General features: G+C 41.5%; 2 protein-coding genes and 2 long non-coding RNA genes across 4 annotated transcripts in view; 2 read left to right on the top strand and 2 right to left on the bottom strand.

Moving 5' to 3' along the window:
- Positions 1-9,456, top strand: part of LOC147914301 (uncharacterized) — a 23,359-nt gene extending 13,903 nt beyond the window's left edge. Inside the window, exon 3 of the long non-coding RNA XR_015555527.1 lies at positions 9,191-9,456. This is a non-coding gene — a long non-coding RNA (uncharacterized LOC147914301). The remainder of the gene's footprint in view (positions 1-9,190) is intronic.
- Positions 9,457-60,416: 50,960 nt separating this feature from the next.
- Positions 60,417-86,528, bottom strand: KAT14 (lysine acetyltransferase 14). Its single transcript, XM_004433720.3, has 10 exons — positions 86,270-86,528; positions 84,240-84,358; positions 79,262-79,383; positions 76,008-76,189; positions 74,144-74,560; positions 73,454-74,022; positions 66,867-67,003; positions 65,592-65,767; positions 63,803-63,993; positions 60,417-61,183 (listed from the first exon to the last, which is right to left on the bottom strand). Exons 1-10 carry the CDS (start codon positions 86,526-86,528, stop codon positions 61,010-61,012), a joined length of 2,346 nt encoding a protein of 781 aa, XP_004433777.1. The 3' UTR covers positions 60,417-61,009.
- A 314-nt stretch (positions 86,529-86,842) lies between these two features.
- Positions 86,843-90,447, bottom strand: PET117 (PET117 cytochrome c oxidase chaperone). Its single transcript, XM_087445659.1, has 2 exons — positions 90,287-90,447; positions 86,843-86,992 (listed from the first exon to the last, which is right to left on the bottom strand). The coding sequence occupies exons 1-2, from the start codon at positions 90,380-90,382 to the stop codon at positions 86,843-86,845; spliced, it is 246 nt and encodes an 81-aa protein (XP_087301785.1). The 5' UTR covers positions 90,383-90,447.
- A 185-nt stretch (positions 90,448-90,632) lies between these two features.
- Positions 90,633-120,093, top strand: LOC147914300 (uncharacterized). The gene is made up of 4 exons (XR_015555665.1): positions 90,633-90,890; positions 91,297-91,497; positions 114,487-114,666; positions 114,935-120,093. It is a non-coding gene; the product is annotated as an uncharacterized LOC147914300 (long non-coding RNA).
- The last annotated feature ends 24,086 nt before the right edge of the window (positions 120,094-144,179 follow it).

The raw sequence follows: 144,179 nt of genomic DNA, 5'->3' as shown, positions 1-144,179 counted from the left end.
ATGCTGCCTCCAGGAAACACTTCTCAGCTCTAAATACAACCACAGGCTCAGAGTGAAGGGATGGAAAACAATACTCCAAGCTAATGGCAAACAAATCAGGTGTTGTCATACTTAGAGCAGGTGTCAAGTTAAAAAAGACAACGAGAGAAAAAGAGGGGCAGTATCTAATGAAAAAAGGGACATTCCACAAAGAGGACATAACACTTATGAATGTATATGCACCTAACACAGGAGCACCAAAGTACATAAACCAACTATTACCAGACTTAAAGGGAGAAATTAACAACAACACAATAATAGTAGGGGACTACAACACCCCACTTACATCAATGGATAGATCATCCAGACAGAAAGTCAATAAGGAAATAGTGGGTTTAAATGAATCACTTGATCAGATGGACTTAATAGATATATAGAGAGCATTCCATCCAAAAACAGCAGAATACACATTCTTCTCAAGTGCACATGGAACATTCTCAAAGATAGACCATATGCTGGGAAACAAGGCAAGCCTCAATAAATTGAAGAAGATTGAAATCACATCAAGCATCTTTTCCGACCATAATGCTATGAAACTAGAAATCAACTACAAGAAAAAAACTGAGAAAGTGACAAATATGTGGAGACTAAGCAACATGCTACTGAACAACTATTGGATCAATGGAGAAATCAAAGGAGAAATCAAAAAATATCTGGAGACAAATGGAAATGAAAATACACCATGCCAACTCATATGGGATGCAGCAAAAGCGGTCCTGAGAGGGAAATTCATAGCAATACAGGCCCACCTTAACAAACAAGAAAAATCCCAAGTAAGCAACCTAAAACTACACCTAACAGAATTAGAAAAAGAAGAACAAAGCCCAAAGTCAGCATAAGGAGGGAAATAATAAAAAATAGAACACAAATAAATGAAATTGAAACAAAAATAAAATAGATCCTAGAAAGGATCAATGAAACATAGAACTAGTTCTTTGAGAAGATAAACAAAATTGACAAACCCTTAGCCAGACTCACTAAGAAAGAAAGAGAGAAGGATCAAATAAATAAAATTAGAAATGAAAGAGGAGAAATTACAATGGATACCACAGAATTACAAAGGATTATAAGAGAATACTATGAAAAACTATATGCCCACAAATTGGATAATGTAGAAGAAATGGATAAATTCTTAGACTCATACAACCTCCCAAAACCAAATCAAGAAGAAATAGAGAATCTGAATAGAACAATCAGAAGTAAAGAGATTGAAACAGTGATCAAAACCTCCCAAAAAACAAAAGTCCAGGGCCAGATGTCTTCTCTGGAGAATTCTACCAAACATTCAAAGAAGATTTAACACCTGTCCTTCTCAAACTATTCCAAAAAATTGAAGAAGATGGAACACTTTCTAACTCATTCTATGAGGCCAACATTACCCTGATACCAAAACCAGACAAGGACAACACAAAGAAGGACAATTACAGGCCAATATCACTGATGAACATAGATGCAAAAACCCTCAACAAAATATTTGCAAACTGAATACAGCAATGCATTAAAAGGATCATACACTATGATCAAGTGAGATTTATTCCAGGGACACAGGGATAGTTCAACATCAACAAATCAATCAGTGTGATAGACCACAATAACAAAATGAGGAATAAGAATCACATGATCATCTCAATAGATGCAGAGAAAGCATTTGACAAGATCCAACATCGATTTATGATGAAAACTCTCAATAAAATGGGTATAGAAGGAAAGTACCTCAACATAATAAAGCCCATATATGACAAACCCACAACCAACATCATACTCAATGGAGAAAAACTGAAAGCCATCCCTGTCAGAACAGAAACAAGAGAACGGTGCCCACTCTTGCCACTCCTATTCAACATAGTACTGGAGGTTTTGGCCAGAGCAATTAGGCAAGAAAAAGAAATAAAAGGAATCTAAACTGGAAGGAAAGAAGTGAAACTCTCGCTGTTTGCAGATGACATGATCTTATATATAGAAAACTCTAAAGAAGTCATCAGAGAATAATTGGAAATAACAACTACAGCAAAGTTGCAGGGTGCAAATTCAACTTACAAAAATCAGTTGCTTTTCTATACACTAACAATGAACTAGCAGAAAGAGAAGTCAAGATTACAATCCCATTTACAATCACAACAAAAAGAATAAAATATCTAGGAATAAACTTAACCAAAGAGGTGAAAGACATATACAGTGAAAACTATAAGACACTATTGAAAGAAATTGAAGAAGACATAAAGAAATGGAAATATATTCCATACTCTGGGTTGCAAGAATAAACATAGTTAAAATGTCCATACTACCTAAAGCAATCTACAGATTCAACCCAATCCCAATCAGAATCCCAATGACATTCTTCACAGAAATAGAACAGAGAATCCTAAAATTCATATGAGGTAACAAAAGACCCCGACTAGCTAATGCAATCCTGAGAAAAAAGAACAAAGCTGGAGGCATACAATCCCTGCCTTCAAAATATACTACAAAGCTATAGTAATCAAAACAGCAGGGTGCTGGCACAAAGACATGCACACAGATCAATGGAACAGAACTGAAAACCCAGAAATAAAACCACACATCTACAGACAGCTAATCTTTGACAAGGCAGACAAGAACATACAATGGAGAAAGGAAAATCTTTTCAATAAATGGTGCTGGGAAAACTGGACAGCCACATGCAAAAGAATGAGAGTAGACCATTATCTTTTGCCATACACAAAAATTAACTCAAAATGGGTTAAAGGTTTGAATGTAGGACCTGAAACCATAAAACTCCTAGAAGAAAATATAGGCAGTACACTATTTGACAATGGTCTCAGCAGCATCTTTTCAAATACCATGTATACTCGGGCAAGGGAAACAAAAGAAAAAATAAACAAGTGGGACTACATAAGACTAAAAAGCTTCTGCAATGCAAAGGAAACCATGAACAAAATGAAAAGACAACCCACCAACTGGGAGAAAATATTTGCAAATCATATATCTGACAAGGGGTTAATTTCCAAAATATATAAAGAACTCATACAACTCAACAACAAAAAAACAAACAATTCAATCAAAATACAGGCAGAGGATATGAAAAGACACTTTTCCAAAGAAGATATACAGATAGCCAACAGGCACATGAAAAGATGTTCAAATCACTAATCATTAGGGAAATGCAAATCAAAACTACAGTGAGATATCATCTTACACCTGTCAGAATGGCTATAATTACCAAGACAAAAATAAATAACAAAGGTTGGAGAGGATGTGGAGAAAAGGGAACCCTCAACACTGCTGGTAGCTTTGTAAATTGATGCAGCCACTATGGAAAACAGTATGGAGAATTCTCAAAAAATTAAAAATAGAAATACCGTATGACCCAGGTATCCCACTACTGGGTATTTATCCAAAGAACTTGAAATCAACAATTCAAAGAGACTTATGCACCCTTATGTTCACTGCAGCATTATTTACAATAGCCAAGATGTGGAAACAACCCAAGTGCCCATTGACCGATGAATGGATAAAGAAGATATGGTATGTATATTCAATGGAATACGACTCTGCCATTAAAAAAAGAGACAAAATCGTCCCATTTGCAAAAACATGGATGCTCCTTGAGCATATGATGTTAAGCAACATAAGCCAGACAGAGAAAGACAAATGCTGTGTGATTTCACCCATACATGGAAGATAAACAAATACATGGATAAAGAGAACAGATTAATGGTTACCAAAAGGGAAGGGGCTGAGGGTGACTGAAGGGGGTAAAGGGACACATATGTATGGTGATGGACAAAATTTAGACTACTGGTGGTGAGCATGATGAAGTCTACTCAGAAATTGACAAATAATAACACACCCCCAAAATTACACAATGTTATAAACCATTATGATCTCAATAAAATTACTGGGGAAAAAAGTTAGCATATGGAAGGAAATGACAAAGATCAGAGCAGAAATAAATGAAAGAAAGAATAGAAAAACAATATAAAAGATCCATGACACTTAGTGTTGGTTTTTTGAAAAGATAAACAAAAGTGACAAACCTTTAGCCAGATTTACCAAGAAAAAAAGAGAATATTCAATTAATAAAATTATAAATGAAAGAAGAGACATTACAACAGATAGCACAGAAATACAAAGGATCATAAGATACTATTATGAACAATTATATGCCAACAAATTGGACAATCTAGAAGCAATTGATATACTTCTAGAAGCATACACAAGACTAAATCATGAAGAAATAGAAAATCTGAACAGACCAATAATGTATAAGCAGATTGAATCAGTAATCAAAAGCCTCCCAACAAAGAAAATCCAAGGACCAGATGGCTTCACTGGTGAATTCTACCAAACATTTAAAGAATAATTAATGCCAGCACTTCTCCAACTTCCAAAAAATTGAAGAGGAGGGAATACTTCCACATTCATTTTACAATGCCAGCATTATCTTGATATCAAAACCAGATAAGGTCACTACAAGAAAAGAAAACTACAGGCCAATGTCTCTGATACACGTAGATGTAAAAATTCTCAACAACATACTAGCAAACCAAATTCAACAGCATATTAAAAGGATCACACACTATGATCAAATTGGATTTATCCCTAGGATGCAAGGATAGTTCAACCCTGGATAGTACAACAAGGATAATGCACTTTTAGTGGGAATGTAAATTGGTGCAGACACTATGGAAAATGGTATGGCACTTCTTCAAAAAGTTAAAATAGAACTACCATATGATCCAGCAATCCAACTTCTGGGTGTATATCCAAAGAAAATGAAAACAGGATCTTACAGAGATACCCACAATCCCATATTCATTGCAGCATTATTCACAATAGCCAAGACATGGCAACAATGTATGCGTCCATCGATGGATGACTGGAGGAAGAAAATGTGGTATATATACACAGTAGAATATTATTCAGCCATAAAAAAGAAGGAAATCCTGCCATTTGCAACAACATAGGTGGACCTTGAGGGAATTATGTTAAGTGTTTGGCAGTGACTTTTACATACACCACCAAAAGTCATGAGAGAATAAATTGACAAGTTGGACTTCATTAAAATGAAAAACTGCTCTGCAAAAGAGAGCAAAGACAAGTCACAGACAGGGAGAAAATCTTTGCAAAACACATATGTGATAAAGGGCTGTTATCCAAAATACACAAAGAACTCTTAAAAATCAACAATAAAAAAACAAAAAACACACCTTTTAAATGGGCAAATGATCTGAACAGACATTTCATCAAAGATGATATACAGATGACAAATAAGCATATGAAAAGATGCTCATCATCATACATCACTAGGGAACTGTAAATTAAAACAACAACGAGATACCACTACAAACCTGCTACAATGGCTAAAATCTAAAACACTGACAACACCAAATGCTAGCAAAGATGTGGAGCATCAGGAACTCTTATCATTGCTGGTGGGAATACAAAATGGTATAGTCACTTTTAAGACAGTCTGGCTGTTGCTTAGAAAACTAATCATACTCTTACCATATGATCCAGCAATCACACTCCCATATATTTACCCAAATGAGCCAAAAAACTATGTCCACACAAAAACCTGCACATGAATGTTTACACCAGCTTTATTGATAATCACCAAAAATTGGAAGCAATCAAGATGACCTTCAATAGGTAACTGAATACACATCCTGTGATACTTCCATACAATGGCATATTATTTGGTAATAGAAAGAAATGAGCTATCAAGCTAGAAAAAGACATGGATGGACCTTAAATGCAGCCAGTCTGAAAGAAGCCAGTCTGAAAAGGCTACATACTGTATAATTCCAACTATGTGACATTCTGGAAAAGGCAAAACTGTAAAGACAAGAAGATCAGTGGTTGCCAGTGGTTTGGGGTTTGGAGATGGGGATGAATAAGTAGAGCACAGGAGAATTTTTAGGGCTGGGAAACTATTCTTTTTGAAACTATAATGGTGGATGCATGACATTATGCATTTATCCAAAACCTGTAGTTCTATACTGCACAACACAAAGAGCAAATGTAAACTATGGACCTTAGTCAATAGTAATATATCAATAGTGGTTCATCAGTTACAACAAATGTACCATAATAACTCAAGATGTTAAAATAAATATTGTATAAATAATAAATATAAAGATTGTATGAGCGTGTGTATGGTTACATAACATATAGAGATGTAATATTTAAGACAATAATATCTTAAGGAGGGGAAAGAAATGGATCTATACTAGGACCAAGTTGATATATTTTACCAGAGTTAAGTCAATATTAACCTGAAGTGAGTGATGATAAGTTAAAAATATACATTATAATACCTAGAGCAACCATTAAAAAATCTTTTTAAAAAACTAGAAAAACTCAACAGAGTAGTTAAAATGATACACTAAGAAGTATTTGTTTGACAAAAAATAATGTGGTAATGGAGGAACAGAAGAATAAAAAAGACATGATGCACATTGAAAACAAAAAGCAAATTGGCAGTCGTAAATCTAGTATATCAGTAATTGCCTTAAGTGTGAATGAACTAAATATTCTAAACAAAAGACAAAAATTGTCAGATTGGATTAAAAAAGAAGCAAGATCTGACTTTATGCTCTCTGCAAAAAAATCATATGTGAGTTTCAGAGACATAAATAGGGTGAAAAAAGTAGGCTTCAAATTTTGCCCAAGATGGAGTAAACCCACTACAACCTATCTCATTCAGTGATTACAACCAAAAACAAAATACAAAAAACCACTACCTAAGTACTCTTAAAAGTAAGCAAAAACAGTGTTGCAGAGGCACATAGTGATTGTGTGAGTGGAGAAAACTCAATAGAAACCCCATCTTTTGGACCAAAGCACCCATGAAAAGGTGTCCCTGTTATCCAAAGAGTGTGGAGGAAATTCCCATTTTTCTTTTTCTCTTTCATAGCTTAGCCCTGAGGACAGTACCAGTCACAGAGCTGCATGGTAGTATGGGCATCGAAAATTCTGAGAAAAACTATTTTTCAGGCCAGAAGAACTGGAAAAATAGACCTCTGAAGGACAGAGTGTGTATGAGGGGAATTCAGAATTGGAGTGAGGTGAAGAGGGAGATTCCTTAATTCTGTCTATGAGATGGCCCAAATTGAATGTCTAGAGAAGAAAATTACAATGTCTGAAAATGAAAGATACACTAGGTAGGACTGACAGAAGATTTGACATTGCAGAAGAAATGATTAATGATCTTGAAGACATAAGAATAGAAACTATCCAAAATGAAACACACTCAAAAAAAGCTAAAAAAAAGAATAGAGTCAGGGCTGGCTTGGTGGCATAGCGGTTAAGTTTGCATGCTCCGCTTCAGAGGCCTGGGGTTCGCAGGTTTGGATCCCAGGCATGCTACACACCACTTATCAAGCCATGCTGTGGCAGGTGTCCCACATATAAAGTAGAGGAAGATGGGCATGGATGTTGGCCCAGGGCCAATCTTCCTCACCGCCCCCCCAAATAAAAGAACAAAGTAATCATAAAAACCATAAAAAGTAATCATAAAAAGAAGAGTTTAAAAGCAGCCATAGAAAAAGGACGATTATGAATAAAGAAGCAAATATAAGAATGACAGCCCTCAGGAAACAATACAGACAGAAGACAGTGCAGGAACATCTTTAAAATATGGAAAGAAAACAATTGTCAGTCTAGAATTCTATGCCTAGCAAAGATATCTTTAAAAACTGAAGGCAAAATAGTTTCTCAGCATACAAAAGCTGAAGGAAATCACTACCAGACCTTGTACTATAAGAAATGTTAATACAAATCCTTCATTCAGAAAGATATGATAGATGAAAAACTGGATCTACACAAAAGAATGAAAAACACAGTAAATGGTAAATGATCAAGTAAATATAAAATACTTTTTTCTTATTTTTAAAATCCTTAAAAGAAAATTGAACTGCTTACAGCAAAAATAATAAAAATGTATTGTGGTTTTAATAAATGTAGAAATCAAAGGTATCATAACAACATCACAAATCTGGGAGAGGAGAAATGGAATATGCTTTATTATTCTAATATTATACATGAAATGGTATAATGTTAGTTAAAGGTAGACTATGATAAGTTAAAGATATTTACTGTAACTCTAAACCAAATGCTTAAAACCAAAGTGCTATATACAATATATCAACAAAGGAGATAAAATGGAATCATAAAAGTACTCACTTCAAAAGAAGGCAACAGAGAGAAAAGAGGACAAAAGGAGCAGATGGAATAGAAAATATCAAGTCAGTATATTTAAACCCAGTAATATAGGTGACCACATTAAATGCATGTTCTCTAAAGATTCCAATTTTAATGAGCAGAGATCATCAGACTGGATAAAGAAGCGAGACACAACTATAGACTGCCTACATGAAACTTACTTGAGAAATATAATTTCTCCTAGCAGTGTTTTGTAGTTTTCAATAGAAAGGGCTTGCATTTCTTGTGCTAAATTTTTTCATGAGTATTTTACTTTTTTTATGCTATTATGGATAGATTTGTTTCATAATTTCATTTTGGATTGTTCATTTCTAGCATATAGAAACACAGTGAACTTTTCTATATTGATTCTTATGTCCTGAAACCTTGCTAAAGTTAATTATCCTCATTTTTTGGTAAATTCTCTAGGATTTTCTACCTAGAAGATCATGTAATTTGCAACATAAGGCAGTTTTACTTCTTCTATTTTAACCTATACACCTTTAATTTTTTTTACTTGATTTATGGGACTGGCTAGAAATTCCAGTATAACCTCTACTAGAAGTGGTGAAAAAGGACATCTTTACCATGTTACTACTCTTATATGGAAATCAGCCAGTCTTTCACCATAAGTTTGATGTTAGCTGTAGGTTTTCCAAAGATGCTCTTCTTCATGTTGAGGGTGTTTTCCTAGTTTGTTGAGAGGTTTTTTTTTTTTTTTTTATGAGTGGATGTAGGCTTCTATCAAATGCTTTTGTTCCATCTACTAAGATGATTATATGTTTTGTCCTTTATTCTATTAATACAATGTTTTACATTAATTTATTTTCAAATGTATAACCATCCTTGAATTCCTAGGGAAAAGCTCACTTAGTCGTAGTGTATAATCTAGTTTTAGTTATCTGTTGCTGTGTAACAGATTACTCTAAAATTTGACTTAAAACACTAAACATTTATCATCTCACAGTTTCACAGTTTCTGCAGGTCATAAATTTGGGAGTGGCTTAGCTGGATGGTTCTGGATCAAGATCTCTCATGACTATTGTCAATAACGCTGCAATGAACACAGGGGGGCATGTATCTTTATGCATTGGTGTTTTCAAGTTCTTTGGATAAATACCCAGCAGTGGAATAGCTGGATCATATGGTAGTTCTATCCTTGATTTTTTGGAAGCAACCTAAGTGCCCATCAAGGGACGAATGGATAAAGAAGATGTGGTATATATACACAATGGAATACTACTCAGCCATAAGAAACGATGAAATCCAGCCATTTGTGACAACATGGATGGACATTGAGGGTATTATGCAAAGTGAAATAAGTCAGAGGGAGAAGGTCAAATACCGTATGATTTCCTTCATCAAGTAGTAGATAACAACAATAAACAAACACATAGAGACAGAGATTGGATTGGTGGTTACCAGAGGGGAAGCGGGGAAGGAGGAGGGTGAAAGGGATAATCTGGCACAGGTGTGTGGTGATGGGTTGTAATTAGTATTTGGGTGGTGAACATGATGTAATCTATGCAGAAATAGAAGTATAATGATGTACACCTGAAATTTATACAATGTTATAAACCAATGTTACTGCAATAAACAAAAAATTAAAAAAAAAGATCTCTCATGAGATTGCAGTTAAGAAGTCAACCAGGGCAATGACATCAGTGAAAATGGCAGAGTAGGCAGCTCCAAGTGCCTGTCCCTCTAGAAAAACACTGAAAAAATGAGCAAAAACTGTCAGAATCAACTTTGTTGGAACTCTGAGTCAAAGGTATACAGCAACCACCATTCCTCTTTATATGTTGTTGGATTTGATTTGCTAGTATTTTATTAAGGATTTTTGCATCTATGTTCACAAGGGATATTTGTCTGTAGTCTTTTCTTGTGATGTCTTTGTCTAGCGTTGGTGTCAGGGTAATACTGGCCTCATAAAATGGGTTGGAAATTGTTCTTTCCTCTTCTATTTTTTTATAGAATTTGTGTAGGACTGTATTATCCCACTCATTTTCATTAAATGTTTGATGGAATTCACCAGTGAAGCCCGCTGGGTCTGGGCTTTTCTTTGTGCGAAGATTTAAAATTACTAATTCAATGTCTTTGCTTGATATTAACCTATTTAGATTTTACATTACTTTGTGAGTCAGTTTTGGTAATTTCTTGCTAGGAATTTGTTTCATCTAACTTGTCTAGTTTGTTCGCATGAAGCTGTGAATAATATTCCCTTTTAATCGTTTCGATTTCTGTAGAGCATGTAGTGATGTATCCTCTTTCATTCTGATTTTGGAGTTTATGTCTTCACTCTTTTTTTATTTGTCAGTCTAGCTAACCATTTATCAATTTTGTTGATTTTTCAAAGAACCAACTTTATACATTTCATTGATTGCTCTATTTTTTTTGTTTTCTATTTCATTGATTTTTGCTTTGATCTTTACTATTTTCTTCCTTCCATTTACTGTGGGTTTGATTTGCTCTTCTTTTTCTAGGTTCTTGAAGTGGAAGTTTACGTAACTGATTTGAGACCTTTCTTCTTTTCTAATGTAAACATCTAATGCCAAAAGCTTTCCTCTGAGCTCTAGCTCAGATGCATGCCATAAATTTTGACATATTGCATTTTAATTTTAATTCAGTTTCAAGATATTTCCTAATTTTCCACGTGATTTCTTCTTTGATCCATGGGTTATTTAGAAGTGTAGTATTTAATATCCAAACATTTGGAGATTTCCAAGATTTCTTTCTGTTGTTTGTTTCTACACCACGATGGTTGGCACAAGTAATTTTACTATGATAACTAATACAAAATAATGAAAGTAAATTAAATCAATGCTTCCCAAACTTTAATGTGCACATGAATCATCTGAGTATCTTGTTAAAAATGCAGATTTTGATTCAGTGAAGGCTGGGGTGGGGCTGAGAGTCTGCATTTCTAACACACTCCCTGTGGCTGCTGGTCTTCAGACCACACTTTGGCAAAATTTAAAGAATGATAAAAATTTTCAAGATAGTTAGTATTTAATTTCTTAACTCCATTTATTTTTATGGTATTTTCCAACTAGTAATTTTTATTATTTATTACTGGAAATAAGAGTGTCTATTATCATAGTGCTTTACATTTTTTAGACACCATTTTGACACTTGTCTCATTCATTTTTCACAACAGTAATGTCAAGTAAGGAAGGCATGCATTTATTTTATCATCATTTCAGGAGTGAGGAAACCAAGGTTCAGAGAGATTGAGACTAGCTTGAAGTAGTTTACGCTTTCAAACTTAGATCATGCTCATTCCTTTCAATAGCATTATAAATTTGGAAAGCTGAGTTTTCAGTGTTTGCTGTTATAAAAATAAAACAAGTGTCATGTGAAAATCAACGAGATACCAGAAGTGAAGGTGGTGTTATCCAATCTGATTTTAAGATTTGAGAAGTTGTGAGTGCCCAACAGGCACATTAATATTTAATTGATTTCAGCATGTTTATTTAAGGAAGAAATAAAAAATATTTTTTCAAACTATGTGTATTAATTTTTCAAATGGCTACTACATACTTATATAATACTTGTGTTATTTCAACCTAATAACAGAAGTTTGGTGTGTTCTTGTTGGCCTAGGGATGCTATGAAAAAGTTACTGAGATGCTCAGGGCACCATGAGCTGAGAAAGTTTGGGGACTTCTGCTGTAGATAATTAATCCCACAGTTATCTTTTTTTAATATAATTTTATTTATTTATTTATTTTTCCCCCAAAGCCCCAGTAGATAGTTGTATGTCATAGCTGCATATCCTTCTAGTTGCTGTATGTGGGACACAGCCTCAGCATGGCCGGAGAAGCGGTGAGTCGGTCCGCGCCCGGGATCCGAACCCCGGGCCACCAGCAGCGGAGTGCGCGCACTTAACCACTAAGCCACGGGGCTGCCCCAATCCCACACTTATCTTTAGCTAGGTTTTTCTTGGGAGTTTGTAATTTTCTCTGTTTGCTCACTCTACTGTGTAAATTAATGTGCTGTTTTGGAATTCAAGCATGTCTGAGGAGGGGAACGTGTCGTTTCTATGTTTTTGAAAGTACTTGGTAGAGTCTCATGCTGTGGGTGTTGTCCACGGGGGTGTGGTGCCTTTCACTCATTACGGTGTTGGGGAAACTGAGAAGACATTGCTAAAAGCCACAGGGAGAATGAGCGGCTGAGCCCAGGAGCACATGGAAAGCAGGTTTCTCCAGTCTCTGGGGACTTCTTGCAAAAAAAAAAATCTGCTAAGTCCTTGTAAACTTTGTTTTATGGTTTACTTTGGGGCAGGGAGAAGATAAAAAATTTGTCATCAGAATTTAAGATGTCAACCTAAGTAACTTATCAGAGATTCCAGATACCGCATCTAATTTATTTAATTATTTGTTGATTTTCCAAACCCATCCAACACATTGGATAACAACTAGCCTTTCAAAGTGCTTGATAATGTACTTAAGTTTAAATCAATAAGATGGAGTTTTCTTGAATATTTTTTTCAGTTTGAAGCTTTTCTGTACTTAAATCTTAAATGCTCTGTCTGAGAACATGAACAAGACTTTTTTGTGTGTGTGTGAGGAAGATCGACCCTGAGCTAACATCTGCCAATCCTCCTCTTTTTGCTGAGGAAGACTGGCCCTGGGCTAACATCCATGCCCATCTTCCTCCACTTTATATGGGACGCTGCCACAGCATGGCTTGACAAGCGGTACGTCAGTACGTGCCCGGGATCTGAACCTGCGAACCCCGGGCCGCTGCAGCGTGTGCTTAACCACTTGCACCACCGGGCTGGCCCCATGAGCAAGACTTTTGAGCAGTGATGTAGTATAATATGTGAATAAAATGAAGTAGTGAGAGCTAGTGATTTAAAAGTGCTTTAACATGAAACGCCGCCTGCTAGTCTCGCAGTGTGCATTTTCTCTTCCACCTGCGCCTGAGCTAGCAACCCAGCGGGCACCTCCCCTACAGCTGTTCTGGGCATCATGACATACAGACAGATGCTGGGGCCTGTCTGTCTCATGCTGTATTACAACCTCAGGGTGTGGAGCTGGGTTTAAGTGCTGTTTTTCAAAGCTCCCCAGATGTCCTAACATGCAGCCAGAGCTGAGAACCACGGCATCAAGTTCTTTAGTGTTTCGTTCACTGAGTTTCTTATCTTTCTAAATTTTCTCTTGAAATCACAGTCCAGAGGACCCTGGTAAACTCCCTAGCCTTGATAAAAGAAAATCCTAAATTTGGATCCATTGGTTAATCCACACTTGAGACAACATCTTGAAGGTTAATCCTACCCAAAGGTAAGAAATGAAACTTTTTTTTTCCCCAAGAAGTCCAACTCTTATCTCACATAAGAAAATGGAGAGAGATGGCATTTGCCTTTTCAGAACTCTGCACGCCCAGCCTGAGTCAGCTATTTAGCATGTGATCCAACCATCTTTTGGGTTTATGAATCACAGTCGGCACCTGGGGGCCGAATCTTTGTCTCAGATCTCCTTGTTACCTCCTAAAACCTCCCTATTATGCTTGGTGAGTGGAGTGCAAGGTGGACCCTACAGCCCTCACTCATCTCCAGGCTGGCTGCCCTCGGGAGGTACTTACGCTGCACAACCTTCCCCTGCAGCCCTGCTGGGCCTCAGCAAGAGCTCAATTAATATTCATTCATTCACTAATGTAGTCAACACATATTTGCTGCCTTTTGATTGAGACCATCCCCAACTGATGACATTTTCTACATTATAAACACTCCCTAAGGCTCTCTTTTCCTCTCCACCCCCACACCCCTGGTCCTAGTTGAGGTCCTCATCATCTCTTGCCCAGACGTCTGCAGTAGCTCTCTAATCAGACGTGCTACCTCTCATCTCACCTCTTTTGAACCCAACCCACACACTGGCCAGAGTCATCTATTTAAAACTCAGATACGGCCAGTTCTCATCCCTGTTACCACCCTTGAGAGGCTCCTGCCACTCTGATCTACACTGCCCAGATAAAGATACTACAACTTTCATGAGCTGGTCTCTGCCCACTTCCTTAGCAGCCATCCTGCTCCATCCTCAGCAAATCCTCTAGCAACGCTGATCTATGGCTCTCCACACACATCCCTTATGGGCATTGTTTGAATCATTTCCTATTCATCCTGCTGATGAGAGAGGGATTCAAGTCCTGTGGTTATGGAGATGGCCATGTACACACAGATGGCACTGGACAGATGAGATCAGCAGCAGTTTATTAGTCACATACTCAGCCTGGGGAGGAGGACATCACATACCATGCAGGGCCACAGGGGGGCTGCTTTTGGGAACAGAGTGAACATCCTGTTTCCTGTGGAGGTTGGCTTTGTAGTGTCAAGAGGGTGTGGTGACCGCTGGCTCATGAGGGAGGATGTGGTTGGCTTGTTTAAACTATTCTGTGGGCTAGAGAGAACTGAAACCCGCTACTCAGGGATAAGCAGGAACTGCACCTGGTCCCCTTGACAAGGAGGGTTGTTGGCCAGGGGGCCTTATCCTCGGGAGCAAAGTAGAGAGGGGAACCTGTGGTTAGGGTATTTGAGGCTCTCACCAGATGTCACGGGAGCACTTAATATTGGGCCCTAATTTTAGCCTCACACCACAGGCACGAGTTTCTTCTCTGCATGCTTCTCCGCTTCCCCATTCCCATTTACTCTCAGGGCTGACTCCTGGTCACCCTTTATCTGTCAGCTCAGGCGTCTTCTCCAGCAGGACACTCTCCCTGACCTCTCCCCTCCAGCTGGGTCACTTACCTATCCCAAATACCCTCATTTACCCTCTGGCCCAGAAGCTACAAGGTTACATTTAATTTTCTGTCTTTCCTCTAGAATGTAAGCTCCTTGAGGACAGGGACCCTGCACAACTTATTTGTTTCCATATCCTCAGTGCCTGTCCAAGATAAGATGGTACATTTTAAGAATATAACTAAAAAATTTACTTTTACAAAAAAGTTCTCATTTACTTTTATTAAATTTTACACTGTCAAAAAAAAGCAAGTCAGTTGGAATCCCTCAAGAAAGAAACACAGACAGTGACAAAGCTTCTATGACCCCTGATCTATCAATAGGAGAACATCTCACGACTGGTAAGAAGCAGAGCCAGGATTCAACCCCAGGTGTGCTAGCAGCCTCAGGCCCCACCGGGCCCACAGACAAGTTTTGTTTGGCCTGCAGTGTACTTATAATTTTTTTCCAATTTTTTTATTGTGGTAAAATACACAGAACATAAAATTTACCATATCAACTATTTTTAAGTGTACAATTTAGTGGTATAAACTACTTTCACATTGTTGTGCAACCATCACCACCACTCATCTCCAGAACACTTTTCATCTTATAAAACTAAAACTCTGTACTCATTGAACAATAACTCCCCGCTCTTCCCTCCCCCAGCCCCTGGCAATACCATTCTACTTTCTGTCTTTATGAATTTAACTATGCTAGGTACCTCATATAAGTGGAATGGTACAGTATTTGTCTTTTTGTGACTGGCTTATTTCACTTAGCATAATGTCCTCAAGATTACCCATGTTGTAGCATGTGTCAGAATTTCCTAATTTTTTAAGGCTGAAAAATATTCCATTGTATGTATGTACCACATGTTGCTTATCTATTCATCCATCAATGGACACTTGGTTTGTGTCCTTGTTTTAGCTATTGTGAATAATGCTGTTATGAACATGGGAGCACAAATATCTCTTCGAGATCCTGCTTTCAGTTTCTTTGGATATATACCCAGAAGTGGAATTACTGGATCGTATGGTAATTCTATTTTTAAGTTCTTGAGGAGTTGCCATATTGTTTTCCACAGCGGCTGTACCATTTGACATTCCCATCAACAGTGCCCGAGGGATCCAATTTATCCGGATTCTTGCCAACGCTTGTTATTTTCTGTTTTTCTTTTTTTTTTTTATAATATCCACTCTAATGGATATGAGGTGTTATCTCACTGTAGTTCTGATTTGCATTTCTCTAGTGATTAATAATGTTGAACATCTTTTCATGTGTTTATACAATGCATTTTTTTAAAAAATAGTTGCCAACATGAAAAATCTGCAAATCTCAAAATAACTCCAAATTTCTGGCCTCTTTGACAAATTAAAAGATCTGGCAAAGCTGGGCACTCATTCCTGCAAGGCAACAGTCAGCTAGAGGGGCGGGGGCTGCTCTCTAGAAGGGTCAAGCATTCTCCATTCACCACAGTCCCCACCACTCCCTGTTGCCTGATCTGGGGGGGCACGAGAGTTTGTGGCTCCCTGTGGGAATGTTCAGCATTGCCCTCAACTTGTCTATGTGTCCAGATCTTTGGGCAGACGACTCACCCCAACCCAGCCTCACATGCCCCCACCCAGGCCCCAGGCCTCTGGAAAACTGCCGGAGCAGCTCTGGGGACCACATGTGGCTGGAGCCTCCACTTCTTCTCCATATACTTCTTGTAATCATCAAGAACAGGAGCCTGAAAGTATTTGCCAAGGAAATAATAGAGAGGAACTTTCCCCATAAAACTTAATAAATCAGTCAAGAATTTAGGTGTGACCAGGGAGTGACATACTGAGCCCAAATGATTTCGGGAGGGGCTGCCAGAGGGTTTTTGAAATAAAGAGCAGTCTGAGCGCGGTGGAGCCGGGCGCACAGCCCACGTTCCTGGCGTTATGCTTTATGGGCACGCTTTTTGAGTAAACGGCAATGGCTTGACGAGGCATTCTCGAGATGACAGAGTCTGGAATACCAAAGTTGCTGGCGTGGATCTATTGCCCCGTTAACTAAACAAGTGCGCAAGGGCCCTGCTAGGTGACTAATGCCCTAACGATGCCCCAGTGTGGGTGCTCCATTCCCCCACGGTTTGCTGCCAGGACCCAGGAACTTTGTCAGAGGACACCAAGACTTGGAGAACAAAATCTGGGATCTTGTGTGTCTGGAAAGGCAGGCAGGACCCTCGGCGCCTGCTCCAACTGAGCCTGGTGAGTTACCCAGCATCTCACTGTGAGGAAGGTAGGAGCAGAAGCGTTTGGGGCAAACCCAGAAAAGAGAGGAATTACCGGGGCTGCCTTCCCGGGACCTCTTAGTCTTACCCATATGCAAGGACTTATCCAGAGTGTTAACAACAGAGTAGCTTCTCCTTCCTACCACCTTGGGGATGCGTACCCATTTCACAGAGGAGGAAAATGGAGGGTTGTGTCACAGTGGCACCTGACCTTGGATGTAAACTATAAAAGCCCTGTTAAAGGTCTATTTGGCCATTTTAAAATTCCAAGTTCCTAGCTAAGTTGATTAAGTGCAGCCTGAATCAATTATGGTTTTAGCAAAAAGATGCTCAAGCTACCCACAGCAGTCTCCGTTTTGCAAATGTAGGCTGGCCCCAGAAATACTTAGGGGCCCATAGGGTGTCAGAATAAATGGCCAGCTGCGCTATTATTGTAATAACAATAAGTAAGTTTATCGAGCACCTCCACATATTAACTCTCTTACCATCACCGCAGGCCCTTGAGGTCGTTTTGAATTCAGGGACAGAGCAGCTGAGGTGCAGACAGCTCCAGCAGCTCCGGGGGCAGCACCGCGAGCCATCAGAAGAGCCTGTTCTGTCAACTACTACAGTATTAGGGTTCTGTATGCTTCTCTAAAATAATTGTCATTTGCTCCCCCTGCCTGTTCAGAGCATCATCGCAAAAGCAAATCTGTCCCCCACACCCCTTTTGGTTTCCTACATGAAGCAAGAGCACCTACATCCCTGATTCTCTTTTCCTCACCACACAGTGAAGTGGGTACCAATCTAGTATCTGGAGACGGTTAGCAACGTGGCCACAGGTGTGTGGCGGAGCAGGGCGCACAGGTCTCCCTGCCCAGGTGCCCGGGTCTCTGACCGTCTACCCACGGTGGGCTGCCAGCAAATCTCTGAGGGATGAAGAACTGCACCGAGCAGTTCTTCTAGGTTGCCGAATTCAGATCATTGACAACTTCACCCACTACTCCTCCATACAACAAAAACCTCTTAGGGGCCGGCCCCGTGGCTTAGCGGTTAAGTGCGCGCACTCCGCTGCTGGTGGCCCGGGTTCGGATCCTGGGGGCGCACCGAGGCACCGCTTCTCCGGCCATGCTGAGGCCGCGTCCCACATACAGCAACTAGAGGGATGTGCAGCAACCATGACACACAACTATCTACTGGGACTTTGGCGGAAAAAAAAAAAGGAGGAGGATTGACAATAGATGTTAGCCCAGGGCTGGTCTTCCTCACACACACACAAAAAAAACCTCTTAAATAATATTTAATCACACTTTTGTAAAATACATTACTATCATTATTTTCCTACATTCCTTTTTATTTTTACTTCTTCAACTGCCAGACTTTATTTTATCAATATTGATGGATAGTTTTCTAAAATACATTATACTTTTCCTTACATTTTTTTTTCAGAGCAACTTTACAAAAACTTTATTATGAAGAATTTTAAAGATACACAAAAAAAGTTTATAGTTGACTGAGTCCACAGTACTCATCACCCAGTCCCAGCCCCCACCAGCAGTGGCCAGTCCTGTTCCTCCACACCCTCCCGGGGACCCTCCGCCCCATCTAATTCTGAAGCAAACCCCAGCCACTGTATGACTTCACTGCTAGCTATTTCTGTGCACCTCTAAAAGATAAAATTCTTTTTTAGACATAACTATCCTACTATTATTACATGTAAAAATTAATCATAATTTTTCAATATTATCAGATATACAGTTGTGTTCAAATTTTCAATTGTACCACAAATTTTTACATTTTTTAGCAGATTTTTTTAAAAAATCAAGATTCAAATAAGGACCTCACGTTGCAATTGTTTTTTAAGTGTCTTAATCTAAAGATTTGCCCTCCATCTCTCTCTTTTTTTCCTTATAATTTATGTGTTGAGGAACCCTGAATTCTCTTTATCAGGAAAAATATTTATTGCTTACTTTACAGACAGAGTTCAGAGAACGTTATTCATCTGTTTCTTGATGCCTTGGGATTACCACATAAAATGTCAGCTACTGTTCGTTCTCTGCTGTGATGCGAGCGCTTTCAGGGTCCGACCACGTGGAAATCTCTGAGGCGCCGGAGCTCTCGGCCATCTTTCTCTGTTTGTTCTGCCTCCGCCCTTGCGTCCGTCTGTCCTGCGCGGGGCCCCCCGCGCCGCGCGGGCCCGGGAGAGCGCGCGCCCCCGCGCCCCTCCGCAGCGGGAGCGGCGCACACGCGCGTCGCGGGAGCCCGAGAGCCGCGCCGTCCACGTGCAGCGCGCCCCCCGGCGGTCGTGCTCGGCTGGGGAGCGACCCGCGCGGGAGGGTCCTGTGTCTGGATCTGGCGCCGCCCGTAGGCTGGGCTCAGCTTGTGAATGGTCACTGTATCGTACGCTTACACTTTCTATCTGTTTATATACCTCAGAAAAGGTTTGTTTTAGTGATTAAAAATATACAAAAGTGAACGACTACAAAAGACCTGACATAGCTGCTAGTGGGAGAAGCTAAAGAAAAGAGAGTCATCACGGGGCCTGCTTCCCCACAGCATCCTGGACTCTCCAGGAGAGGTAAACTCCGGGTCTAACTGGCTCGCAGCAAGGGGTGAGGGCAGAGGGAGCACCCCAAAAACCAGCTCTTTCTTGACGCCGTCCCAGCCCCCAAATAAAACTGACTTTCTTCCTTAATACTCATAGTACATCCCATACAAAATTCTCGCCTTGCATTTATTTACTTAACAAACCCTTAAATAGCACTTATACATGTATTAGTATTAATTCATTTAGTCCTCATAAACATCCTTTGAGGGGAGTACCATTAGCATACCCATTTTACAGATGAGGAGACTGAGACAGAGACGTTCAATAACTTGACCAAGGTCTCCCAGCTGGTAAGCGGCAGAGCGGTCTGGCTGGGTGTGACGAGGCAGGTCAGCCCGGCGCACGGACCAGCACGCAGGGCATGTTGCGGGGGAAATGGCCTGTGGCGAGAAGTTCCGCTCACACCGGCTGGGGGGATGACGACACGGAATCCTTGAGTTAGCACCCTCAGGACTCCAGAAAGGACAGGGGTCAGCAGTGGGGCCGTCGCATTACCCAACAGAGGCCCCACTGCGGGGCGTGGGCTTGCGGCGGGACTTGCGTCTCGTCGCCCCCGGGAACGGAGGACTGGTCCCCACCCCGCCCCCGCCCAGGCTCGCCCGGCCGGGCCCGTGGAGTCGTCCGCCCGTCGGGCTCGCCGCGCCGCGCGTCCACGGTGGAAAGCTCCCGCAGCCCCAGGTCTCCTCCCCGCTTCCCGACGGCTCTCAGGCGAGTGGCAGCCCCCAGAGCCCAGGCGCGCGGTGACTCCTCCTCGTGCCCCCCAGGGCTGCACAGGGTTTCAGCAACCGAGTCCCAATCTTGGCACCCGCACCTGCTCTCCGGTGACCGGGGCACGTCCCTTCTCTGAGCCCCAGCTCCTTCTCTGTAAATGGTGGGAAATGATGCTAGTAGGACGGCTGGGCTTCGATTGCTGATACCGGACATATAAAAAATGCACGTTACATGCCAGCCACCTCCGCCCCCTAATCTCGCTCGGGCTCGGCACTGCGCGCCGCAGCTGTGACGGCTGGTCTGCTAACCTGCCTCTCCCCCTGCCCTTCCCTTGGGCGGTCTCTCCTCTCTGTGGTCAGGGGCGTTTTCTCAACTCCAGAGAGGCTCCTGTCGCTCCTCTGCTTAAAGCTCTTCTCTGTGAAATTTTATGCTGGTGGGAAATCAGCCACTGGGACCGAGAACGGAGAGAAGAGCCATTCGGAGCTGGCATAGCCCAGCTGCAGACACAGACTTCTAGGAGGACAGAACTAGGAGCTCCTTGCACCACCCTGCGATGAAATCCTGTAGTAAAAGTAAATGTGTTAACTACCTTTTAGGAGAAAGTAAAATTATCGTTACTTGTAGGTGATATGATTGTATATCTGGGAAACTAAGAAGAATCAACTGAAAAATGAATAGAAAGCAGAAGAAAATTCAGTAATGTGAATTTACTTATTTAATATACAAAAAGCAATCACTTTTTGATGTGCAAAGAACCTATTAGAAAATACAATAGAAGAAAAGTCTCATTTACAATACCCACAAAAGACAGAATACCTAGGAATAAACTCAATTAAAATGAATTTAAATGAATCAGACTTTAGAGCTCTCACAAAGCTTTAAAAAAAACCAAACTTGAATGAACAGCAAGATATACCCTATTTTTGAATAGCAAGAACTGACATTATATTTTTTCTCCCTGAATTTATCTAAAAATTTAATGCAGCTTCAGTGAAAATATCTACTTTTTAATTAGACACCTGATTCTATAGTTCATATGAAAAGTAAAACATGCAAGAATCGCCAAGAAAATTCTTCAAAAGAAGCCTAGTAGGGGTAGACTATTCCTTCCATGTAATAAAAGGCATTATAAAACTATACTTAATTAAAGAAGCTTGAAATAGCATCTGGATGTACAGCTAGATCAATGCAACGAATTAGAGACTCCCGAAATAACCCAAATACATATGGAAAGGTGGCATTTCAAAGCAGTGAAAAGGAGACAGATTATTCAATAAATGGCTTCGGGACAGCTGAGTGCCAGCTGGAGCCACACCTTGCTCCTTACACCAAAGTCAATTCCAGATGGATGAAAGTACTTTTAAAAACATAAAAGTACCAGAAGAAACTTGAGGGTTGGTTTTTCTTTAAATCATCTCCAAATAGAGAAGATCTAAGACATAAAATTCAGAAGCTATAAAGGCAAAGATTGCTACATTTATGTACATATAAAGTTTATTTAGTAAAAATACTTACTTTAAAAGTTTTTTTAAATGACAAACTTGGAAAAACATTTGCTACTCATATGACAAAGACCCAATTGCCTTAATATGTAAAGAACTGTTATATAAACACGAAAAGAGCTGATAAATATCAACAATCTACCATCCGAAAGAAAAATGAACAAAAGAGAAGAACAGGAAGTTTATAAATGAAAAGGTTCTCAACCTAACTTACAATGAAAGAAATGGAAATCCCAACAGGACAATAAAAATTTTAAAAAATCAATAATTCACGTTGCAAGCACGCATGGAAAAGGTACTGCTGATGCGAGGTAAATGACTGCGATTTCTTTTCAGGGCCATTTGGCATTAATTATCAAAAATTAAAATGCATGTACTCACTGATCTAGCAATTCTTCCTCTACTAGGGATTCATCCTACAGATATACCTCAGGGCAAAATTTGATGAATGAGAATGTTACAGAAACATTCTTTATAATGCATAGGATTGGAAACAATTCAAGTGGCCTTTCACTAGGAAACTGGCCAAGTGTGTTCTAGAATGGGGATTGACAAACTTTTTCTTAAAAAGCCAGACAGTATTTTAGGCTTTGTGGGCCAAGATGCAAGAGAGGTTATTATGTAGGTGCTACTTTAAAACTATTCTCAGCTCAAGTATGAAAACAGGCAGCTTTGGTCTCAGGTCTAGAATATCCACACAATGAAATGCTCTCCAGGGTATGATGAGGTATGTCTAAATATTGATTGTGTGGAAAAGCCCCAGTGCATACATTTTAAAAAGCAAGAGATAGAGCAGGATACAAAATCAACACACAAATATCAGTTGTGTTTCTATACACTAACAGTGAACAGTTTGAAAAAGAAATTAAGAGAATAATTCCATTTATAGTAGCATCAAAAAGAATAAAATACTTAAGAACTAACTTAACCAAGGAGGTGAAAAGCTTATACACTGAAAAGTACAAAATATTGATAAAAGAAATTAATGAAGATGTAAATAAATGGAAAGATATTTCACGTTCATGGAGTGGAAGACTTAATACTATTAAGATGTTAATATTACCCAAGGTGATCTACAGAGTCAATGCGATCCCTATCAAAGTCCCAATGACGCTTTTCACAGGATGAGAAAAATCCGTCCTTAAATTCATATAGAACCTCAAGGAACCCCAAAGAGCTAAAACAATCTTGAGGAAAAAAACAAAAAGTTGGAGGACTCATACATCATGACTTCAAAAGTTACTACAAAGCTACAGTAATGCAAACTGTGTGGTACTGGCACAAAGACAGAAATATAGACCACTGGAATAGAACAGAGAGCCCAGAAGTAAACCTCATATGTAGGGTCAAATGATTTTTGATGAGGGCGCCAAGACCTACAATGGGGCTTTCCAACAAATGGTCTTTCCAACAGTCCTTTCAGCAAATGGTGCTGGGAAAACATTTCCCCAAAGAAGATGTACAAATGGCCAATAAGCACACAAAACAATTCTCGATATCACTAATCATTAGGGAAATGCAAATCAAAACTACAATGAGATATCGCTTCACACCTGTAAGGATGGCTACTATCAAAAAAACAGAAAATAAGTGTTGGTGAGGATGTGGAGAAATTAGAACCCTTGAGCACTGTTGGTGGGAATGTAAAACGGTGCAGCTGCTGTGGAAAACAGTTTAGCGGTTCCTCAAAAATTTAAAAATAAAATTGCCGTATGATCCAGCAATTCCATCTCTGGATATATACCCAAAAGAACTGAAAGCAGGGTCTTGAAGAGATATTTGTACACTCATGTTCATAGCAGTACTATTCCCAGTAGCCTAAAGGTTGAAGCAATTCAAGTGTCCGTTGACAGATGAAAGGTTAAACAAAATGTGGCATTACATACAATGGAATATTGTTCAGCCTGAAAAAGAAATGACGTTCTGATACATACTACAACATAGGAGAACCTTGAAGACATTATGCTAAGTGAAATAAGACATACACAAAAGCACAAATATTGTCTGATTTCACTTATATGAGGTCCCTGGAATAGTCAGTCATAGAGACAGAGAGTAGAATGGTGATTGCCAGGGGCTGGGGGAAGGAGAGAATGGGGAGTTATTGTTTAATGGATACAGAGTTTCAGTTTGGGATGATGAAAAAGTTCTGTACATAGTGGTTAAGGTTGTACAACAATATGAATGTACTTAATGCCATTGAACTGTGCACTTAAAAATGATTGAAATGGTGAATTTTATATTATTATGTATATTTTACCTGAATAATAAAAAAGAATATAATTTAAAGTTTTTAAAAAACAAAGGATATAATAGTAAGCTTCTATCTGCATAAATGTATGTGTGTGTATGTATGCACAAATATATATTTGCATGTGTACAGGAAATTTCTGAAGGATACATGAGGAGTGACAGTGGATTTCTGGGATGACAGAGAGCCTTATTTTTTCAATAAAAACACTAGATTTAGAAAAGCATATGTGCCATAAAATGGTAAAGGGTTTTCGATAGTCATAGGTCATCAAAATCCCTTTTGCCACACACAAACTTGTATCTCCAAATCTGTTCCCCCACCAGTCACACATACACACCGCACCTACTGTTAGAGCCAACACTAGCCCAGTCAGCACCTTTGTGTAATTAGAAAAAGGCATCCATTCCTTTGGGTAGATATAGTCCCATAGACATGCAGCTTGGGGAACAGAGAGGAGAATGGATTTTAGCTCCCAGCCCCTGAGTACCTTTTGGCAGTGCACAACATGCACAACTGTTCATGGTGGCCCTGGCTGGAGCCACATTTTCTCAAGTATCTTGGGGGAGATACTTGAGACTCCAAATATTCCGTTTTTCCTTAAACTTTTGCCGACTACTTTAGCATTCATCAGTGGATTCGACAATTATTATTATGATTTTCTTAATTAATATGATTTTCCTCATCCCTTCTACATGTATTTTTTTTTCCCCCAAAGCCCCAGTAGATAGTTGTATGTCATAGCTGCACATCCTTCTAGTTGCTGTATGTGGGACGTGGCCTCAGCATGGCCGGAGAAGCGTTGCGTCGGTGCCCGCCCGGGATCCGAACCCCGGGCCGCCAGCAGCGGAGCGCGCACACTTAACCGCTAAGCCACGGGTCTGGCCCATCGTCTACGTGTATTAATTAGAGTGCTTCTGTAAGGAAGAGCTGTCCTTCCTCCCTTATTTATTTACTTACTGACTTTTAAAAACTTATTTACTTATATCAGTATGTACTCATGGATGCTTAATTTATTTTATCGATTATAATCCAACATTGTTGTTATTTATCTTGTTCCTTCAATTTTTCCAGCTTTGGCCGTTAGGAGCTCTTTCAGGTTAATTCCTGTGCCTTTTGACATGCCCCCATCCTTTTCACCTACTTCCTTACTCACTGGCACCACAAGATGCTTCAGGCTCATCTCGTATTTTCCCTGCCCTAGTCCTGGAATAGAAACACAAATGAGATTGCTGTCTAATAAATGATGAATAGAACAAAATATAATTATTGGCATCTGCAAGATAGAACCCAAATCATATCCCGGATCTCCATATCACCACCATTAGAAACTCTGTAATTAGATACTGTAGTTTTATTTTACTTTTTTGTTCATTTAAGTAACAACTAGAACAGTACATGACACATAGTAGGTCATAACATAACATCTCTGAGAATGCATGTTCTGCACTAAAGCATTTTTCTTCTTTAGCCCCGGAAGAAATTATCCACGAGACTGAATTTGGGTTTCTCTTCTTCTTCAAGATATTGGAGAAAATGGTTGGATCACATCTCTGATCACCTCAAGTCTTATGCTCAGAACAGCCCTCAATTCTGGACCTTAATTGCAGAACCTGGGATGAGAGAGGTAAGGGGGAAGATGGCAGGATGCTGGAGGGATTTGAGCGAGAGTCAAAAAGTCGCCACCTCTGGAGGGCCTCCAAGCCTGCTGGCCCAGCCAACGGGCCTTGCCAGCTCATTTTCCAGGTTGTTGTTGCTGTTTTACCCTGGATATGCTCCTTCTCAACCCCAGGACTGTTTAAGTCTTGAGGAGAAAGAGCAAGAAAGCAAAGCAAGCAAACGTAGGGAGTTTTCTCTGCATGTGTTCCCTGGATATTTGGGCTCTGGCATCCAGCCAGGAAAAACACAGACAATCCAAGAACCATCCCCCTCGGCCAGAACCTGCCCGCTTCAGCTCAGAGGTTTCCTTAGTTTGCAGGCAGGGGTGAAGAAGCTAGAGGTTGGTTTAATCTCAGTCCTGAGGCTCCTCAGCCTGCGGCTCTGCCTCCGTGCCCTATGAACTTGTCCGAAACACGAGACAAGGTGCCGCCGGGCACACTCCCCGTGGGAGCCAGCAGAAAAGCCGGGGGTGTTCAGCAAAAAGCAAAGAAAAACCCAGAAGACTGAAGGCCAAGAACCCCCCAGGAGTCAGCCTCAGGCTCGGACAGGGCATAAAGCCAGGGTGACGCAAAGATGCCACCTATTTTCTGGGTCCCTGAAACTAAGTTTTTTGGTCGTGTTAGCTTAAGTAACTAAGTAGCTAAGGAAACTAAGTTTTGGATAGAAAGCCACATAGCAAGAATAGGGATTCTTAGGATCAGGCCACATTTAAAATTGACTAAAACCTGAGGCTTTTGGTATAGATACTATTTTCCTAACCATTGAGAAAGCTTGCTGCAAAGGAAGTATTGCTCAAAAAATTTTTTTTAAGGAGTATAAGAGAACTCCTGTGTTTCTTTACATCTCTATAAGCTTTTATGTCCTCATTTCTGGGAAACTGGAACCTAGATGAGAACAATGTATTGAAATCACTGGAAGTGTAAACAACTGATATAGATTGAATTGTGTCCCCCCAAAAAAGTTGTGTTGGAGTCCTAACCCCCAGTACCTCGGAATGTGACCTTATTTGGAAATAGAGTTTTTGCAGATTTAACCAAATTAAGATGAGGTTACTGGTGTCCTTATAAAAGAGAGAAATTTGGACACAGACATGCACACAGAGGGAAGATGATGTGAACACACACAAGGAGGACACCGTATGAAGAAGGAGGATTGGAGTGGCACATTCGTAAGCCAAGGAACGCCTGCGTCTACTAGAAGCTAGGAGAGAGGCAGGGAATAGTTCTTTCCTTGGAGCTTGACAAGGACCATGGCCCTGCCAGCACCTTGATTTCAGACTTCTGGCCTCCAGAACTATGAGACGATAAATTTCTGTTGTTTTAAGCCACCCAGTTTATGGTGTTTTGTTATGGCAGTCCCAGGAAACGAATACAGTAGTGTTGGAAGGCTGCACATTCACTGTTGTAAAATTATGTTCATAAGACAGTCTCCAGGCTCTTTGAGGATTTCATAGGATTTCATCTATTTCCCAAGCAAGTCCTCAGGTAGCAGCCAGGGAGATAGACACATGTGTGTACATATCCCAGCTGCACAATTTATTAGCTGCGTGACCTTGGGCAAGCTCCTAAATCTCTCTGAATCTCTTTCATCGTCCGTATGAGGCTAATGAAACTTTCTTCCTAGGGCAGCCTAAAGACTAAACGAAATAACGTTTTATAAATTACCAATATGGGGCCTCACACATGGTGGCTTTTCAACGGATGTTGGTTCCTTTCCTAACAAACATGAAAGAAGACCCTGCCCTCTAGCAGGTGAGCTGGTCTTAGCTGAGAGCCTAATGTCTATTCAGCCTAGTTGATATTAGTAAGTGTAGTGGACACTGTCAGGGCTCTGCCCAGATCCTCCAGGAGCCCTTTAACTGTTTTGGCTATCCGCCCTTGAGTGTGCTTCCAATGGTTCACACCTGAGACTCTTCACTGGAGGACTGTTCTCAGGCTACTGGAGCTACTTTTTGCACACTCGGGTTGCTAGAAGTCCCTGGGAGTTAATACCCTCCACCCAGGGCAGCCCGTGACCAAGGCCTGAAGGAGGCTGGAGTTCCTTTGTTTTGAGTCAGGAAACTGAAGCAAAACTTACACTCTTGAGTTCACTCAGGCTAAAGCCACAGGACTTAACTTGAAAGCACATGGTCACTTAGCTCTTCTCTGTTGTGCTTCTCCTACTCCCACATCCATCTTCCCAGTGAGAACATACTTAATAAATCACTTACGCTTAAGTCCTCAATCCAGGGTTTGCTTCTGGGGCACCTGACCCAAGACAATAAGCTTCAGAACATCTCATGCATAAATGCCACATGATATTGAAGTTCTGATGTCAGAACTAAAAGAACTGACCAGATTGTACATTCACATCATTCACTATTTTAATAGCTATAATAAACATACTAGTAACAACTTATTCATGTGCCCAATATCTGCATTATGGTCAATCCTAATGTTCTAATCCTCATAACTAACCTACAAGATAGATAGTTTTATCCTTGTGGCAGTTTTAAAAAATGGCCACAAATTCTTGGACTCTTTTCCCATTAATGTCTATGTCCCCTCCCCTTGAATCCTGCTATTTCTGAAGTAACTTGCTCTATTTTGATAACTTGTCCCTCAATTGCCAAGACCTGGCCACTCTGGAATACACTTTACCAGGTCAGGACATCCCGCCATGTGGGTTGATTAAACTTAAATTGTACCTCTAGTAGACTGGATATATTTGGGTCTTGCTTTTATAGTTAGCCTGACAATCTCTGCCTCTTGATTAAAGTATTTGGTCCATTTATATTTAATGTAATTATTAATATAGTTGGATTTGAGTCTACCATTTTGCTTTTGTTTTTTATTTGTCTCATCTGGTTTTAGTTTCTTGTTTTCTCTTTTCTTGAACTTTTTTGGTTTAATAAAATATTTGATTAAACTTAGGATTTAGAATCTTGGATTTTCTAGGCAGTTGCTCAGTCAGTGAGCTCCAAATCCACAGCTGTGAACTCTCTTTAATTTTTTGTAATAGCACATTTTCTTAACTATCCATGATGATGTTTATGAAGTCAATATCTGGCTTAATTATATTCGAGTTTCAAACAAGGTAAGTGAAATCTTCAGAAGTTATTGATTTGGGAGTTGACTAAAACAGTAGTTTGTGGGTTAATACTGTATAAAAATACTTCCATATGATCCATATAAAGGAGAAGTTACATAGCGTAAGGTAAAAAAAAATGGGCTTAGAGAACCAGCTTAGAGAAGCCACTTTGCAGGCAAAAAAAATTCAGCAAGAATGGGAATTATCATCCACTCTGTTGGCACTATATTTTCAGGTTGTTAGTGTATCCCACATCAGATGGCATGTCTGTGATACATGTTTTAGGAGAGACCGGCAAAAATATTTGCTGATATTTCTTTGATCTATAAATCAAACTTTGTGGCCATATCTCCCTTGATCTGCCCTCTTATATGGTGGCTGGGGTATTGCCACAGAGCCTTAAATGTGTAACAAACATTAATTGATTGACATTTACAGCTTTAGTTTCATTGGACAAAAAGTCAGCAGAATACGTCAAGATTAATTAATACAGTTTGGTGATTGGGTAAGCATGGGAAAGAAGACAAGCAAAAAGGGGGCAATTAACATTTATAGGATCCTGGCTATCTTCCCAGCAAGGTGCTATGAGTGTTTATGAGATGATGACAGATCCGTGGACCCTCACAGGGAGGTTGGGCATATCAAATGGGAAAGGCACATGACATCTCCTTGAAAACTATCAATGGGGTAAATGCTATCTTCAGTTGGGTTGCCTGGAGCAGAGCCTGAGTCAGGGAATCAGGTGCACAGAATAGCCTGAGGGGATGCACTCAGGAGAAAGAAAGGGAGGGAAGCTCTGTGTCTTCATTTCCTCATTTGCATTTTTGGGATAAATATCGGAAATTATTCACCGATTATTTTCCAGCACATTATATACCAGGCACAGTTCTAGGTGCCAAGGTTAACACAAACGAAAGAAACCAAGGCCCCTGCCCCTCATGGAGCTGACATTCTTGTGGATTTCATTACTTCCTGGTCCCCTTCAACTTCTCCTGGGGTTTACTGATCAAGTACCTTGTTCCAAGGCACTTACCCTAGAGCAAGGGGGACACCCTGGACCTGCATCTTCTTCTGAGAGGCTCGGAGTCCTCTCTTGACCTATGTCATCCTAATGGCTTCCCAGTGAGCCAAGCGGGGTAAGGGTATTATTTCCATTTTACAAACAGGGGCATGGTGGTCCCGTGACCACCCCACAGTCACCCCGGGATCCGTGTCAGAAACATACTAAAAGTAAGGTCTCCTGCTTTTTAGACTGCTTCCTTCAGTCTTCCAGCAACCAGCATTGGAAGTAAAGATGGATTTAGATTTGATATGAGGATTAGCTCATCGAAAGCCTTCTGTGACGCTTCAGATTCCTGAGGATGAACGTCTGAGGTCTTGGCTTCCTACCTCATCACTGCCCAAGGGCCCAGGGCTAGGGTCCAACTGGCCCCTCAGAGAGTTGGAAAAGTGGTGGACAGGCAGGGTGATGGAAAAGTGAGAGTCCGGCCCATGTGGCTATAACATTCCTGCGCCCCGTAACCTCTTCATTTTGTTTGGTTTATAAATCAGCTCCCTCCCTGATGTGTCGATTTTTTAAAACTCCATTAGAAATTGCAATTGAGTTACTTCAACAAAACGGATAAGTGTGTACTTTACATGATAATTCTCTGAAGTCCAGACATTATTATGACCAAAGAGAACAGTTTATGGCACCATTTGGCTGACCCCTGTTTCTGCACTCCTGGTGGCTTGGTGACTAAACCCCCAGGTGAATTATCACTTGACAATTTTCAAAAAGTAAATTAGCTTCTCAAGTACAGAAAGGACTTGAGTGAGCTTTCCTTTCTGAACAGGAAGTTGAGTTTGGAGGTTCACCGCTCCTCAGAACTCCTGAACTGACACAGGGACCCTCAGGCTGACACTGAACGCTCCATAAAAAGTGTTCAAAGTAGATTCTAGAACTTGTCTGACTGCTTTGCCTACAAATATTCATAATAACACTACTGTGGAGTTTGGGGTTTGAGCTATTTCTGGATTTTTCTGAAGTTTCTCATTACATCCCTGTCCTCGATAATGTTAAACAATGTGAGTGTGGTCCAAGTCAGGGCTCTGGAGGCCAGCAAGATGCATGTTAGATGTGGATATTTGTGCTGCTGCCTATTGAAGACCTTGCACGCACATGTGTGTGCACATACACACACTCACCTGTCCCACACGACTGAGAACTTGGCCACTAACCTTGAGGGTTGAGCCTGGGGGACTGGGAGTCAACAGTAAAAATATTCTGCAGTGGTGGAAATGACCACATTCTGTAATCCTGCGGCCTGAAAACAACTCCTGCTGAAGGAAGTGGGACCGACAGGGGAAGGAAGTGGGACCGACAGGGGAAGGAAGAGTCTCTGTGATTGAACAGCTGCTTGATGAAGTAAGTGGAACCAGAAGAACCAACCCCTCTAGGATTTTCAGCCTGGCGGTTCACCTCTCTCTCTTTCACGTGGAAGTTTTGTTCAATATTGTGATAATCACTGTGCCATTTAATTAAAAGCTGTTTGGGGGCCTGCCTAGTGGCATAGTGGTTAAGTTCGCACACTCCACTTAAGCGGCCTGGGGTTCGCAGTTTCCAATCCCGGGTGTGGACCTGTGCACCGCTTGTCAGGCCATGCTGTGGTGGCGTCCCCTGTAAAGTAGAGGAAGATGGGCATGGATGTTAGCCCAGGGCCAGTCTTCCTCAGCAAAAAGAGGAGGATTGCCATGGATGTTAGCTCAGCACTAATCTTCCTCACAAAACAAAACAAAACAAAACAACTGTTGGGGAATAGGTTAAATGACTAGTCAAAAGCTTATATTACTTGAAGGGAAGGGAGGTGACTGCTAATCTGCTTATAGATGCAAAGTTCCTTTTGGGGATAATGAAAATGTTCTGAAATTGGATGATGGTGATGGTTGCACAACTCATAAATGCTTGAAACCATTGAATTGCACACTTTAAGTGGGTAAAATTTATGGCATGCAAATTATATCTTAATAAAGCCATTGGAAAAAAAATCTTTGCTACAGGTTGCTAGTTTTTATAGAAAGGACAATGGGCAGAGATGTGCACGTGAGCCACGTAAGGCCTTAAGAATCATTTTAACCCATTTCAATCTTAATGAAAGGCTTATTCGCTTCTAAGTTCCAAAGCTGGGTAAAACAAAACAATTGACTGTTGCTTTGCCTACTTTAGAGATTTTATAAATGATGATATATTTTGTTAACTCAAGACTTTACACTGTTGTGGGGCCCCCAAATCCACGACCCCTGGAATGTTAACCCCCTTTTCATCATGATCCGAACTGTTAAGATCGATACTACGAGAAGAGAGCCCCAGTGTGTTCCCCATGGAAATATACCCAAGAAGTTAATGCAGAAAGAAAATCTTATACGGTTGTCTCCAGATGCTAACACCACTGGGGAGGAGACTGGCACCTCTGAGTTCACTACACAATCTCTTGGTGCCTTGGTTTCCCCAGCTGTGAAGCAAGATGGAGAGATACCAGGTCATGTTGGATGGTTTTGTTACTTGCTGTCCTCCACTTGATCCAGTCCTGACACATGACCTTCTCTCCCAGCCTTATGGGTATATTGTTGTCTTGGAAATTACTTTAGAAACCTGTGGTGGAAAGTTCTTGAGTGTGAGTCATTCAGGTTTAAGTTAAATAACTTCTTACATCGTGCTGACCCCCTTGTTGAACTAGACGTCTTCCAGGGATAGCACACATATCTGACACAACTGCCTCCTGAATGATGACTAAGACCACACACTCCAGGTCTCCACTGGGACAGGGCCACAGAGAGGAGGGGCTGCTCGCTTTTGGACGGTAGCTGCCCTTCTTCACATCGCTGGCAGTTTCTTTTTTTCATCTCTTTCTTTTTCCATTTATTTTATTGAGGTCATAATGGTTCATAACATTGTGTAATTTCAGGTGTACATTATTATTTACCGGTTTCTGTATAGACTGCATCGTGCTTACCATCAATAGTCTAACTTTTTCTTTTTTTGATTCTCTTGTTATCTTAATGATTGTAAGGAGCAACTACTTCCTTCTCTATTTATTTCACTGATCTTTTCCTCTTCTGCAATTTTTAAAATTATTTTATTGAGGTCATAATGGTTTCTAACATCGTGAAATTTCAGTTGTATGTTGTTATTTGTCAGTCATCGTATACATGTGTCCCTTTACCCCTTATGCCCACCCCCCAATGCCTTTCCCCTCTGGTATCCACTAATCTGTTCTCTCTGTCCATGTGTTTATTTATATTCCACATGTGAGTGAAATCATATGGTGTTTTTCTTTCTCTGGCTTATTTCACTTAACATAATACCCTCAAGGTCCATCCATGTTGTTGCAAATGGGACAATTTTGTCTTTTTTTATGGCTGAGTAGTATTCCATGGTATATATATACCACATCTTTTTTATCCATTCATCAGTTAACTGGCACTTGGGTTGCTTCCACGTCTTGGCCATTGTGAATAATGCTGCAATGAGTATAGCAGTGCACAAGTCTCTTTGAATTGTTGATTTCAAGTTCTTTGGATAAATACTCAGTAGTGGGATAGCTGGGTCATATGGTATTTCTATTTTTAATTTTTTGAGAAATCTCCATACTGTTTTCCATAGAGGCTGCACCAATTTGCAAACCTACCAGTAGCGTTGAGGGTTCCTTTTTCTCCACATCCTCTCCAACATTTGTTGTTTTTTGTCTTGGTAATTATAGCCATGCTAACAGGTGTAAGGTGACATCTCATCGTGGTTTTGATTTGCATTTCCTTGATGATTAGTGATGTCGAACATCTTTTCATGTGCCTGTTGGCCATCAGTATATCTTCTTTGGAAAAATGTCTGTTCATATCCTCCGCCCATTTTTTGATGCGTTGTTTTTGTTGTTGTTGTTGAGTTGTATGGATTCTTTATATATTTTATTAACCCCTTGTCAGATATATGATTTGCAAATATTTTCTCCTAGTTGATGGGTTGTCTTTTCATATTGTTCGTGGTTTCCTTTGCCTTCCAGAAGCTCTTTAGTCTGGTGAAGTCCCATTTGTTTATTTTTACTTTGTTTCCCTTTCCTGAGTAGACATGTATTTGAAAAGATGTTTCTAAGGCCGATGTCAAAGACTGTACTGCTTATATTTTCTTCCAGGAGTTTTACGGTCTCATGTCTTATTTTCAAGTCCTTAATCCATTTTGGGTTAATTTTTGTGTATGGTGAAAGATAATGGTCTACTCTCATTCTTTTGCATGTGGCTGTCCAGTTTTCCCAGCACCATTTATTGAAAAGATTTTCCTTTCTGCATTGTATGTTCTTGGCTCCCTTGTCAAAGATTAGCTGTCCGTAGATGTGTGGTTTTATTTCTGGGCTCTCAGTTCTGTTCCATTGATCTGTGTGCGTGTCTTTGTGCCAGCACCCTGCTGTTTTGATTACTATAGCTTTGTAGTATATTTTGAAGGCAGGGATTGTGATGCCACCAGCTTTGTTCTTTTTTCTCAGGATTGCATTAGCTAGTTGGGGTCTTTTGTTATGTCATATGAATTTTAGGGTTCTCTGTTCTATTTCCGTGAAGAATGTCATTGGGATTCTGATTGGGATTGAGTTGAATCTGTAGATTGCTTTAGGTAGTATGGACATTTTAACCACGTTTATTCTTCCAATCCATGTGCATGGAATATCATTCCACTTCTTTATGTCATCGTGGATTTCTTTCAGTAATGTCTTATAGTTTTCATTGTATAGATCTTTCACCTCCTTGGTTAAATTAATTCCTAGATATTTTGTTCCTTTTTTTTTTTTTTTTTTTGCAGTTGTAAATGGGATTGTATTCTTGAGTTCTCTTTCCCTTTGTTGTTAGAGTATAGAAATGAAACTGATTTTTGTAAGTTGATTTTGTACCCTGCAACTTTGCTGTAGTTGTTGATTATTTCTAATAGTTTTCTGATGGATTCTTTAGGGTTTTCTATATATAGGATCATGCCATCTTCCAACAGTGAAAGTTTCACTTTTTCCTTTCCAATTTGGATTCCTTTTATTTCTTTTTCTTGCCTATTGCTCTGACCAAAACCTCCAGTACTATGTTGAATAGGAGGGGCAAGAGTGGGCATCCTTGTCTTGTTCCTGTTCTCAGAGGGATGGTTTTCAGTTTTTCTCCATTGAGTATGATGTTGGCTGCGGGTTTGTCATATATGGGCTTTATTATGTTGAGGTACTTTCCTTCTATACCCATTTTATTGAGAGTTTTTATCGTACATGGATGTTGGATCTTGTCAAATGCTTTCTCTGCGTCTATTGAGATGATCATGTGGTTTTTATTCCCCATTTTGTTAATGTGGTCTATCACATTGATTGATTTGCGGGTGTTGAACCATCCCTGTGTCCCTGGTATAAATCCCACTTGATCATTGTGTATGATCCTTTTAATGTGTTGCTGTATTCATTTTGTGAATATTTTGTTGAGGGTTTTTGCATCTATGTTCATCAGCAATATTGGCCTGTAATTGTCCTTCTTTGTGTTGTCATGGTATGTTGGCCTCATAGAACGAGTTAGGAAGTGTCCTATCTTCTTCAATTTTTTGGAATAGTTTGAGAAGGATAGATATTAAATCTTCTTTGAATGTTTGGTAGAATTCTCCAGAGAAGCCATCTGGTCCTGGACTTTTGTTTTTTGGGAGGTTTTTGATTACCATTTCAATCTCTTTACTTCTGATTGTTCTATTCAGATTCTCTATTTCTTCTTGATTCAGTATTAGGAGGTTGTATGAGTGTATGAATTTATCCATTTCTTCTAGGTTATCCAACTTGTGAGCATTCAGTGTTTCATAGTATTCTCTTATAATCCTTTGTGTTTCTGTGGTATCCATTGTAATTTCTCCACTTTCATTTCTAATTTTATTTATTTGAGTCTTGTCTCTTTTTTTCTTAGGAGTCTGGCTAAGAGTTTGTCAATTTTGTTTATCTTCTCAAAGAACCAGCTCTTAGTTTCATGGATCCTTTCTACTGTTTTTTTGGTCTCTATTTCTTTTATTTCTGCTCTAATTTTTATCATTTTCCTCCTTCTACTGACTTTTGGCCTTGTTTCTTCTTGTTTTTCTAGTTCTGTTAGGTGTATTTAAGATTAATTATTTGAGATTTTTCTTGTTTTTTGAGGTGGGCCTGTATTGCTATGAATTTCCCTCTTAGAACCACTTTTGCTGCATCCCATAAGAGTTGGTATGATGTATTTTCATTTTCATTTGTCTCCAGATATTTTCTGATTTCTTCTTTGATTTCTTCATTGATCCATTTGTTGTTCATTAGCATGTTTTTTAGTCTCCACATATTTGTGACTTTTCCCAGCTTTTTTCTTGTAGTTGATTTCTAGTTTCATAGCATTATGGTTGGAAAAGATGCTTGATATGATTTCAATCTTCTTCAATTTATTGAAGCTTGCCTTGTTTCACAGCATATGGTCTGTCTTTTAGAAAGTTCCATGTGCACTTGAGAAGAATGTTCTATATGTATCTATTAAGTCCATCTGGTCCAGTTTTTCATTTAATTCCACTCTTTCCTTGTTGACTTTCTGTCTGGATGATCTATCCATTGATGTAAGTGGGGTGTTGAGGTCCCCTACTGTTATTGTGTTGCTGTTAATTTCTCCTTTTAGGTCCATTAATAGTTGCTTTATATACTTTGGTGCTCCTGTGTTAGATGCATATATATTCATAAGTGTTATGTCCTCTTGGTGGAATATCACTTTTATCATTATATAGTGCCCCTCTTTGTCTCATTGCCTTTTTTTTTTTTGTGAGGAAGATCAGCCCTGAGCTAACATCTGTCACCAATCCTCCTCTTTTTCCTGAAGAAAACTGGCCTTGGGCTAACATCTGTGCCCATCTTCCTCTACTTTATATGGGATGCCGCCACAGCATGGCTTGACAAGCGGTGCATTGGTGTGCGCCTGGGATTGGAACCCCAGGCCGCCACAGCAGAGCATGTGCATTTAACTGGTACGCCACTGGGCTGGCCCCTTTTTTATCTTGAAGTCTGCTTTGTTTGATATAAGTATGGCAACACCTGATTTCTTTTGCTTGCCATTCGCTTGGAATATCATCTTCCATCCCCTCACTCTGAGCCTGTGTTTGTCTTTAGAGCTGAGATGTGTTTCCCGAAGGCAGCATATTGTTTGGTCTTGTTTTTTAATCCATCCAGCCACTCTGTGTCTTTTGACTGGAGACTTCAATCCATTTACATTTAGAGTGATTATTGATATATGAGGGCTTAATAGTGCCATTATCTCTTGTTTTCCAGTTGTTCTATATTTCCCTTGTTTCTCTTCCCTTGTATTACTGACTGCCATTTCAGTTTGGTGTGTTTCTGTGATGGTTTTCTCAGTTTTCTCTTTATTTATGATCTGCATCTCTGTTCTGATTACCATTCTGGTTACCATGAGGTTTGTATAAAAGATCTCATAGATGAGATAGTCCATTTTCTGATAGCCTTTTACCTCCATTAGCCTAAGCAGGTTCCATCTCTTTCCTCTTCCCCCTCTAAGTTATTGTTGTCACAAATTATTGTTTCGTGTTGTGAGTTTGTTATTAAAATGAAGTGTTTATAGTTATTTTTGATGCTTTCCTTCCCTTTATCTTTTATGTTATAATTAAGTATTTACTAACCTGTTCTGATTGAGAGCTGCAATTTTCTGATTTTGTCTGTCTATTTATCTCCTTGCTCAAGGCTTTGTAAACCTTTGCCTTTTTGTTTCAGAAATGAGCGCATCCTTGGTCATTTCTTTAAGGGAGGTCTGGTGGCAATGAACTCCTTCAGCTTTTGTTCATCTGGGAAAGTTTTTATTTCTCCATTGTATCTGAAAGATAGTTTCACTGGATAGAGTATTCTTGGCTGAAAGTTTTTGTCTTTCAGAATTTTGAATATATCATTCCACTCTCTCCTAGCCTGTAAGGTTTCTGCTGAGAAATCCGTCAAAAGCCTGATAGGGGTTCCTTTGTAGATTATTCTCTTCAGCCTTGCTGTCCTTAATATTTTTTCTTTGTCATTGACTTTTGCCAGTTTTACTATTGTATGCCTTGGAGAAGGTCTTTTTGCATTGATGTAATTAGGAGTTCTCTTGGCTTCATATACTGGTAAGTCCAGTTTCTTCCCCAGATTTGGGAACTTGTCAACTATTATTTCTTTGAACAAGCTCTCTCCTCCTTTCTTCCTCTCTTCTCCCTCTGGAATACCTATAATCTTTACGTTGCATTTCCTAATTGAGTTGGATATTTCCCAAAGAATTTCTTCATTTGTTTTTAAGTCTTAGATCTTCTCCTCCACCTAAAGCATTTCTATATTTCTGTCCTATAAATTACTAATTCTGTGCTCCATAATGTCAGCTCTGTTTTTTAAGCTTTCTGGATTGTTTCTTATCTCATTCATTGTGTTCTTTATCTCTAGAATTTCTGTTTGGTTTTTTTTTTTTTTTTTTAGAGTTTCAATCTCTTTTGTGAAGACTTCCTCTGCTCATTAATTTTATTCTTGAGTTCATTGAACTGTCTTCCTGAGTTTTGTTGTAACTCGTTGAGTTTCTGTATGACAACTTTTTGGAATTCTCTGCCATTTAGATTGTAAATTTCTCTGACTTCAGGATTGTTTTCTGGAGACTTGTCATTTTCCTTCCGCTCTGGAGTGTTAATGTAGTTCTTCATGGTGTTTGATGAAGTGATCCTTTGCTGGCACATTTGTAGTCATATCAGGTCACAGATTCCACCTGCCACCACTGGGGTGGGGGGGAGTGGCAGGAGCTGTGTTTTCTGAACCTGCCAGGTATACTGGAAGTTGTGCCAATAGGGCTTATCTGAGTTTGCCCACTGGCCACAGCCATTTAGCAGGTCACATACTCACATGCAGGTGCTCTGGCGTGGATCCACTGCCTTGGCTGGGTACCAGCCAAACTGGTGCACTAGGTGGGGTAGGGTGCTTTCTTTTGCACATGCAGGCCTGCTCTGTGCTCATAGGCAGTTCATCTGGGCTGCTACATTTGGTGAGGGCTGAGCCGAGCCACTCAGTGTGGAGTGTTCCTGTGGGCCAGGCTGCAAGTCAGAAAGTGAAAGCATTCATGCGCAGGCCTGCCTGCTCCCCCACCTCCTCTTACAGTCATGCACTGGCTGCTGCATGAGGACCCATAACCTAGATTGCTGCTGCTGGGGAGGGGAATGGGATCCACTCACCTCCTTCCACTGCTTTCTGGGGATCCAGTACCCCCAGCTTCAGATGTATAGCTGTGTGGATCTCTCAGATGTCCTATTGTGCTTTGTAGGGAGTCCTCTGTTGGTTAATGAATATCCGCTTGCTTGTAACTTAAGAGGGAGAGACTAAGGGGACAGCTCACTCTGCCATGATGCTGACATCACCTCACTGGCAGTTTTTTTTTCTTTTTTTTTTTTCATGAGGAAGATCAGCCCTGAGCTAATATCCATGCTAATCCTCCTCTTTTTGCTGAGGAAGACCGGCTCTGAGCTAACATCTATTGCCAATCCTCCTCCTTTCCCCCCACCCACAGCCCCAGTAGGTAGTTGTATGTCACAGTTGCACGTTCTTCTAGTTGCTGTATGTGGGATGTGGCCTCAGCATGGCTGGAGAAGCAATGCTGGGATCCAAACCCGGGCTGCCAGCAGCCGGGCGCGTGCACTTAACCGCTAAGCCATGGGGCCGGCCCCATCACTGGCAGTTTCTAACAATCAGTCTTGTGGCTCTGCCCCAATAGCCAGGTGTGGAAAATGCAACCATCAGCCTACTTTCTTAGAGTTTCAGCTCTGAATATTTATTTTATCAGATAATTCAAGGTGTACTAGGAAAGACTGTACCTTACTCCACCATGATGCTTAGTTCTGAAATCACTGTTTCTGCATTCACAGGGAATCTTTAAAACGCAAGAATCATGGAAGACTGTGGTGTGAGCACTGTACAAAGACTGGTCTGGAAAGTCCTATGACAAACTTCTCAGATGAACAACATCAGATGTGTCATTTCTGTTGATAAAGTTCATTCCACCTCATGCCCATGTCACAGTTGGGTGAAGTTATTTGAGTACAGTGTACCTTGGATGTTTAGGGAGAACCAGCTGTCAAAAATAAAATATCTTTAGAGAAAATCGAGTTATTGAGGAAATCAACAGTTGAGACCATCCAGTGTGAAGAGTGGAGGCTCTGCTTGAGGAGTCTCCTGGCAAGTGGGGCAACCATCATGAATGCCCCAACTGGAAATGACAGAAACACTTCATCGAAGACTTGAGAAACTCCAAGGTGGAGTGGTGGACAGTTAAGCCCTCAGACATTAGGGAGGAAGGATATGTGAAGGATAAAAGGGAGGTCGGTGTGCACCCCTTCACCCCAGACAGGAAAGCAGGCACCATGTCACGTGGGACTTGGCGTCCCTGGCTCTGGCCCAGATGGGGCACCAGGCAGGCACTTGGAGAATGTGTGCTGAAAAATTAGCAAATAATCAGAGTGACTGAAAGCCAAATAGAGGTAACCAGAAAGATCTCACAAGAAAGGTGAGTCCTGAAGGTGACCACTGAGAGGGGAAGAGACTCTTCTGTGATCATAGAGGATAATTTGGAGGCAGGAGAGAGAAATACAGAGGAAATGACCATGCCTTAGTTCTCATGTTGATGAAAGAATATGATGTATTCTCTCTCTTTTTTTTTTTTCCTGAGGAAGATCAGCCCTGTGCTAACATCTGCCAATCCTCCTCTTTTTTTGCTGAGGAAGACTGGCCTTGGGCTAACATCCATGCCCATCTTCCTCCACTTTATATGGGACGCCGCCACAGCATGGCTTGCCAAGTGGTGCGTTGGTGCATGCCCTGGATCCGAACAGGCGAACCCTGGGCCGCTGCAGCGGAGCACACGCACTTAACCACTTGTGCCACCGGGCCGGCCCCTATGATGTATCCTCTTAATGTGCCACCTCAAGGAAGATGAACTCGATCAAGCTTCTCATACTTTAATGTCACAAGTTGCCCAGCACCTTGTTAAAAAGCAGATCCTGAACCTGATTCAGCGGGTCTGGGGTGGGGCCTGAGATTCTACGTGTCTGAAAACCTCACAGGGGTTGCAGATGCTAGTGTGTAGTGAGGATCTAGAACATGTTCTTAATACATCTTGAGCTTTTAAGAGAAAATTCAACCTGGCCTTTGGTGAGGAACAGCCTCATAATGCTGTTGACAAAGAGGATTTTTCTCCATACTTGGCAGGTCAATTATTTCGACCCAATAGTAAAAGTAATAATAATAATAAAACTGATTTCTAGAGATTGATTGCATGAGGAAATCCCCCTGCTGACCTGTGATGATTTCAGAGGGGCTTGGTTCCTGAATAGTTAACCTTGTGAATGGGGGTCACCATCGTACAACGGCTCCCAGGCACTAAGGGCTTCTAAAAGCACAATGAAAATGTTATCCCCCTTACAACAAATGTTGGAGAGGTTGTGGAGAAATGGGAACTCTAATTCACTGCTGGTGGGAATGCAAACTGGTGCAGCCTCTATGGAAAACAGTATGGAGATTCCTCAAAAAATTAAAAATAGAAATACCTTATGATCCAGCTATCCCACTACTGGGTATCTACCCAACGAACCTGAAATCAACGATCCAAAGAGGCTTATGCACCCCTATGTTCATTGCAGCATTATTCACTATAGCCAAGAAGTGGAAGCAACCCATGTGTCCATCGACTGAAGAATGGATAAAGAAGATGTGGTGTGTGTGTGTGTGTGTGTGTGTATACACACACACACAGTGGAATACTACTCAGCCATAAAAGAGACAAAATCGTCCCATTTGCAACATGGACGGACCTGGAGGGTATTATGTTAAGTGAAATAACCCAGTGAGAGAAAGACAAACAGTGCATGATTTCACTCATATGTGGAAGATAAACTAACACACGGACAGAGAGAACTGTTTGGTGGTTACCAGGGTAAGGGGTTGGAGGATGGACACAAGGGGTGAAGGAAGGCATTTATGTGGTGACTGACAAACAATAATGTATAACTAAAATTTCACAATGTTATAAACTATTAAGACATCAATAATAAAAAAACATGTTTTCCCTCTTAAACACACTTGGTTGTAGGACTTTGATGCAATGGGAACCAAAAGCCAGGATTGGCAATTGAACATTTGAAATCACAGAGCCCCTCAAAAGGTCTCAGGTTAGAGCCACCCTTGAGAGCTGGGGTCATGGTGGCCTCTTGCGGACAGGTTTGGAAGGTGGGGGCAGGAGGCTCCCAGACTGGCCTCCATGTCAGGGAAGTCCTTCTATTCACCCCCATTTCCTTCGCAGATGCAACACAAGCATCCAAAAGAAGAACACGAAAGGCCAGACAGCGTACAACTGGCTCTGGAAATCGGGCAGGACCTCTTCATCTCACTCTTCGCTGCTGAGCTCAACCTGGGTGACTGTTAGACCTGAGGGTCTCTGTGGGGCTTCACTGAAAGAAACCATCCAGCTCTGGCTGTTCTTTGTTTGTTTCTTTCTGAAATGTGTGTTTGAGGTTTGGAAATTGAGGTTGAGAGGAACTCATAGATTTTTTTTTTAATTATATGACAAAATAAGCCACCGACACCACATGGGCTTTTCCCAATATGCCCTGGATGGTGATAAACTTAATACATGGTTTTAAAGGTTTATCTATTTCTTTCTTTTTAATTTTCAATTTATTTTTCAACAGATAATAACTGCACATGGTTCAAAGCTAAAAGATATAAAGTACTATGTAGGGAAATTCTTCCTCCTGTCCATCCCACAGCCACTCATGTCCCCTCCTCAGAGGCGACCAGTGATATCAATGTCAACTGTGTCTTTCCAGAAGTAGTGTAGGATTATATAAGCACATGTATAAATATGAGCATATATATGCATATATGTGTGTGTCTGTGTGTATGTATACACTTCTTTCCACCGTAACAAATTGCCACAAACTTAATGGCTTAACACAACATAAATTTAGTATCTTATACTTCTGGATGCCAGAAGTCCACAATGAATCTCAATGGGCTAAAATCAAGGTGTCAGCTGGGCTGTGTTCCTGGAGGCTCCAGGGTAGGATCCAATTCCTTCTCTTTTCCAGCTTCCAGAGGCTGTCTGCATTCCTTGGCTCATGGCCCTCCTCCTCCATCTTCAAAGGCAGCAATGGCAGGCCGAATATCTCTCATGCTTCCTCACTCTAACTTTAAATATCCTGTGTCCCTCTCTCGCTTATAAGGACCTTTGTGATTACATTGGGTCTTTTGGATAATCTCCCCATCTAAAGGCCAGCTGATTAGCAACCTTAATTCCATCTGCAACCTTAATTTTCTCTTGCCATTCATGTAACACAGCACGTTCACAGGTTTGGGGGTCAGTACATGAACATCTTGTGGGGGCATTATTCTGCCTATGTATGTGTGTGTGTGTAACATAGACTAAAATAATAAATATAAAAATAATGAATATCATATTTTTATATATTTATATCTTTTAGTATAAATAGCAGCAAACCACACACTATTCTGAATCTTGTTTTTTGGGGAGGGTTAATATAGGTGGTTCCAAATAAGTACATAAAGATTGAGCTTTTCTTTTTTCTTACATTGAATTAATCAGTATTCCTATTGGCTATGGTTTGTTCTTTGGTTGAAAAAATCAGCTTTGAATAAAGCATTTGCCGGAATTTATCATTTTGACTTGCTCCACTTTCGGATTGTTATGTCAATCTTTGGGCCGTAAAACTGTGGTGGTAGAGTCCCTACACTGTTTCTGTTAACGTATGTGAAGGCCTAACACGATAAGTTGCAGACGTTGTTGAGGTGGTTGCTATCATCACCACCTACCCTATTTCCCCAGGTTGGGTGGCTGTCTGTAGGAGCACAGATGCAGAGTCGTTGGAATCCAAGCCCCCAGAGGGTCTGGGCCATGCCAGCCCTGAATCCGGAGAGACGGATTCTGTTCCCAGACTTTGAAACAGACTGCCTGGGTCGAATGCTAACTCCTCCTCAGTGACCTCTCTGTGCCTCAGTTTCTTCATGAATAAGATGGAGAAAGTACCTAGTTCCCAGGGTGGCTGTGAAGAAGTAGTCAGTACATATAAGAGTGGAGAATGGTGCCTAGCACAGAGTAATCAATAAGTGGTACCTATGGTTATCTGTAGCCAGCAGCACTCCAATGTGGATGAAGAGTTTAGGAAGGGAACAGCTTATATTTATTATTATTATTACTCACACACTGAGCCTAACAACGTATCATGAGCTCTCCTTATTGTCCATTTAATCCTGACAACCACCACAGAGCTGCATATTAATATCGCTGCTGTGTATACTGGACACTGAAGTTAGGCAAGGTTAAGTAACTTTCTGGGGTCACATGCTAGTAGACGACTAGTAAATATTAGAACTAGGTCTGAGACTCAGACATTTTGATTCCACATTCAGTCCCTTTTTCCACTGCACTCCAGTGGTCTGGAGGGGAGAGGATTTGACAGCAGCTAGGAAACTGAGGAGAGCCAGGTTGTGGTTTTGCCAATACTGCCTTGTTAACTTACTCAAACAGCCTCTCTCTATGTGTCCTCAACCTCTGAAATCGTTCAGAAGCCCTGTTCCCCACCAGCAAAGTTGGGAAGGTTATCAAGCTACACCAAATATACTTTTAATTAAGTCCAATTAATCACATTTTCTTTTATAGTTAATGTTTTTTGCCTACCTCAAGATTATCTTCTGGAAGCTTTATTATTTTGCCTTTCACATTTATGTCTATAATCCACCTTGAATTGATTTTTCTGCATTTTTTCGTAACCCACCACACACACAGGTATCACCTGTCCCTAATCGTGTTGCCCTGTGAGAACTGGAACTTGAAGAACTGGTGCAAATGCTGATCCTCCGGCCACTGCTATTGCTGAGATTGATAAACTATCCTTCATCTTTGACCCAGAAGACTCAGGTCTCCTACTGGCTCCATGAAACTGGCAGGCCAACTTGTCAACTTGGAAATACGATAGCATCTCAGACTCTTCCCAGTTCTTGACACCCATGTGCAAGAAAGCTGTTTATTATTGTCAATCGCTCAGTTTGGGGGTAGTTTCTCACACAGCATGATTGTGGCGATAGCTGACTAATAGAAGGGTCATTTCATTAGTATAATTTGGCAGACTTGGTCAAAGACTATGACTATTTTAAAGTTCTTGATAGGCATTGCTAATTTGCTTTCCAGAAAGTTTGTTCCAATATACACTTCCACCCTCCAGTGATATTTGAGTGGATTTTTCCTACTGAAATGCTAAGGTCTTCTCTCCTTTTCCCCCTGCATGCCTTCCCCCAAGTAAGTTTTGCTTTCTTGCCATTTTTTTCTTCTCACTGGGCACTAGAACCCAGCTATTGGGGCAAAGTCATGAGTGAGTCTGTGAAGGCAGTGGCCTGTTAAGTGATCTTGTGAACTGTGAGTGGGTCTGTTGCCAGGAGTAATACCATGAGGAGTCTCCGCAGGGCCCTGAGTGATGCCCCAGTAAACCCACGGCCTGCTAAAACCAGCCCCAGATTTACATAATAAATTGTATCTCATTATGTTCTCTCTGGCGCCTTCCTGAGTAGTCTCCAACACAAGCTTGGTACTAAGTGCTAGATGAAATGGCAGACTTGCCAGAGCTTGGCCCTGAGGCCAACACTTAATAACCTATTCTTAATAACAGACAAGACTGTTTTGTGACTGTGCCCCTTGTGGCGGGGAGGGAGCCAGCCATCTCTCTCTGTATGGCCCCTTAATTCCCAGAGAGCCTGTCTGCTCGCTCCTCACCTGTCCCCACTCTTAGACGTTTCAAATTCAAACCCATCCACTTCCCCAAACAAAGGGCCGCCAAAGGCTTGGCCCACCGAGCCTCTCAAGGACCAGAATGAAGGCCAAGGAAACGCTTGGCAGCCTTTCCATGCAGAGAGGATAGTGGAGGCACTTAGACAGACAATGTCCACAGAAACCAGTTTTTCCCAGGTCAGAGCAGTTTGCATTAAAGCTACAGCATAGCCTTGTTGATGGAGGGTTCAGAAAACTCAAGGCAAGGGTCAGTAAACTTATTCTGGAAAAGGCCAGATAGTAAATGTTCTAGGCTTTGCGAGCCATATGGTCTCTGTTGCCGCCACTCAACTCTGCCACTGGAGTGCGAAAGGAGCCATAGACAATACATAAACCAACGGGTGTGGCTGTGTGCCAATAAAACTTTATTTACAAAACCTGGTAGTGAGCAGGCCTGTAGTTTTTCTGACCCCTGACTCAGGAGATGGTGGTTAAAAAAGAGGGCTAAGCCCAGCCCTCAACTGCTGAGGTGGAAAACATATATTTTTTCACATCTTCATTTAACAAACACTTATGTAGCCTCACTGTGTTCCAGACGTTTGGAAGAGCTTTATAAATATTGATGTACTTAATTATCATAATGACCCTATAAGGCAAGAACTGTTATTCTCCTTAATTTGGCACAGAGAAGTTAGGTAACTTGCCCAAGGTCACACAGTAGAAGTGAGAGTGTCAGGATTTGCACACGCCGTTTGTACCCATCACCCTGTGCTGTGGAGAGGCATGTTGGCCTTCCCTGAAGGAACATCCATCGTGCACCCTGCTCTGAGTCAGCCTAGGGGGAAGGGGAACAGACACAGTGGAGGTTAAGACCTAGTCCCACCCTCAAGGAGCTCCAGCCCTGTGGGGAGAGACTAGTGTGAATTAACAATGAGCGTAACCACCGGGAAGCATGGGATATGAGATAATTCCATTTATATGAAGGTCGATAACTGGCATTACTCACCTGTGGGGATAAAGTTCAGAAGAGTGGTGACCTTGGAGAGTACTGACTAGGAGAGGCAGAAGTAACCTTCTGCAGTACTGGAACGGGCTGATATCTTCCTCTAGGTATCTGGTATACCTAGGTAAAAAAAATCATCAAGCTGACTCAATAAACTATGAAAATTTAAAAGAAAAAAGACCATGGTGGTGCTGGGAAAAATAGCTTCTCAGGCTGCAGCTCCCGGAGACCTCATCGGGGAGACTGTCACAGCAGCCCCTTCTGGGTGCTGGAGGGTTCCTTGGACCCTATCCTGTCTCCACAGTTCTATGAGGAGGAAATGGCATCATGGACAATGGCATGACGAGCTATGAACCAGTATATCTGGGGGCAACACTGATGGCCCCACCTGGCAGGCAGCCCGAGATGGGTGGGGACAGCTTCCAGGCCAGAGTCAAGGCCTTTCCTACAAACTTCTTTGGGTTGGGCTGGGGTCCTTGACACAAAGCCTAGTTACAGATATAAAATCCACAACAGAGTCATCCAGGTGACCCCACAAAGAGGGAATGGAGGAGGCATCTATTTGGCTGTCAGCCAGGACTTGAGCCTGCAGGCCATGTTCCTGACCTTGCCCAAGGCTCTTATGACGGGGGTCCAGATTATAAACTCCTTTAAGATAAGAGTCCTCTTGGGAATCCTGGCACCTTGCACAGGGCTAGAGACATGGAAAAGGATCAGCCCAAACCTTGGGCCTGAAGACTACCTTTTAAAGTTGACTCCAAGCCCTCCCTCTGCTGAAGTGCAGGCTCTGCACTAACTGTCCCCAGCTCAAAGTTCCAAAGTTGCTCATGTCTCCCTGATTGGAAAGGCTGTCTCATCCCAGTGTAAAGCTCAGACCTCAGCCTGAAGGCCCCAAAAGGCTACCTGGAGGCTCAGATTTCTTTATTTCCTGCCGCTCAACTTCAGTAAAACCCAAGCAGAGATTAAGTCAGAGCTGTCCTCAGTCCCCTCACATCGTCTACTTGCCAACAACTCATCCACATGTCCACTCAACTCCCCAACCATCTACCAACCATCTATCCACAAACCCACCAGCACACCACCTCCAACTTGTCATACATCTCTCCTTCAAGGAGCTAAGGGTCTTAGATGATGATTTTCTTCTTGAGGTTGACAGTGGGTGCTGGGGATTTTCAGTGAGGGTGAGATCATTGCGAGTCACAATATTCAGGAAGCCTTTACTGATCCAGAAGAATGGGAGAGGGAGTTGAATGCTTAGGTGGTGGTGTCTGACTGCCCAGCTGTTGGCTTTGAGAGCTTGGGCAACTTCAAGTAGCCTCTCAGGTTCCTCACTCTTCCCACTGGCAAAAGCCAGTAAGGTAAATTACCAAAATGGGCACACACCTTCACTCCTCCTTGTATCCATGCCCTTTGCAATGTGATTGCAGCTCCTCCCATTGAGAGGGGGAGTCTATCTTCTGGGTAAGTATCTGGTCTGACGTTGTGACTTGCTTTGACCAATAGAATGTGGCAAAGTGATGTTGTACCAATTCTGAGCTAGACCTCGACATGTCTTGGCACCCTTTGTCTTTCTCCCTCTTCTTCTCCATCTGTCTCCCACTCTCAACCGTGAACTCACCACGTAAATAAGCCCAGACTAGCCTTTTGGAGGATGAGACACCACATGGATGAAAAATCCCCATCGCTCCAGCCAACAGCCAACCAACTCCCAGGAGTCGAACTGCCTAGCTGACCTGTAGCTGACCATAAACACTTGAGGGAGCCCAGCCAAAACCAGAAGTACTCTCCAGCCTAAATTATTCACTCACAGAATCGCAAGCAAATAATTGGTGGTTGTTTTAAGCTGCCAAGTTTTGGGGTAGTTTTATGCAGAACTATTGTGGCAATAGGTAAGAGATACAATAGGATTATATGACTCTTGTATCTCACAGAGTTGTGGAGGGAATTAAATGAGATGGTCTATGCAAAAGTATTTAATTCAGTGCCTGGGATGAGGCAACATCTCCTGAATATTAACTATTATTCTTGGTGTGGGGATTATGTCCCATGTGGAGATCAAAACTATGATCTCAGCCAAATTAATTGTGCTAGAAGTTGACTCCACCTGAGCATCCAACCAGCTGCTTCTGGACCATATGCAGCCCCCCTTACAGAAGCCTGGGCCCTGCCTAAAATTTCTAGTAAAACTTTTTGAAGTTATATAGCTAGCAGGCACCCATGAACTAGCTGAGAAGGGATGTCTGAAGTTTTGTTGACATATGGTAATGTTGGGCTCACCTGCCATATAAAGATATGGCACCTGCCACAAGACAGCAGACAGATTTCAACAGTCTCTTCATGTCCAAAGAGAAAAGTGCTGTGGCCAGCTTCCTAGAGGATGTCACAGCCCTCCTCTGGAAATTGCTGGGGTTGCATGCCACTGGACATGAACTGTGAGCAGATGGCCTCTGAAGACCAGCCTTTCTCCCTCTTTGGAACAGCTTTGAGCATAATGGGTGGTGAAGAATTTGTGGTGCTACCTGACTTTAACTGAAATTCTAATTTCAGAAGAGAATCACAGCTTCGGCACCAATACAATGGGTTATATGTGCAGGATGGCTTTTGCTGCTTTGTTTGTAGTGGCAAAAAACCCCTGCAAACTGCCAGAATATCCACCAATAGGGAGATGGTTGAAGAAACTGTGATATTTATACACCTATGGAATATTATGCAGTTCTGTTTAAAAGTAAATTAAACCCATTTTGACCTGGGGGGATCTCTACGACGTATTGTTAAGAGAGAAAATCAAGCTGCACAGTAATTAATGCACAATGATCTCATTTTCATAAAACAACAACATCCCATCCAAGTTTATAACTATTAGTATACGTTCGTGTGGGTATGGGGAAGGTATGGAAGGATACCCATCTGGAGGAGTGGAGTTGCGGGGGAAGATTACTAACTTTTCCTTTCTTTTTATTTTATTTTTTATTCAGAGATAATTTCAAACTTACAGAAAAGTTGCAAAAATAAAAATAGTATAAAGAACCTCTGTATATCCTTTACCCAGATACCTACTGTTAACATTTTACCCTGTTAGCTTTATGAGTCACGCATGTTCCCGCCACTCCCTCCCTTCTTTCGCTCACTCACAATCTCTACACACACACACACAGTTTTTTTCCTGACCCATTTGAGAGTAAGTTACATACATCATGGAAATTTACCCATAAATACTTCAGTGTGTATTTCCTAAGAATAGAGCTGCTCTATTACCTAACCACAGCACAGTCATTGGCTTCAGAAATGTAACATTCATACAAAGTATGTTCTCTGATCACAAGAGAATTAAACTAGAAGTCAATAACAAAGATATAGGAAAATTCTGCCAAGATATGGAAATTAAATAACTCACTTCTAAATAACCCATGGGTCAAAGAGGAAGTCACAGAGAAATTAGAAAATGTTTTGAATTTAACAATGTTATATATCAAAATACTTTCATCTAATCTACCGATTCACTTTTCCTTTATACACTGTTTATATATAATTCTTCATGTCCTTCACCATGTGACTTGACAGTACCACCCACTGGAGTCAGTAGAGGTTATTTCCCCTCCGTGCTGATATTGGGCTGGGACAGGTGACCTGCTTTGGCCAAAGGAAAGGGGGCAGAGTGAGAATGTGCCAGTTTCTGACCAAGGTCTTTTGTCTTTCCACGATGTTGTGCTTCTGTCATTGTCACGTGAAGAGCATCCCACTGGTGCCTCCTGCGGTGCTGCCCTGGGACCCAGAAGGAACACGTGTGGGGCAGACCTGAGCCTAACCCAGCTGTATGCAGATTGAATTAGAGGGGCCCAGCCAAGCCCTGCCAACCTGCAGACACGTGAGAAAGAAATATTTATTGCTATGGACCACTGAGATTTTTGTGTTTGTTTGTTATGCAGCAATGACTCATCAATACAGTAGCTAACACATAAAACACTTTCATCATGTTAGAGATGGTTGTAAGACCTTTATGTATATTAACTCATTGTACATGCAACAATCCTTTTTCACAAATGAGGAAACTGAGTTTAAGTTACTTGCCCAAGGCCATATAGTTAATAAGCTAATAAGTGATGTGACCATGGGACATACTGCTCTGGACTTCTGCTAGGTGAGACAGTAACTGGTGGTGGTGGTTTGAGACAGTTTGAGCAGCAGCTATATTACTTGCAGACTGGAGCATCCTGCCTAGTTCACCTGCACAGTCTTCTCCCACCTCGCCCTCCTGGCCTCATCTTCTCCAGCCTCAGGGGATCTCTGATGAGCTTGGGGAGAAAGCCTTGCTTTTCCCAAACATTAGTTTACACCCAGCCTCCTCCAAGGTGCCCCAAAGGTTAGACTTTTGGAGAACAAAAGCCAACAAGTCTGGTTTTCTGTCTACAGAAGTGCAGGGAGGAAAAGAACATCAATATGATACGAAACAAAAGTGGGTGTGGGAATAAAATGAAATAAACACTGAGTCAGCTTCTGCCTAGAGGAGAGAAAGTGCATCCTGCTCCTGCTTCATTCAGAATAGGTCAGTTACCAAAAGCTCAGCAGGCCTTCAGGCTCGGAGAAGGAATCCACTTCAGGAAGTGGGATGAGGAACCTCATACCCGAGATGGGGGTGGAAATGGGTGTGGATAAAGTGCATAGACTTCATCCTTGATTACTCCCTCCAGCCTGTGAGTCTTGACCTTGGCCATCCATTATTATCACTTGAGCTGGGAAGCTTTTAAAAATCCCTGTGCCTGGGCCACACCTCAGACCAAGGACATCAAATTCTCCGAGGACGGGACTCAGACACCCAGGTTCTGTGTGGCCAATGCTGAGAGTCACCCAGTTCCATCCCAATTTTAATTAGTTTCCTCCACTCCCCTGAGGGTAGCCACCATTATTACATGCCCGCCAGCTACCAGGCAGCATGCCGGGTACTTCACATTCTATCACAACAAATGACATGTTTTTAGCAAATAGGGAAACTAAGCCACAGCCAGCAAGTGGCAGGTGCAGGAGTCAAACCTAAACAGTCCAGAGGCCAAGATTGTTACAGCCACACCACACACCTCTGTGATTCAAATGACCTGAGAACTAGGAGAAAAAACAGCAATTTCCACAAGGTTCGACATGGGGGCCCGTTTGGGTGGGTAGAAAGAGCAATCCACTTTTGCTGACGGGAGGGAGCCCGGAGAAGGAAGCCAGGTTCCTGGGAGGGCCGGTCTGGCGAGACCAGGCCTTCGTGGACTAATGGGAGCAGGTGAGAGGGAATCAAGCTGAGCAGCCAGAGCAAAGGGCCCCCAGAGACAGAGAATAGACGATCAGTTTTACCATACAGCCCTTTCTCCCAGGGCTCAGAAACAAGTCCTGAGTGTTCCTGTGCAGGTTTTTGTGTGGACAATTTTCACCTCATTTGGGTAAATATGAAGGAGCACGATTGCTGGATCATATGGTAAGAGTATGTCTAGTTTTGTAAGAAACTGCCAAACTGTCTGGTTATACCATTTTGCACTGCCACCAGCAGTGAACGAGAGTTCCTGTTGCCCCACATCCTCACCAGCATTTGGTGGTGTCATTGTTCTGGACATGAGCCTTTCGAATAGGTCTGTAGTGGTAGTCATTGTTGTTTTAATTTGCAGTTCCCTTAATAACATATTACGTGGAGCATCTTTTCATATACTTATTTTCTCTATATATATCTTCTTTGGTGAGGTGTCTGCTCAGGTCTTTTGTCCATTTATAAATCAGGTTGTTCATTTTCTTATTGTTGAATTTTACAAGTTCTCCGTACGTTTTGGATAACAGTCCTTTATCAGATGTGCACTTTGCAAAGATTTTCTCCCAGTTTGTGGCTTCTCTTCTAATTCTCTTAATATTGTCTTTCATTGAGCAGAAGTTTTTAATTTTAATGAAGTCCAGCTTATCAAAGCTTTCTTTCAGGGATCGTGCCTTTGGTGTTATATCTAAAAAGTCATCACCATATCCAAGGTCATCTAGATTTTCTCCTATGTTATCTTCTAGAGTTTTATAGTTTTGCATTTTACAGTTAGGTCTATGATCCATTTCGAGTTAATTTTTGTGAAAGGTCTAAGGTCTGTGTCTAGATTCATTTTTTGCATGTAGATATGTAGCTGTTCCATCACTATTTGTTGAAAACACTGTTTTCTATCTGTATTGCCTTTGCTCCTTTGTCAAAGATCAGTTGGCTAAATTTATATGGGTCTATTTCTGGGCTCTCTATTCTGTTCCATTGATTTGTCTCTTCTTTCACCAACACCACAGTGTCTTGATTACTCTAGCTTTATAGGACATCTTGAAATCACGTAGTGTCAGTCCTCCAACTTGGTTCTTTTCCTTCAATATTGTGTTGGCTATTCTGGGCCTTTTGGCTCCCCATATAAACTTTAGAATCAGTTTGTCAATATCCAAAAAAATAACTTCCTGGGATTTTGGTTGAAATCGCACTGAATCTATAGATGAAGTTGGGAAGAAATGACACCTTGACAATATTAAGTTTTCCTATTCACAAGCATGGAATATCTCTCCATTTATTTAGTTCTTCTTTGATTTCTTTCAACTTTGTAGTTTCCCTCATATGGATTTTATACATATTTTGCTAGATTTATACCTAAATATTTCATTTTTGGGGGTGCTAATGTAAATGGTATTGTGTTTTGTGTTTTTTTTTTTTTTTGGTGAGGAAGATCAGCCCTGAGCTAACATCTGCCAATTCTCCTCGTTTCGCTGAGGAAGACTGGCCCTGGGCTAACATCCACGCTCATCTTCCTCCACTTTATATGGGACACTGCCACAGCATGGCTTGACAAGCAGCGCGTCAGTGCACGCCCGGGATCTGAACCGGCGGACCCCGGGCCGCTGCAGCGGAGCGCGTGCACTTAACCACTTGCACCACCTGGCCGGCCCCTGTTTTTTAATTTCAAATTCCACTGGTTCATTGCTGGCATATAGAAAAGTGACTGACTTTTGTGTATACTAACCTTGTATACTACAATCTTGCTATTCATTTATTTGTTCCTATATTTTTGTCAATTCTTACAGATTTTCTACATAGAAAATCATGTCATCTATAAATAAAGATAGTGTTATGTCTTCCTTCCCAATGTGTATACCTTTTATTTCATTTTCTTGATTATTGCATTAGGTAGGACTTTGGGTACAATGTTGAAAGGAGTAGTAAGAGAGGGCATCCTTTCCTTGTTCCTGATCTTAGCTGGAAAGCTTCTAGTTTCTCACCATTAAGTATGATGTTCAGGTGTAGGTTTCTTGTAGAAGTTCTTTATCAAGTTGAGGAAGTTCCCCTCTATTCCTATCTTGCTGAGAGTTTTTATCATGAAGGGGTATTGGATTTTGTCAAATGCTTTTTCTGTATCATGTGATTTTTCTTCTTTAGCTTGTTGATGTGATGGATTAAATTAATTGATTTTCTCATGTTGAATCAGTCTAGTATATTTTTTGTTGATTTTTTTTTGAGGACTTTTGCATCTATATTCATGAGAGATATTGGCCTGTAGTTTTCTTTTCTTGTAAAGTCTTTGGTTTTATTGTTAGAGTAATGCTGGCCTCACAGAAGAGTCAGGAAGTATTTCTTCTGCTTCTATCTTCTGGAAGATATTGTAGAAAATTGGTGTCATTTCTTCCTTAAATGTTTTGTAGAAGTCACCAGTGAACTCATATGGGCAGTTGTTTATCTTTTTATTGTCGAGTCGTAAGAGGTCTTTGTATAGTCTGCATATAAGTACCTTATCAGATAGATGATTTTCAAATATTTTCTCCCAGTCTGTGGGTTGCCTTTTCACTTTAGAGATGGTGTCTTTTGAAGTGTGAATGTTTTTAATTTTGGTTAAATCCAGTTCGTCAATTTTTTCTTTTATCGCTTGTGCTTTTGGTGTTGTATCTAAGAAACCATTGCCTAGCCCAAGATCATGAAGATTTACTTCTATGTTTTCTTCCAGGAGTTTTATAGTTTTCGTCTTTACATTTAGGTCTGTGATACATTTTGAGTTAATTTCTGTATGGTGTGAGGTAGGGGTACAAATTTACTTTTTTGCATGTGAATATCCAGTTTGCCCAGCACCATTTACTAAAAAAGACCATTCCTTTCTCATTGATCAGTTGCTCATAAATGTAAGGGTGTATTCCTAGGCTCTCAATTCTATCCCACTGTTCAGTGTTATTTGTCCATATGCTATCACCACACTGTCTGACCCCTGCAGCTTTGTAGTAAGTTTTGGAAATGAGAAGTGTAGGTTCTCCAACTTGGCTCTCCAATTCCTTCCTGAACCTCACAAGTTGTCTATTCAACAGTAACAAAAGTAGGACTTGTAGATATAATACAATGGGTTGAGTTATAAATTTAAAAAAATTTGGGGGGTTAAAAGTAAAGGTTCTGGAGCCAGACTGCCAGGCTCTGCCAGTCACCAGCTGTGAGATTTTGGGCAAGTTACTACCTTCTCTGTGCCTCAGTTTTTTTCACTGGGGAAAATAAAAATCATAATAGTGCCTACCTCACTGAGCTGTTGTGAGACTTAAATGAGTTTCTGAGTTGTTTACGGCTCTTAGAATGGTGCTTGCACATCAGAAACACTCAGTAAACATTAGGCATTACTATGATTACCATTGATTGCACTTCAGGACACGGTATCTCCTTTAATCCAGCAATTCCACTTCTAGGAATGTATTCTAAGGAAACAGTCATGGACATGCATCCAGATTTATATTCAAGAATGTTCAGTGCAGTGTTGTTTACAATACAAAAATTGGAAACAAGGGATATTTGTTAAATTATGCTACACTCTTATAACAAAATCAGTTCTACCATACATGATGTTTTAAAAACAACATTTGATAATTTGGAATGCTGTTTGTGATTACTTAAAGAAAAAAATAGGAGGGGCCGGCCCTGTGGCTTAGTGGTTAAGTACGCACGCTCCGCTACTGGCGGCCAGGGTTCGGATCCCGGGCGCGCACCGACTCACCGCTTCTCCGGCCATGCTGAGGCCGCGTCCCACATACAGCAACTAGAAGGGTGTGCAACTACGACATACAACTATCCACTGGGGCTTTGGGGAGAAAAAGGAGGAGGATTGGCAATAGATGTTAGCTCGGGGCCAGTCTTCCTCAGCAAAAAGAGGAAGATTGGCATGGATGTTAGCTCAGGGCTGATCTTCCTAACAAAAAAAAAAAAGAAAAAATAGGAAAAAATTGTATATCTTATAGATCGTGATATATACTATGATCGAAGTTCATTTTAAAAATTACTAGTATATGCAAGGGCGTGTGCATGTGCATAAAACAAAAGCCTTGGATGATTTATACCAAAATATCTCAAGTGATTGGCTCTGCTGGGTTAGAGAAACCTCTTTGGTAGCGGTAACAGAAGCCAACTTGAGGTAAAACAAAAAACGGTCATTTGATACGTAATGTCTAGAAAAAGCAAATCTATAGAGACAGAAAACAGATTAGTGGTGGGCTGGGGCTCGGGGTAGGGGTGGGGATTGACTGCAAATGAGTGCCAGGGATCTTTTTTGCCCTATATTCTAAAAGTGAATTGGGTGATAATTGCACAACTCTATAAATCTACTAAAAACCACTGAATTGTGCACTTAAAATGGGCGAATTTTATAGTATGTAAATTACACCTCAGTAAAACTGTAATAGGGGGAAGGGGTAATTTACTATAAGAATGTGATGGGTAAAAGGGGAGGTCTTTCCACATCCTGAGGAGGAACTGCAGCCAGGCATCAGGGAGAGGGCCCTCACCTCAATTCTGTCTGTGACTGTCTCACCTTTTCCTATTCCATTCCTCTCTAGACTGGCTCACAAACAAAAACAAAAACCATGGCCTCGCCAGAGTTCCTGCACTGCAGCACCCTCACTATAATTCCTAGCATGGAGGAGGTATTCGCTAGCTATGGCCTGCCCAGATGCCCCAAAGGGGAACTATTCCAAGCTGGGCAGCTGCCAACTAGGTGTTAGAACTTCAGATGCTTTTTCTATAATGGCGCTATACTTCGGTGAAAAGTATGAACCATGAACCATGAACTCATGAACCACATATCCTGCTATCTGTCCCTTGGGAAGTCCTGCCACGTGGACTAGGGGCTTGGCCCTGTGACTGGCTCTGGCCAATGGGTCAGTAGTAAGCATGCTGCAAGCAGAGGCTTGATGAGCACCTGCAACTGGGGTGTGTCCTCCTGGACTGCTGGAAGAATGCTCCTTCTTGGAACCCAGCCACCATGCCATGAGGCAGTCCAAGCAGCCACGTGGAGAGGCCCACCTGGAAGAGAACTGAGACCCCTGGCCAGCAGCCCCAGCTGAGCTCCCAGATGATGGCAGCTGCCCCAGTGCCCCAGCCAGCACCAAATGGAGAGAACCATCCAGAAAACTCTCAGAATCCCAAGAGAAAATAAACTGCTATGGTTTTGAGCCACTAGATTTTGTGGTGGTTTCTTATGTAGTAATAGGTAACCAAGACATCCTTTATTCTCTTTATCATCAGAAAGTTCTGGTAAATGTTGAGTTGCACAACCTGTAACACACACTGAGCAACGCCCCAGGCTGAAGTACTTCCACCTTCCCATGACACTCTGCTGGGTCGCTCCTATAGCTGTGGTGGGAATGCAGGAGCACTTGTCAGAATTCTACTGAAGGGTGACAGATGCAGACAGCCTACTTGATGTCCTCGGGCTTTCATTAAAGCTCAGTGCTCAGTGAACTGCAGCACAAAGAACTGGGCATTGCTGACCCAGCTCTAAAAGCTGCTTCCTCAGGAAGATGAGAATCTAGAAGGCTAACTCGCCATCGTTGGGATGCTAAAACCAGTGGTGGGAAGATGAGGAGCAACAAGATATTTACATCATCTCAGTGAATCTCCCCACAAAATACTCATTTGCAGAGTTTCAAAGTTAACTTTGAAATGGGAAATGGGACTAATAAACAGCACGTGCTTTCTAAGTGATGTGCAGAGAGGAACTCAGCATCATATCCAGGGTATTCCTGCCAAAGTGCCTAACAGAACTCTGCACAGGAGGAAACAGCAGATATCCCCAAGTTCAGGGACACGCTGCACACCAAGTAGCCAACACTCTTCAAAAACGTCTACATTAACAAAGACTCAGAGCAGTTCCTGACTGTAGGGGACTAAAGAAGCATGACAACTGAATGCAACACCTGATCTTGATTTTCTTTTGCTATCAAGGGCAGTATTAGGAGATCATTGAAATCTGAATTAGGTTGTGAATTAGATAACAGCATGGTATCAATGTGAACCTCCCAGATTTTGGTCACTGTACTGAGGTTAGGTAAGAACATACCTTGCTTTTAGAAATTTACACCAAAATATTAAAAGGGGCGTGATATCTGCAACTTACTTTTAAATGGTTCAGAAAAAAGTGTGTGTGTGCACGTACACACAAGCGCGTGTAAGGAGAGAGGCAAATATTAATATTTAGGGTACTAGGATGAAAGGTACCTGGGAATTCTTTGTACTCTTCTGTAACTTTTCTGTCAAGCCTGAAATTGTCAAAATTAAAAATAGAACATTTTAACCTTTGTTTGGTGAGTCATTCCTTTTGAACCTTTGTCCCAATCACCCAGCTGGCTCTAGAAAGTTCCTCCCTCCAGTCTGAATAGGGCTTGTTACTACTTTTTGGCTCACACACCCCCTTGAACATCTGATGAACCCTCCCCAGAAAAATATTCACACTCACATACACTTGCCTTTGCACACAACCACCTCAGGTTATTCTCCCTGACCTGGGAGACGAGCAAAGAAATGTCCACACACACAGAAGGTTAGAGGTCAAAGCAGCGGAGCGTGTGGGAAGTGAATAGCTTGGCTCCGAATCACAGGTCGCCATTCAGGACCCACGGACCCTTTGGCCTCGGGACAGTTCCTCCTCCGTTTCACACATCTCTGCAGACAGGAGGGGCTGGCGCAGAGGCAGTTCCAGCCCGGACTGTCCTCTGCTTTCTATCTGTGCACTCTGGGCACACAGTTACTCAAGCTCTCAAGACTCAGTTTTCTCTTCCATAAAATAGAGACAATTATAGCACCACCTCAAGGTGTCGTTGGGAGAATTAAGAGCCCGGAAATGGAAGCTGCCAGTACTTTCCTGTTTTTAGCACCTAGTACGTGTCCGCTCAATGCCTGTGGACTCTCCTGTTCCCACATGACCCAACCTAGCGTTGGCTCTGGAAACGCCGAGTGCTGTTCTGCTGCTCAGTTGCAAGCAGCTGCTGAGGGACACGAGGCCACTGCCTACGGCTCAAGCCCCACAGGCCCAAGTTGCCAACAATTCTTGTTTTTCCAAGATCAGGCCTTTGCTTTTCACCTCACTTGGAGCCTAATGCCTTTTGTTGGATATATCTTTTTATTTAATTTAGCTTTTAGCTATATGCAGTTTAACTGGAATATGAGACATTTTAGCCAAGTGTGAACATACTAGTAGTATGTTTGCTTTCAACTGCCACTCATCTTCATCTCAAAATTCTCTCTCAAAATGACATGAATTATAAGGTGTCATTCAAAGTGAAGATAAGTCTGTCTTGAACCCCTGGAGTATTTGTTGCTGAGGAAAAGAATGAGACTGTGGATGACAAACCCGAGGGCTTGTATGTGCAGAGGCTCAGAGTGTCCATCTTCCTAGAGTGTCAACTCTACCTACAGCTCTGGGGTGAAAAAATCCATTATTTTAACATTAAAATAGATATACCTAAAGAGTAGAATACAACCTCCTTGTAATTTAATAAACCTAAACCTTAAAGGACATGAGAGGTCCCCCCCTCTCTGTTGGGGTCCTTGAAGGACGAGGCTGGGAAGTGCCAGTTCAGCTCTCCGCAGGGGAGGAAGGCGATAAGGAGTCCAGAGGACTCTTCTGCGGAGGCAAGCCATCACTGCTTTGGGGAACTTGGCAACTGAGTGACTCTGGGTGTCCAGCCCAAGTGCTGGGGAGGACAAAAGTGAGGCATAGCAGCCTCGGCTCCCAGGAGCCCTGATCCCGGCTAATAGAGACAAGTGACAGAAGAACTTCCAGGTTGTCTTCACATTCCCCTTGAACAAAGGGATTCAAGCTGGCTCTAAGTACAGCCTCTAGAACAGAGGTTCTTAACTCGTGGTCCATGGATCGCTGATGCAAAATCTTAAATGTGCATGGACAGCTTGCTAGAGAGTATTCAGCTTTCTCTGGATTCTCAAAGGGATTCATGTCCCAAAGAGTTAAGAACCACTGCTCTTAATCAAAGAGAATTTGGAAGCAAATTGATTAGATTGATGCTCTGGCCATAGGTTGTTAAAGAAAAGATTTTTATTTGAGAACCATCTGATCCTTTTGCAAATGCTCCTGCTGGATCCAAAAAAAACCTGACTGAGAGTTCATCTCCAACACACGCAGACACATCAAACGGCCTAGTCCTGCAGACCTACAGGTTCTGTCCACAGCCAGCGCTCCTTCCACCACCACACACCTCCATCCAGGGGCACCACCTAAATGGAAGGCTGCTCAGCTACTCCAACCCCAAACACACTGCACAGGCATGGGGAGGAGGACACCCTCCACCCTCAGGCCAAGCCCCTGGCAGGATATGCTAACAGTAGAACAGGTGAAGTGATGCGCAGACGCAAACATTTAGTTTATTTTGACTGTGACCAACGTCAGCAAGAGACAACAGAACCTCAGTGTCCTAGAGGTCCTCCTGGATTCAATGACAACATGTCCAGGCTGGGAAAAGGGCTAGCATCCCCTTATATAATCACCTCATAATTTCTCATCATCCCAGGACAGGAGAGTGCCTCTCAGGCACTGCATGCATCTTTAACAGCCATCACATTATCTCATCTTTTAAATTAGGACAGATTCTCTCTCACCAAGAATATCAGTTTAGATATTCCTTTGCTCTTACGAACTGTCATTTGGAAGCAGGACAGCAGCGTCTTTCAGTTAGGTAACTGTGGAGTCCAAGAGGTGGGTCAAAGGCCTCTCCAGAAAGGACCGGACTGTGATTTTGCTGAAAGATTGCTCACTACTCATTCCACCGCTCACGGCTGTTCTCATCTCAGTTGAGAGGCTTGAATGAACATCTAATTACAGAGAAGACTAACACCCATGGTGCAATGAATAACTAACTACCTTTAGGTCTACTGAAGATCTGTTCTCTAACAGCATATGCTTCTCTCTGTGAAGAGTTGTATTCCCCTCAGCGTCGGAGCCTCAGAAAGAACGCATGTTTACACTCTGTACTCTCCAAGGGGTAATATTTATCATAAAAATCTAAGACATATTCTTCAGTCTTGAATCCAAACTTCTGGTACAGCAGCATAGCGGGGTTGCTTGCTGAGACGTGAAGGGTTACATCTTTGCCCATGCAGGTCTGCCAAAAGAGCGGAAAAATACAAGATGAAAATGAAAACGCCTGAAGGAGAACAAGTAGGTGGAGAGACTCTTTCAAGTGTAGGCAGTTATGGAAACCGGATCATCAGAGACTGAGGCTGGGACACTGCCGCACCTGGCACACTGGGAACCCAACGGCACTTTGCTGCCGATCACACATTCACTAAACATTCACCAAGGCCGAGGAAATTGATGGTATGCTCGGTGCTTTTTTCTTCCTCACTGAAGCAAAGGGTCAAGGGGGATATTTTATTGTCAACTATATTATTTAAATTCAGTTACATTTAAATATATCAAATATATCAATACCAAACACTATGACCATCTTGAAGAAATTGAGAACAAGATAAGAAGTTCTGCTTTCAAAAGCTAGATGTTACCCTACAAGGAAATTGTAAAAATTCCCTTCCTAGACCCACTAGAAAAGATATTAAATTATGCGGCCAGATATGAAATATTAAGACTTTCACTTAATTATAAAATGTGAAGACCCTGTATAGACCTTCTGAATCCCAAAGTCCACCTCCCATCCCTCTCAAACCGACAGAATTAGCTTCTCAGAACCGAGATTTCTGTATTTAGCATTAGCCTAATCCTAGGGGAAAAGAGTAATAATCACTTTATCAGCATAAGGCAAGTTCCTAGATTCTGTAATTAGCTACACACAATAAAGTACCCCAAAGTCACACAAATTAAGAACTTGCTCTTTAATGAGGAAGGCACTGCAATACTGAAGTTGACAAGGTCCTTAAGATTTTATAATCAGGATTCCCCAAGGCCTCTATTTAAGAACTCATCTGTCGGGCCGGCCCCATGGCTTAGCGGTTAAGTGCGCGCGCTCCGCCGCTGGCAGCCCGGGCCCGGACGCACTGCTTCTCCGGCCATGCTGAGGCCGCGTCCCACATACAGCAACTAGAAGGATGTGCAGCTATGACATACAATTATCTACAGGGGCTTTGGGGGAAAAAATAAATAAATAAAATTATTAAAAAAAAAAAAAAGAACCCATCTGTCAAAAGTAGACAGCTATCTTCTTTTCTTGGCTTAACTCACATTGTGCATCCAAAGGTATTTTTAGAACAAAAAGAACTACTATTTTACTAAAGACAAGAGTGTCTTATAAGTGTATAAAACGAATTTTGTGGGGTGACACTAGTGTCTTTACACTGCAAACATGCACAGTCGAACCAGGGCCATCACCGAGCACCCTGCCTGACTGAGCAGTACTGTGTCTGGGTTTATGGTCTGGCTGGGGGTAGACAAAGATGAACCTTCCTCCCCCCACCCTGTGAATGTGAACACTCAGTAGGGACTGAGGGTGCCAGGTCCTATGTCAGGCACACACATCAAGACATCATCCCTGCCCTGCCCTCAGGCCCTTGCCGGTGAGGAATAGGCAGATTCCTGTGTGGTTCTCCTAGGACGGAAGGATGCACACAGAGGAGAGGTCATTCTGTGAGTAGGGTGGGCCAGAGAAAAGGAGGAGTGTGACAGAAAAAACTGAGAAGGTCTCAGTCGAAGACAACACAAGGTAGCACGTATTAACTGCCAACAGAGGAGCAAAGAAAGCAATTTCTAGGAAGACGATTCTCAAAGTTCCTGCCAACATTTGGGAATTATTAAAAACTGGAAAAACAACATTTTATCATCTCCATCCTCTATTTATTTATTATTATTTTATTTTTTTGGTGAGAAAGATTGGCCCTGAGCTAACATCTGTCACCAATCCTCCTCTTTTTGCTGAGGAAGACTGGCCCTGGGCTAACATCCATGCCCATCTTCCTCCACTTTATATGGGACGCCGCCACAGCATCGCTTGATAAGCGGAGCATCACTGCACGCCCGGGATCCGAACCTCAGGCCTCCATGGCAGAGCGTGCACACTTAACCGCTATGCCACCGGGCAGGCCCTCCATCCTCTATTTAAAAGGAATCTTGCCCACATAACACACAATCCTTCATACCAAACGGTTTCTAAATAAAAATTACCAGAAAAATTCTGGAGAAAAGAAAAATCTTTGCATGTTTTTCTGATGTTATTATATAAATATACGACATATTTTCTTCAAAGGTGATACAGATATATCACAGATGAATTATAATTCAATATTAGAATCAAATCTTGGAAGGTTCATACCAGCTCATACAGCGATAATAACATTAAAAACAATCAGCAACAATAGAATGCACATACTGATTGACACGCTTTTGCTAAAATGTTTAAAAATACATAAAAACTAAAAATCATAGTTCCATTTCCACTTCTTAGAGGCGTGGCGGCCGTGATTCTGAGAGCAGCAGTTACTGATAAGGACAGTGCCAGGGCTTTAGGCTCTCACTTTTGGTGTCTTCTCATTTTATTTACTACACATGTTCACAAACTAGCTTCTCTGAAACCTGGGTCTGAGCAGTAATGTTATTTTAGAGGGTGAGGATTTCTGTCTGTGTGTTTGACTGCCCTCATCAACGATGGTGACTGGCTTTCTCTCACAGGTTTCCCGTCCCACTGGGCCACGCACCTGTTGTGGAGGTCATCCTCCTCCACAACTTCCAGGGAAGCCCAGGGCAAGTCGCTAGATGATGAGCACAGACAACATACCTGAATCAGATGGTAAATCATGAAAGTCGCAATCCCTGCTCTTCTCCATTCGGGATGGACAAACAGAAATGAAATGTAAGCTTCATTGTACTTCACGTCAGGAACCATGAAGCCAAAGGCGATGATGACTTTTTTATAAAGGACGACAACACTGAAGTCTGGATACTGCAGGCACTCAGACAGGTCAATGCCTAAAGAAGAGAGACAATCGCAGACTCAAACCATGTACCTTTTGGAATTAATGAATGCCAAGCTGTTCAGTCTGTACTTACAGCTACACCTGCACGCTAAAAAAAAACCCAAAACTGGAGACAAAGATATTACCATAGACACCACATACTCAGATCATAAAAATAAAAGTGAATTTTGAAAAATATCAATATTAACATCGTCTTTTCTAAGTACATATGTTAAAAGAAGAGAGGCAGGAGAGGGTGGGTAGTAGAGAGCACACAGGTTCAGAACTGGACACACCTGGCTTTGAACTCAGCCTCCTCTGTCACGTGTGTCAGCTGGCACATTTGTAAATGTCTTGGCCTGCTTCTGCAATGTGTAAGATGAGAGCATACCTAGACCTGACAGAGCTGGGGTAAAGATCCCCTAAGAGAGTCCATCTCAGGGGCTGGCCCAGTGGCGCAAGTGGTTAAGTGCGCATGCTCCACTGCGGCGGCCCGGCGTGCACCGGTTCAGATCCCGGGCGCGCAACGACACACTGCTTGTAGAACCATGCTGTGGTGGCGTCCCATATAAAGTAGAGGAAGATGGGCACGGATGTTAGCTCAGGGCCAGTCTTCCTCAGCAAAAAGAGGAGGATTGTCATCAGATGTTAGCTCAGTGCTGATCTTCCTCACAAAAAAAAAAGTGTCCATCTCGTTGTATTCTTTACTTCGCACATAGACAATTCATAAGCTCTTTTGTGCAAATGCTACCTTTTACAATAAAGAGGTTAAATATAAAATGATTCCATGCATAATGTATGGAGGGCACCCAGCATAAGGGCAGGAGGTAGCAGATGCTCCCAGGATGTTCCTTTCAGCCCCCATACCACTCCCAAAAGAAGGGGCACAACTCTGCCACCACACGCACTATCACATGATTGCCAGACAACAGGGAAGACACAGACCTCATCCTGATGAAACCTTATCTAACTTCTGCAAGACAGGTATTATTTCCTTCACATTTCAAAGCAGAGCGGTAAAGCAGATCCACAAAGGACGTGTTTATATTTAGCAATGAAAATGTGTTCCTTTAATTGATGGCTTCGGTCTTCAGAGACAGTATGTTAAGGCGGATAAAATGACAAATGATATTGCATTTACTCTTATTTTCAAAGTCTATGATTAGGGTATTTAGCTTTTTAAAAACACCTTTTCACTATACCAACACTGTCTAAGGAACAGCTAAATAAACAAAGCATATGGAATTATTAAGCAAAAATCAAGTGTCCAAACACGCCCCAGCTACCAGTCTGTGTTTCTTCGACAGACATTACTTGGTATCTAAACATATGTAGAAGCAAAACAGGATGAATCTTTTATTCTGGACGCAGAGACAAACAGGGAAGAGAAACAAACAAAAACACTGTTTATTACTTTAATTGCTAACTTCTTCCTGATCTTAGGAAAGAAAGAGGTGTTCATATTTTAACATCTCTATGTTAGGAGAGACAAACTGAACAAAATCATACCAGTAAAGGCTTTAGGGTCCCATGACATACACTAATTTAAAAAGTTACAGAAGTGAACTATACAGCAAACTGATCTGCCCAGTTTGGGAGGGGGAAACATACCAGGCCAGAAAAACTCCTGACACATTGAATTAATCGTTGGGATGTGGTTTGGCCGCACGTAGCAGTAATCGAGAGGTGCCTCCGGCTCCGGCGTCCAGTGAGGGTCACTCCTGTGCAGGTGAGAACGAATCTGCAACAGGAGCTGCAGTTTGGGTGGCTTTGTTTCATAATCACGCCTCCAGTGCCACAGAAAATAAACAAATTCAAGTCAAGAAAAATACCCATTATTATTCCCAGCGATTTGATTCACAAACTCTTTAATCTGCTTGAAATTTTAAACTAATTTGTGTTACTTTATATGGCATCTAGCTTGATAACAGCTACAATGCTTTTCTGGTATGAAGTTTAAAATCCACTCTACTAATATTCATCAGAGCAAATCCCTCTGTACCCTCAGGACCTCTAGCGCTGGTGAGCCTGACAGAGTGAGGGAGCAGAAACAGCACCCTAATTCAGCCCTCTGAGTGCTCCGACCCAGGCAGCCCAGGGGAGGGAAGGCCCAACCCTCCCAGGGCAGCTGAGGGGCACCAGAGACAAGGGGAGCTAGAGCAGGCTCGTAGACTGCCTCTCCACGTGTCTGCCAGGGGGCAGTGCTGGGCAAGGAGGATCACGCGATCATGCAGCTCAGAGCAAGCACAGTCAACAAAGACAAGGGGCTCTCTCAATCACAGCACAGGACAGCACTGGGGGCCTCTCTAGTCAGCTCAGCCATGTGGCACTGCCTTGACACCCAATTGAGACGTCCCTCCCATATTTTCATTTCATAGACTACTACATATATACAACTTCAAAATTTAAAACAGGGGGCCAGCCCAGTGGTGTAGTGGTTAAGTTCTCGCGCTCCACTTTGGCAGCCCGGAGTTCGTAGGTTTGGATCCCGGGTGCAGACCTACACACCACTCATCAAGCCACGCTGTGGCGGTGTCCCACACACAAAACAGAGGAAGATTGGCACGGATGTTAGCTCAGGGCCAATCTTCCTCACACACACACAAAAAAAATTAAAACTAAACAATGAGTATGACAATCAAAATGAAATCTAACAGCGTTAATTTATCCTTTCTTTTTATGTTTCTTTCAAAGGACCATCCTTTCTGCAAAAAAGTACAGCTGAAACAAGCCAAGGGTGACAGTGGACGTGGAGCAGAGCCTCAGTCTTTGCTGACGTCTGCTCACAGGTTTGGGTCTTTATTCACTCCAACAGGGGAATGGGGCACAGAAACCACAAACGCTACTGCTCACAACACCTCGACATCATGGCTCTTCTCCATATACCTAATGTAAGGCTTTAAGATCCGAGAAGTGTAAGGGCTGACAATACTCTGGTCCACAGCCATGTCTTCCGATCCCACCAAACGATACAAAAACTTAGTGGTCTGGTGTCGAAATCCTTTCCTGGACGGCAAGGCCGTCTATGAGAAAGAAACACTGGTTATAGAAAAACAAATTTACTCAAAGGATTGGTTTAATTTCCACAGATCATTAAGTACTTACAACATTTTTGTGTGTCAGAAAGTAGGTCTTTTTACGTTACTTATTTGGGAAGGTCAAGTTTCAATACAAACTCCATAGGTATCTTTGCACAAAATTAGATATGGAAAGCTAATCCCAGTTGTAAGTCTAAAATCAAAATAATTTTTAAAATTTTAAAGTTACTTAAAAATTTAAAAAGTCACTTAAGCAAGTGAAATGCAGGATTGAGCACTGGATTTACAGGTTCTCTAAGTTTCATTTTGTCTATATTACACCTTTAATCCCTTCATCAAATATTAACCAGCATTAGTGTCAATTAGGTAACACCCCCGGGTCATGTTTTCTGAGTAGTCTCTGTTATCCAAAGAGGCACAGGGCCCAAAAATTGCTGTACCTGTATATGGATTTATTAACACATGTCTCTATTCTAAGGAGTAAATTTGACAGAAGTAGGACTGCTGTAGATTATCATCCTAAAACAAATCATGCTGGCAGAGAGGCTCCACCAGAGGTTCAGTGAAGATGTGGCGGGTGTCCTGACAGACGGCGGGACTCACCCCGGGAGCCCAAGTGGAGACGCCTGTTCTTCAGCGAGTGCTCCTCCAGGGCCCCCAGTCATGCAGTAACACAACATGTGCAATTAGGGTTTTATAGCAAAGAGCTCAGAGGGAAGATTAAAAGGCACATTTATGAAGTGGTTTGCCAAGGGCTGGATGAAGTTTAGAAACCTGAGTTGTTTTTGTAGAATCAGTTTGCTCTTAGCCTAGAAAATAACCTTGTTGGAAAAAGAGCAAGAATTCCTTCTTTTATCATTTGCTCTCATTACATTCCCAAACAGGACATCAAAACTTTCAAAGGCCAATTGTGAAAATCTTCCAGGACTTTAAAATAAGTTTCAAAGTGAAATTCAAAGCTGTGGTATACAGTTTCCAAATATGGCCCCAACACTTCCTCCTGTGCCTGTGGGTATATGTGGCTCCTCATATCAGAAGGCAGAGTCAATTTCCCCTCCCCCTGAATCTGGGCAGGCCTTGTGACAGGCTTTGACCAATCAGAAAGTGGCAGAAGTAACATTCTGGGACTTTTGAGCCCAGACCTTAAGAGGACTGGCGGTTTCCACATTCTCCCTTTTCGAATCCAGCGGCCACAGTGTCCAGGCTAGACCACTGAATGACTACTGGCCACATGGAGACAGACTCTGGAGGAAGAGAGGCCAATCTGGTCATTCCACCCCTGACACAACTCCCAGCTGAATGCAGCCACAGAAGACCCACCTAGTTGAGCCCGGTCAACCCAAGAATCAGAAGAAATATTAAATAGCTATTATTTTAAGCCACTAAGTTTTGGGATGGTTTGTAATGCAGCAACAGATAACTGAAACACCAGCCACCAAACCACCAGCCTATGAAATACTCTCTGGTTAATGTCTCAAGATGAGTTCTGTGGAACTCTATAGATGTTATACAGCACCCCAACTTCTTTCCATCACGACTGCTTTCTCCCTAGTCTAAACCACCCTCAGCATCTGCCTGGACCACAATCACTGCCTCCTATTCGTGTCCCTGCTGCCACTCTCACCTCATACCATCCAGTCTCCGCACAGAGCCAGGTTCTTCTTCTAGAAACTAACAGATTCACCTCCCTTGATGGAAACTCCAGTGTGGTTTTCCACTGTATGTTCAGAACACAATTCAAACTCCTTACCTGTGACGCACTGGATCTGGCCCCTGTTACCTCTGTGGTCTCAGCTCCCACCATCAACATGTTCCAGCCCCATACAGCAAACTAACTGCTGGCTTAGGGCCTGCGTCCAGGACTTCTGCCCTGAAGCTTCTGCAGCCTGCTCCTCCTTGTGGATTAGGACTTAGTTCAAGTGTTACCTCCACAGAAAGGCTGTCCTAAACTACCCCATCAAAAGTGATGCCACCGCCCTCTGCTCCTCCACTCCACTGCAGCACTCACCCTGTAGGAAGTGATCCTGTTTAGTGAGTCAGGACTGTCATCTCCCTGCTCACAGATGTCAGCTCCAGAGGGCGGAGACCTTCTCTGTCTTAATTCACTGCAGTATCGCCAGCCAGAATAGTGTTTGGCACATATGAAGTACTCAATTTATGTTTGTTGAATGACCAAATGGTGGGGAAAAAAGTGCCCCAAAGTCAAATAAGTTTGGAAAATGTTAAATGCATTTATTCAAACTTCCAGTTCTAAATAAAATGGAGAGCTAGGTGGGCTGCTGTGTCCCTTCCTCAAACCCAACTTGGGAGACGCCACAAAAGTGAGAGGGAAGATGGAACACAAGGCTGTGAGAAATCAGAGGTGACTGGGTACAGATGAGGTGGCAAAGGGTAGCCTAGGGCAGACACAGGCTGTGCCCCACCGATGGGGATGGAGGAAGTTCCTGGTTAGGCCACTACCTCTCCCAAGCTTTGCTCTGGGTAGGTCAACCTTGCCAGCAAGTGTCAGCCAGAGGGGTGATGTTAGAGAGTGCTGGAGCCTTCCTGAGGTGGAGGGTAGATCCCATGGGACAGTCCCTGAGCATTCCATGACCCCAGGCAATAAGAGCAGAGGGAGGTAAAAAGTAGCACCTGGGCCAGATGTCCCAGGAGGTTCCCTGAGAGCTAAGTTGCCTGATTGTGGAAAAAGGTGAAGATGGGAAGTGGTTGAGTCCAGAGCCTCCCATTTTACAAAACCTGTCAAGAGGGTGACAAGCTAGGACCCAGGTTTTTGCCCCTAGCTCCAGGTGTGTATAACCAGCAAAAGCAGCTGATAAGACCAAGGGAATATGCGTCACAGGGAAAAAATTCAAGACATGTAAATAAAGAGTGCAAAACAAAAGAAAGATTACAAAATAAACAAACCATATCAGAAAAGACAGAATTAATTTACCAGACAGAATTTTTAAAAAGCACAATAGTCATCAGGGAAATGCAAATCAAAACTACAATGATTTTCCACTTGACACTCACTAAGATGGCTATGATCAAAAAGGCAGATAATAACAGGTATTGGTAAGGATGTGTGGAGAAATCAAAATCTTCATACACTGCTGGTGGGAATATAAAATGGTGCAGCCATTCTGGAAAACAGTCTGGCAGTTCTTCAAAAAGGTAAATATATGTTACCATTTGGCCAGGCAATCCCACTCTAAGGTATACACCCAAGAGAAATGAAAACACATGTCCACACAAAAACTTGTACACCTATGTTTATAGCAGCATTATTCATAATAGCCAAAAGGTGGAAACAACCCAAACGTCCATCAACCGATGAATAAACAAAATGTGGTATATCCATACAATGGAGTACTATTCAGCCATAAAAAGGAATGCAATACTAACATATGCCACAATGGATGAATCTTGAAAAAGTTAATGCTAAGTGAAAGAAGACCACATCTTATGGGATTCCATTTACGTAAAATATCCAGAACAGGCAAATCTATGGAGACAGAAAGTAGATTAATGGGGGTGGGTGTGGAAGGTTGAACAATGACAGCGAAAGAGTTCAGGGTTTCTTTTTAGGGTGAGGAAAATGTTCTAAAACTGATTATGGTGATGGTTACACAACTCTGTGAATATACTGGAAACTACTGAATTGAACACTCTAAATGGGTGACTTGTATGGTACGTGCATTGTGTCTCAGTAAAGTTGTTACTAAAAAAAACAAAACCAAAAAGCGTAATAAATAGGCTGCAAGATAATGAGGGAGCTGGAAACAAGAATAGGTAGTTACGAAGCATCTCTTATTTGTCACCAGATATTAAATACATGATCACTGAAATAAAGCACTCAACAAATGATGTTAAGGACAGGTCTCTTCCAAAAAAATCAAAGGAAGCGATAAAGAAAAGAAGTAATGGTGTCAACATCTGTACTGGGAGTCCAGAAAGCGAGGAAAAGAATAAAGGAGGAATGTATTTAAAGAAGCAATGATGAGGAATTCCCCAAATTAAAGAAGCATAAGAGGACTTCCAGTTTCCGGTCTGGCATGTAAGCAGCTTAGAAGTCATCCTTCCATCCTAACAACAAGTAAAAAGTTGAACAAACTGAAAGCCAACAACTTTTCTTAGATGTATCAGAGAAGTGAGGTCACAGGGCAAACCACTGCCCCCTCAATTGGAGACAGACAAGTGGTGTCTCCTAGCTTGTAGACACATCATTCTAATCTCTGCCTCAGTCATCACATGGCTTCTCTCCTGTGTGTCTCTGTGTCTCTTCTCATAAGGATATCAGTCATGTCAGATTAAGGCCCCACCCTGCTCCAGTATGACCTCATCTGAATTAATTACATCTGCAAAGGCCCTACTTCCAAAGAAGGTCACATTCACAGGTACCAGTGGTTAGGACCTCCATAAATCCTTTTAGGGGCATAATTCAATCTACAACAATGACCCACAAAAACCGTTTAGCTTATCTTCTCCTGGAAGCCTTCATCTAATAGTGGCAATTTCCTTACAGAGCTCCATTTGTGCTTCCTACTTAGTTTTTGGCTTTTTTTTTTTTTGTTAACTAAAAGTATATTATTTCAGGATAAAGACATTAAAAAATGCAGAGGAATGATTAACACCGAAAGTCAGAGACTGGCTCCCTCTGCGGAGAGCAGACAGTGTGCAGAAGGACTTCTAAGGTGTTTGTAATGCTGTTTCTTAACCCAGGAGCTAGATTCATAGGTATTTATCTCACTAACCTTTAAACTATATCCATATGTTCTATTCATTCTTGTATGGGTATGAAGCTTTTCATAATTTAAAAGTTGAATACAGGGATTAAAGAGACAAACCCATGAGAACAAAGAACAGATGACTGCAACAAAATCATATGAACAAGTGGCAAATGACTTAGACCAAAGGGAGCCAAAACCTAAGGCAGCAGTGAAGACAGGCCAGGAGCCAGGGGACTTACAGGCCAGAGGCTCAGAGAAGTACAACAATGGGAGACATCAGGTCCTGCTAAAGGTGAGCAACGGGCAGGAAGACTATGGATTGAGAGTCTCTTCACTTAAAAGGGTAAGGGCTCCAGTAACACCCCCACTGCCCACATCCAGAAATGATTTTTCTCTCATGGGCACAAGAGCAGACTCTCTAGAGGCTCAAAAGAGAGATTCTGGACACAGAGGCACCTGATACAGCCACGGATGGGAGTACTGTCCTGAAAACAGGGAGACTCAGTGGAAGTCTACCAGCTGATTGGTCAGCTCCTGGCCCTCCTCACTTGGTTCTTAGGATGCAGGTAGGCAGGTTACTACTTCTCAAGAAAGGAAAGATGGGAAATAGGAGAAAAAAAGAGAATTAAGGGGATTCATCTAGACAAACGGTCATCCACAAGCTATAGCCCACAGGCCAAATCCAGCCTGTTTTAGTAAATAAAGTGTTACTGGAACACAGCCATGCCCATTCATTATGTCTTATCTATGCTGCTTTCACACTGGAACAGCAGACCTGAGAACTGTGTGGCCTGCAAACTATTTACTATCTGACCCTTTACAGAAAAATTCTGTCCCTGGTCTAGAGGGTCCAACAGCCAAATAATAGCGGTGCTCTAAAAAGACAGAACAGAGAAAATACAAGATATGAAAAAGCCCCACACGTGGTACATCACTGAATAATATCAGAACTCTGGCAATAAACACAAGAGCTCACGAGTTTCCAATGAAGGGGAGGATAGAAAAAGGTGCAAAGACTCCAAATAGGCAATTCACAGAGAAACAACCAGGAAATATGAAAAATGTTTAACCTCACCTGTAATCAAAGAAATGTAAATAAAAAACAAGATTTCACTTTATAGCTGCCAGATTAGCAAAATCAGCTAAAGGCTGGTTAGCAGCAAGTGCTAGCAAAGATATAGGGAAATAAGACCTCTCATTCCCGCAGTGGGAAGGTGTGTTCTGGCAGTTCTGAGTGGAATTACTTGTTCCCAGGAACACTCATAGACCTGGGTTCCACTGAATATCTTTTGAGCAATGCTGACACCACACTGATCCCCTGGCTACTATTTCTACATGGTGTCTCCTAACTACATAGAGGTTTACATGTCTTCAGATCCTACTCAGCACGGGGTCTGGTACACTGCACGTCCTCAACAAATCTGTCAATTAAAGCTACACAAACCTGTACACAAACTATGTAAAGCAACCCTCGGGGACTAAAAGATACAAAGAAAATGTCTAGGTTCTGTCTTAAATGCCCAAAGGGAAAAATCCAAACAAACCCAGATGTAGTAATATTGAACAATTTCAAAAAATAAAGCCCAGCAATTTTTGTATTTTTCTCCCTTGCTATTTTCTTCTCTCTCCCAAAATTACTCAGAATTTTAAACGTCCACTGCAGGGTGATGCCAGCCCCACCTCCACTCCTGCCCCCAAGAGGTTGAGAGCATGTGCTAACACTCACCTGGTATCGGTCAAGGATTCTAAAGTCCTGACAGGTTGTTCTGTATGTGGCCTGGCCAGCTGGAAGCCGGGAAACTCCTCCTTCTTTGGCTCCATAAATCCCATCAACTAACAGAAGAGCAGCATTAACAACTTGATCCAAGTCAAAAAGTGGTAATCCCCTATCCCTTTTTGCTTGTCTGACAATCAATTTCCGCTTTAGTCTCCGAGCTTCTGGTGTCATGGCAACAGCACTGGGACAAGCTTCCAGCCTCTTCAGGAGCAGCTTCTCCTCGTAGATGCTCACAGGGGTGTACTTGGGCCCTTTAGGTTTCCTGTCCTTGTCCAGTTGAGGCTTCCTCTTCTCTCGAGCCCTTGTTTGCAAAGATGTGTTGGAATCCGTGTCTTCGCTGTCAATGTCCATCCTGTCAGGTTTTTCCTCCTCACTCTCGACCTCCTGCTTTATCTGTTCGGGTGCTCTGACCTTCTTTCTGCCCCCGACCACTGTCCCAGAAGCTGCTGACCCAGCAGGGGGTGGAACATACTCCATCCCTGGGTCTATGACTCCATCGCCTTCCATCTCATCATCATCTGTGCAAAGTATAAAACAGGAAAGAAAAAATGCAGAGCACACCGCCCACAAGGTGAAAACATACACATTTGTATCATGGGCCACACATAAAATAAAAGACCCAAGAAAGCTATGTCTTACCGTGAAACAAGGCTTGTGGGGGCATCACATCTGGAATCAGATCTGCTTCTGAAAGCAAGCTGGGTGTGGCTGAGTGGGAGGCAGGGGTCCCAGGGGCAGAGAAATCCAGAGACGGAGAAGGAGATGGGCTCGTGAGCGGGGTGCGATCAGAGGAGCTCAAGGATGAAAAGTCAATCACTTCTCCTTTTTCTAGAATCACGTCTGGCCTGCGGCCTCGGCTTATGAACTTCACAGGGGTCGAAGATGTGCTCCTGTCAAGAAAGCCAGCCGCTTCCTTCTGGGCTCTTCTAATGTCTTTCGCTTCCTGAGTGCGAGACCTCTTCTCTTTCAATTCCATGGCAGATTCCACAGGATTCCGACTCGCCCGTTTTCTAAGTCCCTCAACAGTAATGATGGGATCTAAAGTTGGTTTTGAGGCTGTTAGGAAAAAATAAATATCTAAATTTTTAAATAACTAATTCAACTTTAGTTGCTTTTGATAACTTATTATTGTGAACCTACTACCATGTTCAAAATAGAGAAATGTTCAATGAATGCCCTAAAGTAAGACTTAGATATCTCTTAACAAGATAAAAGGAATTATAATGCAAATTTAAACAACTAAATACTATCTTTCACCTATCGGGACTGGTAAACATTAAATGTTTGATTAACGCTCAGCAAGCATATGGGGAAATGAACATTTTCATGCCTTTTTCGTAGGACAAAAATTTTATTACAACTTTTTGGAGGGTAATTTGGAAATAACAATTAAAATTCTGAATGAACATGCCCTTTGATAGAGCAACCTGTTTCCAGAAATTTATCACAAAAAATTTGCCCAGGTACACAAATGTGTACAATTACAGTATCGTTTAAAATAACAACCACCAAAAAAGGGTAGAAATAAATAAAATGTCCATCAACAGGGGAATGGTTTAATAAATTATCGTATAGCCATTCAATGGAATGCAATGAAATAAAAGAAAATAGGGTGGATCCACATGTGCTGTTATGGAAAGATGCCCAAGGTATCCTGGCAAGTGGGGGGAAAACACGGAGAACAAGTCCATTTATTTATTTATTTATTTAAATAAGAAAAAGCTTCAATATGCAGGGATCATTTCTAAAAGCATTCACAAGAGACAACAGTGGCTACTCTGGAGAGTGAAATTGCAGGCAGGGTGGGTACAGGGGGAACTTTCAGACTTTATACACTTCAACACTATTTGATTTGTTCACGATTATATTTTTCGAAATGTAAAAGCTCATTAAAAACTTTTTGGATACAAAAATCAGATCAACCTGCGACAGTAAGTTACTGTTAATTTTTTTTCAGTGTGAAAATGGCATTATGGTTAGGCTACAAAAAAGAGAAGTCTTTATCTCTTAGAAATACATATTGAAATATTTAAGAATGAAATGTTGATGCCTGGGATTTGCTTCTAAATAATCTAAGGGTAGGGATGGGTGGAGGGTTGCGGGAAAGTACCCAGGGGTCTAGATAAAAGGAGACTGGCAGGAGTCAACTGATGAAATGAGGTGAAAGGTACATGGGGATTCATTATATTACTCTCTTCACATGTGTCTATGGTTAAAATTTTCCACAATAAAAAGTTTAAAAAAAAAATCAGATTGAAAATAGAGAACCTTTCAGGTACCAAAGGAAATTTATAAAACTGGTAACTTGATTAGGAAATGATAAAATATTTTTTATATAATATTTATTTATGGCATACAAAAAGTACCATAATACAACTGCCAAGCAGAGCAGCTCCAGAGAGGCAGAAGAGCTACGCCTGGTGAAAGCCGGATGGTCTCCCAAGCCCGCACTTGCTGGACTTTGGTCTGGCTAGCACCTCTTGTACTGTTCTCACGACGGTACCTTTTACTTTCAAAGTAGAGGCAGACAGCTTCTCTCCTTCAGGTTTCATTGTCGGGGGCTTGTTGTGAACAAGTTTCCACCATCCTGGTTCTCCGAATTCCTGAGCACCTGAACGGAAGTACATAGGACTTCCCACACTGAGGCAACCTGCCACGGTGCTCCACCAGGTCGAAGTCTTTTTCCTGGAGAGTCCAAGAATTTAAAAATTATTGGCTTTTCAATTCTATCATCATATAGAAAATACACTCTACGCATACTCTATGACTCCAAGCCTGTGGCATGCTATGGAACCTCCAATCTTTGAAGGAACGAAGTAGAAGCATGAAGAGAGAGGCTCTGGGGTCTGGCTTCAAATCGTGGCTCCATCACCTTCTAGCTGCCTCAGTTCCTTCATCTTTAAAATCAGGATAATAGAACTTACTTCACCAAGTTGCCGTGGGGATTAAATGAAATAATTCAAACAAAGCTCATACAACACTTCTCATCACAATCTTCACATCATGATGATGGAGTTCTACAGGCTGATTTTAATTAACTTGAGTTGCTTTTATATGTGAATTAAACACGGCTTTCAAGAAAGAAACGAGAATCACTAGCCCCAGCAAATAGTGCATTTACCCAAGGAGTCAGATGTATCTCGCTGTCTGCTCCTAATTGCCTTTATGTAGTACAGCAGGAATAAAACTATATGATAGGTTCCACAAAAACAGAGCTTAACCTTGGGGGAATAACCAACTTTGGCCAAAAAAAAGCAAGCATTTCAAAATAACTACACAAAAGTGTATATAACAAAATTTTTAAATGATATGTAAAATGTCAACTATTCAGGTTCCTATTGAAAATTCTTTTAAAACATTAAAGGCATGAAAGGAAAACCAGTAAACATCTGAAAGAAAATGTATTCAAATTCAGAACTTCATTACACAGTATACTATTCTCTTAGATTCTATGGCAAATAAGAAACGGTTAACATTGTTAAGAATTTAAAGTATGTTCTATGGATAGCAGAATTAAAATCTTTAGTAGCTATGAAAAAAATTTAACTGTACGAGCTCTTTGCAGGCTGCTTCTCTGGAGGGTAGTGATTCTGTGTATGTTCATACACAGAGATGTCTGAGCACGTGGTGACCACGTTGGGTGAATGGTGTTGGTGACTTTTCTAATCACTGATGTTTAAAGCAGAGTTCCCAAAGTGCAGGATAGCACTGAGGCAGGAAACTGAGCGACAAGGAATCACAGACTAATTTTTAATTCTCTTTCACTCCTTCTTGTTAGATCAAGAAAAAAGTTAGTTGCTTTAAATTCTCACTAACACATGTAGTCTCTCTTTTTGATCAAGAAAGAGGGACTCGGATTGCCTTTACAGGCCATGGGATCCAGCTACAATTGAATAGCATTGTTTTATTTTTAGTGCACTTATTTTTATAGTTATATTCTATTTATGGCAAATGATATGGGTTTTCTGCTTACCACGGTGGTGTGAAGTTTCTTTTTAAAATAAATGCATTTTTTTAAAAAGTGATGATTTAAATAAGTAAATGATAATTCAAACGATACACTAATATGGCCAAAAACCACTGGTTTAATATTTAAACTGCACAGAAGCTGGAGAGTAATTAATGCCGTTCAGTAGAAGTATTAAAAAGAAAAAAAGCCTTAGCTGATTCCTCTCAGAACACACTTTAGAAACGAACAAATGAAATAACTGAACAACTTTTGTTAAAATATGGCAATATCCTTAAAAACAAGCAATTTAAATCCAATTTCTTCCAGAAGACAATCCACTAAACAGAACAGCACTGAGAGATCATGAAAACATTCCAAGATCTAATTTTATCAGTTTTCTCCCTTTCTTGTGCCTTATAAATGGGGTATGTTAAGTTCCATAAATAGTGCTAAATCATTAAACTAAGACAAGAGATCTCCTTTCTTTAAGAAAAAGAACGAGTTATACTGTCAATTCTTTTCTTAGTACCACTAAATAACTCAAAACCAAAAATAACTCCTTTTGTAAAAATGTACTGAATCTATTCTATTTTCTCCTCACAGCAAACCTCTAGAAGGTCGCCCCTCCTTTTGACTGAACCTCCCTGATTTCTCAGCAACACTAGTGGAGCCAAGACCTCTCAGCATCCAAAGAAACAGAGGCTGCCATGAGTTCAGAGCGAGGACAGGTGCTCTGACCTGATGTGATTAGAGCCTTTATCAAGTCTACACTGACCCAATTATGCAAGATTTATGAATCTCACACAGGACTTCAGACAGCAACAATCAGAATCTCAAAGAATTCGCCAATGCAATTGCAAACTCACTAATCCCTAACAGCAATAAAAATCTTGTTAGATCCACATGGACCTTTACTTAAAACATATGGTCTTGATGCCTGTGCACTAGCATCCCTAAATCTGATGAACCAAAGCAGTCACCGAGGAGAAGCACTCAGCGGCAAAATCAAAGCATTATTGTGAAGAATAACGAATGAATAAACCATGTTGAGTCTTAATGTGCCTAGACTTTGTGAAGCACTGTGAATAATACCAAAAAGTATAGAACAGTTTCTACCTTCCAGTTAGTAAAAACAAATACTAATAACATAAGACAAATGGTGCAGTCAATAACTGCCATTATTTTTCTTGCTGCTGACCTCCTATAAGGCACTGATTTTAAAGACGTAATAATTCTATATCCTCAAATTAGTCACTCATCCAACTATTAAGCAGCCTAATTTAATCAAACTTTATTTCTTAACATTATAAGAATCTCTTAGAAATCTCTTCATGCTCAGTAGAAGCATCCTCTGGAATTAGGATGAGAGAAGTATAGAAACCTACACTTTTAATAGCATATGCTTCCACTTTGATTTTTCATAAACAAGTTTTTTAACCTAAAAAAGTAACAACAGGGGCTGGCCCGGTGGTGCAGTGGTTAAGTTCGTGCACTCTGCTTCAGCAGCCTGGGGTTTGTGGGTTCAGATCTCAGGCGTGGACCTACACATCGCTCATCAGCCCATGCTATGGAAGTGTCCCATATACAAAATAGAGGAAGACTGGCACAGATGTTAGCTCAGGGACAATCTTCCTCACCAAAAAAAAAAAAAAAAAAAAAAGTAACAACATTTTCTGGATTAAAAAATTCTCTGTAATTGCCACAAGTAAATACTCATTCTCTAAGGGGCTGCATTAGGCTGTCTCAAATCTCATATACCTCGTTCTTTAAATCTTCACTCAAGTAAAGATTTTTAACAGCCACATTACCTATTCCCTAATAAAAAAGTCCAGTGTTTCTCAATAAAAGCGCAGATATCTTCTTTCCATCTGAAATAACCTTGACGTCCACTTCCTTCCAGAGACAAGTTGTACATCGCCAACATGACAACCTGAAACACAGAGGACACAAGGGCTGGGAGAAGAGCTTGATTAGAGATGTCAATCTTCAGGGGAAGTCTGTTGTTTTATTTCTGAGTAGGAATGGTGCGGGATGGAGGGGGAAAAAGGAAGGATAATATCTTGGAATAGTCTCAGTATAGAATTTTTTCTTTTTTGCTTTCATTAGTTGAATATCACTAATCCATTCAGTATACCTGGTTGTTCCTTACATGTTACGTTTGCAGGGCTGATGTGTGGTGGAACTGATGGTGATAAATAACTACAGTCCTAAGCAACCCCCATCCCAGTATCCCTCCCTCATTCACAATGCAGCACTACAGAGTGTTAACTCCTGGCCCTCAGGAGGTCTCCAGGTGCTCCGCAGACCCTGTTTCTGACTGGCAGCACTAACCTTTATTAAATATTTTGAAAATCACCCCTGCACAGATACTTTCCTAAGCTCTTCAGAAGGCAGAAACAAGACTCGCAGATTTCAGAGCTGAAAATAACGTTAGATACCATGTACTCAGTGTTTAGCCATTTTTAGCTGTGGAAACCTTCATTCAGATAACAGCATTAGAGGAGGGGCAGGGACCTGAAGGGCCTGGCGCTCGGCCCATTCTCAGAGGGCTCCAAGACATTCCCAGAGGTCAACGTGAAAACTCCTCATCTAGTCCAATCTTGTTATTCCACAGGCAATGAATTCATGGTGCCAAATGGGGAGGCATTTTCCAGAAATATAAATAACACACGCTCATTGTAAAAGACTTCAATAATAGAGAAAACAGCAAAGAAGAAATAAAAATCACTTTAAATCCACAAAGAAATAATTACTTTTAACATTTTTAGTGACTGTCTTTTCAGATATTTCTCTTTGTATCTGTATACAATTTTGTAATTATGTAATTTTATGTAAAGGGACAAAACTATATAAGCTATTCAGAACCATGTTTTCAACCTAATAAAAATGATTGATTTTAGGCCAACAAAATTGAAAAGAGAACGGAGAATCTAAGAAAAGAATCCTTAAATAATTCTTCTTTCCAGAAGGGGTGTCCTGAACTATAAGGAGTCTACTAAACTGCAATTCCTGCCCCGCCATCTGTGCTCACAGCATTAAATCCCCATGATCTCACGAGAAGACCTATGACCACACCACTCCAAAGGGCCTGGTAGTGCTGAAGCTTCTACTCCTCGAGTTTCAATTTCCCCCATCCTTAAACTTGCAAAACTGCAGATGGTCTACCAAACAATTAACCCAGGAACAGATTTTTCACATTCTTCCACTTATGTTTGCATCAGGTCTACATTAGCCAACCAACATCTTCCTTTAAACAGTTATTTCACAGAGAGTTATTATTTAATGGATACAGAGTTTCAGTTTGGGAAGATAAAGTTTGGAGATGGTGGTGATGGTTGCAAAACAATGTGAATGTATTTAATGCCACTGAATTGTACATGTTAAAATGATTAACTTTTGTTATGTATTTTTACTACAATTTTAAAAAGTTATTGTTCAAGAAATACTTTAAGGAAAGAATGAAATGAGGTGCTTCTGCCCACTCTGACTCCTGGAGTCCCTCAGAACCATATTCACTGTTAATCTCAGTGGTCAATAGATAAGCATGTTATTTTATTTCCAGTACCATTTTTTTATATTTGAAACATTTTATGACTTTAAAAAAGCTAAAATTCACATATTTGCTTGAAAATAACTTGTCCTATTACCACAATATATACTGAGTAAACTACAAATTTAATATACGAAGGACAGAGTTTTCCTTCTCTCCTGGAATTTATAACCTAAAAGAATGAATCCCAGCTTAGTTTTCTCCTCTCACACTACCAGACCAAGCTCCTAAGTAACAGGCCAGCCAGGTGAACCAAGCTCAGGGCTGGCACAGCCACAGCAGGCACTTCACCAGTATTTACTGAAGAGCACCTAGAAAAACAACGAGCACAGGTTGTGGCAGCTTTATTCTGCAATGTAAGAATGAGTGTCCAGGACAAGAATGTAAAAACTACCCTATCCTTCCCAAACACTTGATAGCTTCTCCTACATTTCAAACCGTTGTTCACAAGTCACCAAGGAGGAAGAGAAGACACAGAGAGAGTGGGAAAAAGGGCCTTTTAGTCAGGAGACCAGACCTCTTTACTGCTGGTATTTTGTAATACAAACAAGCATTTTTACTTATTGCTTTGATAAATCAACAAATACAAAGTTTAAGATTTAAATAGATAGAAAATCCACATTCCAATAAAGTAAGTATATAGATCTATTCAAGACCAACTGATTCTCTTTCAGCTCTTTCATGAGAGACTGGGTTTTTCAGAGGCAGTTAAAAACACTGGTCAGCAGTTTGCCAAGAACCATGCGTCTGATCTAAGTCATCACTTACTTCATCGTTACCAGGGTACTATCCACCACCACCACGTCTTTTGGAAGTGAAAAAATAATTTTTAAGTGATGCTAGTCTAATGTGCAAATTGAGCCAATATTACATATTCTGAGCAATATAATCAAAAGCCATCTTTTCTTTCAAAAAAAGAACCTCCACAGAAAACTCATATTCTTGAAAATAACATGTATTTGCTCATCTTCCATTTTACAGTTTTATGAGAAGCTACTTCCAGACCAAATGCAAATCTGTTTATGTGTGCACACATGAGAATAACCTATTAGTATTAATCTGACCTTGCCTACACACAGTATCCCATGTACGCCTGGAAAAAAATCCCAATTATAATATTCATGAGACTATATCCTCAACACAAACTTCCCTTCATTTTCTATTTATATATTTTCAGGCAAGTCATAAAACGCTCCCTAAATTCACCGCTGACAGATTTCATTAGGAGATGTCCTAATAAAGCACTGATAATTAAGATAATAGTCTAAGGCTACTAACACAACTACAATTTACAAGGAACACCTTAAGTGGCTTAGACAGTATAATCTAGCATCTCCTTCTCATCACCCTGTTTACTTCCTTCATAGCAAAAAGTGCTATGGGTATTAACTTGTTTGTCTGTCTGCTTATTGTCTAAAATAAGTGTCTAGAATGTCAGCTGCCTGGGGCAGGGGTCTTAGCTGTCTCATCCACCACAGTAGTCTCCAGGCCTAGAATAGTGCCTGTGTCACCATAGGCACTCAAAATTTGTTGAATGAATAAACATAAAAACCGAGTAACTTCTAATTTATTTGTTTTTAGAACTTAAAGACTGTATATACATTGGTGTCTTGTTATAGACATATTAATATAAAAACAAAACCAAAAAAATTAATACAACCCAGAGATTAGTTAAAATCTATCATTCAGGCTATAGTTGGCTTGCATTAGGGTGTTGGTATTGAAGATGGTTAAAAGTGGACATAAATATTCATCAAACAAAAAATATTCAAACATATCTGAGGTCAAACGCAGAAAACCTGGATTATATTGGTCTCTGCAATCAGCCACATTACATCTTCCAAATCTATTTCCAAGGTGGCCATCTTCACGTTTTTAAAAATGGTTTTATTGTTCTAAAAATGGCTCCCAGAAAAATGTGAACCTGTTCAATTAAAATCAGTTTGGTACAGTAGTCTCCCCTTAGCTGCAGTTTCAATTACTCACAGTAGAAAAATATTACATGGAAAATTCCAGAAATAAACAATTCCTAAGTTTTAAATTGCATGCTGTTCTGAGTAATTTGATGAAATCTCAAGTCGTCCGCTCCATCTCACCTGGGACATGAATCATCGTTTTGTCCAGTGTGCCCATGCTGTACACACTACCCGCCCCTTAGTCATGCAGTAGCCCTCTCGGTTATCAGATCAACTGTCCTGGTATCGCAGTGCTTACGTTCAAGTAACCCTTATTTTACTTAATAATGGTTCCAAAGCGTAAGAGCAGTGATGCAGGCAATTTGGATAAGCCAAAGGGAAGGTGACAGTTCTCAACTTAACAAGGAAAGAAAAAAATCGTATGCTGAGGTTGCTGAGATCTATTTTTATTATAGTATATTGTATAATTGTTCTATTTTATTATTAGTTATTGCTGTTAATCTCTTATTGTGCCTAACATAAACTTTAGCACAGGTATGTGTGTGTAGGAAAAAACATAGTATATATAGAGTTCAGTACTTTCTGCGATTTCAGGCATCAACCAGGGGTCGTGGAATGTATCCCCGCAGATAAGGGGGGACTTGGTTGTTGCTGTTAGTGCCATCAAGTCGATTCCAACTCCTAGTGACCCTGTGTACAGCAGAGCGGAACCCTGCCTGGTCTTTCTGCATCATCCTCTCACCTTCGGGTGCTATAGCAGACAATGATCCGATGCTATTCACAGGGTTTTCATGCCAGTCATTTTGGAAGCGGGTGGCCAGGTCCTTCTTTCTAATCTGTCTGAGTCTGGAAGCTCCACTGAAACCTGTCCACCATGGGTGACCCTGCTGGTATTTGAAATACTGGTGGCATAGCTTTCAGCATCCCCGCAACATGCAGCCATCACAGAATGACAACTGACAGACAGGTGGTGTGGTTCCCTGACTGGGAAACGAACCTGGGCTACAACAGTGAGAGTGCCAAATCTTAACCACTGGGCCACCAGGCCTGGCTAAGGGGTGTCTACTGTATTATATATAAATGAAATCACGTGGTGAGATTTTCAAGAAATCTTGAACCCAATTCACTAAGTTAGCAACAAGTATTTTTACCAAGAACTCCTTTCTCCAAGTATTCAGTATGATATACATCGTGAAATAAAGTGACCCTCAAAACAATTCAAAAGCTCATACGTCAGCTCCTCATCCTCTAGATATTTACTCCAATAAATTCCTTGGGGGACCAACATCATGAATTCCAGAGGAAGAGCTTTTTACTCACTTGCTGCCATGTCAGCTTCAGCCTTTCGTACTGCTCCTTGCCATCTTCTGAGCAATCAGAACAAGTAAACCTAAAAAAATTATCACCCTTAAGGTAACTGAGCTGTTCCCTCAGCTGACCTAGGAGAAAAACAAAAAGGCACATCACAGGTGTATCTTGAGCAGCGGTAACTCAAAGGTGCGATCAGTTTATCAACCAGATTTTCAAGTTTCCTATGCTGCATCTTTCCTTTTTTTCAGCCAATCCACGAGAGCAGGAGGTGGATGGGGAAAGGAGTAGAGACTTTTGTTCTTCCAACATCAAGCGTATGCCGACTTAAGATCGATCTGTGGTTCCCTAACTTTTGGGAGAGAGATACTAAAAGCAGGTATTATTGCTCTCATTGGACATTCCAACTGTTAACATTCCTGATTCCTATAGGAAGTCTCTTCACATATTCATTCAAAAAATAGCTGAGCTCCCACTGTGCCAGGCAGTGGGCTAGGAACCAGGAATACTACACCCAAGACAGACATAGTACCTGCAAATTCTGTGAGGGCTACATACAGGGAAACAGGTAATCACAAGAGCACAGTGATTCTCCCTCCTCACTGTGCATCAGCATCACGCACAGTTTTTGTTTTAAACATGCCTGGACCTACCCCACACAAAATGAATCAATCTCTGAAAGTGAGGCCTGAGTCTCTGCTTTTTTTTTAAAGTTCCCAGGTGATGCTGACACTCTGGGAGACATGAAAACCACTGGAGTGGAATGTGATGTGTGCCATAGGGCAACGTGAGGGCACATAAAAGAGGTACCCAACACATATTAGGAAGGAAGAAGTAGGGTCTACAGGGGACCCAAAGGATGACTAGAATTGGCCGGGTGAAGAGAGGCACTTGTGTGTATGGGGGGAGGGATGGAGGCTATAGAGATGCATAGCCCAGAGAGGAAATTAAAATGTGCAAAGTCTTAGGGATAACAAAGAATTGTTTGTGGTGAGAAAAAGCTCATCCTAACTGCAAAGTTCTGTTTATATGTGGGGATAGGAGGCTACTAAGGAGAGGCTGAAGAAGTTAGCAGGGGCCGATCATGAAGGACAGTTTAAAACGGACCCTGCGAGGACAAGCGGAAAGCCACTGAGATTTTCAGGCAGAACCCTGAATTAATAAGCAGAGACAGCTCGGAAGCAACAACTAGCTAATATGTAATAAAATCTAGGTTTGTTTTCTGTGAAAATGTTATCTATTAATATTAATCTGAATAGATGAATCCATCTTGAAAACATTTCCACGTAACAGAAAACGACCCACTTCACAATTATATATAAAAATTTCTCTGATCTAGTTACGAATTCTATTACACAAAGTATTCCTCCAGTACATATGTCTTTATTAGTCTCTGCCTAATGGAAAAATCCTGTTTTGGTAAGTCTCATGATGGCTGGCAAAGCATACTCCCTGAGAGCTAAGAAGCTGGCAGCTAAAAGATGGAGCTGAAACACTGAGGTGTCAAGGGGGCACGTAAGTATGTGCCTCTCGAAGTAGATAAGGAGGCCAACAAGTAGGAAACAAGAACGGTCCTAGAAAAAGGGCACAAAACACTTTTAATCTGCTAATTCTGACCTCACTTCAGCATACAACAGCAGGAGTTTTCCACCTAAGTTAAATATTAACAGAGTAATTTTTGTGAACTTGACCTTTAATTCTACACTCGGCCCAGAATTTGGCCCCAAATCCATAACAACGTGATCTTGGAAGAAAAATGTGACTAAGTCTTTAAGTAACAGAGGATTTCCAACTTTCTAATTTTTATTGGATTACCATCAAGAATGTTAATTTAACAACATGATAGAGGTTGACAGTAATTTTTATTAGTACAAATGTGTCTATGTTTTATATAAATTTGTAATTATTCAACTAAACTAATAATAAATATAATAATTATCTTTTTACTTAGGTCTGTTTTACATTCACATTTCTTTCACAGGTTAGAAAAACAAACCTGCACATAGGAACTGACAAATCAAAGGAAATGAGAAGCTCCTTACTGGCCGGTATCCATCTCTGGCACTTGTCACAGAAGTAGGCCAGCCGTTCCTCCATCCACGACACGTCTCCTTCGTCACTGTTGAGGGAGTCCCCACTCTGATCATGAGACAAGTCCACTGATGCCTGGTCCTCCGACTCAACAATCAGCAGAGTCTCCCCCTCCACCTCACCCTCCTCAAGTCCTTCTGAGGTAGATGTTCTAGTGGCTTCATCATCGTGCCGACTTATCAAACCACTCAGGTGGACGTTACTATCCATCCCTTCCTTCTCACAGGTGCAGAAGCGCTTCTCAGGAACAATCCTAAGCTCTGGACACCAAGCTTAAAGCGGCTTCTATCAGGATCACACAAACGGAAACTCTTCAGAAGAGTGTCTGCCCACTTCTTTACTCAGATATAGGAGACTTTTAAAGCAATCATTTAAAATATATGACCCATTGTCCTTTTTTTGATCAAGTTTAAAAAGACAGTGACAAAAACAAGGTTGAAATTTCTCTAAGCTGTTCTCCATCAACACACTCACACACACACTTAACGCTGTCTGTCCCATCGATTTTTCCCTTTCATTTCAAGTCATGTTTTTTGAGATCCTTTTGCCAATACCATCTTCTCTCTTTCTGCTTCAAGTTGCTCAGTCAAAATAATCTGTTCTCCCAAAAGGCGAATGTTTTCTTTTTTCCGATTTTGTCTCTCAATGTCTCTGATCACTCCGTCACGAAGCCTCTAAAAACGTAAGCAACAGATTTCAGTAACACCCTGACCAGGTGGTTCCCATCCTTGTGCCATCCAAATCCAAACAACAGTGTTACCAAAATACACCTAAAACCTTCAGATTCCAAATACCCAGTTACTACTGTAACTTTCTGTATAAATGTAAAATGTAACAAAGAAACCATCAAATTAACTGGGTACTGTGCTATAGCGTTATTACTGAAATGACTTATCATATTTTAAGAAATTCCTGAACATTCAGTATAGAAAACTTAATGGGAAATAACAATTAAAAGAGAAAAAACTGCCACTATACTGAATTTTAAAAGTTTGATAGAGGATGCTTTAAAAACTTGATGAGATACTACAGCAACTCTGAACTACTTTCCTGTTAGCAATTACCCTAGTTGAATAATAAACATCAAAGAAAAAAGACGATTACTAAAACTTGAACAAACTGTAAGGAAGCAAGAAAGTAAAAAAACTGGCGTCCCCCCAGAATGTAAAGAGAAAAAGTAAAAATTATTCAGAATTACTAATCAATTACATAAGAAGGAGAGAAGGGAAAAAAATAATGCTACTACCAGAAGAAAAAATAAAGGCCCGTCAACGGTAGTTACTTTGATAAGCACTAAAGACAGGTAGAAAATTCCAGAACGTGGACCTGGCACCTAAGATGAGACTTATTAAAGCATCAATCCAGTCATTACTAGTAATTAACACTTTATAGATTATAGGTCACAAAACACTCTATTAAGTTTTTAACAGTGGCCTTGTGAGGTAGAATTAATGGGAGTGGGGCTGGGGCATTTTTTTAAAATTATTATGTCTATTTAAAAACTCACCAAGTACCTACTTGCTGGACCTCCTCCAGGCCTAGAACTTCATTTGCTATCATGGGGGACTTGGGAAATTTAAGAGTCCGGGGACTGATAACACAGCTGAAAACCAACTTTCTTGAACTCTGTACCCTTGGCAAGATCTCCAGAGACAGAAATGGAGACACTCATTCCACTCCTCCCTCCCCATTTCTTCCTGTCCTGGGCTCCTTACACCATGACACACCTACAACACCCCACCGCACCCCCCCCCACAAAGTCCACACCCACTGGAATCACTGTTTCCACACCTGCCTCTGAGATCCTACCCTTCCTTTCTCAGACACTTTAGCACATGGCTTAGGATCTTGCTCTCCATCCATCATCTGCTATCTTCCTCCAAGTTTCAATGTCTTTGTGATTGCCTCGCACATCCCTCCTGGGACTTCCACTTAACTACCTTACTAACCGCCTCGCTTACTAACCACCAAGACCTCCTCACTATTACAACTCTAACACCTAGAACTCTGGCTCCTCCCGCAGTACCACTTGTTTTGCTGGGTTCCTGTAAGGATTAAAGATGATGTACATAGAGTACAGTACCTGGCATGTCGTAGACAGTCAAGAACAACAGGAAACAACAATCATTCTTTTATTTCTTGCTTCCTTGAAACTTCCAACATGTCAATGTTTTTTTGTGGTGAGGAAGATGGCCTTGAACTAACATCTGTGCCAATCTTCCTCTATTTTGTACGTGGAATGCCGCCACAGAATGGCTTGATGAGTGCTGTAGGCGCGCGCCTGGGATCTGAAGCCGCAAACCCCGGGCCGCTGAAGCGGAGTGCCCCAAACCGAACCACTACGCCACCGGGCCAGCCCCTCAATCTTTTGTCCTACTCTTTCCCATTGCTAGGAAGTAAGCCCACCCACATGAACAACTGGATGTAAAGTAAACACACTATTCTGGTCAATCTTTTCTTCATCTCTAACTTCCAAATACCTAAATCCTCCTGTTGTTCCACTCTCTAACACAGTGGTTCTCAACCTGGGCTACATGTTAGAATCCCGTGAGTCAATTTTAAAACAAAGCTAAGCTGGATCCCCATGCCCTAGAGATGCTGTTTAATAGGTCTGGAGTAGGGCCCAGCCTCAGCTGCACTGTAAAAACTACCCAGGAATTGGGATGTGTAGCTAGGGTTCAGAACCAAGCTCTAACTCATCCCTAGCCCGTACCCTTTAAAAGTCCCTGCATTGGCTGACCTCAGAGCTACATCTGACATACTATCCTCCACTCCATCTCAAATTTTCTCAAGATCACAGTCTTTTCTTTCCTAGAGGAAGAAGTCTCCTGCCTCTATTCCAAATGCTACCCCCTTAGAACCTGTACTTTAATCCCAAATCTCTAATCTCTTCCATGCCCTTTCATCATTAGTCTCCCATTACGCCCTCCTCAAAATTTTTGTATCATCGCAGGCTTCCTCTTTGATTTCCAAAGTCTGAACAGCGAGGACTAGACCTCATGTGCTTCACCTCTGTATACCAAGCACAGAAGACCGTCCAGTGCAAAAAAAACTGTTCACTATTGATTCATCCAGTCCATTACTTCCACCCTTGGCAAACTAGGCTAAACCCCAATCCCTCACCAAGGTGTTGAAACTTCACCCACGACCTAGTTGCTCCTTCTCACACTCAACACCCAGCACTGTTTTGAATCATTTAGTCTCAGGAGCAGCTGTGCTTCCTCATCTTTGTTTCCCAAAGTGCCTAGTGTGGTGCCTGGCACACAGTGATCAGTCCTTAAATGTTTGCCAATTGAATAAGAAAGAAAATGTGAACTGAGAAACAGAACGTACGGTCAGTCCACTGATCGGTAAGTCTCGGATATTTCCAGAAATAAAAGTACTGAAAAGAGAAAATTGGGAGGCTGGTATCTCTAGTGTTCCCTGAATCTAGTTTCCATAGCAAAGTGTTCCTTAAAAAAAGAAAAGAAAAACCAAGTATCTCACCAAATTACCTTGGCCAAAAAAGCACGACGGCGAAGGCGGGGACGCCTTCTTTTTCATGGGATAAAACCTTATTAACTTTTAAAGATACCAAAACCTAATCTTGGGCCTGAGGGTAGAGAGAGGCCGGTAACTTGCTGGGTGCACCCCAAAGAAACCCTTCCCCGCCTCTACTTTCCAGCGGCCCAAATGAGGTGCTGGAAGGTCTCTATCCCCGCAAGCTGCCTGCGACCTGAAGGCAGGGCCGCCGAGCACCCGCGGGCGCGCCTTGGCGGAGCCAGGTGACTTCGGCGCGGAGGGCCGGGCCCCCCGGGCCCGGAAGACGCACGCGGCCGCGGGCTGCAGCGCCCAGGGCTGAGCGGGCGGCGGCAGGGCCGCAGCGGGAAGGCGTGGAGAAGCCGGGCCGCGCCGCGAGGACCCGACAGGAGGAGAGGCCCGGGGCACCGCGCGGAGAGCCCGCGGAGAGACGGTCACGTGACACCGACCTGCTGGTCCTGCCGCTGCTTCAGATGCACGCCGGCCACGGTGGCCGCCGTCAGCACCACCGAGAGGCCCAGCACCACCTTCGAGCTCCTCGACATCCCCGCGCCGGCGCCGCGGCCTCCGCCCCCGCCCGAGGCGTAGGACCGCCGCCCTGCGCGCCGCCGCCGGTGCGGCAGGCTCGACTCCTCGAGCGCAGAGCCCCCGCCGCCGCGAGCGCCGCCCGCCGCCGCCAGACGCGAGCAATCGAGAGCCGAGCGGCGCCCCGGCTTCGCGGAAAGCGAGGCTTTGGTTGCGGCCCCCAGACAGGAGGGATCCCCTCCCCACCCTGCAGGCGGCCGGGTTAGAACTCCCAATTCAAATTCTAAAGAGCCCCGACCCAAAGCTGGCCCCAGCACCTTGCCGGGGTAGGGGGTTCCCTGCCTGAGCCACCTCATCTCCTCCCCGCCCCCCGCCCCCCGCCCCCAGCGGCGGGAGGCGTCCTGGATTCCCGATGCGGTACCTTGCTGACCCCTCTCCCACGCGCGTCCCTTCTGAGCGCAGGGCTGACCCAGCTGCTCTGCTCAATACCAGCTGCACCAACGCAGCCCCCGTTGCCCCTGTGGCGGGGTAAGTGCCACCAGGAGATGGAGTTTTTGCTTCTTAAACGTGTAGACACGGTCACCTGCTTTCACCTTGGCGATCTGGGGTGGCTGGTCAGGGTCTGATTTTTCTTAAAATCGAAGAACCTTTTGTCTAAAGAGCATGCTAACGGGGCAGCAACACCTCCTTGCCTCCTGATAGGAAAAGCGCTGGTCACCGTGTTGCCCATGTAAATCCTTAAGAGATCACTTTTACTCCCTGGGAGCCTCAGGTCCCGCCGCGGTAGGAGAGGATTCCTGATAGCGCGTTACTGGGAATGTGAGTGAGGGCATGAAGCAGTGCGTTGACAGTAGCGCAAAGTGCTGTGCAAGGCACGGAAAGACGTTTGGCTTTCCAGTGAAGAGATATTTTCATTGTCATTCTTTCACACTAGAATTCACAGAGAACAGGGAGGTGATGTCAGCATCATGGCGGAGTGAGCTTTCCCGTGAACTCTTCCCCCACAAGATACAACAAAAGCAACAGCCACAGACCAACAACGGAATCCCAGACAGTGAAAACCTAGAGCGGAGGGATCCACACTGCCGCACATCTGAGATCTAACGTGCTGGGCCCCCAGAGGAAGTGGGGAGAGGTAAGGAGAACTCCGCTCCCTCCCCATCAGATCAGCGATCCCGGTCCACATGGCTCCCAGAGAGGGGGGAGGGGTGGCCCTGGGGGGGGGCGAACCGTGGCTCTTCGGACTCTCTCAGCCAGTGGGAAACTCCCACACAGAGGACTCAGAGGAGCCACAGGGCAACCATCAACATCTGAGCACCCCAGAGAGCGGATAAAGAGGGGCAAACGAGAAGCCTCCCACGTCAGGGACCCAGAGGGCAAAAGAGAGAGCTCCCCCCTCCCCGCAACCCGGAGTCTGCAGCTCGACCAGACCAGACCTAGCGATCCAAGGCAGACCTGATCAAACGACTGGACCCATGGATCGCAGCGGGGAAAAAAAAACAAAACTGCTGATTGCAGCAGAAAAACGTGGGCAGAGCGCAGGGGGCTTAGACTACACAGCCCTTTACCACCAGACAGTGGTGGCAGGTGGAAATTGCAACCAGAGACTTCCAGGGTGAGGAAAATCAAAACCAACACAGGAACCACAATGCAAAAATACATGAAACCACCAGACCAGAAACAAAATGACAAGCACCCAGAAATCAACCCGGAAGACACAGAAATCCATAAACTAAATGACAGAGATTTCAAAATAGCTGTCATAAACACCCAACGAAATACGAGACAACACAGACAAACAATTCAATGAGATTAGGAGTTTCTTCACAAAAGAGATTGAAATCATAAAGAAAAACCAATCAGTGCTGATGGAGATGAAGAACACAATGGAGGAGATAAAGGAGAATCTGGAATCTTTAAAGAACAGAGCTGACAATATGGAGGAAAGAATTAGTACTTTAGAGGATAGGAATACAGATATACTCCAGATGGAAGAAGAGAGAGAACTAAGACTAAAAAGAAATGAAGAAAGACTCCAAGAAATATCTGACTCTATTAGAAAATGTAACATAAGAATTATAGGTATTCCTGAGGGAGAGGAGAGGGAAAGAGGAACAGAGAGCCTATTCAAGGAAATAATAGCTGAAAATTTCCCAAATCTGGGGAAGGAGCAGGAAATACCAGTAAGCAAAGCCAACAGGACACCTATATATATTAACAGACAAAGGCCTTCACCACGACACCTAGTGGTAAGGCTAGCCAGGGTCAACGACAAAGAAACAATATCAAGGGCAGCTAGACAAAAACCAAAAATAACGTACAAAGGAACTCCCATCAGGCTCTCAGTGGATTTCTCAACAGAAGCTTTTCAGGCTAGAAGAGACTGGAATGATATATTCAAAATACTGAAAGACAAAAACTTTCAGCCAAGAATACTCTATCCAGCAAAAATATCCTTCAAATATGATGGAGAAATAGTAACTCTCCCAGATAAACAAAAGCTAAGGGAGTTCATGGCCACGAGACCCCCACTACAAGAAATACTCAAGAAGGCCCTCAGTCCTGAAAAAAAGAAGAGAAAGGGAACACAAAGCTTGGAGGAAGGAGAAAAGTAGGTAGACAAAATCAGAGAAATAGTAGATCTTTACCGGAATAGGTTAGCAACCACTTAAATACTAAACTCAAAGATCAAAGGAAGAAATTCACCAAAAATAAATTTAACCTCATCACTGTAAACACACAGCCACAACACAAGATAGAATAAGGTATAACAAGAGCAACTTAGAAGGGGAAGAGGAAAGTGACTGAATTGACTTAGTATAAGGAAATAGGAGGCCATCAGATAATGGACTATCTCATACACAAGATTTTTTGCCCAAACCTCAAGGTAACCACTAAACAAATAATCAAAGCAAAACCACATATGATAAACAAAGAGAAAACTAGAAGAATCATAAGACAGAACAACCAAACTGAATTGGCAGTCCAAAACAAATGGGACAAGAAACAAAGGAAATGCAAAAGAACCAGAAAATAAGTGACAAAACAGCAACATTAAGCCCTCATATATCAATAATTACCCTAAATGTAAATGGATTGAACTCTCCAATCAAAAGATACAGAGTGGCAGGATGGATTCAAAAGCAAGACCCAACAATATGCTGCCTTCAGGAAACACATCTTAGCACTAAAGACAAGCACAGGCTCAGAGTGAAAGGATGGAAGACAATACTCCAAGCTAATGGCAAACAAAAGAAAGCAGGTGTTGCCATACTCATATCAGACAAAGTAGACTTCAAGATAAAACAGGTTAAGAAAGACAAAGAAGGGAAATATATAATGATAAAAGGGACACTCCATCAAGAAGACATATCACTTATAAATATATATGCACCCAACATAGGAGCACCAATGTACATAAAGCAACTATTAACAAACCTAAAAGGAGACATCAACAACAACACAATAATAGTAGGGGATCTTAACACCCCACTTACAACAATGGATAGATCATCCAGACAAAAAGTCAATAAAGAAATATTAGACTTAAATGAAAAACTGGACGAGATGGACCTAGTAGACATATACAGAGCACTCCATCCAAAAACAGCTGACTACACATTCTTCTCAAACGCGCATGGAACATTCTCTAGGATAGACCATATGTTGGGAAACAAAGCAAGCCTCAATAAATTTAAGAAGATTGAAATCATAACAAGCATCTTTTCAGACCATAAGGCTATGAAACTGGAAATGAACCATGAAAAAAAAACTGGGAAAGTGACAAAAATGTGGAGATTAGAATTCACAGAGAACAAACTTCTTTCTGTGGAAACAACTTTGAACGGTATTGATTTGGGCTCAGTCTTGGTTAGCCTCACGCAAGGGCTTCTCTGACATTCATCCCTATAGTGCCTTGCTATTCCAGCCTCTGTTATGCGAGCGTAAATGGCGTGAGGTGAATATTGCTCCTAAGAAATGTAATAAAATAAAAATAATAAAAAAATTTAAAAATACCGTTTTCAAATGTCATTTTGCGTGCAGCATTTTTCTCAGCCAGAGGTGGATGTACCACTGAATTGGAAAATGAGTTTCCTGCCCTAATAGACCTTGGAGTTAGATGCAATTTAATTCAGGGCATATTTGCATATTTCTCTAAAGAAAAAAACTATATTAGACTGCTTTTTGCTTGTGTTAACTCCAGATATTTTTTCCCTCTAAGTCAGTGAGCCTTCAACAGAGGTACGTGTCCTTAGAATGTACATTGGAGAGTTAGATGGCCTTTCATTCTATCATGACTAGTTTTTCAACTTGTTTTCTTGAAATGTATTGTTATTCTACTTTGTGTGTTAACAGTGTCAAATTTAAAAATGGGTTATTTGTTTAAATATTTATAAATCTAAGCAATGATGTTTTGTGTGATTATTGTCACAGAAATCACTGGGTTGTGAGAGAATGACTGCATACCATCAAACATTGAAACCAACTATTTTTTTTTTCCATTAAAATAATTTCCAGGGGCTTGCCCAGTGGCATAGTGGTTAAGTTTGTGTGCTTTGCTTTGCGGGGGGTGCAGTGGCCAGGGTTCCCGGGTTTGGATCCTGGCCACAGACCTACACACTGCTTATCAAGCCATGCTGTGGCGGCATCCCACGTATAAAATAGAGGAAGAGGGGCACAGATGTTAGCTCAGAGCCAATCTTCCTCAGCAAAAAGAGGAGGATTGGCAACGGATGCTAGCTCAGGGCTAGTCTTCCTCATCAAAAAATAATAATAAATTCCATCTAATCTAAGTATATTTTTAAGTGTGTGCAGTGTGTTTGTATAAAAGCAGTTTTCTGGGACAACTCGAAGACTTTCTGCTAGTGAATATATTTTCAACAAGGCAAGTCCAGGCTTGCTGATTGGCTCTTTTCTTTCAATAAACTTGGATTGAATGCGCCAGGAGCAGTGGATTCAAGGTAGCCCCCATCCCTCAAGCAGCTCAATGCCTGGAAGGAAGACAGACTAGTGTATCAAATAATGACAATAAAAAAGACAGGGGAGACAGTTGACAAGTAGCAATTGTTATGGACTGCGTGTTTGTGCTCCCCCTCCCCAAATTCTTATTTTGAAAGTGTAACCCTCAATGGGATGGTATTAGGAGGTGAGGCCTTTAGGAGGTAATTAGGTTTAGATGAGGTCCTGAGGGTAGAGCCCCATGATGGAATTAATGTCCTTCTAAGATGAGAAAGAGACTAGAGCTTGCTCTCTGTACCATGTGAGGACACAGCAGGAAGGTGGCCACCTGCAAACCAGGAAGAGGGCCCTCACTAGAACCTGACCATGCTGGCACCCTGATCTCAGACTTCCCAGCCTCCAAAACTGTGAGAATTAAATGTCTGTTATTTAAGCCACCTAGTCTATGGTATTTTTGTTATAGCAGTCAGAGTTGACTAAGACAACAATTAACTGTTCCCCAAAGTTAAGTGTGGGTGTGGATCTACTGCTCCAGTGTCAGTATCACCCAACATAGGAGAAGATTCAAGACCCAGTACTCTGTCAGAACTTTCCACCAGCTCTTCTCCAGGAACCATGTGCTGGCTGGTCTTGAATTCCTCACTCTCTTCCTCAGTGGTAAATCATCACTAATGGGGACTAAATGGAAAAGTCCTGCTTAAACACTGTAGACTCTGGGTGACGGGAGCTCCTAAAATAATCACAGAAGTAAGTTCAGGCAGAGGTTCTACTACAAAGTGGAAAATTTGAAATTGATGCCCACTCACCCACAGGGAGGGTTAAAAAAAATCACTATATGTATTAGCAAACACTTCGCACATTCAGGCACCATGCATGTTTTAAAGTTGTTTATCTTTTGACCACATCTCCCCATTTCCCCAATCCCCCAGCTCCTGGCAACCACCATTCCACTCTCTACTTCTGTGAGTTTGACTTTTTTAGATTACACATATAAGTGAGATCATACAGTACTTGTTTTCTGTGTCTGGCTTATTTCACTTAGCATAATGTCCTCCAAGTTCATCCATGTTGTTGCAAATGGCAGGATTTCCTTCTTTTTTATGGTTGAATAATATTCCACTGTGTGTGTGTGTGTGTGTGTGTGTGTGTGTGTGTATGTACACCATACCTCTTTATCCATTCATCCATTGATGGACACTTAGGTTGTTTCCATATCTTGGCTATTTTGAATAATGCTGCAATGAACATGGGAGTGCAGATATCTCTTTGAAATCCTGACTTTATTTCCTTTGGCTGTATACTCAGAAGTGGGGTAGTTCTATTTTTAATTTTTTGAGGAACCTCCATACTGTTTCCCATAGTGGCTGAACCAATTTACCTCCCACCCACAGTGCACAAGGGTTCCCTTTTCTCCACGTCCTTGCCAACACTTGTTATCTCCTGTCTTTTTGATGATAGCCATTCTAACAGGTGTGAGGTGATATCTCATTGTGGTTTTGATTTGCATCTCCCTAATGATTAGTGATGTTGAACATCTTTTCATGTGCCTGTTGACCATTTCAGTTATAAGATGAATAAATTCTGGGAATCTAATGTACACCACAGTGACTATAGTTAATAACACTATGTTGTATACTTGAAATTTGCTAAGAGAGTAGATCTTAAGTGTTCTCACCACACACACAAAAGGTAACCATGTGAATTGATGCATGTGTTAATTAGCTTGATTGTAGTAATCATTTCACATGTATAGGTATATCAAATCATCACATTGTAGACCTTAAATATATACAATTTTGTGTGTAAATTATGCCTCAATAAAGCTGGAAAAACATTTAGGAAATTTTAAAAGCACCAAGAAGAAAAAATAAATTATATACATATGTATGCACACACTCAAAACTCAAATAAACGAAAGAAATGAGGTTCTGATACATGCTACAACATCAATGAACCTTGATATCTTGAAAACATGCTAAGTAAAAGAAGCTAGTCACAAAAGACCAGGTATTATATGATTCCATTTATATAAAATGTCCAGAATAGGCAAATCCATAGAGAAGGAAAGTAGATTATTGCTTACCAATGGCTGGGGGGTTTGGGAGATGGAGGTGACTGCTAATGAGTTTCTTTTTGAGGTGATGAAAATGTTCTAGAATTGGATCATGGTGATGGTGCACAATTCTGTGAATCTACTAAAAACCACTGAATAGTACACTTTAAAAAGGTAAATTTTATGGTATAATAATGGTAATTATTAATTAATATACCATAAGCCTTTTAATAAAGCTGTTAAAAGAAAGTGAAAAGAAAGCTGTTTATATGTATCAACTCATTTCATTTTCACAATGACTCTATGAAACAGGTGCTGTTATTATCCTCATTTTACAGGTGAGGAAACTGAGGCACAGAGAGGTACATAACTTGCCCAGAGTCCATAGCCAGGAAGTTATAGAGCAACCTAATTGGTTTTTAGTTTTGTTCTCAAAAGACGTAAAAGATTAAATTCGCCTGGTTTAAACGTTTAAAACAGAGAATATATATCTTCGGTCAGTAAATACAAGGAGAATAAGTATATCTAGAATTTTCCAATTCTATATTTTAGCTACTTAAAAAATGGGAAGGGCCGGCCCCGTGGCTTAGCGGTTAAGTGTGCGCGCTCCACTACCGGCGGCCTGGGTTCGGATCCCGGTCGGCACCGACGCACCGCTTCTCCGGCCATGCTGAGGCTGTGTCCCACATACAGCAACTAGAAGGATGTGCAGCTATGACATACAACTATCTACTGGGGCTTTGGGGGAAAAATAAATAAATAAATAATCTTTTTTAAAAATAAAAAATGGGAAGAGAGACAGGCAAAAAAAGGGAGGAGAGGAAAGAGAGGGAGGGAGACATGACCACACACGGAGGGGAGAGGAGAGAGAGAGAGAAACAGAAGAGAACAGAAAAACCCAACAGGGACTCTGGTAGGTTCTGAGGAAACAGCATTCACCTCACTGGGATGTTCACTAGAAAATGGACTTCTGAGAGACATGCCCCATTCAAGTGGCCCTTGGGAATTCTGTTTTCAGGTCTTCCACCCCTCCCTTCGATGGGAGAGCCCTGCAGCCTCCAGCAGGGTATTGTTCTCAGAAGTCGGCCTCTGTGATCAGAGCTCCCCAGCAACAAAGAGGTGGGAAGCAGGCTTCTGGCTTCACTCAGGCGACAATCCTTTATCTTTGGGGGCCTCAGTTTCCTCCTCTGTACCATGGGGACAGTGCTATGTCTGCTTCCTCCTTGGCTTGCTGGTTGAGACAATTGATTAGTAGTAGCATGACCATACCAAAGTCAGGCATGTGGTGCTAATGCAAGTAGGAGCATTCCAGCCAGTGAGCCTCCGGTGGCCCCCAGGAGGCATAAGTCGAGGACCCGCTGGGCCCTGGGAGAGGGGAGGGCTCCTGTTACTACCAATGCCGACAGTGGTCCTGAATCCTTCTCTTCACTTATTTAGGAAATGTATGTTCGTAGCTGAGTGGGCCTTGTGGTGACATCCCAGCAAGTGGCAGCATGAGCGCCCTCTCCTTGCTTGCCCAAACTGTGGATTAGGGTTTCCTTGTTTCCAAATACTTGGTGTGACTGAGTTCTTTTGGATTCAAAATCCAGTCACATTATCAGAAAAAATGTCAACAGTATCATTGTTAATGGAAGAAAAGAGCTGTTAGATCCTTTAAATATAATTTCAAGTGCTGTAAATTTATGAACCGTTAAAAAATAATGGCTCTGGGCCGGCCCCGTGGCTCAACGGTTAAGTGCACGCGCTCTGCTGCTGGCGCCCGTGTTCCAATCCCGGAACACGGAACCGACGCACCGCTTCTCCTGCCATGCTGAGGCCACGTCCCACATACAGCAACTAGAAGGGTGTGCAACTATGACATACAACTATCTACTGGGGCCTTGGGGATAAAAAGGAGGAGGATTGGCAATGGATGTTAGCTCAGGGCTGATCTTCCTCAAAAAAAAAAAAAAAGTGTGTTATTTAGGTTATACAGACTTGCTATAATAAAATGAAACAAACTTCTTAAAAAAAAAATAATGGCTCTAACTGACAATACCACGTGTTGGCAAAGACATGCAACAGCTGGAATGCTCTGTACTCCTGGTGGGAGCGTTAGCTGGAAGCACTTCTGCTGCATCTGCTGGAGATGACCTGGTGTGAACCCCAGGAGCCAGCAACTTCACCCCCAGATAAAGGCCTAGCAGAACTGCACACATGTGTGCACCGAGAGACGTGTGCAAGCATATCTGTGTAAATTCCACGTACAGTGGTAGGCATGTGGTTACCTTGTCGGGAGGGCGGGGAGAGTATCTGCTGGGAGAAGGAATGAATGCAGCTTCTGGGATGTTGGTATCCTGTTTCTTGATCTGGTTGCTGTTACTGGATGTGTGTGAAAACTAATCAAGTAGCACACAGATTTTGTGCTCACATCTGTATGTATGACCTGCTTCTATGCAAAATTTTATGTAAAATTATGAACTGAAAAAAATGGCTTTGCATTTTTATCATCGCTTCCTGTACCGAGGAAGTTTTTTCTCCGTGATGACTATCAAGAATTGAAGAGATTATCATTTAAAACCTCTGGATCAGGAATTACGTTGCAGACATTTTAAACATAAAACTTGGTATAAAAAAGTTAGACGCAGAGAAGCAAGCTCTAGTTTTTCATTTTTTTGAAAAAAATCACAGACTTGTTATCAGGAAATTTTACACAAGTTCAATATGTAAATCTGCCCCAATACTTCATTTTTATTTTTTTCTCATAATTTATAGTATCATAGATTTTTGTTTTTATAAGACTATTATGTAAAGAAAGTGTAAATAATTATTATCCATGAAGCTCCATTTAGAATTATCCAAGCTCCCTCAAGTTGATCCCAGTGAGCTGTACAAATATCCCTTTTTTATGTTTATCAGGATGGAACAAAGATTTGGAAGCACAGCTAGTTTAACACGATTTGATTTTTAGGCCAGAAGTTCTGAACCTTGTGTGGCTGTCTTTATTCTAGTGTCTTGGTATCCTGAGGTCACATCGGCTCCCACCCCTCTCAGCTTTGGGCTGACCCAGATGTGCCCAGAGTGACCGCTGCTCTCCTGGAGGGGACATTGGTGCTCCATTCACAGCTCCTGTCCCTTCCGTGTCAGTTCCAATGGTAGCTGGAGAAGGGGCTAGTGGTGACATTAGAACATAAAGCCTCTGGAGCAAATCTGCTCACACTCAGGTGTACTAGAAGCCTGAGAGCTTCAGGAAACCCCACCCTTGCTGAGTTGTTTTCAAATCTTGAAGTCTCTTTGAAATTAACTGATTGCATGAAACTTCTCCCTCTGTAAAATCACTGGGAGACGTAACCACTGCCATCAAATTGAACTTACTTTCTAGGACAAAAATATGAATGAAAAAGTAGTCACAATGGTGCTTTATGGGGTGCTACGTGGTGTGGTGTTTCTGCAATCATTGGGTGCTGAGATTGAAACATTTACACAAACGTTGGTCACTGGTGCCAATTGAGGTGACACCTTTCACCTTCTTCCTGACCTTCTTAGAAACCTCTCAGTGGCTCCCCGATCCTATAGGGTGCAGCCCCAAACTCTTTAGAGAGCATACTACCCTCTGCCCTCCCCTTCAGCCTCTTCTAAGTAAGAGGAAACATTAGAAAGAAGTACCGTTGGAAATCAGTGGAGGGGAGTACGGTCGTCTCCCTCTGTTTGAACAACGTAGTCACACAAAGCTTGTTTCACCTTCACTCATACAAGGGCGGGACTTGAAAACATGCCTTCACCACTGAGTGTGTAATTTGGCTTGTGTTATGCGGGCTTGAATCAGGGCCAGGTCCTTGCAGCTAAGATGGGAGAGCTGGGTTTCCAAGTCACTTCTGTCTGAGGGAATTAATCATCAGTACTCTAGTGGGAGGTATTATAGGGAGGCCTAGTTTTAAAGTGGAATAGATGGTGGGCACAAACGTAACAGGTGAGGGTGGAGGCGTAAGGCAACGCATTAGAAGGTTGTATGGGGCGGGGCTGAGAAAGAACGAGGAGGCAGGGAGGGGGAAGTTTGTTTAGGAAGAAGGTGGAGGGTGTCACCTCACTTGGCACCAGTGACCAACTTTTGTGTAAATGTTCCAATCTCAGCGCCCAATGATTGCAGAAACACCACACCACATGGTACCCCATAAAGCACCATTGTGACTACTTAAAAAGCAAACACGGAGCCCTGCCTCATGTATGGCCCTGTGGTGGGCTATACAGGTCGTTAATAAAGTGGCTTCAGGCTTGGGTTCTAAAGTCAGCCATCAGCATGTAAAGCAAAAATCACAGTGAAAGCTGCCCTTTAAAATCCCTTAGGAAGGTGACATGTTGGAGACAATGGACTTTCTCTCAGTAAGTCCAACACGGTTTTTCCTCTGGCACTGGAATTGATCACTGTGAATTCAATGGAGGATCTATGTAATTTATTTGGAATTCTGCACAGGAGATTTGTCTCTTCTTCCCCATTTAGTAATTTATTCAATCATTTATTTATATCAGTATGGACTCATGGATACTTATTATATATTTTGAGTTATAAGGCAATATTACTTTATTTTGTGGTTCAAATTGTTTCAGCTTTGGCCACTGGGAGCTCTTTCAGTTGGCTCCTGCACCCTTTGACACATCCCCATCAATGTGGGTTTTTCTTTTTTCACACTTCCTTACTTTCTGGCACTACAAGATGCTCCAGGCTCATCTTGCATATTTCCTGTCCCACTCCTAGAATCAGCCATTTCTCCAAGGAGCACTGGTTCCTTTTATTGAAGAATGGTATTGGAAACCAAAGCCTGGGCCCTAGGTGTGCCTGTTGCTGCTGGGGTGGTGTTTCTTTTCGGCCCTCTCAGGTGACAGAACAAATATGTGTGCATATACTAACATGTATACATATACACATAGCTGTATACATTTCTATATATAATCACCAGAACCTATACCAAGTTACACATGAGTTATTACAGATGTTTCCAGCTCTAACCCATTACCACATGGATCATTCTAGTCTCCTCCCCTTGTTTATTGCTAAATTCCCTCTCCAATAGTGAGAAACCCGGCTCCCATCATCCACCATCCATTTACTTAATTGTTCAATTTCAGTATATGCGTAGAGCAGTCTCAGGATTGTTAATCCATACCCTCATGGGAAACCAGTTTATCAAAGAGAGTACCATGCTTTTGTGCGGTACCTTTCCTTTTAGTCTTACAGACTCCATGAATCTCCAGAGTTACTAAGTCAGCACCTTTTCCCCACCCCCATAAGTGAGCTTGTTTCATACATTTGCAGGACAGTTCGAGTCTCTGGTCTCAGCCTGCATTCTTTCCTGGGATCTTCCTGAGAGTACTTTCTTACTCCCTTCCGTAAGCATGACCAAATCAGCATAAATCCACTCTCCCTACCATCCACTTGTAGTAGATAATGTTGTTTTTAACCTTCACCTTTAACTTTAAATACATGTAGACCTCTGGGCTTGATTTATCAACTTTACATGATATTTTCTGACTGCCAGCTCTAAACACTGAGGACTCAATGTACTTGCCCTACTTCCCTCCATCACTTTCTCTCTCAACTTTTGTTAGTTATATCAGTTCTTCACTGCCAGAGTTTATAATGTTTACATTCTGATCTGTAACAATAATTCCCACATTCGTTTTCATCTTAGTCCCACATTTAAATGGATTCACTGGTCATTACCAGTCCTTTCTGTGTCATTTCTCCATGTATCCCCTATTAGCGTCTTTGAGAAAGAGTTACAAAAACTATATTTCCTGAATTCTTGCACATTCAAAGATGTTTTTGTGTTGGCTTTGTACCTAAAGCAGTTTGGCTGAGTATGAACTCCTTGGGTCACACTTTCTTTCTGTGAGGACTGTATAGACTTTGCTCATCTCTCTTCTAGTATCAGATAGCTGTGGAGACTTGAGAGCAGCATAATTTTCCTTTTAAGTTATTTAATTATTTTGCATGCTTGCCTAAAGTATACTTGCTTTACCTTTTAAGTCCAATAATGTTACCAGAATATGTTTTTGAGTCAATTTTTTCTGGGACATAATGTGTCCATTCAATTTGTACATTCATATTTCTTTTATTTCTGCAACGTTTCTTAAGTTATATCTGTAAATATATTTTCATTTCTATTATTTCAGTTTTCTTTTTCAGGGACACCACTTATGTGTATGTTGGATTTTCTCTGCCTGCCTTTCACCTCTATCATTTTCTTTCTAATCTTTGTAAACTCTGGACATTTCGATTACATTTTGCCTACTATTCTACACTCTGTCTCCTTCTCTCACTTTATCTCCAGCGGTGTCTATTCTACTCGGAAAGTAGTACCCAGAGTGCCTACTCCGGCAAATTTCATTTGGCACTGACTTCTGGAATGTTCTTTTGAAATTTCACTTCTTTTCTCTACCCTACTACCTCATATTTCATCTTTTTATTGTGATAAAATCTACACAGCATAAATGTACAATTTTAATCATTTCTAAGTGTACAATTCAGTGACATTAAGTATATTCACAATTATTGCAATCACCACCACTGTCTATTTCCAGAACTTTATCATCATCTCAAACAGAAACTCTGTACCCATTAAATAATAATTCCCCATCCTCCCCTCAAGCCCCCGGTAACTTCTATTCTACTTTCTGTCTATGAATTTGCCTACTCCAGGTACTTTACCTTAAAGTAACATCATGCAATATTTGACCTTTTGTGTCTGGCTTTTTTCACGTAGCATAATGTTTTCAAGATTCATCCATATTGTAGCATGTATCAGAATTTCATTCCTTTTTAAGACTGAATAATATTCCATGTATGTGTATATCACCTTTTTTTGGTTTTTTTGATGAGGAAGATTGGCCCCAAGCTAACATCCATGCCCATCTTCCTCTACTTTATATGGGACGCTGCCATAGCATGGCTTGACAAGTGGTGCATCAGTCCTCGCCCAGGATCCAAACCTGCGAACCCTGAGCCACCGAAGTGGAGCATGTGCACTTAGCCGCTACACTACCAGACCAGCCCCTATCACATTTTTTTTTTACATTCATCTGTCTATAGGCATTTGGGTTGTTTCCACCTGTTGGCTTTTCTGACTAATGCTGCTGTGAACACTGATGTACAAGTATCTGTTTGACTCCCTGCTTTCAGTTCTTTTGAGTATATACCTAGAAGTGGTGTTGCTGGATTACATGGTAATTCTATATTTAACTTTTTGAGGAACCACCATATTGTTTTCCACAGTGGCCGCACCATTTCACATATCCACCAGCAAGACACGATGGCTGTACAAGGGTTCCAGTTTCCACACACCCTTGCTAACACTTATTATTCTGGTTTTTTTTTTTTTCATAACAGCCATTCTAACGGATTTGAAGTAGAATCTCATTGTGGTTTTGATTTGCATTTTCCTAATGACTAGTGATGTTGGACATCATTTTATGGTGCATAAAAGTTTTCAATTTTGATGACATCCAATTTATCTACTTTTTTTTGTTGCTTGTGCTTTTGATGTCATATCCAAGAGATCATCACCAAATCCAATGTCGTGAAGATTTTTCCCCATGTTTTTTTCCTAAGAATTTTTGTAGTTTTAGTTCTTACACTTTGAGTCTTTAATCCATTTTGACTTAATTTTTGTATATGATATAGGGTAATGTTACAACTTCATTCTTTTGCATGTGGATGTCTGATTTTCTCAGGATTGCTTATTGAATAGACTGTCCTTTCCCTCGATTTTCTCAGCATCTTCTTTTGTGAACTTGTCATCCTTGTTGAATATCATTGGCCATGTATGTGAAGGGTTACTTCTGGGCTCTCTATTCTATTCCATTGGTCTCTGTCTGTCCTTATGCCAGACAAAACCACGTTGTTTTGATTACTGTAGGTTTATAGTAAGTTTTGAAATAAGAGCATCTGAGTCCTCCAACTTTATTCTTCTTTTTTCAGATTGTTTTGGCTATTCGGGGTCCCTTGAGATTCTATATGAATGTTAGGATTGTTTTTCTATTTCTGCAAGTAATGCTATTTGGATTTTGATAGAGATTGCATAGAATCTGTAGATCACTTGGAGTAATGTTGTCATTTTAACAATCTTAAGTCTTCCAATTCATGAACAGGAGATGTTTTTCCATTTATTTAATTTTTTTGGCAATGTTTTCAGTTTCCAGTGTACAAGTCTTTCCCCTTTGTTAAATTTATTCTTGAGTATTTTATTATTTTAGATACTATTGTTAAGTGAATTGTTTTCTTAATTCCTTTCTTGGATTGTTTGTTGTTTGTGTATAGAAGCGCAACAGACTTTTGTAGATTGATTTTGTATCCTGCAACTTTGCTGAACTTTTTAGCTCTATTTTTGTATGTGAAATCTTTAGGCGTTTCTACGTATAAAATCACATTATCTGTGAATAGAGATAATTTTACTTCTTCATTTCCATTTTAGATGCCTTTTCTTTCTCTTGCCTAATTGCTCTGACCAGGACTTACAGTACTATGTTGAGTAGAAGCGGAAAAAGTGGGAATCCTTGTCTTGTTCTGTATCTTAGGGGGAAAGGTTTGCCTTTCACCATTGAGTACGATGTTAACCATGAATTTTTCATATATGTCCTTTATTGGGTTGAGAAAGGTTTCTTCTGTTCCTGGTTTATTAAGTTTTTTTTTTAAATCAATAAGGTGTGTTGAATTCTGTCAAATGCTTTTTCTGTATCAATTGAAATGATCACATGGGTTTTTCTCCTTTAATCTATTAATGTGGTGTTTTACATTGATTGATTTTTGTATGTTGAACTAAGCTTGCATTCCAGGATTAAATCCCACTTAGTCAAGGTGTGTAATTTTTTTTTTAATATGCTGATGAATTTGGTTTGGCTAGTATTTTGTTGAAGATTTTTGCATTAATATTCATCAGGGATATTGGTCTGTAATTTTCTTTTCTTGTATTGTGTTTGTCTGGTTTTGGTATCAGGATAATGCTGGCCACATAGAATGAGTTAGGCAGTGTTCCCTCCTCTTTAGTTTTTAGAAGAGTTTGGGAAAGATTGGCATCCATTCTTCTGTAAATATTTGATAGAATTGAAACCACCTGGACCAGGGCATTTCTTTGCTAGGAGGTTTTTTTTTTTTCCCCCTCCCCAAAGCCCTGGTACATAGTTGTGTATCATAGTTGTAGAGTTGTAGCTCTCCTATGTGGGACACTGCCTCAGCGTGGCTTGATGAGCAGTGAGTAGGTCCACTCCTGGGATCCAAACCGGCCAACCCCGGGCTGCCAAAGCAGAACACGCGAACTTAACTGCTAGGCCGGCCTCTGGAGGTTTTTATTCAATCTTTGGTTGTATCAATCTTTGTTTGATTCAGTCTTCGGTAATCTTTGGTTACTGATTCAATCTCCTTAATATAGGTCTATTCTGATTTTCTGTTTCTTCATGATTTAGTTTTGGTAGATTGTGTATTTCTAGTTATTTGTCCATTTTATCTAGGTTATTTGATCTATTGGAATATAAACATTCACAGTATTCTCTTATAATCATTTTTATTTCTGTAAAATTTGTTGTAATATCCCCACTTTCGTTTCTGATTTTAACAATTTGAGGCTTCCATCTCTTTTTTTCTTAGTCTATCTAACTAAGGGTTTGTCTGTTTTGTTGATCTTTTTGAAGAACCAACTTTTAGTTTCATTGATTTTCTCTATTGTTTTTCTAGTCTCTATTTCATTTATCTCTGGTTGAATCTTTATTATTTCCTTCTTTCTGCTAGGTTTGGGTTTAGTTTGCTCTTCTTTTTGGTGTAAGATTAGGTTATTAATATGAGATCTTTCTTCTCTTTTTAATGTATGCATTTACAGCTATAAATTTCCCTCTTAGCACTGCTTTCACTGCACCCCATATGCTTTGGTATGTTGTGTTTTTGTTTTCATTTGTCTCCATGTATTTTCTAATTTCCCTTGTGATTTCTTCCTTGATCCATTGGTTGTTTAAAAATATGTTGTTTGGTTCACACATATTTGTGAATTTTCCAGTTTTCCTTGTGTAATTGATTTCTAGCTTCATTCCATTGTGATTGGAAAAAGATACTTTGTATGATTTCAGTCTTTTAAAATTCATTAAAACTTGTTTTGCCCACCTTCTCTCACCACACACAAAAATTAATTCCAAATGGATCAAAGACCTGAAGGTGAGACCTGAAACTATAAAACTCCTGGAAGAAAATATAGACAGTACACTATTCGTCATAGGTCATAAAGGGATCTTTTCGAATTCCATGTCTACTGGGACAAGGGAAACAAAAGAAAAAATAAGCAAGTGGGACTTCATCAGATTAAAGAGCTTCTACAAGGCAAATGAAACCAGGATCAAAATGAACAGGCGACCCACCAGCTGGGAAAGAATATTTGCAAACCATATATCCACCAAAGGACAATCTCCATAATATGTAAAGAACTCACACAACTGAACAACAAAAAAACAAACAACTGACCAAAAAATGGGCAGAGGAAATGAACAGACACTTCTCCAAAGAAGATATACAGATGGCCAATAGGCACATGAGAAGATGCTCAATATCACTAATCACCAGGGAAATGCAAATCAAAACCACACTAAGATATCATCTTACACCCATTAGAATGGCTATAAACACCAAGACAAAAAACAACAAATGCTGGAGAGGCTGTGGAGAAACGGGAACTCTAATTCATTGCTGATGGGAATGCAAACTGGCACAGCCTGTATGGAAATCAGTATGGAGATTCCTCAAAAAATTAAAAATAGAAATACCTATGATCCAGCTATCCCACTACTGCGTATCAACAATCCAAAGAGGCTTATGCACCCCTATGTTCATTGCAGCATTATTCATAATAGCCAAGAAGTGGAAGTAACTCAAGCATCCCTTGACTGATGAATGGATAAAGAAGATGTGGTATATATATACAATGGAATACTACTCAGCCAAAAAAATGACAAAATCATCCCATTTGCAACAACATGGATGGACCTGGAGGGTACTATGTTAAGTGAAATAAGCCAGAAAGAGAAAGAAACACCACATGATCTCACTCATGACTGGAAGATAAACAAACACACGGACAGAGAGATGTGTTTGGTGGTTACCAGGGGCAAGGGGGATGGGGGATGGGTACAAGGGGTGAAGGGATGCATTTATATGGTGACTGAAAAACAATGATGTACAACAAAAATTTCACAATAAAGAAAAAAACTTGTTTTGTAGCCTAACATATAGTCTTTCTGGAGACTGTTCGGGAAGTCATTTGAGAAAAATGTATATTCTGCTGTTGTTAGGTGGAGTATTCTGTATATGTCTGTTAGATCTAATTGATTTATGGTATTGTTAAAGTCCTCTGTTTCCCTATTGACCTTCTATCTGGTTCTTCTATTCATTATTGACAGTATATATGTTGATATCTCCTACTATTATTGTAGAAATATCTATTTCTCTCTTCAATTCTGCCAATGTTTCCTTATTATATTTTGAAGTTCTAATGTCTGGTGCACTTATGTTTATAATTGTTATATCTTCTTGGTGAATTGGCCCTTTTATCAATATATTATGTTCTTCTTTGTGTCTTGTAACAGGTTTTGACTTAAAATCTATCTTGTCTGATATTAATATAGCCACTGCTGCTCTCTTTTGGTTACTATTTGCATGGAATATATTGTTCCATTGTTTCACTTTCAATCTATTTGTGTCTTTAGATCTAAAGTGAGTCTCTTGTAAACAGCATATAGTTTCATCATATTTTTATCCATTCTTCCAATCTGTGCCTTTTGATTGGAGAGTTTTATACATTTACATTTAAAGTAATTACTGATAAGGCAAAAGTTACTTCTGCCATTTTGCTATTTGTTTTCTGTAGGTCTTATAGCATTTTTGTCCTTCATTTCTTCATTACTTCCTTTTTTGTGTTTAGTTGATTTTTTTGTAGCGACATATTTATATTCCTTTGTGATTTCCTTTGGTATGTATTGCGGATATTTTCTTTATGGTACCCTGGGGACTACATATAAAATCTTATAGTAATAACTATTGAATTTGAATCAATACCAACTTAACTTCAATTACACAAAAATTCTACTCTTATAAAGGTCTACCCCCCTTTATGTTCTTATGTTCTTGGTGTTACAAATTACATCTTTATGAAATTTCATGCCCACTAACATGGATTTATAATTATTTTTACACATTTGTCTTTTAAATCCTGTAGAAAATAAAAAGCAGAGTTACAAACAGCATTACAATTATAAAATATAAAATGTTACAGTTTAATATGATTATAAAATATTACAATATAATACTGACTTTATATTTGTTCATGCATTTACCTTTACTGAAGATCTTTCTATCTTCATACAGCTTGAAGTTACTGTCTAGTGTCCTTTCATTTCAACCTGAAGGACATCTTTTAGCATCTTGCAAAGCAAGTCTAATAGGAATGAACTTAGCTTTTGTTTATAGGGGAATGTCTTAATTTTGCTCTTATTTTTGATGGACAGTTTTGCCAGATACAGAATTCCCAGTTGATAGTTTTTTTCTTTTCTTTCAATACTTTAAAAATGTCATCCTACTGCCTTCTGGCCTGCAAAGCTTCTGATGAAAAATCGGCTGATAATCTTATTGAGAATCTTTTGTGCACTTCTCTCTTGCTACTTTCAAGATTCTCTCATATTCTTTGGCTTTCCAGTTTGATTATAAAGTGTCTTGGTGTGAGTCTTTTAAGTTTATTCTATTTGGAGTTCATTTAGCTTGTTGAATTTGTATATTCATGTCTTTCATCAAATTTGAGACGTTTTCAGTCATTATTTCTTCAGATAACCTTTCTGCCCCTTTCTCTCTCTCTTCTCCTTCTGGGACTCCCATAAGGTGTATGTTGTTCTGGTTGATGATATCCCAGAAGTCTTGCAGATTCTGTTCACTTTTCTTCAATCTTTTTTCTTTCTGTTTCACTGACTTAGCCTATCTTCAAGTTCACTGATTCTTTCTTCTGCTTGCTCAAATCTGATGTTTAATCCTTCTAGTAAATTTTTCATTTTAGTTATTGGGTACTTTTAAGCTCTGGGCTAAATGGTGAATTCTAGATATGTTTTGAAGAAGGAACCAACACAATTGTCTGGTGGGTTGGGTGTGGGATACAAGAGAAGGAGACCATCAAGGATGACTCCAAGGTTTTTGGCTTGAATAATTGGAAGGATTAGGTCATCACGCACTGAGATGGGAAAGGCTGTGGATACAGGAACTTGTGGGCAAAGATCAATGGTTCAGTTTGTACATGGTAAGTGAGAGCTATGTACTAGACATCTAAGTGGAGATGTTGAGTAAGCATTTGATACACAAGTCTGGAATTTGAGATTGAGTTTGAGATTGATTGATATATATCTGTTTGTATATATAAATTTGGGAGTTCTTATTTACATGGAATTTGAGGTCATGTGATTAGATGACATTACCAAGGAAATACGTGTAAATAGAGAAGACCAAGGACAGAGTCCTAGGACACTCCAACATGAAGTAGTTGAAGAGAAGATGAAGAACCAGCAAAGGTGACTGAGAAAGAATGGCCAATAAGATAGAAAGAAAACCAAGAGACTGGATGTCCCAAGAGCCAGTGAAGGAGAGGAAGTGATCAACTATGTCAAATGCTAGTAGTCCAAGGAAGAGGAGGACTAAGACTGGATTATGTCCATGTGGAGGTTATTGACGATCATGAAAATAACTGCTTCAGGAGTTTTCTCTGTGGCCATAAAAGCCATATTAGAATGGATTTCAGAGATAAGGGGGAAAGAAATTGAAGATAATAAAGTAGACAACCCTTCAGAGGAGTTTGGTTGCAAAGTAAAGACACAGAGTGGTTATATATATATATCAAATAATTACCTTGTACACCTTAAGCTAATATGATGTTATTTGTCAATTATATCTCAATAAAACTAGAAAAACTAGAAAAAATAGTAAATGATGGGAAAAGTGAAATTAAGAGAAATTTTTTGTTTTATTTCGTTTTTTAAGGGATGATCAACATCAGCATACTTGTGACCAGATGAGAATGACCCAGTAGAGAGGGAAACATTGATGGTGTGGGGAAGAAAGGCGAGAATTGCTGGAGTGATTTCTTTGAATGAGCAAGAGAGGATGGGATCTTATGTACAAGGGGGAAGAGTTGGCTTTAGATAAGAGCATGGATAGTAATTACAGCATCTATAGTATGCTGTAATTATTATGAATCCTGGGCAGTATCAGGGATCCAACTGAAGCTCTTGACATGCACTAAAATATTTTTCTCCAACTTGTTCAGCTCCATGGGCATGAACCCAGAACAGGTGGAGAGGTGGATTTAATCAATTTTGAGGTTTTGCCAAGTGAGTATGATGAAGTGAAAGAGGGATAAGGAAGGGCAGGGTGTGATGGTAATTACTGGTCATGAAAAGTAAGCTGGATAAGGATGGGACAAAGGGCAAGAGAGAGAGTGGAGAAGTGACAAGATTAATGGATTGGTGGTTAGATTCTGGTGTGTCAAACAATTGTTGGAGATACAATAGGGATGGTAGTCAGAAGTGGAATGCATAAAAATAGAAATTATGTTATGGAAGCGGTTATTCATAATGACAAGGTTTAGGCAGGGTCTCTCAGGCCAGCTGTGGTGATGGACTAGAGTTTTCTCTTCCTTCCCCTCATCCAATCTGTCACAAACCACACACACACACACACGTAGACTCCTACTACTACAAATGGAAATTTTTTAAAAAAGACATACAAAGTTCACTGATCATAAAAGCACTGTGCTTGGATGTCACAGCAATGTCATATTACTATAAAAGTTTCTAAATGCTTACTTTAGAATTTCTGTGCTTATCTCACCCGGACCACTAATGAGAGCTTGCCCGCTGGCACTGGTCCATGGCCCACACTAAGCAGTGCAGGTCTAGGGTGTGGCCAGAGAAGTGAGTGGCTGAGGTAGAATGAAGGCCAAACTCATTGGAGAAGTTCAGGAAAGTGAAAGGCCAGAGGTTGGAAAGATCACTTATATGTATATTGAAAGCCCCCAGAATTAAGATAGTAGTAGTGGCAGAGAGAATGATTTTGAGCCAAGGGCCAAAATTGTCAAGAAATAAGGGGGGTGGGGGTGTCCCAGGGGGAGAAGATGACGGCAGCAGTGGGGTAGTGGGTGATACAAGCTGATAGATGATATTTAAAGCTGAGATTTAGGGAGGAGAGAGGGAGAATGATCTGGACTTAGCAATGAGGAGCAAGAAGGACACCTACCTTGCCTGGAGCTCAGTGTGGGAGGGAAAACAGCCATCCTTGAGAGGGCTGCAGGAGATGCAGTGTCCTCAGGGGAAAGTCAGATTTCCACTAGAGCAGGAGGCGTAAGATTGTTTAGAGAAGTTGAGGATACAGGGGATTTGGTTGTTGCACAGTAGAAAAAAAGGTCTTACGGTTAGGCACTGGTGGGGAGAAAGGACAGGATAAGGAATGTGCAGAGCCTTTCTGGGATTGGAGTACAGGAGATGAGGGGTGAGCTGGGCCTCCAGGGTTTAAACGTGAGTAAAGGGCATAATGATTCAAATCCTGGATTCAAGACAGGTAGTGAAAGCAGGCTGAATGCTGGGTATAGACAGAGATGGGGGTCGGGGGATCTCTCTTGATCCTCATCCACAGAGGTAAGGAGGTCTGAGGAAGCTGGGTGCCCTGTGATCCCAATGATGGGGGTAAAAGACCTGGGAAGGAGTGTGTCTCAAGACTTCTACTGAAAGGGTCCAGGAAAGTTGCTACCAACAGCCTGTACATCCCTTCCCTGCTGTTGTTTTAGTACCTCGGGATGCAGCACTTATTTGGGGAAGTATGCTATGCTGATTATTTTCTGATCTCTGCAGTTTCAAGTATCCTCTCTCCACACTTTTTTTTGCATTTGGGATTGATCGCTGGCTGTACCAATCCCGTATTTTGGTTTTGGGTTTCAGAGCAGTCTTAGGTTTCTTTTTTTTTCTTTATGATTATTATTATTTATTTACTTTTTTGTGAGGAAGATTAGCCCTGAGCTAACATCCGATGCCAAACCTCCTCTTTTTTGCTGAGAAGATTGGCCCTGGGCTAACATCCGTGCCCATCTTCCTCTACTTTATATGGGACACCGCCACAGCATGGCTTGACAAGCGGTGTGTCACTGCATGCCCGGGATCCGAACCTGCGAACCCTGGGCCGCCGGAGCGGAGCGCGTGCACTTAACCACTGTGCCACCATGCCGGCCCCCAGGTTTATTGACAATGACGAATTTCAATTTCTGTTTCTTGGTCTCCTTGTTGATTTTGGATATTTCGCATCAGAAAGAAGAAATATTGGCTCTACTTCATCATTTTAGAACTGGAAGTTCCCTTTTTCATCTGTGAATAATCCCTTTTTATAATACCTCATTCTTCATTTCACTGGGGAACCCTGAATATTTATATCTATACGTCTTTTCTCTTACGTTGAGAATTTCTCCAGAAAAGAATCCTCTGATGTCCTGCCTGCAAGATAATGGGTCTCGCAGTCAACATCCTAGGAGCCCAGCAGGAGGGCGCTAGGATTAGTTGGCAGACTTTTGTTCAATTCCCGTTTCCGGTAAGGCCTCTTCAGTGCCTGTTGTCCCTGAACAGAAAGATTCTCTGGTTCAGATTCTTCATTCTTGGGGCTAGGCAGGAGGAGTTGATGGACAGCATGGGACAGAGGAGAGCACTGGGTTTCTAACTGCTCCTTCCTTATGTGGATATCTATGTAACATGCCCCACCTCTTACCCCTGTGGCAAATTATATTATCCAAAATAGCCACACCTATATATGTCCCACCCCAAAAGCACTTTTTACAAACTGGTGTTGACACACCTCCAGTAAGAGGTGGGGGACTATATTCCCTCCTCTTGAATCTGGGTGGAATTTTGTAGCTGCCTTGACCAATAGAGTGCAGCAAAGTGATGTCTGTGACTTCCGAGCTAGGTCATAGAAGGTAATATGACTTCATCTTGGCCCCTTCATCTCTCTTGGGATGCTCGCCATGGAACCCAAGTGGGAGGAAGCCCAGGCAACATGGTAACATCACACATGGGTATTCTGCTCAACAGCCCCAGCGAAGGTACCAGCCAACAGCCAGCATTGACCACCAGATGTGTAAATGAATGAACCTTCAGATGACTCCAGCCCCACTTTGAGTCTTTTGGCTGAGCCCCAGACACCGTGGAGCAGACTAGATGTCCTCACAATGCCCTGTGTGAATTCCTGACCTACGTCAACCATGACAAATGGTAAATGATTATATTTGTTTTAAGTTACTAAGTTTTGGGGGGTAATTTGTTACTCAGCAGTAGATAATTAATACACCCCTGTCTTCAACAGTCTCTTGTACTTCTAATTTGTGAGCTTTTCCAGTGTTCTGATGCAAAAATCAGCTTCCTTCTGTTTTATTCCCTTGCCTTCCCCCACAACCCTGCCCCTCATTGCAACATTTGGTTTCACCTTTTTCTGCTCTACTAAGTCCATTCCCGCTTGTCCATCTACTTTCCATCTTTCAAGAGAGTGACGTCAGCATCATGGCGGAGTGAGCTTTCCCGTGAACTCTTCCCCCGACAAGATACAACAAGAGGGACAGTCACAGACCAACAACGGAATCCCAGACAGTGAAAAGCTAGAGCGGAAAGATCCACACTGCCGCACATCTGAGAGCGGAACGTGCTGGGCCCCCGGAGGAAGTGGGGAGAGGTAAGGAGAACTCCTCTCCCTCCCCATCAGATCAGCGATCCCGGTCCGCACGGCTCCCAGAGAGGGGAGAGGGGCGGCCCTCACCGGGGAAACCATAGCTCTTCGACTCTCTCAGCCAGTGGGAAACTCCCGCACAGAGGACTCAGAAGAGCCACAGGGCTACCATCAACATCTGAGCACCCCAGAGAGCGGATAAAGAGGGGAAAATGAGAAGCCTCCCATGTCAGGGACCCAGAGGGCAAAAGAGAGAGCTCCCCCCTCCCGGCAAACCAGACCCTGCAGCTCAACCGACCAGACCAGACCTAGCGATCCACGGCAGACCAGACCAAGCGATCCGTGGCAGACCTGATCAAACGACCGGACCCGTGGATCGCAGCGGAAAAAAAAAAAAACCAAAAAACAAAACTGCGGATTGCAGCAGAAAAACCGGGGCAGAGCGCAAGGGGCTTAGACTACACAGCCCTTTACCACCAGACAGTGGCGGCAGGTGGAAATTGCAACCAGAGACTTCCAGGATGAGGAAAAACAAAACCAACACAGGAACCACAACGCAAAAATATATGAAATCACCAGACCAGAAACAAAATGACAAGCACCCAGAAATCAACCCGGAAGACGCAGAAATCCATAATCTAAATGACAGAGATTTCAAAATAGCTATCATAAAAACACTCAATGAAATACGAGACAACACAGACAATTCAATGAGATTAGGAATTTCTTCACAAAAGAGATTGAAATCATAAAGAAAAACCAATCAGTGCTGATGGAGATGAAGAACACAATGGAGGAGATAAAGGAGAATCTGGAAATTTAAAGAACAGAGCTGACCTTTACCGGAATAGGTTAGCAACCACTTAAATACTAAATTCAAAGATCAAAGGAAGAAACTCACCAAAAATAAATTTAACCTCATCACTGTAAACACACAGCCACAACACAAGATAGAATAAGGTATAACAAGAACAACTTAGAAGGGGAAGAGGAAAGTGATTGAATTGACTTAGTATAAGGAAATAGGAGGCCATCAGATAATGGACTATCTCATACACAAGATTTTTTGCCCAAACCTCAAGGTAACCACTAAAAAAATAATCAAAACAAAACCACATATGATAAACAAAGAGAAAACTAGAAGAGTAATAAGACAGAACAACCAAACTGAATTGGCGGTCCGAAACAAATGGGACAAGAAACAAAGGAAATGCAAAAGAACCAGAAAATAAGTGACAAAACGGCAACATTAAGCCCTCATATATCAATAATTACCTTAAATGTAAATGGATTGAACTCTCCAATCAAAAGATACAGAGTGGCAGGATGGATTCAAAAGCAAGACCCAACAATATGCTGCCTTCAGGAAACACATCTTAGCACTAAAGACAAGCACAGGCTCAGAGTGAAGGGATGGAAGACAATACTCCAAGCTAATGGCAAACGAAAGAAAGCAGGCGTTGCCATACTCATATCAGACAAAGTAGACTTCAAGATAAAACAGGTTAAGAAAGACAAAGAAGGGAAATATATAATGATAAAAGGGACACTCCATCAAGAAGACATATCACTCATAAATATATATGCACCCAACATAGGAGCACCAATGTACATAAAGCAACTATTAACAAACCTAAAAGGAGACATCAACAACAACACAATAATAGTAGGGGATCTTAACACCCCACTTACAACAATGGATAGATCATCCAGACAAAAAGTCAATAAAGAAATATTAGACTTAAATGAAAAACTGGACGAGATGGACCTAGTAGACATATACAGAGCACTCCATCCAAAAACAGCTGACTACACATTCTTCTCAAGCGCGCATGGAACATTCTCTAGGGTAGACCATATGTTGGGAAACAAAGCAAGCCTCAATAAATTTAAGAAGATTGAAATCATAACAAGCATCTTTTCAGACCATAAGGCTATGAAACTGGAAATGAACCATGAAAAAAAAACTGGGAAAGTGACAAAAATGTGGAGCTTAAACAGCATGCTACTGAACAACCAATGGATCATTGATGAAATTAAAGGAGAAATCAAAAAATATCTGGAAACAAACGAAAATGATAATATGCCATATCAAACCATATGGGATGCAGGAAAAGTGGTCCTGAGAGGGAAACTCATAGCGATACAAGCCCACCTTAACAAACAAGAAAAAGCCCAAATAGGCAACCTTAAATTACACCTAACAGAACTAGAAAAAGAAGAACAAACAAAGCCCAAAGCCAGAAGAAGGAGAGAAATAATAAAAATCAGAGCAGAAATAAGTGAAATTGAGACCAAAAAAACAGTAGAAAGGATTAATGAAACAAAGAGTTGGTTCTTCGAGAAGATAAACAAAATAGACAAACCCTTAGCCAGGCTTACAAAGAAAAAAAGAGAAAAGGCTCAAGTAAATAAAATTAGAAATGAAAGAGGAGAAATTACAACGGATACCATGGAAATACAGAGGATTATAAGAGAATACTATGAGAAATTATATGCCAACAAATTGGACAATCTAGAAGAAATGGATAAATTCTTAGACTTATACAACCTCCCAAAATTGAACCAAGAAGAAATGGAGAATCTGAATAGACCAATAACAAGTAAAGAGATTGAAATAGTAATCAAAAACCTCCCAAAAAATAAAAGTCCAGGACCAGATGGCTTCTCCGTTGAATTTTACCAAACATTCAAAGAAGATTTAATACCCATCCTTCTCAAACTATTCCAAAAAATAGAGGAAGATGGAACACTTCCTAAATCATTCTACGAGGCCAACATCACCCTGATACCAAAACCAGACAAAGACAATACAAAGAAAGAAAATTACAGGCCAATATCGCTGATGAACATTGATGCAAAAATCCTCAACAAAATATTGGCAAACCGAATACAACAATACATTAAAAAGATCATACACCATGATCAAGTGGGATTTATACCAGGGACGCAGGGATGGTTCAACATCCGCAAATCAATCAACGTGATACATCACATCAACAAAACAAAGAATAAAAACCACATGATCATCTCAGTAGACGCAGAGAAGGCATTTGACAAGATACAACATCCATTTATGATAAAAACTCTCAATAAAATGGGAATAGAAGGAAAGTACCTCAACATAATAAAGGCCATATATGACAAACCCACAGCCAACATCATACTCAACGAGGAAAGACTGAAAGCCATTCCTCTGAGAACAGGAACGAGGCAGGGCTGCCCACTCTCACCACTCCTGTTCAACATAGTACTGGAGGTTTTGGCCAGAGCAATTAGGCAAGAAAAAGGAATAAAAGGAATCCAAATAGGTGACGAAGAAGTGAAACTCTCACTATTTGCAGATGACATGATTGTATATATAGAAAACCCTAAAGAATCTGTTGGAAAACTGTTAGAAACAATCAACAACTACAGCAAAGTTGCAGGGTACAAAATCAATCTACAAAAATCAGTTGCATTTCTGTATGCTAATAATGAACTAACAGAAAGAGAGCTCTAAAAGATAATACCATTTACAATTGCATCAAAAAGAATAAAATACCTAGGAATAAATCTTACCAAGGAGGTGAAGGACTTATACAATGAGAACTACAAGACATTATTGAAAGAAATCCATGATGACATAAAGAAATGGAAAGATATCCCATGCACGTGGATTGGAAGAATAAACATAGTTAAAATGTCTATATTACCTAAAGCAATCTACAGATTCAATGCAATCCCAATCAGAATCCCAATGACATTCTTCACAGAAATAGAAAAAAGAATACTAAAATTTATATGGGGCAACAAAAGACCCCGAATAGCTAAAGAAATCCTAAAGAAAAAGAACAAAGCAGGAGGCCTCACAATCCCTGACTTCAAAACATACTACAAAGCAATAGTAATCAAAACAGCATGGTACTGGCACAAAAACAGACACACAGATCAATGGAACAGAATTGAAAGCCCAGAAATAAAACCACACATATACGGACAGCTAATTTTCGACAAAGGTGCTAAGAACATTCAATGGAGAAAGGAAAGTCTCTTCAATAAATCATGTTGGGAAAACTGGACAGCCACATGCAAAAGAATGAAAGTGGACCATGTGCTATCGCCATTCACAAAAATTAACTCAAAATGGATCAAAGACCTGAAGGTGAGACCTGAAACTATAAAACTCATAGAAGAAAATATAGGCAACACACTATTTGACATTGGTTTTAAAGGAATCTTTTCGGATGACATGCCTACCCAGACTAGGGAAACTAAAGAAAAAATAAACAAGTGGGACTTTATCAGATTAAAGAGCTTTTATAAGACAAATGAAACCAGAATCAAGATGAACAGACAACCAACCAGCTGGGAGAGAATATTTGCAAAACATACATCTGACAAGGGGTTGATCTCCATAATATATAAAGAACTCACACAACTGAACAACAAAAAGATACCACCTCATGCCCGTTAGAATGGCTATAATCACCAAGAAAAAAACAACAAATGTTGGAGAGGATGTGGAGAAACAGGAACCCTCATACACAGCTGGTGGGAATGCAAATTGGTGCAGCCTCTATGGAAAACGGTATGGAGATTCCTCAAAGAATTAAAAATAGAGATGCCCTATGATCCAGCCATCCCACTACTGGGAATCTATCCAATGAACATGAAATCAACAATCCAAAGAGGCTTATGCACCCCTATGTTCATTGCAGCATTATTCACCATAGCCAAGAAGTGGAAGCAACCTAAGTGTCCCTCGACTGACGATTGGATTAAGAAAATGTGGTATGTATATACAATGGAATACTACTCAGCCATAAAAAAAGACAAAATCGTCCCATTTGCAACAACATGGATGGGCCTGGAGCGTATTATGTTAAGTGAAATAAGCCAGAAAGAGAAAGACAAACACTGTATGATCTCCCTCATATGTGGAATATAAACCAACACATGGACAGAGAAAACTGGACTGTGGTTACAAGGGGCAGTGGGGGTGGGGGGTGGGCACAAGGGGTGAAGGGAGTCATATATATGGTGATGGACAAACAAAATGTACAACCCAAAATTTCGCAATGTTAGAAACCATTAAAACATCAATAAAAAAATTAAAAATTAAAATTAAAAAATTAAAAAAAAAAACTGTGTTGACATCTCTTGTCTGCATGTTGTTGCTTCTCGTCTTCCCTGCGCCCTGATAGAGTTTGCTTGTTTTTTTAATCCCTATGTGGTAATTTTAGTGAACTCAGGGATGAGTGGGGATAAATACACGTGTTCAATCCACATGTTTAATTCATGGTTTCCCCTTTCTAATCAGGTTGAATCCAAGGTGGTTTAATCCTTTCCTGAACACTTGCAACATCCTATGACTTAATTTTGTGGCAAGAAATAGAAATGAACTCCAGCTCGTTTATACACACACATATACACACACATATATGCAACATTATGAAGTTTTCAAATAGTTGAAGGAAGAGTTGAATGACCGAGACATGGGGAGGGGGAAAGGTAGAAAATCTTCGCTTTGAACTTTTGTCCAAAGTGCTGCTGTCCAAGAGCCAGAAGAGGAGCCACAAATGTCATTTCACCTTTTATAGTACCACATCAAAAAAAAACGAAAGAAAGAAAACAGGAGAAATTAATTTTCATATATTTTATTTTACCTGATATAGCCAAAATATTATCCCTTCAACATGTAATCAAAGTAAAAATTTATTAATGAGATATTTTACATTTTGTCTTTAAAATTTGGTAATTTACACTTATAGTACATCTCAATTCAGACTAGCCCCATTTCAAGTGCTCAATAGCCACCTGTGGCTAGTGGCTACCACATTGGACAGTCAGGTCTGGAAAATAATTGTGATTTCCCTCAAAGGAACGCAGCTCCAGAAATTTTTTCACCTGTGTCTCTATGTTTCAAGTGTCAGGTTTTCAGGAGAGAGAATCTCATTGATCCGTCTTGGGCCTACTCTGGACCAATCAGCCATGGCCAGTGGCCATCATGTAATATTGAAGACCTGGCCACTGGGGGCCATCCTGGGTATCAGAGAAGGTGGATCTGTAAGTCAGGCAGCTATCCTAAGAGGGAGAAGACACACTCTTATGTTAATATTTAATCATTTCACATGACGTATTATAGGAGTCATTTTTATTGTCTGTATTTCCTGATGCTTTGACATCTTGGGGCCCTGATGAACCTAGCAATACTGCCCCCCCGAAGCTAGCTAATTCCTAGAGATAGTAGAGGACTCACCCACAAGTGTGCCTTTCATGTGCAACCACCAGTCCAGAGTCCATACCCCAACCACCTCCTGTATGAGCCTCTTATGCTCGGGCCCGGTACTGGGAAACTAGGGACAGCCCCTGTGACCCAGAGCCCACTGAAATGATCAGACTAGCCAGTCTTAAGCCTGCTGACCCTACCTCACCCATTCCTTCCCTTGGAGACCACAATAGAGGCTCTTGCCCACATTTTCCCCTTCTCTCCCTCTGCCTCCTGACCAACACTGGTGCTCCCTCAAGTGGCTCTGCATGCTGTGCCTCCTGTTTATAGAGAACTGTGAGCAAAAAGTTCTTCCTTCATGACAATCATTTCTGTGTCTGTGTGTCTTACCACACCTGATTAAAACAAATCCAGGGTGTATTTTGAAACAAATATTGTGCATTTCACAGGGTGTCCAAGTATAATATAGTACTCAGTGAAAACCCTCCTTCCCACTTTCCCATTCTCCCCATTCCACAGGATAAATTCTGTCTTAGTTGTTCATGAATCTTTCCAGAGTTTAACTATATGCAAGCAAATACAAATATTTTCCCTCCTTTTACCAAAAATGGGGCATAACATACCCATTGCAATAGCTTTTAATCATTTCATGTCTACTGGTGTCACTTCTGTTCTTGATGTCCTTGTAGGAATTTTTAAAAATTCTCAGATAGTTATGTGTAGTTTATTTAATTTTGGTATTAGTATTATTATTTAATTTGCCACATCTTTAGATCTCTTCACTCCTGTCATATTTTAAACTCCTGGAGGCAAAAGCTGTGTCGTATTTATCTTTAACGGTCCTTCACCTAGTACAGTGCTTCCCATATGGTCAGCAAAAGATGAAGAACAGATCTTTGTGAAATAAATGAGTTATATTAGGAAAATGTATGCAAGACCTATCCATTTCCAATAGTAACTAGTTTAATAACCACTGTACTTTTTTTTTTCTTTTTTTCTTTTTTTTTTTGTGTGTGTGTGTGAAGAAGATCAGCCCTGAGCTAACATCCACGCCAATCCTCCTCTTTTTGCCGAGGAAGACTGGCCATGGGCTAACATCTGTGCCCATCTTCCTCCACTTCATATGGGATGCCACCACAGCATGGCCTGACAAGCGGTGCCTTGGTGCACGCCTGGGATCCGAACCCCGGGCCCCCAGCAGTGGAGCACGCGCACTTAACCGCTATGCCACAGGGCCGGCCCCACCACTGTACTTTTAAAATCACTAAAAAATATATAGTTGTCTTGGTTTCTTTCTGTTTGAAATAATTTTTTGCATTTTAAGGATAGGCTGATGGTATCTTGGGAGCTTGGAAAAAGACAAGTGTGAAAACCACATCAGAGCATCATGCAAACTTCACATATGTAAATAACCCCCTCAAATAAGTGAGTTAAGGTTTAATATCTTTCTTACAAGGAACAGACTTACATTTTATTTGGAAACTTTTTGTAAGGAACATGAAGGCACGAGACAAAGCAAGCATAAATCAAACCAACATGAGACAAAAAGAAAGAACAATGTTCCCAGGAAGCCCTGTTAGAAGCTAAATGGCATCGTCCTGGTATGAACACCGATCCGTGCATTTTCACAGCCACAGCAAGTTTTTCCTTCAGAAGTGGTCTGTAGTAAGTGAGGTCTAATCCCCTCCCAGCCCCACGGTGGTATTATAGGTCCTTTTAAAAACCTTTCCTCTTGAGGAAAATGGTCATTTGTTCTCATGCAGCTGCATCTCACCAAGCAGGACAAAATATATCCCTGAATTTTGTGCATTCCCAATATCATCATCCCCTTTGTTATCAACAGCAAATATTTATCGAGGGCGGGGACTATGTCTTTGCTCTAGTGTGTCCCTGGGGCCTGGCACAGTGCCCTGTTCATGTTTGTCAAGGGGAAATAAGAAGCCTGCTGTCAACGAACCAACAGTCGACAGTGAAGTTTAGCACTTTGTACACGCCATCTAGACATAGGCAAATCAGATTAAAGTAATTTAAGTTTTTGGGGTTTTGTTTTTGTTTTTTTTTTTTTGCTGAGGAAGAGTCAACTGAGCTAACATCCATAGCCAATCTTCCTCTTTTTGTATGTGAGCCGCTACCACAGCATGGCCACTGACAGACGAACTGAATCCGGGCCGCTGAAGCATAGCATGCCGAACTTAACCACTAGGCCACCAGGGCTGACCCAACAGCAATTCAACTTTTTAAATCATTTTAGAACACTGGAGTGTTACTACTTATACAAGTAAAAGTACAGATCTTAGGTATACAGCTTAATGAGTTTTACAAATGAGTACGTTCATGAAGCCACCACCCAGAGCAAAACAGAGCACATTTCTAGCACTCCAGAAGCCTCCTTTATGTCCCCCTCCAGTCATGATCCTGACTTGTATCTTCTTAGATTGATATTGCCTGGTTTTGAACATTATATAAATGGAATCATACAATGTGTTCTCTTTTGTGTCTGGCCTCTTTCACTTAATATTCTGTGAGATCCATCCAGGCCATTGCATGCACCAGTACTTCTTTTTCAGGGCTGGATGGTGTTTTGTAGTATGAACACACCACAATTTACACACTCATTCTCCTGAATGGGCACCTGGGAGGCTCCCACTTTAGGCTGTCATAAATAAAGTGCTATGAACACTCTTAGACATATCCTTTTTTAAAAAATGCTTCTTATTTATTTATTGACATTTTTTGGTGTATAATTTTATGAATTTTAACGTGTATGTAGAATTATACAACCACCAACAAATCGAGATGCAGTCTCATTACCCCAATGAACTCCCTGCTATCCCTGACAACCACCGATCCAGTCTCCATCACTATAGTTTTGTCTTTTTGAGAACGTCTTGTAGATGGAATTATATAGTATGTAGCCTTTGGAGACTGGCTTCTTTCACTCAGATAATTCCTTTGATTTCCATCGATAGTACATTCCTTCTTGTTGTTGATATTATTACATATCTTTTGATGGACATAAGCACTCACGGTATATTTGCAGGAGGATATTTGCAGGAGTGGAATTGCTTGATCATAGTTTCTTCATGTGTTTAACTTTACTAGGTGCAGCCAGATATTTGTCCAGAGTGGTTGAGCTAGTGTTGTGAGGGAGTTCCAATGGCTTCCTGTCTTCACCGGCATTTGGGAAACATTCTGGTCAGTTGTGTATTTAACATTTTAGCCATTCTTATAGGTGTGTATGTATTAGATTTCAAGGTTTGTCATAAATCACGGAAAGAATTAGTCATCTTCTGTAGCAGACGCTGTTGGTGCCCTGCCCAGATCCCCTGGGATCCCTTTTACTGTCCCACAGCTGCTGCAGGTGCTGTTGCTAACGGCTCACACCTGCAACTTTATCCAGCGCTTGCCCCTGGGCCTTTAGGGCTGCCACACAGTTTTCATCCCCCCTGCCCCAAACACACACACACTGGGGTGGTCGCAGCCCATGTCTGACTGTTATGGGGTACAAAAGCCCACTTCCCTTGCCTCGAGGCAGACAGATTTACAGTGTTGCAATTTATACTTCAGAGCTCCCCATGGGATCAGGCTGAGACTGACTTCACCTGAAACCATATCTGTGTTCGGCTTTTCCTCCCGCCAGGTCCTGCTCCCCTCCCTCCCTTACAAGGTTTTCCTGTGAGCACCCCCCAATAGAACACGTGGAAAAGAACCCCCATTTTTCGCTCTGCTTCTAGAGAACCTGACCCAAGACAGCTTTGCAGCATCCATTTCTCCATCCTCTGCCCCCAAAGGCTCAGCTCTCTATGGATTCTCTCTACTTAGAAAAACTAGACGTTTGACTGCAACTAACAGAAAAACTGATCATCAGCTTAAACAAGTGTTTCTTTTCTCAAGCAACCTTACCCTCCACGTGACAAGTGCCGATTAAGTTGCAGGCTTCCAGGCAGAACTATGAGATAAATGACCTTACCCCTGACTGTCCCTCATGCTCTTCAGGAGCCTTCCACCTGTGTCGGTCCCTCGTTCTTCTTGCTTCCCCCATGTGTCCCAGTGATCTCTGAATGCTCACTCTAGCCATTTTCAAACAGTACCCTCTGAGAATTTTCAGGTTCCTGGGGTTCTTCAAAGACTCTGCATACATGAATTAATATTTTGTGCTAAATAATAGAAATCTTGAAATCCTGATATTTTTATCACTAGGCAAATTAATAACTAGTCAGTTAATTTCATTAAACTTTTCAAGACACCCCTCCAGTTATTTTTCTTTTCATGGGAAGTGATCAAATAAACTCATCCGTGCTCAGGCGTTAATGACAGTCATTAATTCTTTGGTTCAGTTAGTGTTTATAGAGGGCCTGACCCAGGCTCTGAATTAGGTGTAGGGGTTACAGATATGAATAATACATTAGCCTCTTTTTTAAAGACCTGTGTGTAAACATATCATTGCATTTTTCACTCTGTCGTAACTGTCAGTTGGCTGGTTTATCTTATCCATTAGATTGTAAATTCTTGAGGTCAAGAACTATATTTTATCTCTGTGCTCCTATAACTAGAATAGTGACTGGATCATCCCATACATGTTTGTGGAAAGCAGTGGCAGAGAGGGATGTGGAAGGAGAAAGAGAAAGAGAGGCAGGAAGGGAGGAAGGTGGGGTGAATTAAAGATGGCCACATTATATGCACCCCTATGTTAATTATAGCATTATTCACAATAGCCAAGACGTGGAAGCAACCCAAATGCCCATCAACGGATGAATGTGTAAAAAATATGTGGTGTTGGGCGAGCCCCGTGGCTTAGCAGTTAAGTGCGTGTGCTCCACTGCTGGCAGCCCGGGTTTGGATCCCGGGCGCGCACCGACGTACCACTTCTCCGGCCGTGCTGAGGCTGCGTCCCACATACAGCAACTAGAAGGATGTGCAGCTACGACATACAACTATCTACTGGGGTTTGGGGGGAAAATAAATAAATAAATAAAATCTTTAAAAAAAAAAAAGATGTGGTGTATATATATAATGGAATACTACTCAGCCATAAAAAAGACAAAATCATCCCATTTGCAACAACATGGATGGACCTTGAGGGTATTGTGCTAAGCAAAATAAACCAGATGGAGAAAGACAAACACCATATGATTTTACTCATATGTGGAAGATAAACAAACACAGATAAGGAGAACAGATTAGCGGTTACTAGAGGGGAAGGGAGTGAGGGGAGGGCAAAGAGGGTAAAGGGGCATATTTGTATGGTGACGGGCGGAAACTAGACTGTTGGTGGTGAATACGACGCAGTCTATACAGAAACTGTAATATAGTGATGTACACCTGACATGTACACAATCTTGTAAGCCAATATGACCCCAATAAAATAATTTTAAAAAAATATGGCTACCAATTCTTTGCAGTTTTCCCTACTGAGAGACAGAGTCTTTTTCTGGTGCCCTTGAATCCTCTTTTTATATGTGGTGATCTTGTGACTTGCTTTGACCAATAGAATGCAGCTGCCATGAAGCAATTCCAATTTTAAGCCTTAAGAAGTTCTGGCAGCTTCTGCTTTTGCTCCCTGGGGGAAGCCAGCCCCCTGTGAGAAGTCCAACTATCCTGCAAGATCACCTCATGGAGAGCCATGCGGAGGAGAACTGAGGAGCCGAGCCAACACCAAGGACCGAACCTAGACATATGACCCCAGTCGAATTGTTCCAACCAGACCTCAGCTCTTTGAGCCATTCCAGCTGAGGCCCCAGACATCACAGAACAGACATGAGCTATTCCCACGGCACTCTGATCAAGTTACTGACCCACAAAGTCATGTTCAAATGAAATGCTGTTTTAAGCCTCTAAATTTGGGGATAGTTTGTTACACAACAAAAGAGATCTGAAACAGGAGGTATTCACCATCAAAAGGACAATCCCTTTTTCATCATTCTCAACAGTTTTTATTCTACTTAAGATATACCTGTGGGAAGAAAACAATTCTTGTTTTTTCTTTATTGTGAAATTTTTGTTGTACATTACTGGAAAACAATTCTTAATACAAAGTGAAAGTTATAACAGTGGAGAAATTTTGGGGCAGAGAAAATATTTCTGACACGTCCCTCAAGTCCTACTAAGGGTACGGCATGCCTTGGTTGGCCATGTTGATGCCTTGATCAGGGCTAGGAGGGAAGCTGGGAAGTCGACTGCATATTTGACTGGACAAGGAGCTAAGGGAAATGAGTGAAGTGGGTCAGTCACGGCAAGCATAGGGAATGGTGGGCATAATGGACAGGGAACCACCAGCACTCAACTCTGGCCACTTATAGTCATGAGGGAATATGCGCCCTGTGTTGCTGGAGCTTCCATTTTTTCTCAGAAGCAAAATAGCCAGATTTTTGTATGAAATCTCCAGATTTTGTGCCTGGGCTATAACATTTGTTGGGCTGCCAATTTGAGCTCTCTGGTCCAGTGAATGAGAGTACTGGATGAGCTGTCATGCTCTCACATTGCACACGTGTCTCTCCAGGCATCCTATGGCTTTTGAAAACGAAAGTTGGTCTGTCCATGTGCTTTCCAGCAAAGCCCAACTGGAACAGACTCAGTCCTTGAAGTTCTAAGTGTTGGTGGAGATGTGGAGCAACCAGAACTCTCACACACTGCTAATGGGTGTGTGAACTGGTACCACCATCTTGGAGGACTGTTTGGCAATAAGTACTAAGACTGAGCAAACGCCTACTCTGTCCCTAGACCCAGCAATGCCACTCCAAGGTAAATACCCATGAGAAATGCAATATATGTTTACCAAGAGACATGTATCAGAATGCGTGTAGAAGCACTATTAGTAATAGTCAAATACTGGGAAGAAACAGTGTCCATCGATGGTAGAATGGATAAACAAAGCATTCATCAATGGAGTATTACACAGCAATGCAAAAAAAACACTCAATAGAAATTTATTGCATGTTTGCTGCGTGCCACAACATAGATAAATCCCAGCAACAAAATGTTGAGTGAAAGAGCTAGACATAGAAGAGTCCATACAGTATGATATGCAGTGTGAGAGCTCTGGTTCTCCACGTCTCCACCAACACTTGGTATATAAAGTTCAAAACAGACAAAACCAATCTGCGGTTTAGGCGTGATAGTGGTTACTCTTGACAAGAGGCTGGTGACTTGACAGGGTGCAAGAGGCCTTCTGGTGCACTGGTCATGTTTCGTTTCTTGTCTGCGAGCTGATTGCATGCGTGTATTCACTCAGTGCAAAAATTCACGGAGCTGTACACTTTTGATTTGTGCACTTTTCTGTATGCATATTGTATTTCAATACAAATTTTTAAGAAGCAAAATTTGAGACCTGTAGCATTTCTGCTTCAATCTGGGTCCTAAAGTAAGGTCAATGTCCACCTGAAGCAAGCCTCTAGCTACCTAGCATGGACATGTAGCATGAGAGAGCACTAAGCCTTTGTTTGAAGTCATCAGGAAATAGTGCAGTGCTCTGGGGCAGCCTGCTGGTTGCCCTCTCGCATCTCTTCTCCCTCTTCCTGGGTACAGGGCTGCCTAATGAGAAGCTGTGTGTTCCAGCCCCTCATGTTGGGCCAATGGGCAGTAGGCAGAAGGGAATGAAATGAGCAACTTTCCGGTTATCTCCAACTTAACAATGAACCCCTTGCCACGGACTTCTGCTTTTACCCTTTCTCAGGTGCCTAAATGCGGAGATGGCAAGAACCAGTCTTTGACCCTGCAGACAAGAATAATATCCTAGGGGATGGAAAACAGAGCCACAAAATGGAAAGAAAACAAGTCTCTGAATGACCATGTGACTCAGAATCCCCCTGTCATCCTGGATCAGCTGGAATGTTGACATGAGAGAAGCAAACCTCTTTCTCATATAAACTGCTATATTTGGGGGTCTCTTTGTTACAACAGCTAAGCCTCTGCCCTTTCCCAGATGTTTCACAGTGCAGCTGTCATCATACACCCACAAGCAGCAGGAACTGGGGGCTCCCGGGCTGCAGCTGTGGATTTACCTAATGGGCTGAAGTCTGTCAGAATTGCCATGTAGTCTGGGGCCTTCCCAGCCATAACTGTAGAATGGAGCATTGAAAGAAATGGCATTATGTTAGGTATTGATATAGTAAGGCTAGAGCAGCACTTTTCAAAGCCTGGCCCCCAGAACCACAGCATTGGTCTGGGGGGGGTGGGGGGCGCTTGTTAGAAATGCAAATTCTTGGGTCCCACCCCAGAGGGAATGACTCAGAGACTCTGGGGAGGGGGCTTAGCAATGTGTGTGTTAGCAAGCCCCCCAGGGATTCTAATGTACACTCAAGCTTAAGAACCACTGGCCTAGAGGCGTCAGCAAACTTTTTCTGTAAAGGGCAAGATAGTAAATATGTTAGGCTCTGTGGGCCATACAGCCTCCATGGCAATGACTCAGCTCCACCATTGTTGTGCCAAAGCCGCCTCATTTACTCGCATGTAAAGGAGGCTTGACTTGGCTTGAGGTAGGCCTTAGAGAATCAGGTAAATGCTTAGAGTATAAGGTAAATTTAGGGCAAAATTATTTTCTTATTTTTGAGAAAGAGAATGTGCCCTGAATCTCCGTCTCCCCTCTGGTGAGTCTTAAAGTCTATGCTGGGCCCTCTCAGGCTCCCGGTTCTGAGTCTTTATTCTCTGTGGCTGAGCCCCTCCCTCCAGGTTCCTTACCTCACCCCCTACCCATCCATGCCCTGCAAAATCTGCCCTCTGTGAAATTCTATAATAAATAACTCTCACTTAGGTATTAAGATCTGATAACAGCTGATAGTGCCACCTCTCCCAGAGGCATTTGCATTTTGACTCGGGACAATACTTGGTGGTGGTGAGGAAGATATTGTGTGCCAACATTGGCATGGGGCAATCGGTGGATGGGTGATTTTGGAGTAGGGGAAGCCTTCCTGTTCCCCTGAAGTCACCTTCAAGGGACAGACTGCTTTCGTGTTAATCCTGATCTGTTTTGGCCGCAGGTATTCCTGGAAGATAATTAGGGATCTGCTGCCTTTTAATCCTACCTGGATTTAGACTGCAGAGTGTTCATTGGGAGCTGCTGGCAGCTTGTTCTATTCTGGATTCAGAGTGCCAGCAAGGGGAGCCCCGGTGAAGCTGCTGTCATCCCTCCTTCCTCTAGACTAACCCCCTCGGCTGGGGGTGCCTGGTTCCTCAGGGACCAGAGCAGCCCACATGGGTTTTCTCTCCTGCGGAAGCAGAGAACAATTCCCACCCATGTCTCTCTGCACACACCTGCTAATGGCATAGAGCCAAGGTAGGCAAACCTCTCTCTCTCTCTCTCTCTCTCACACACACACACACACACACGCACACACACACACACACACACACACACACACACACAGAAAGGAGTCCCCAGGAAAGGCCCTTTTCTCTTCCCATCTTGGATCCATTAGGAATCACAGTTGCAACTCTAATTGGGTTTAAACTAAATAGGGAATTCCTGGCTCATATAAATGAAAACTCTAGGAATAATTCTGGCTTGAAGTAGTCTGATTCAGGGGCTCAGACACCACTACGAGGCCTGGTCTATCACTCAACATCTAGCGGCCCTCTCTGTTGGCTCCATTTTCAGACAGGCTGGCAAAATGGCAGCAGCAAATCCAGCCTTCATCTTCGGATTAGTCAGGATTCTCAGAGAATCAGAGCCAATACCAATATATGGAGCACGAGAGAGATTTATTCTGGGTATGGAGGCTGAGAAGTTCCACGATCTGCCACCTGCATGCTGGAGGATCAGGAAAGCCGGTAGTATCATTCAGACTGAGTCCAAAGTCCTGAGAATCAGGAGCTTGAAGATGTCCATGTCCTAATCCCCAAAACCTGTCAATCTGTTACATGGCATAGAGGAGTTGAGGATGTGGAGGAGTGTGAGACAGGAAGAATCAAGGAAGACTTTTAGGTTTCCTGCTGGGGCTGCTGAATGAACGCCATTTATTGACATAGGGAAGCCTGGGACAAGAAGATGGGAAAGGAAAGATTTAGAGGGGAATGTCGAGACTTTTTCAGACTTACTGGGATGTTTAGGAGACATTCAGATGGAGACAGCAAGTAAACAACTGGATCCAGGGCAATCTGGAACTCTAAGGAAGATGTGAGTTGCACTTATGACTTTGAAGGTCATGGAATTTAACACTAAGGAATTGGTGAGGTATTCTTGGGAAAGAATGCAGATGCGGAAGATTTTCATCTTCCTCAGAACTCAGGACCAAGTTCTGAGAAAGAGTTGAGAACAAAGCCAGGCTGGAGGGGTTCCCTGGGAGGAAGAGTGAAGAGAAAGTGAAAAAGTGTAGGGACATACTGCAGAGCACATATTGTGGTTCTCAAACCCAAATGATTATCAGAATCATCTGGAGGCTTGGAAAACCCAGATTTCTGGGCCCAGAGTTTCTGACTCAGTAGGTCTAGGAGAGTGCCTGGGAATTTGCATTTCTAACGAGTTCCCAGGTGATGCTGATGCTGCTAGCCCGAGGTCCACTCTTTGAGAACCACTGCCAGAATCAACACTTTTGTTATGCTTGGCTATGAATAGGCATCAGAAGTGGAGGAGAGGGAGGGATAAAGGAGGATTTTTAAAGATTGAAGATAACAGCATATTTGCTTGCTGATGGGAGTGATCCAATAGAATGGGAGAGATGGATGATACAGAAAGGAAGGGGATAAATGAAGGGACAAAGTCCTTGGTAATTCAACGAGGGGCTGGATTGGAGCATCCTGGGGGCTTTGGCCTCTGATGGGAGAATGGACACTTCCTCCAGGGTCGCAAGTGTGCATAAGTTTAGAAGATTAGAGATGGGAGATTGAGCAAGCTTGCATCAGGGAGAGTCTATATTTTCAACAAAGAATGAAGAGTTTATCTGGAAGCTTCTATATTCTGCACTCTCAAGGAAGAATGAAAGGAGTGGAGAAAATGATGGAGGAGGTTTGAGGCAAGGGGACAAGGTATGAACTAGTCGTCTTGGGGAACGGGAAGTCAAATTTCATGGACCAGCCTAATAGAACTTTCTATAATCAAAGAAATGTTCTATAATCTGTGCTGTCCAATATGGTAGCCACTAGACACATGAAACAAGTTATATTTAAATTAATTAAAACTAAATAGATATAGAAATTAATTAAATTAACTAAATTAATTAAAACTAAATAGAAATTTAGTTACTTAGACTCACTAGTCACATCTCAAGTATCAATGGTGTATTCTTAGAGAAACAGAGTTGGGCTGTGGAGCTGTGCTGGGGGTGTGGTTGAGGTTCATGAAACCAGCCATCCCTGGTTTGTAATTTTTCTCCAGCAATACTCACCAGCTCAGTGACAGGCCCAGAAAAGGTGGATGATATGGGCCTTTCAGGGTAGGGTTTTTCCAGATAAGGAGGACAAAGGGAGAGAGGGCCAACGCATCAGCGTATTGGGGATGGAGTGATTATAATGCAGGACTGGGGAATGTCCAGTGCAGGAAACCAGACAAGAAGAGCAATGAAGCCAAGAGGATCTCAAAGTGTCCCCATTGTTAAAATGACTCTTCTTGCATAAAGCATTTGTCTTACTTTTTCTATAAACTGTATCTCAGGGATAAGTTGTTGACAAGCGGAAGTTTCTCTTTATATAACATCCCAGCTAACAAGGAAGGAGTGATAGAATCAGAGCATCAACAATCTCTAAGTCCTAGGGCCGGCCCCGTGGCTTAGCGGTTAAGTGCGTGCGCTCTGATGCTGGCGGCCCGGGTTCGGATCCCGGGCGCGCACAGACCCAGCGCTTCTCCCGCCATGCTGAGGCCAAGTCCCACATACAGCAACTAGAAGGATGTGCAACTATGACATACAACTATCTACTGGGGCTTTGGGGGAAAAAATAAATAAATAAAATTAAAAAAAAAAAAAAAAAAACAATCTCTAAGTCCTTAATGAAATAATGGATATTGGCAATGCTCGCCAATGGTTGCTAAAACCATGAAAAGGAGGGACAAGATATTTTGTGCCTCTTGATGGAAGATCTCAACACCACCTGATGTATCCTTGCCAAAAAATGAACCCTGAGTCTGATCAGGCTTCTAGATCCAACAACCAATTTACAGAACATGTTAGCACCAGGGGGATAGAATCAGTAAAATCTAGACTGTGGGAAATTCTACCAGAAGAATAACTTGCTTTCTTCAACAAATTAATTGCAAGGAAAAAAAAGAGATGGAGACAGAACCTAAAAGAGATTTATGAGACAAATCAATAATAATGATATTGTGGTTATGTATTTTAGGTGTCCTTATATTTTAGGAATACATACCGAAATATTAACAGGTGAAATTACATATCTGGGATGGATTTCAAAATAATCCCAGTGGTGGGGGCATAAATGAAAGAAGAGGGGGCCATTTGATGATTAGTGTAGCTGGTGATGAGTACCTGGGGCTTCATTATACTATTCTTTCTATTTTATGAACATTTGAAATTTTCCATAATAAAAGGTTAAATAAAATAACCTTTTCTGGGGCCGGCCTCGTGGCTTAGCGGTTAAGTGTGTGCGCTCCGCTACTGGCGGCCCAGGTTCGTTTCCCGGGCGCGCACCAACGCACCGCTTCTCCAGCCATGCTGAGGCCACGTCCCACATACAGCAACTAGAAGGATGTGCAACTATGACACACAACTATCTACTGGGGCTTTGGGGGAAAAAAAAAAGGAGGAGGATTGGCAATAGATGTTAGCTCAGAGCCGGTCTTCCTCAGCAACAAGAGGAGGATTAGCATGGATGTTAGCTCAGGGCTGATCTTCCTCACAAAATAAATAAATAAATAAAAATAACCTTTTCTGCACTGGATACTCTTTCCAGATATGAACCTGTGTGTCTCCTTCCTTTCATAACCAAGCATCTTGAAAGAATGATCTCTACTGTTTCTTCACATCCATACTTTCCGCTCATGCCTCTAACCGTGCAGTCTTGCACCTGCCCGTGTTCCTTTCCCAGACTTGCTCAGGATAACGTCCCCAGGACTTCCACAGTCAGGAAACACTTTTCTACCCTCAACTCCCTGACACTGTGGGCTACATCCTCCTTTCAAACTCTCTCCAAACCAGGACAACTTGAGTCAGACAACAAGAGCTCACATCCATGCTGGCCACATTTTGGTGGGATCTTAATGGAGAATTGCTCTCATTCTCCATCTTCCCAACTCTAAAATGACGATAATAAAAGTGTCTACCTGTCTCGGGTACTTATTGCTATGTAACCATCCACCCCAATATTGAGAAGCTTGAAACACTATTTATTATCTCCTATGGTTCTAAAGGTTAATGGTCTCAGCTGGGTGGCTGTTGCTTGTGGTCCCGCAAGTGGTCTCAGTCAGATGGTGCCCAAGGCTTGGGTTGCCTTCACTCATATGCCTGGCCCTAGACTGGGGTGGCTGGAGCAGCTGGAGCTGGTCGGGCATCTCTCTCTCTCCCCGTGTGGCTTCTCCCCGTAGGTAGCTCAGGCTTCCTCTCAGGGTACTTGGGCTTTTTGCATGACAGCTGGCTTCCCCCAGAGTGAACATTCAACAAGACAGGAAGTGGAAACTTCTGATCTCCTACAGCCTGGAACCTGGCACATCACTTCCACCATATTCTATTGGTCAAAGTTGTCACAGAGCCTGCCAGGATTCCAAAGGAAGGGACTTAGTGAAGCACCAGGGAGAAAGTCTCATGGTCATTCAGCTGTGAAATAAACCCTACTCTCTATTATAAAAAGCCCCCCCACCCAATCTCTCTTTCTTCCTCCTCTACAACATCTTCTGAATCAGAATTTCTCAAAATATTAATGTGTTAGTTGCTCATTTGGCTGCAAGAAACAGCAGTGACTTAAACAATAGAGGGCATTTTTCTCTCATGATAAAGAATATGAAAATGGACAGTTGCAGGCATCGCTTTAACTGCTCAAAGATGCTTTCAAAGGCCCACACTCTCTCTCTGCTCTGCCCACCTTGGCATATGGGCTTTCTTCATCCTTCTGGTATCCTTATAGTCACAAGATGGCTGCCACACCTCCAGACATCAAATCAGAATAGAGTTCTGCTTAGGACTCATTGAATGAAAGTATATTACATGGCTGTTAACTAGCTGAAAGGGAGGCAGGGAAAGAGAACACGGAGCTTGGTACATTATATGCCACATAAAACTGGAGGTCTATTATCAAGGAAAAAGTGGGGAATAGATATTTAATAGGAAAAAACTGTTTGCCACATTATGTCAGCTACATTTATGTTTGCAGCTCATTGCTCGGTACTTGATAGGTAGTGGATATGCAACAATGTTTGATGGATAGTGGCATTATGGATTGGGAAGTCAGGGCTCCGGCTCACCTCCTGTAACAGAGATTCCTTACCCTTCACCCTGTGTTGACATTCGGCCTCCTCCACTTGAAAGGCCCCCTTCCTTTAGAACAGCATTGCCCCCAGATCATTCCTTTTGACATCACCTGCAGGATTTTAACTCTATGTATGCACACTCATTCTGTCACAGGGTGGCCATGAGAATGTGCCTCTCACATATCTAACTTTAGGCAGTGTGACTGGCCCTGACCCAGGCTGCCGCATTCTCAAGTCCATCACTGCATTGGGGGTGAGGCTGTGCTTCCCATGGGTCGCTCCAGCCAGTGACTGAGCACAGCAGGGATACTGAGGCAGGCCTGCCCTGGGAGACATGGGACTCCTCTGGCAGGAGACTGTGGCTGGGACTCCCTAAAGGCTTCGTTGAATCTTCCTTAGAACTGCCCAGAAGTCTGAGACGCTTCCACCCAACCTCCCTCCCTCCCTTCCCGCTCTCCTTCCCTGGCGTCAGATGTCTATCCTAGTCTGAAAGCTTTCCAAACTTCTCCCAGTTCCCTCTCCATTCTCTCTCAGGCATATCCTCTAATAAATTTCTGGCACATTTAATCCCTTTTTGGTATCTGCTTCTTAGACAATCTAGACTAACACATATTACCTGCCTAATACTTATCTTTAAATAAGTCACTATTAAATAAATATATTTAAAAAGGAAATTTTATGTCACAACTAGAAATAGAAAGCCAATATCACTTGCCATAAGCAGAGGGAAAGCTGAAAACATAGACAGTTACATAGACCAATAAAATGATGTTATTAAATGTTAGCCAGGTACCCAGTACTTGCCTGCCAGAGGATCAAAGTCTGAGGTTGGCTCACTCATTAAAGGGAGTCTAGCCAGTGTTAGAAAGGTGTTAAAGATCTATTAGCACCAAGCTAAGACTTTCTCCTGGGCCTAATCAGAAGGATCAAAAGAGAATTAAAAAGGGGCTGACCCAGTGGCATGGTGGTTAAGTTCAGCATGCTCCACTTTGGCAGCCTGGGTTCATGGGTTCAGATACTGGGCACGGACCTACACCACTCACCAGCCATGCTGTGGCAGCGACCCACATACAAAATAGAGGAAGATTGGCACAGATGTTGGCTCAGGGAAAATCTTCCTCACAAAAAAAAAAAAAGGAAGAATTAAAAAGAGAATAACTTGGGGCCGGCCTGGTGGCACAAGCGGTTAAGTGCGCGTGCTCTGCTTCAGTGGCCCAGGGTTCGCAGGTTTGGATCCCGGGCGGGCACTGACACACTGCTTGTCAAGCCATGCTGTGGTGGCATCCCATATAACGTAGAGGAAGATGGGCACAGATGTTAGCTCAGGGCCAATCTTCCTCAGCAAAAAAAGAGGAGGATTGGCATTGGATGTTATCTCAGGGCTAATCTTCCTCACAAAATAAATAAATAAATAAATAAAAAATAAAAAGAGAATAACTTTCTCATTTGGGGCTCCCATGTTAACGTTTACCATAGACCAGTGAATACACCTCAAACAGTCACAGAGCCGTGCATTGTTCACAGGCAATGATGATGAGCTCATTGTTGGGAAGCCTTGTAGTAGGAAAATATTGAGATATTAATTTGTGTTTTGCTCTAGCAGTAATTTTTCCTTCATCGGTACCAATCAGGTAGATGTCCCTTCATGCTTTCTAGTCCTTGGAGAGGTCTGTGTTTTGAAAAAGCAAAGTCTTTTGAAGGCATCTCTCTTGTGGTCTTGAAAGAAAGCCTAAACTCACGGTGGGGAAGAGAGAGGTGTGGACGCAGGAACATGGAGGGAGAACAGGGAGGTTGCTCAAGCCGGACAGGGGGACGGAGGCCCAGGATCCAGAAGCAGTAAAGGCCCTCATGCCCCTCACTGGGGGCAGGATCTAGAGGGGAGAGAGAAGAAGGTGGCTTCGTGACAAACCCACCACATCAGGATGGGACCTTGGAGTGAGGTTAAAGAAAAGAAAATCATGTGATGTCCACACACCAGTTTGTGGATCTGGATTCATATACACCTATAAGCATCTTAAGAAGATTAGATCAGTAACTCGTAATGATAATCAACTCATTTGAAGCAGGAGTCTTGCTTCAGGCAGGGCTAGATCTAGTACTGTCATGAGGACTCAGTCTTGCTCTCTCCATCTCTTAGCTTTGCTTTTCTGTTGGCATCATTCTCAGGCAGCTGTTGGTGGTGAAGGGGGCTGCCTGCCCAGGGCTTGCATCACAGCCTCTCAACCTCAGGGGAAAGAGAGTCTCGGCAACAGATCCTCTCCGGGGCTGGTTCAGTTTGGATCTCAGGTCTTCCCTTGAAGCAATTGCTGTGGTCAAGTTGAAGGCTCTAATTAGCCTTGTTAAATGCCTACCTCCCCCAGGAGGGGCGGAGTCAGCCTGTCCAGAACTGCATGTTCAGGTACTGGAAGATGGGGGAACGGATGCTGGAGGGCAGGTGAAAACACCAGGTGTCCTCCACAGGTAGACTCTGCCCTTCCCCAGACACAGGTGTGCCCAGGAGCAGGGAGAGCTGGTTACTGAGCTCTTGTTCTTGGAAAGTCGTAGTGTGTTTACAGACTGAGTAACTCTCAGGCGAGGGGGTCCCCCACATGGCACATCCCAGGCTGACTGGGGCCCTGATGACACACTGCTGGTTCTGCTGAGCTCAGGAGGCACATTCTTGGCATCGTGGTGCATCCCTAATGAGGGCCTTGAGAAAGGGGTTCTTGGCCTTTCTAAGCCTTAGTTTTCTCATTTGTGATATGGGTATGAAAAGAGTATTTCTCTCCCACAAAGGGTTGCTTAGTAAACGATGTGTCTAGAGCATACTACCCAGTGTCTAGATCACAGAGGACATTTGCTTAACGTTGGCCGTTGTTACTGAACATTAGGAAAATGCTTCCTACAAGCACGTTCACAAACATGATTCCATTTGATTCTCAAAGTAACCCTGTGAGGTAGGTAAGAGACACATTATTGTCCCATTTAGGGGCAAAAATGTCCTCATTTAGGAATGAAGACACTGAGAATTTAAATGATTTTGCTGTGTTCCTAGAGCTTGTAAGTGGCAGAACTGGGTTTCAAAGCCAAATCATTGGCATCCCAATGCCATCTCCCTGTCACCCCCCAAATCACAGTGCTGACCGGGGAAATGTTGGGATGCCTAGGGACAGCCTTCCAGAACAACACAGGCTCTTCATGCCAGTCATGAATAGTCTAGATCAGCACTGTCCAATAGAAATACAATGCGAACCACAGAGGTAATGTTAAATTTTCTAGTAGCTATATAAAAAAGTAAAAAAATAAAACCCTGAAATTGATTTTAATACTATATTTTATTTAACCCAATATATCCAAAATATTATCACTTCTACATGTAAATCAATATACAAAACTATGAAATATTTTACAGTCTTTTTTTCATAGTAAGTCTTCAAAATCTGGTGAATATATTACACTTACAGCACATCTCAGTTCAGACCAGCCACCTTTCAAGTGCTCAGTAGCCACAGAAGACCAACTAGCGGGGCTTGTTTTGGACAGTGCAGGACTAGAGGCAGGTGAGACATACATTCAGGGCTCCAGAAAAGCAGGAGCATGAAACAGAGGGGCAGAAGGAAGAGAGAGGGAGATTTTGCTTCACTGAGTTTAACCAGAACCTTGCAAATTGGCCTAGAAAGAAGAAATTTAAATTAAGTGTACATATTCTGTGGTTTAGTATTGCTTTCATCTTGAATTCCAGTAGGGTGACAATGATGAGACACCATAACCTTGTCCTTGATTAGAAGACAATTGATGTCCTAATGTGGTCCTAGGGACAACACCAATTGCAGACTAGATGACCCAAGATGCGGCAACAGAACACACTCTAGCTCCTTTGATCAGAAATGGAATTTATCAAAGGATGTTAGGTAGCTCATGGAATCTCCAGGAGACCACAGAATCAGTCTCAGAAGGGGGCCACCTGAAACGTTGCTCAAATTGCAGTTTCAGGCTTTTCCAGTAGGGGCTCTGTTGCAGCCATCTCTGGACCAGGGCACCTCAGGCCTACCACCCTCCCTGAGCACAGGACCTGACCACCAGGACCCTGACCACCGCCTCCTTCCTAAATGGAGTGTGTGGGTATATCTCAGCCATAGAACCTGGGTCACCCAGCAGCAAGGGAGTCTGGGAAAGCAATTTCCTGGCTCCCTTGTGAGGAAGCGAGACTCATAAGGAGAAATTGCCTCAAAGTAAAGGTGTGCAAATAGGTTTCCTCAAGCATGGCACGTTTCCACTACATCAGCTTATTTGGTTTTCTCTTTTTAAAATTATTGTGAAATAGGGCCGGCCCCATGGCTTAGCAGTTAAGTGTGCGCACTCCGCTGCTGGCAGCCCGGGTTCGGATCCCGGGCGCACACCGATGCACTGCTTCTCCGGCCATGCTGAGGCCGCGTCCCACGTACAGCAACTAGAAGGATGTGCAGCTATGACATACAACTATCTACTGGGGCTTTGGGGGAAAAAATAAATAAATAAAATTTAAAAAAATAAAATTATTGTGAAATATATTACACAGACAAGAGTGTATATAATCTGTATACAGGGTTAAATAATAACCTGTAATAAGTTTAGTTAACTTCTATCACCACACATACTTACAATTTTTTTCTCGTAATGAGAATTTTAAAGATTTACTCTCTTAGCAACTTTCAATGTTTGTGTTTTATTAAACTTTTAATTTTGAGATCAGGTAGATTCACATGCAGTTGTGTGCCCTTCATCCAGTTTCCCCCAATGGTAAATTATACAGAACTAAAGAACAGCATCACCAGCAGGATGTTGACATTGAGACAATCCACAGGTCTTATTCAGATTTACCCAGTTTTACTTGTACTCATTGGCGTGTGTGTATGTGTGTGTGTGGGGTGTATTTAGTTCTATACAATTTTATCATGTGTAGGTTCACGTATCAACTTCCACAGATACTGAACAGTGCCATCACCATAAGGATTTCTCATGTTGTCCTTACAAATACTTAAGTCCTGACAACCACTAATCTTTTCTCCATTTTTATGATTTTGTCATTCAGGAATGTTACATAAGTGGAATCATATAAAACATAACATTTGGAATTGCTTTTTTTACTCAGCATGGTCTTCTGGAGATTCTCCCCAAGTTGTTGCTTGTTCACCTAATGGTTTTAACATATGGGTTTGCATTCTTCAACAAGATATTGTTTACTTTCATCTGTTTTTAAAGATAATTTGAATCTTATAGTTCAATTTTTCTGTAATGTGTTTTTCATTCAACAATATTTTTGAGATTTACTTTTGTTAATGTGTGTGGCTGTGGGCTATTCATTTTCACTGCATGGATTTATCACCATATATTAATCCAATCAGTTATTGACGGGCATTCGGGTTGTGTTCAGGTTTTTATTTTTTTTTGAGTAAGATGAGTGATGCTACTATGAATATTCTGGTCCATGATTCTTGGTGCCAAAGTGCAAGACTTTTTCTAGATTATAAAACTTGGAGTGGAATATCTGACTCACTTAATATGTATATGTCCAATTTTACTAGATAAAGTCAAACTCTTCCAAAATGTTTGAATGAATCTATACACCTATTAGCAATGTATGAACAGTCTCATTGCCCTATATCCTCATCAACACTTAGTGTTGTCAAACTTTTAAATTATGCCAGTCTGGTAAACATGAAATAGTATTTCATTGTCATTTTAATTTGCATTTTCCTGTTTACTAATAAGATTGAGCATCTTGTTATATGTTGATGAGCCATTCATGTTTTCTCTTCTGGGAAATGCCTGTTCATGTTTTTTTCCACTTTTTTTTTTTGAGCTTGTCTTTTTCTTATTCATTCATAAGAGTTCTTTATATATTCTGGATTCTAATCATTTGTAAGATAAATGTGTTGCAAAAAGTTCTCTCAGTTTGTTGTTTAGCTTATCCTTCTCCTTAATGTGTCTTTTGATAGTCATTCCTAATTTTTCTGTAGTCAGATTTAAATATTTCCTTTTATAGTTTGTTTTTTGTGTCTTAAGAAATTCTTCTCTATCCTATGATCATAAAGATATTCTTCTACATTATCTATCTATCTATATGTATACACACATTTAAATATTTAAGCCACCAGAAATTGATGTGTGTACATGATTCAATTTCCTTCATTTTTCCCTAAATGGATAACCGAGTGTTCCAATTCCACATATTGAATAGCACATCTTTGCCCAAGGCTCTGCAATGGCCTCTCTCATAAATCAAATGTCCACACATGTGTGGGTCTGTTTCTGGGCTCTCTGTTCTGCACTGGTGGTCCAGCTGTGCACCAATCCACACTGATTTAATTACTATTGACATCTGAAAGAGCCAGTCTCTACACCTTGTTCTTCTTCAGGAGTGTTTTGGTTATTCTTTCCTATAAAGCTTTAGAACAAGTTTGTCAGGTTCCATGAAAAGATCTTTTTTCAAGTATTTTTAAGAATTGTATTAAATCTACAGATGAATTTGGGGATTTTTGATCTCTTTTTCATTCAGAGTCTTCTAATCCATTTGTATGGTAAATCTTTCCATTGATTAGTGTCTTTTTTACTGTCTTCCAATAAAAAGTTTTTAAATTTTACCTACAAAGACTTTGCACAGGGCCGGCCCTGTGGCTTGGCGGTTAAGTGTGCGCGCTCCGCTGCTTGCGGCCTGGGTTCGGATCCCGGGCGCACACCGGTGCACCGCTTGTCCGGCCATGCTGAGGCCGCGTCCCACATACAGCAACTAGAAGGATGTGCAGCTATGACATACAGCTATCTACTGGGGCCTTGGGGGAAAATATAAATAAATAAATAAAATTAAAAAAAAAAGACTTTGCACAATATTTTTATAAATTTATTTCAAGGCACTGTGTATTTTGGTTGCTGTTCTAAGTCATTTTTTTGGTTAGACTTTTAATATTTCTAATTGTTACTGACATGTAGAAGTGCAACTGACACAGACACCCACCCACTCACACACACAGATTTTCTAGAAAACCATCTTGCTAAACTCTTTTATTAATTCTAAAATTAATCTGTAGACTCTTTTGAGTCTTCCACATAGACAATCATTCTGACTACAAATAATGATAGTTTTGTTTTTCCCTTTATAATCCTTATACCTTTATTTCTTCTTTTTTGTCTTATTGTACCTGTGAGGAAGCCGGTCTCGTGCTGAGTGGAGCGGTGAGAGCAGGCAGCTTTGTCTTGTTCTGGGGCACTGTCTCCACAGGTGAATTCAGTCTGTGAAATTTTATCTAGCCTTGTACTTATGACTTGTGCATTTTTTCCCAACACTATACTATACTTCAATAAAAAGTAAAAAAAAAAAAATTGTTTTAGGAATATTTCCCCAACATCCTAACCTCTCCTTATAGCTGTATGCTCTAAGGATGCCACTGAGCAGGTTTGTACCTGTCTATTTTCAGCTAACTATACATTACTGGAGAAAAGAAGTCTTAAGTGAGAACACCAATGGCTGTTTTCATGCTTTTGCAGAACCACCAGGGAGAGGGGGTGCAGGCACAGCCTCAGCAGCCCCTCAGGGCAGAATGGGGAGGGGAGGTGGGAGTGCAGGGAAACAGATTTCCATAAAGCACGAGGAAATGCTTTCTAACGTCATTGTTGTCTAACTAGAGAATAGGCTGCTTTTTGAAAAAGTGAGCTCGCCAGCACTGGAAGTATTCAAGCAGGGCTGGATACACACTTACCAAAGACACTATGCAGGGCCACCCCTCCCCCACTATGGGGTGGGGTGTGGACCATTTCATGTCTTCTGTCTCTTCCAACTCCAAGCTTTGAGATTTTTAAAGAATTGGGTCATTTCTTATCCACTTTTAGAGAAGCTCTGTCAACTCCTCTAATAATACTTAGAAAACTGACCCTACAATAGAGAAAAGTCAACAAAGGCAAACCTGGTTCTTTGAAAACCTTAATAATATTGATAAACTTCTCTCAAGTCTGATCAAGAAAAACAGAAAACTAAAGCATTAGAATTCCTCTCTCCCAAAGAGACATCCATCAACTATCATAGCAGGTGTGCACCCAACAATCATTGAATAAAAGTGTGTTACCCCCGCGACTCTTCTTCTCCTCCCCCTAAACGTTGCCTTGCTTTTTGCAGTTTCTAGCCTTATATCCCATAATTCTATAATCTTTTCACATAATCGACAAAGTGGTCCAGGCACGCATTGATTTGAAATCCAATGAAAGAAAGAAAGAAAGAAAGCTCTGTTAATGGGGTAGACTGCCTTTTTGGTAAAATAAGGAATTTCGAATGAAGTTTTAAACAGTTTTATGAGATGGGATAATAATTCTGTGATTTCATAGTTTTATATTTACTTTCATTCAAACCAAGCTCCCTCTTTCTAGCAAATCTCCAGTTTGTTGGGAGATAAAAATACATTCGCAGAACCTCCCAGGAGCTGCGCCATCAGCCTTACAGACTAGAAGGAAGGCTCGTTTCCTTGCGCCGCTATGGAAATGTCTTCCTCCTCCTCCCC

The sequence above is a fragment of the Ceratotherium simum genome, chromosome 21, assembly GCF_057802395.1.
Source record: "Ceratotherium simum simum isolate JZ-2026a chromosome 21, ASM5780239v1, whole genome shotgun sequence".
Taxonomy (NCBI): Eukaryota; Metazoa; Chordata; class Mammalia; order Perissodactyla; family Rhinocerotidae; genus Ceratotherium; species Ceratotherium simum.
The sequence above is the reverse complement of the archived record's forward strand: the minus strand, read 5'-3'. Positions and strand labels throughout refer to the sequence as shown.

Bases quoted from the DNA above. Each gene is read 5' to 3' on its own strand.
- PET117 (XM_087445659.1), bottom strand. From the start codon at position 90,382: ATGTCGAGGAGCTCGAAGGTGGTGCTGGGCCTCTCGGTGGTGCTGACG. The intron at 86,993-90,286 runs GTCGGTGTCACG...TTACGTTTTTAG, and splicing joins AGCAGCGGCAGGACCAGCAG to AGGCTTCGTGACGGAGTGAT.
- KAT14 (XM_004433720.3), bottom strand. From the start codon at position 86,528: ATGGATAGTAACGTCCACCTGAGTGGTTTGATAAGTCGGCACGATGAT. The intron at 65,768-66,866 runs GTATATGGAGAA...GTGGCACTGGAG, and splicing joins ATCTTAAAGCCTTACATTAG to GCGTGATTATGAAACAAAGC. The intron at 63,994-65,591 runs GTATGTTTCCCC...TCTCTTCTTTAG, and splicing joins TCAGGAGTTTTTCTGGCCTG to GCATTGACCTGTCTGAGTGC.